Here is a 144,179-nt window from a genome sequence, read left to right on the forward strand (position 1 = left end):
AATCACAGGCTGCCCTCCACTACTTTGAAATCTAATTAATAATAAAAAGTGACTGTGGGAGACAAGTGCAGAGGTACAACCAGGGAGGCATAGATTGGTGAAATAAACACTGGTATTTATTTACTGCAGTCCTTCTCATGTTCAGCTGCCTCAGGGGTTGTGGAGTAGCTGTGGAAGCCGAACTGGATAGTAGGCGAAACGCGTAAGGGTTTTTGACCCTCTGAAGACTCCGTAGCTGGGAAGTAAGAATTCAGTCCCTCGTGAGCCACCATATCTGCTGCGTGCGCAGACGCAGAAGTGCCGATGGCCACAACCAAACAACGTGAATCGGATAATCCAGGCAGGTAACGGGGACATACATCGCGACTTTTGCGGTTCCAGAGGATTTCGGGAGTCCCAGAGTGGCGAGAGTGTGCCCTTAAAGCACTCATTGCGATTTAAGAATTGTGAGAATGTGAGTGTACCTTTCCCCAATTGAATCCATTTGTTTGTGCATTAAACTGTAATACGCTATGTACTCCTTATGTGTTTTTCAAGAGAGAGTTACACGTGACCAGACTATTCTCCTGCTGATATTTATGTGAGTGATTTGTTCACTTCATTACCAACACATCACTTTCACTGGGTATTTCTTGGTTTAAGTTTTAGTGTGGTTAGCACTCTATTGCGCTTTATTTTCTTTACATTATTACTCACACACGGTATTATAGATACCGTTTATTTAAAGCTGCACAGAGAAGCTCTATTTGTTTATTGTTGTTTTGATATTGCGCTTCTCTTTTTCACTTTACTATTACCCTAAGGGGCTAACTCACACTTCCAGTCCCTATCTGAAGGGCTGCAAACTTATGCCTCTTACCAAACTCTGACCCAAAGTTCAAAGAGGTATCTGTAAGCAGGGGGCTCTGTACATCAGTCAGGGTCTGGGTTAGTGTTCATGGGGTGCACACTCTGTCAGGTTCCAGGGTCCACTGCATCCAACGGAGGGTCTGATTCCATGGGATCTCTCTGGCAGCACCCACATTCTCAGTGCTAGAGAGATCCCCTGCAGATTAAGCAGGAGGCTTTTCTACCTGTCTGATGAGTCAGGTGGAGACTGGCTAATTTTCTGTAGCTGCAATTAAAAATCTCCCTGTTGAACTCATCAGACAAATGCAGGCTTTCTACTGTATGTTAAGCCCTTTTAGACAGGGGTTAAGACCCTATCCCAACGACATTCAGAACTTTGGTGGTATATTATTTTATTATACCAAATCCCTAGATTTTACGAGTATCTAAAAGAGGTTTCATCCATACAAGAATAATCGTTGGACAAAGAATGGAGGCACCAGTGGAACCTTCAACTACCCTTGGATCTTATTTCTCAGAAAACATGTACAGTATCTCCTTGTTTCAATAGGTTCTTTAGTTCAAATGCAGAGATGATTCCTTTAGGGATTAGTACGGTATATGCTTTCTATCTGAAAAAAAAGAAACATTTAGTGGTATATGCATCAAGGCAAAAAGGGTGCAATTGTGGGTCAATATCAGTAGGATTATATCTTTGATTCTTCTGGAGCAATATTTTTGCCCCACTTATGTCTTGATACTGTATATACGCCCAAAGAGGGTATTTTATTGCGAGTGATGTATTAATATAAATAAAAAGGCAAACTATTTAATTTATTTCATTTGCATCATTCCTTGATGCTTGATAAATGATCCACAGAGGATTCTTGAACTGCAAATTGAACTGCAAATTGTGCGTAACAACTTCTTCTATATTTTCTCTCTAGCTTTATCATTCATAAATATAATGATCTCATTTCAGAATTTACATTTGATTGTTTTTATTCTGTTTCAATAATACCCAATGTTTTCTCCTTTATGGTAAGTTATGTATGGAAATGGCTACAATTTTGTATACTTAATTGTTTATTCTGTCTAATTTAAGATATTCTCTCAGGAAATAATTTTGTGCATTTAATTTTCAAGTATGTCCCATGGAGTTTAAGAGCCATTCGGACAATATTTAATGTGTGGCCCTGGAAGGAGTAATATCTAGAAGAGTTTATTTTAAATCAAGAACATAATAATTATGCCACAACTCATTGTATTATTAATGACTGTTTAGCACATTAATACAATTGTTTACAAATCCAATAATAATAATAATAATAATAATAATAACCAGCAATCACATTTAGTGAATTGTCCTTCATATTAATCAATTGTATTGTTGTTAAATACATATTAATAGGATTGCAACAGTTTAATAAAAGCATACAAAAGTAGTTTTATTACTTTTGATCAGAGAAGAGAAATTATACGGGTAATATAAATAAAAAATTGACAAATTAAAATGGCCGGTTCAGGCTAGATACCCCGCTACTCTGTTTAGTAAATGTCAGCTTAATAGCAATACTTACTGACATTGTCCCCTATTTCTAAGTATAAATTGAAAGCTTCAATCAACCTTAACATATGTAGCCCTGTTTCCTAGTAAATACAGTACGCTACCAATGCTGTGTAACCTGTTGGCTCGCAGGGCCTGAGCCTCCGCCACAGATTGCCTGGGGCATGCGTAGGAATCTTGATAACCTCTTACTTGGTGCAGCGCCTCCACCTGCGATGGCTCCCTCCAGAGGGGGAGTGGTTCCTCGCAGGACAAATATATATAACTCCACACACAGCATGTAAAACAACCAATGACTTTACTAACGCAACCATAAGTATGCATATAATCAACAGGTGTCCCTCCCTAGAGGATACAATAACTACTGCGTCTCGCAGGATGCTACCCCCTTCACCGGGTGATCCCACCCCATGTCCAATACCCACATTCAGTGTTCCCCCACCCTCAAGTGAGATATGTGTGTGTGACTGCGCAGCCACTATGTCCTGATATAGATATGTGGTATAGTTGGTGCACTTGATGATGTTACCTGCCGGACACTCCGGTGCCCGGGCCTGCCAAGGAACTTCACAAAGGATCAGACAACGGTTGAATACTGGGACTACCATCCGGGGCGATCCCACCCGGTCAGCTGCTGCTGCAGCAGCGGAGGTCGGAGCCCAAACCTCTGGCCAGATAATACAACTGTCTCTGTAATTATAGTTCTCCGATGCACAATAAAGGGGACTGTAACCTAACTGGGGCCGGTCCCTACATCTGCTCCACTCTACGGGGACTCAGGGCCTAACTGGGCCGGGGTATATGGCCTAGTGTAGGGGCTGTTACCTCCCTACACATAGAGCTCCTTCTCCTTCCTCCTCCCACTTGGCTCTGCCGGCGTGCTCCCCTACTCAACCTTCTAACCACGTCCTCCCGATATCCTGGCTGCCCTATAGGCTCCCTGGTGTCACATGGTCTCGCTATGCCTGTTGGGACTCGTAGTCCCGTGCGCTCCACTCTATAGGAGCTGCTCCTCTTTCGCGGGCTTGCAACCTCTGGCCGCGCATGCGCGAACACCCAACATGGTGGCGCCCTGATCGCTCAGATAACTGCGGAGCCTCCGGTGCCCGGAGCGCTCCCTGCACTCACTGAAACCTTCCCTATTCTCCCTGCATACAGCGACAAGGGTGAATCTGGGGAGCCTGGCTACATCCTCCCACCTGTGGACTCCAACGGCCCCGCTTGGAATACTAGAACATCAACTGGCACAACGATTATATTTAAAAATTGCATGAATACGTAAACGATACATTCCACACTCTATATAAGGTTATACATCTCACTGAACATAACGATAACTGACTTCACTCGACTGCAGGCTCACTGCTGAGTCTCATAATGGGGTGCCCTTGAACTGGTCATAGGTCATCCTCATTGGAGGCTGCCCAACTCTTTGACTTCGTCTTAAATGTTCTTCGGTCACTCCCTCGGGAGAATGACTATCACAGTCCTGAGGCTCGGCCTCTTCCCTTGTGGGAGTTACAGTCTCTGTAGGATCATTGAAAGACACAAAACATGGACTCGGTGGGTCCAAAGTAGAATTTTCGAGAACCACCGTATTGGGCGTTGGCTTACCGAGCCCTTTACCCGTAGCTCCGCCGGGAGATGCTCGCTGCGTCTCGACCCTTTGAGAGGTTCCCTCCTGTGGGTCCTCATAATTCATATTATTGTCAGTCTCTGAACCACCCCCATCCTGGGTCATCTCTCCATCCAATGAAGTAGCTGGTAGTTCGGCTTCATCCTTCCCCACTTGCGGGATAGGAAGCAAATGGTTTCTATGCCATACCTTTACCCGACCCTCCGAGTCCTTGATACGATAGACCGGAAGGCCAGGCATCTGCGACTACACTACACCGGTCAGCCAATTTGTGTTTTCCCGTACTCCCAAGTTGCGGAGAAGTACCGCATCCCCCGGCTGTATGTCCCAATGTTTGACCTTGTGGTCATAGTTTCTCTTGTTACCAGCATTCAGCTTCTCCGTAGAACTTTCCGCTTGCTGATAGGCCTGTTGCAGGTTCTCTTGTAGTCTCTGCACATATTTGAAGTAAGTGGCATTCTGAACTCCATCAGTGGAGACCCTCAGCCATATGTCTACTGGCAGTCGGGCTTCTCTTCCGAACATCAGGAAGTAGGGCGAAAATCCAGTAGATTCATGTCTGGTACAGTTGTAGGCATGTACTAGCATCTCCACGTGTCTACTTCACTCAGTCTTTTGCACCCCCGCAAGGTGCCCAGCATGTCCAGTAAAGTGCGATTGAACCGTTCAGGCAATGCGTCCCCTTCAGGGCGGTACGGGGTGGTTCGGGATTTGGTGATGTGCAAGATCTTTAGTAATTCCCGTATAAGTTTGCTTTCAAAGTCTCTGCCCTGATCAGAATGTAGTCGGTGAGGAAGCCCATAATGTATGAAGTATTTTTCCCAAAGCACCTTGGCTACTGTGATGGTTTTTTAGTCTTTTGTCGGAAAGGCTTGCGCATATCTCGTGTAATGATCTGTGATAACCAGCACATTGCAGATTCCCCGGCTATAAGGCTCAATACATAGGAAGTCCATGCATACTAAGTCCATGGGACCCGTACTTTTCAAATGACCCATTGGGGCGGCCCTGGTTGGCAGTGTTTTGCGTTGGATGCATCGGCTACACCGTCGACAATGATGCTCCACGGCCTCCCTCATTTTTGGCAAGAAGAATCGATCTCTCACCAATCCAAAGGTTTTGTCGATGCCCAAATAACCATGTTCATCATGTAATGACCGTAACACCAAGTATTGTAACATTTTAGGTAGAACCAGCTGCCGCGTACTTGGATGGTTATGATATTCCACAACCCGGTATAATAAATTGTCCCGTATTTCAAATTTATCTGCTTCTCGCATCAGAATACCCCCCACATTGCCAGGGGCGTGTTTGAGTAGATCTGGACGGTTTCTCTGGATAGCGTGGCGGATGGCGACGGCTACCGGGTCATGAACTTGATAGTGCACCATGTCTTTCCAGGCTATGATCTTATCAGGGGTGATGTGCATGCCACTGGGGTCCCTGTACGTATCCGGGATGGCTTTGGATGCACACCCTAAAGAATCCGCCACCCTTAATTCGGAGAAGGCTACTTGATCATTCACTATGGCTGCGGTGCAGCACAGAGCCCGCATCCCAGAGCCAGGGATTTCTTCCCATTGATCGTCGTCGGGGGTTGCGACCAGCCCCGGTCGTCTAGATAGGGCATTGGCCCCCACATTCAGGGGGCCCGGTTTGTATTTCAGGGTGAAATTGTAGTTGAAGAGTGCTGCTAACCAGCGATGCCCAGCCGCATACTGTTTAGCTAAAGTCATGATATACGTGAGGGGACTATTGTCCGTGCGCACCTCGAAAGTGATTCCATAGAGGTAGTCATGGAGCTTATCCATGCTAGCCCACTTTAGGGCGAGGAACTCTAGCTTATGTACTGGATAGTTTTGCTCGCTGGGCATCAGGCTGCGGCAGATGTAGGCTACAGGTCGTAATCCTTCTGGATGTTTCTGATGCAGTACCGCACCTAGTCCACTGAGACTAGCGTCCACATGTAGGATATAAGGTTGTTCGGGGTCGGCATAGGCTAACACCGGAGCCGCTGTCAGACTCTGCTTCAGGTCCAGGAAAACACATCAGGATATGGAAAAGAAAGTGAAAACACAAAATAGTGCAATATTGTCTACTCCAACAGATAATTTCAATGCTGGAAGTTCTATAAAATTTGCACTCACGTGTTTAACGTGAAATGAAAGCGTTGTGGTTATCAAAGTTACCAACTTATGTCTCCAGACAGGTACTCCAGATCCATATAGAGGGGGGGAAAATCCATATACAAAAAAGGGAAAGCAAAAATAGTATAGCACTGTTTTTAATGTTCAAAACACAAAGTATTCCACTTACATAAGGCACTTCAGGAGCCGGGTCTCATGTTCCTCTAGTGTTCGGCCGAAGACAGTGATGTCGTCCAGATACACCAAACATTCTCGGGGGTTCAAGTCTCCCAAGGTTTCCATTAGTCGTTGGAAGGTGGCCGGCGCCCCACAAATGCCTTGTGGCATGCGAGTGAATTGATAGAACCCCAATGGACAGATGAAAGCAGTCTTCTCTTGATCCTCGGGGCTCATGGGTACCTGGTAATACTCGGAACTGAGATCCAACACACTGAACCATTTGCTCCCATTGAGGGCATTCAGGATCTCTTCTATGCGTGGGAGGTTATATTGGTCAGGAATCGTGCGATTATTCAAAGTCCTGTAATCCACACATAGGGGGTCATGCAGTAAGCGGCGGAAAGGCACTTCTCGCCCGTTTCACGCCAAAAATGCCTACCCCTATCCAGAAAGGGGCGAAAAGCAAAAAAAACGCCAATGTGTTTGGCGGGTTTTTTTTATTCCACCATCGGCGAGGCGCCTCAACTAGCCATTATTTCCACCACGCTCAATTCTAGTAGTGGCGAGTAGCTTTGCCACTCTAGAATGGCGTTTTTCTGCCGAATCTGGCACGCCACAAAAAGTAGGCAAGTTGCTGGTGAGAGGCTGCGGATGAGCGGCGGATTGGCACTTAGAAAAAATTCAGGCCTTTTTCATGGCTGGGATTGATGCCGGGGGTCTCCTGAGCTAATACCATTAATATCAGCCCCCCGGCATGCATCCGAGGCAGGAAAAATGCATTTAAAGCCAACTTCATTACCTTAGCGGCTAACATCTAAGGTAATGAAGGGGTTAAGCCGCCGTGCCAGGTTTATTGTGGATAGCGGGGGTGGGTGAAGGGGGTATTTGGCCCTTGTTGTTTGTTTAGGGCTTGCGGGGGGGTTGCGGGTGCACTTAACCCCTTCACGACTGCAGCGATTAAGCCCTCCCGCTACCCACCCGCAAGCCCTAAACAAACCACCGTTGGGGCCTAATACCCCCTTCACCCACCCCCGCTACCCACAATAAAAAGAAAACACACACACAACAGCCCCACACAGAAATATATATAAATAAATATAAATATAAATATATATATATATATATATATATATATATATATATATTACCCCAACAACCCCTATACCCCCCTAACATACACATATATGCACATACAGTATAGTAATGGGCACAATTACTATTATCCACAAATGAATAATAGTGAATGTGCCCATTTAAAATACATAAAGAACAATAAATACATTAAATACAAATAGCACTCACCCTTGTCTGGCTGCCACGATGAAGGCCATCCTCATCTTCCTCCTGCCCATGCCCCATCCGCTGGTGCAAAACAGAAATAAGAATAAAAACATCCAATGTAATGTCCCCTAACCCCTTAATCACCATAGCGGTTATTAACCGCTACAGTCATTAAGGGGTTAATCTACCCTCACCCACCACTCAGGAGGCCTACATACCCTCCCCCACTAACCCCCCACCCAGTGAGGCCTAACCACCCTCACCCATTACCCACAAGGGATGCCTACCCACATACCCTTGGGGCCAATACCCCCCTCCCCCCACCCCCAGTACCCACAATAAAAACAACACACAGCCGCACAATAAACAGCATTCTATTTATTAAATACATAACCCACCCCCTGTGCCCCCCCATAAATACATGATTTATCATTTTACATACAGGGTTCATACCCCAGGCCCACGTGAGTCCCTGGTGGGCCTGACGGGTCACCTGACAGACCTACAGGGTACCAGCAACTTGTTTCAAACAGGTTCTAGAGGCCTGTTGGTGTGTCCCGCCAAGCGCCATGGCCCCCAGGTGGTCTCCTCGGGTCACTGTGGGCCACAATTGGGTCCCCACAGTAGGCCCGCGGATGTCTGGGAGGCCCAGGTCAGACCCACAGGTGTCTGAGGGGCCTCGGGTGGTTCTCAAGGGGGTCTGGGGACCCACGGCTGGGCACTATGGGTCCGCGGTGCCCCCACAGATGTGGGACCACCGGTTCTTCCCCGCACACTACGGGTCCGCGGTGCCCCCACAGATGTGGGACCACCGGTACTTCCCTGCAGGTGTTCCCCATGGACCCACCAGCCTGGTACCCGTGAGATACCCGAGGATACCGCAGGTGGTCTCCAGAGGTCTCACGCAGAACCAAAAGGAACAAACCCTGAATGTAAAATAAATAAACCTGACCTATACATTCAATACATAAATCCCCCCCCCAACACCTACCGTACAATAATGTGTCAAATAACTATTATCCAGATATAGATAATAGGTTATTTGCCCATTATTAAACACATTAACTAGCATAGTAAAATAAATAAAGTTCTACTGACCTCATCAATAAGAAGCCCCCTCGCCAGCATAATCCTTGTCATGCGTTGCCAACAACATACATAGCCAATACATTGCAATTACATTCAGACATCAATTAACCCCTTAATCACCTTATCGGATAATAACCACAAAGGTAATTAAGGGGTTAAGACATCCTGGCCCGATACCCACCCTTCACACATTCATTTGTACAGTGGCTTCATCATGCAAAAAAAAAAAAAAAAAAAAAAAAATATATATATATATATATATATATATATATATATATATTTACACACATGATGAACCAATATACAAATAAATGTTTCAGGGTTAACAAAAACATGCTCTAATAAAAATACCACTTCTCCATATCATCCACAGTCAAATACAATCCTATTTCCTAAACAAATCAAATATCATCTTCCTATCTTTAGCATCAAATGCCAATCAAAAGCCTCAAATGCCATTAAAAACATAGCATTTACATTGTATACATGATGCATACAATCAATGCACCATGTACACGCTGCAAATCAATGTTAACAATACAATATTCCAAACAAAATACCATTACATCATCGTTCATACCCCAGGCCCACGTGAGTCCCTGGTGGGCCTGATGGGTCACCTGACAGACCTACAGGGTACCAGCAACTTGTTTCATACAGGATCTAGAGGCCTGTTGGTGTGTCCCGCCAAGCGCCATGGCCCCCAGGTGGTCTCCTCGGGTCACTGTGGGCCACAATTGGGTCCCCACAGTAGGCCCGCGGATGTCTGGGAGCCCCAGGTCAGACCCACAGGTGTCTGAGGGGCCTCGGGTGGTTCTCAAGGGGGTCTTGGGACCCACGGCTGGGCACTATGGGTCCGCGGTGCCCCCACAGATGTGGGACCACCGGTTCTTCCCCGCACACTACAGGTCCGCGGTACCCCCACAGATGTGGGACCACCAGTTCTTCCCCGCAGGTGTCCCCGATGGACCCACCAGCCTGGTACCCGTGAGATACCCGAGGATACCGCAGGTGGTCTCCAGAGGTCTCACGCAGAACCAAAAGGAAGAAACCCTGAATGTAAAATAAATAAACCTGACCTATACACTGGTGACACACTTTATTCGAGCTCGGCTAGTCCCACGAATTCGGGTATACCCGGGTGTATTGAGGTTTGTGACTGTTTTCTGCCTGAGTGCATTGAGTTATTTTCCAGGCAGGGATTGAAGCATTTTATTCCAGCTGGCTGCAATACTGCACAGTATATATATATATATACTGCATTACAATTCATGAATTTATGCCATCTGGTAGACACGCGAAGCATTGCAGCCTATTAAATCCTAATCATTATCATTTAACAAATCAGCCGCCCATCAGCCAGGCATGAACCCAGGCTGGGAAGGCAAATGCAACGGGGCTTGTCAGAGGTGAGAAGCGGCGCATTCCAGGTATCTGCCAGGTACATACCGGGTATTTGCTCGAATAAAGTGTGTCGGTGCAGTACATTCAATACATAAATCCCCCCCCCCAACACCTACCGTACAATAATGTGCCAAATAACTATTATCCAGATATAGATAATAGGTTATTTGCCCATTATTAAACACATTAACTAGCATAGTAAAATAAATAAAGTTCTACTGACCTCATCAATAAGAAGCCCCCTCGCCAGCATAATCCTTGTCGTCCGTTGCCAACAACATACATAGCCAATACATTGCAATTACATTCAGACATCAATTAACCCCTTAATCACCTTATCGGATAATAACCGCAAAGGTAATTAAGGGGTTAAGCCATCCTGGCCCGATACCCACCCTTCACACATTCATTTGTACAGTGGCTTCATCATGCAAAAATATATATATATATATCTATATATATATATAATCAAAGGCTCCTTACCAGGCAGACCAGAGAATCCAGGGAATCCAAAGTAGGCACAGCAAGGAAGAGACAGCACACTTATTAGCAAAAAGAATTGTATTAGTAAAGCAGGCACACCTGTTTTGTGCCTGCTTTACTAATACAATTCTTTTTGATAATAAGTGTGCTGTCTCTTCCTTGCTGTGCCTACTTTGGATTCCCTGGATTCTCTGGTCTGCCTGGTAAGGAGCCTTTGATTATATTCATTCATATGGGACTAAGCACCTGTCTTCATCTGTATTTGTGTGCCATCTGCTCTGTTACATATATATATATATATATATATATATATATATATATATATATATATATATATATATAAAGCAGAAAGTAGCCGTGTTAGTCCAGTTGCGATAGTGCAGAATAAATGAGTTCTTCAGTATTAGGTGATACCTTTTTTATTGGACTAACAATTTATGTCATACTGTAGGACAAGCTTTCGAGAGTTCTCCTCTCTTCTTCAGGTCTAGTAATACTGATTTCCGGCAACCACCAAACCTCAAACAGAAATTAGTCAGCAGAAAACTTCACAACGATTTTAAAGACATGAATAACGGCACAAAACCGTACAGCAACACACGCTGCAAACTCTGCAAACATATTTGCCAGGATCCCACAGCCAGTCACAACCATAGAACATTCAATGTTAAAGGATCATACAACTGCACATCCACGAATACAGTGTATATGATTCAATGCAACAAATGTGACCAAGGTTGCTACATTGGGGAAAACAACCAAAAATTACAAGGAAGAATGAATATGCACAGACACTCTATACTCCATCACGAAGAAGGAATATACTGCTCACCTGTGGGACATCACTTCTCACAACCAGATCATTCCATAAATGATTTAAAAATCAAAATCCTCAATGGAATGTTTAAAAGCACCCAAGAACGGAAAACATTTGAGCTCAGAATGATAAGACTCTTTGACACCAAAACCAAGGGACTTAATGTGGACATGGGTTTTCTCACACCCTACCAAAATTGTCTGTAATTATCCTGCTTGCCTCTATTCTTATCCACACTTTCTCTCCCCCCCCCAGCATCCCTTCCCCACCTTTCTTTGACACTGTCCCTTGGCTTCAAACACTTAACACCCGACCTTATCTTCAGTAAATATCTGTTTTGTTTTGTTTTTTTGTTTGTTTTTTCTCTACACTGTTTTAGCATTGATTCCTGTGTAAATCAGTATTACTTGACCTGAAGAAGAGAGGAGAACTCTCGAAAGCTTGTCCTATGACATAAATTGTTAGTCCAATAAAAAAGGTATCACCTAATACTGAAGAACTCATTTATTCTATATATATATATATATATATATATATATATATATATATATTTACACACATGATGAACCAATATACAATTAAATGTACGTTTCAGGGTTAACAAAAAAATGCTGTAATAAAAATACCACTTCTTCATATCATCCACAGTCAAATACAATCCTATTTCCTAAACAAATCAAATGTCATCTTCCTATCTTTAGCATCAAATGCTAATCAAAAGCCTCAAATGCCACTCAAAACATAGCATTTACATTGTATACATGATGCATACAATCAATGCACCATGTACACACTGCAAATCAATGTTAACAATACAATATTCCAAACAAAATACCATTACATCAAAAGAAGTATACTATTTAATCAAAGCAAGTCACAATAAATCAATTTGCATTAATTCATCACATCCCAAAACAATTACAATACCATCCATACCAATTACACAATTAACTATTGCAACCGTTAAAGAGAACAAGTTACCATCAGACAAAATAGAAGTACACCAAGAAATAAAATATACAAAAGCAAGCCTCACCATGACTTATAGTACAGCATAAAAGCCCCAAAATTACATCTATCTAATTCTAAAATACATTACACACACATTTATGCATAGCAGCATAGCCAAAATCATTTTAAATACTGCAAAGCAAGCTTTTCAAACAAAATCATTTCTTACCCTGTATGTATTTATCGATCTAGACATACATACATACATACAGTGGCAAGAAATTATGTACAAAAAACAAACAAACACATGTAAAAAGCAAAAATACAAGTTAAATAAAATACATTTCTTTTGTTCACTTACTTTTACTTGACCCACTCACCGACTCCCGTTGAACAGCTTACTCTCGAACCAATCCACGCACAGGAACCCATAAAATAATAAACCATAAAATAATAAACATTAAAATAATAAACCAAAACAATCCACGGGTCTTCTATTTGTAATCCATCTTCATCTGTATTCTTCTTTCTTCTATCTGCGCCTCTCCTCCGGGGTCTTCTTACCGTCTGCTGCCACGCCCTGGTCTTCTTCTTCTTCTTCTTCCGGAGAACCTTCCTCCGCGGCGTCTGCCTTCAAAATGAGACGTCCCAAAATAAAGGCCTATGACGTCACATTTTCGTCATGGTTCCCACGGCCCTGATTGGGCCGTGAAAACCATGTTCTTTGGCCGAGGAAAAAAAAATGATGATGTCATTTAATGGCAATGAAAGCACAGCCAATCAGAATGGCTTTGCTTCAATTGCCTTTAAGATGACGTCATTAAAAGAAACATGGCCGGCCTCACATGGTACCGTAGCCAATCAGAGTGTGGGACATTACATTGGATGTTTTTATTCTTGTTTCTATTTTGCAGCAGCGGAGGGGGCATTAGCAGGATGAAGATGAGGATGGCCTTCATCGTGGAAATCGGACATGGGTGAGTGCTATATGTATTTAATTTATTTATTGTTGTTTATGTATTTTAAATGGACAAATGCACTATTATCCATTTGTGGATAATAGTAATTTTGCCCATTACTGTATTGTATGTTGTGTATTGCAATGTTTATTGGGGGCAATTGTCCCCAATAAACATGCTATTATGCATTAACCCCTTCATTGCCTTAGCGGCTATCCGCTATGGTAATGAATGTAGAGGGAGAGAGGGGAGGCCTGTTATTAAAGGGGTTGCACCCCATATGGTCACCCCCTGACCTCACAAAGGAGGCAAGGGGTTAACTGGACTGCGGTCCAGGAATGTGGTTTTAACCTTGCCATTACATGTAAATGTGTGTTTCCCTGTTCCAATGTAATATCATCATGTCAGTGTCTGCACCACACAAACACTGGGAAACATCTGGGGGGCAAGGGTTAATAGTTGATTAGTGATTATAGCCCTTTGTGTAACTTTCCCACCTTTTCAGGCACCATTTTGCAGAGTCCCATAGGCCGCCATTAGAGCTCCATGCATTTCAATGGCGGATCTAGCTGTTTTAGACCTGTTTCCCTCGAAGACCAGCAGGTGGCATCCGAGAGGAGGAGCGGCGGTTTCCCATTGTAAATCAATGGGCTCATTGACTTCATTGGAGATTCCTCGACGGCGCTTTCCAGGAACGAGTTGGCAGCCGTCCAAACCGCAAAACCGCAAAGCGGATACTTTTTCTGAAAAAGAGCTTTCATCACTGATTAGTCAAGTTCAACGACAAGTGGCATGGGAATCTTAGGTTCTAGGGCACCCAGAAATAAAATTATTTTTGCCCCTAGATCCTAGGCCTCCCCACACCTGACCACCACCGGGTCCAAGAGTCCAGGACCCCCAGAAGGGGTCGTGCTGACGGAGCGGGGTCGCGCCATAGGTTTCAATGGCGGCAGCAGAAGCAGCACGAGAAAACGGCTAAGTCCGAAACCCTGAAAATCATAATTCCATATCTCCGGTTCTGGAGAGTCCAGAGGGCGGTGGTTTGGGGTGGCTGTAGTCACTGTTCTGGCATGACCACAGAACCATTCCTGACCCTCTCTGACCAACCCGATGGAGTATGGACTACCATAAAGGTTTGTGAGTTTTTCCCATAGGCTTCAATGGCGATCCCCCCCATTGACCGGCTATGATGGAGAAGCCCCATAGACTCCAACGGCGGCAGATTCCCCGTTGTAAGTCTATGGCGGCAGACTCCCATAGCCACCAATGGCGGAGATTCCCCGTTGAAAGCCTATGGCGACGGAGCTCGTTTTTTCAATGGGGATTTAGTGAAAAACTGAGATTTCTTTTTAGTGGAGATTTTTATAAAAAAATATGGAACGGTTTATGTGATATTTGTATATCTCCGGTTCCGAAGGTTGCAGCGGGCTGAAACTTGGACCCTGTAGTGTACAACTTCCGGCATTAAGGTCTGGAAAGTTTGGACCCGCTGGACCTAACGGAACCGGTTCTTTTAATATGTGTGTATATTCAGAACCATACTATATTTCAAAGCGGGGGCAAATGCCCGCGAAGATTCCTGCCTACCAAGGAATGCAAATGGCCAGGGGAAAGACCAAATGTCTAGGAAACAGGCCCCTGATCAAAGACTCAGCCACTCCAACTGTTTACAGGAGGGCAGAAAGGCGTGAAGCTGGAGTGGTTTGTGAGTGTCATAACTCACACTTACAAACAAAGCAAATCCTGCCAGATATTCCATTTGGTAGACTGGTCGGCGCCCCTGATTTAGATGTGGGGCTACAGAAATGAGACCCCTAGGGCCTCAGGACGCATGTTCCAACAAGCTAGGGGGAATGGGTTAAACTGTGTTCCCACGTTAGAGATTGGATATAGATAATTGATCTCGAATAGCCTGTACTCAATGTTAAGAATAGGGTTACAAAGATATATAAACTGTTGTCAACCCTACAGTACTTGTCTTCTATTACATCTTGATTGTTACCTGATCGCTGGAGAATTGCTATTTGATACTTCTTCATTTCCCAACCCCAAAGTAAGTGTTACATTCTTGTCTGTTAAATGTACTATATTGCTGTGTTCACCTTTTTCAAGGAATAAACTACAATTTATTTATATCTAAGCCTCGTTCAGTTCAACCCAGTTATTTTTGGTGTATTATTATAGCCTGTCACAAAGTTACTGTCACAATGAAGCAGCATTAATGTATTTTAATAATAGTGTGCGGTAGCAGGGGGTCCCCTGAGCTGAACCGCATTGATTTGTGGCTCAGGGACCCCCTGCTTCCCGAGTTACAGGCCCCGGTTTGGGGCATCGGTGACAGTGTCGCCACCATCTTTATAGCGGGCACGTCGCGTATGGGACGCTATAAAGATGGCGGCGACACTACTAATCTTCTGATCCATATTGAGCGAAGTACACTTTAGACTTACTGTGAGACAAGACACATGACGATGAGTTTTCTGACAGATGACCACAATTTTGACGAATGGATGAATGAAGCAAAAGAAACTTTTTCGGTTACAACTACACCTAGCACAGAGACCCCAGCAGCGGATATCAAAAGTTTTTTCAGGGACTTAGAAAGAACCTATACCTCACGAACTAAAATTTGGTGGGAAGTGGTGAGTTTGGAAAACTACATTAAGACAGAATTAGTCCCAAGAGGACTAAGAGTCAAGCTCCCACCTTCTCACCAAATAACGGATACTACTTTTCTTGCCAACTGGAATAAGATCCTATTACAATGCTCAGCACAACTGATGGGCCTTTTGGTAGACTATGAGACTAAAAAACTAGACACAGTGAAAGCAGAGATCAAAGTCCTTTTGGCAGACATTAATAAATGGAAACCTGACCCAATCTTTGAAGAGATGGAGAACAAACTTAAAATAAGCATAGAAAAAATTAAAAAAGACATTAAAGACAGAAAACATAAAAAGTTTGTTCGCGACTACGAAGACTTCAAAGAGGGAAAGATTTTCCATTTTAAAAGTAGATATCGACGCTACAATCCCTACCCTCGTACACAAGAATCTTCCACCGAGTGGGAGGTCTCAGCTAGTGACACAGAAGCAGACACAGGTACACACATTCCCAGCACAGGGTTTGATATTCCCTTTCCCCTACCCCAAAGGGCGGAGACTTTTTTAGAGAATCCGGGCCTTTTTCCTATACCAGCCACAAGAGGAAAACCCGGAGGGGGAAGGGAGGACTATTTACGGGACAGACAAAGGTGGGCCTACAAGGAACCTCCCAGGAGGTCCAGACGAATGAGGAGACGCAGGTGATCAATCTGTCTAATAAAATTCTGAGTAAAAACCATACCGATCTTCTAACAAAGGGTCTATCATTTTGTCCAACCAATCAATTAGACCATTTTGAATGTGTCAAGGACCTAAATCTTTTCTGCCGAAAGTTGTCATTGCACAAATTTTTTAAGAAACGCAGACAGTGGAGAAGCATTAACACTCCAATGGAACTCCTAAACACACAACAGTTAGACACAATTGATATCCTTGAACAACTTGAAGACGAAAGTCTAAGACCCCCTGGGGAAGGTCCCTTTACAGACCTTAAAAATAAATCCACCTTCACACCCCCTTCTGATTGTAGTACCAATGTAGATGTATTCAATAAACTTGTAACCCACGATATACAAAGATTACATAGCCATAAAAACAAACAAAATTTGACCTATTCTGAGAGATTGGCCCTCCGAGATTTGGAACAAGATAAAGATATAATAATCAAACCATCCGATAAAGGTGGGAATATTGTCATCTTGAACCAGACAGACTACGTGGAGGAATGTAAACGTCTACTTTCCGATAAAAACTGTTACTCTATCCTACAAAGTAATCCTACTCTTACATACCTTAGACAACTAACAGACATACTCAAGGAGGGACTAGATGAAAAACTGATATCACAAAAGGAGTTTAACTTCATGTTACCCAAAAACCCTAAAATAGCAACATTCTATCACCTACCGAAGGTACACAAAAAAACGAAACCACCTCCAGGTAGACCGATTGTGTCCGGCATAGGCAACCTGACTTCAAATACGAGTGTGTATCTGGATCACTTTTTGCGACCATTTGTAGAAAGCTTGCCTTCACATGTCAAGGACACAACAGATGTACTTAGGAAAATTGAGTATGTCAGTTTAGACATAAACACCATTATGGTAACCTTAGATGTGGAGGGATTATATTCAAGCATCCCACATGACTATGGCATCAGAGCAGTAGAGCACTTCCTCAAAGCAAGAAGCACTGATTGTGCATCGCACAATACATTTGTTCTTAAATTATTAGACTATGTACTGACCCACAATTTCTTTCTGTTCAATAACATCATGTATCATCAGATACAAGGAACAGCTATGGGGACCACATGTGCTCCCACCTATGCCAATTTATATCTAGGCTGGTGGGAGGAAACAGTGGTCTTCATAGAAACACAAGAACGATACACTGAATATGTGGAATTGTGGGTCAGATACATAGATAATATCTTTCTTATCTGGAAAGGAACAGAGGATCTACTGCATGAATTCATTAACACGCTTAATCTAAATTCTCATAACTTGAAATTGACATCACACGTGGATAGACAGAGAATAGAATTTCTAGATCTCTATATTTCTAGATCTTCTGATGGGTACCTAGAAACCACAATCTTCAGGAAACCCACAGCCACTAACAGCCTTCTAATGGCCAATAGCCACCATCCACAACATATCACCAATAATATACTGATAGGTCAATTTTTGAGACTACGAAGAAACTGCTCCACCACATCTGAGTTTACCAAACAATCTAGAGAAATGTTTCAAAGATTCAAAATGAGAGGATACAGTAACAAAATACTGAAAAAAGCATACCACAGGGCTCTGACAGAACCAAGATCAAAACTGTTGATAAACAAAAAAAGAGAATCGAAAGATGAAACCATTCGATTCATCTCAACATACAACAACCAATGGCGGGAAGTCAAAAACATTCTCAATACACACTGGCATATCCTCAGAGAGGATACAGATTTGCAAAAAATCCTCAAAGAAAATCCTAGCATAGGCTACAGACGTAGTCAGAACATGAAAGATAGACTAGTGCATAGCCACTTTAAACAAACTCACAAGAAAACCTGATTAGGCACAAAACCGTGTGGATCATACCCATGCTCGAGATGCAAAGCATGTAGTAATATGCCAGTGACCAAACAGTTTTTTGACGCATCCAATTCCAATACTTTTCAGATAAAAGACTTTATCAACTGTCTCACTGTAGGTACAATATATTTGATGAACTGCGACTGTGGCCTTAAATATGTTGGAAAAACACACAGACCTCTAAAGACCAGAATCTTGGAACATATAGGAAATGTACGGAACTCTACTGACACACCGGTAGCCAGACATATAATTGAACACCATAAAGGGGATTCGAGAGTCATGCACTTCTGTGGCATCGAATATGTACCCAGGGACCCTAGAGGGGGTGATTGGGACAAACGACTACTTCAGAAAGAATGTCGTTGGATCTATCAACTCCAGACCCTCTCACCCCTGGGTCTCAACAAGGGTTTCATATATTCCCCTTTTATCTAAAATAACATCACTGCTACACCGCAAGAGGATACACAGTGTCCTATATGGGTTTGATACTATAGATGTATATATTTATTGACTGATGAAATCACATTTTATTTCATTTCATTTTATTCTATTTTATTTTATTTCATTTCATTTTACTCTAATAATATAGTCACGGTCTATAATTAGAGCACATTCATCATAACTGATAGTGATACACTTATATATACCCTCGTACCCACCATCACTCACCACTCCCCTCACATGTTATATATTCTAATACATACTCACTACCATCCCCACTATTTGACAAACCTTTTTCTTCCAAGTCACATTAACACTCACAACTTTTGGAGCAAGACATATGATATCAGATTGTCTTTTAGTTAAATATACCTTAAGTAATTCTGACCTGTATTGACCTTACGGGCAGGCCTTAATGAGAGATCATTCCTACACAATCTATATACCATCATTTTTTCTACTTATTTCTATTTTAATTTATATTCACTATCACACCTATCAATTGACATTTAACTTCCAAGTCACATGAATATTCACAATTTTGGAGCACGACATGCTATATCAGAATGTTTTCTAGTTAAATATACCTTAAGTAAATTTGGACCTGTATTGACCTTATGGGCAGGTCTTTAGGATAGATCACTCCTACACTACCTACATATCAATCTTACCCATTTTCATTAGACAGGAAGTCTATCCTGATATAAACATAGCTATATGTACTGTTAACCTGCAGTGACCAATACAGGCAGGTTTCTAATATAATTCCAAAACAGTTATCAATCCCACACTATTTTATTTAAATTTTTATACCTATATACTTATAATCATTTTCATCTATTATCATCTCATCTCTGCCCACACATATTTTTAGTACTTAAGAATTTGGACACCATTTGAGAAACATTTATTATAATTCATTCATTTATTCCATCTTTAATAATCACACACAGGCATTTCATCAGTCAAGCACATCTTTTGTTCAACCCAATAATACATGTGATGTTTGGATGTTCACCCTGGGACATATACCAATAAGTCACAGTCCCTATATACTCCACAGTTAACATCAATACTAACGCTACCAAGTCCTACAAGAGGTTAACATTACAGCACATAAGACACTTCGCACAATGGCGAAGTATCCTCCTCCTGACCCGATTGGATCTCGGGCAGAAACCACGCCCCCACGACCTAGAGGGGCGGTATATTTCTCCCTATAAATACTCACCGGCATAGCAAGGAAACACACTCCTCCCCTTGAAGAAGCGTGTCAGTCTACGCGAAACGATCGTCGGGACATGGTGACGTCACGTGTGACGTCATCAGAAGTGGCAGCGTCTGCGAGCAGAGACAGCAGTGTTTTTGGAAGACAGGCTTGTATTGAGACAGGACACCCAGCAAATTATATGTGTGTTCAAAGTGGTTTTGCCCGCAGTGGGGGCTTCCAGCGTACCATTTAACATTACACAAGAGACATTAGAATCCGCAATATTGATTGGTCTCCTTGAAAGCGGAGCCCTCCCACATATACTTATATTACCTATGGGGTGACTACATCCTAGAGTCATTAATACTTTGACTGTGACGTTATCAGAGTTGGCAAACGTCTGCGAGCAGAGACAGCAGTGTTTGGAATTCAGGCTTGTTTTGAGCCAGCAAACTTTATATGTGTGTTTCAAGTGGTTTTGCTCGCAGTGGGGGCTTCCAACTTACCATCCAGCATTACACAAGAGATATTGGAATCCGTAATATTGTTGTTTTGGTCTCCTTGGAAACGGAGCCCTCTCGCACAAAACCTATATTACCTGTGGGGTGACTATATTTTTGAGTTATTAACACATTGTGTACCACAAGTCGCCATAACATACAGTGTCATTAGACACAACATTGAGCAAGTACAACCTGCGGTGATATCGCACAGATCTAAATACTATACAAACACTTATCCTTCATCTGTTTCTGTCTCTCTGAAGTCATACTCAGCATATATGATATATTGCTACCTCGGATAGGGGATCACCTACATATATGCCAACCTGATAACACAGCTATAGAGACTACACCTATGATATTCCTCCCTCCACCATATAGGTTTGAAGGAGAATACTTACCTGCTTGTCCACTAACAGTTATAATCGCTATTTAGACGTCTGCGGTGAGCATACCATAGTGATTCATCACTAACTCACCTAACCACTTCAGTATGGGTTTTTTTTAATGTTTGAATGTTTTATATGTGTTTTTAATCCTGATCAATTGTAATTAATTAATTAATAAAATTTTATTATTTTTCCTGAGCTTATCCGGTCGAGAAGGGCCACACTTTGTACTACATAAAGGTATTGATACCGATAGACTATTGTAAGTCTCACTATAGTGTCCTAACATTGAGTGCTTGGTATATGAGGGAGCCTTTTTTGATCCTCTTGGGATCTACTCTGAAATACATGGCGACACTACCACCCAATGACACATACTGGGGCCTGTAACTCGGGAAGCAGGGGGTCCCTTGTCCACAAAGCAATGCGGTTCAGCTCAGGGGACCCCCTGCTCACTGTACACTATTATTAAAAATACATTCATACTGCTTCGTTACCATAGCACATAGCCGCAAAGGTAAGGAATGATTGTTTATTGATATGGGTTTTTTACTCATACTGTACATGTGCAGAGGGTCTCCGGAGCTGAACCACTTTGGTTTTAGGTCCGGGGACCTCCTGCTTCCCGAGATACAGACCCCTTTAGGGGGTTCCAGTATCCCTCTGCTTTGTTTACATTTCGCGGTCACGTGATCGGGACATGTAAATGCAGAGGGATACTGGCACCTCATAAAGGGGCCTGTATCTCGGGAAGCAGGGGGTCCCCGGACCTGAAACCAATGCTGTTCAGCCTCGGAGACCCACTGCACATCTACACTATGAGTAAAAATGGTTTATAAAATAATTTTGAATGTGCCAATGTTTGCGCAGAGAGAGCAGCGGATCTCTCTCTGCTGCAAACACATCTCGGCAGGGGACGGCTTCTCGGCAGCTTCTCGCCAGACAGCCGTCTCGCCACCGGTTACTCGCCAGTCTTTCAAATGGTGGTGGTGCATTCATTAGCCAGGGATTAGGCCCTTCCTGCATACAGCGAGGTTAACACCCCATAAACATGGCGAATTCAAAACCTGGCTAATGCATTTTTCCGCTGCTTACTGCATAGACCCCATAGTCACACAGTCCATTCTTTTTCCTCGCCACAACGATGGGTGAGGCGTAGGGGCTCCTGGACTCCATGACGATCCCAGCCACCTCCATCTCGTGAATCGCGGCCTGTACATCCTCGACATCCCTAGGGGCGATACGCCGGGAGCGCTCCCGGAAGGGAGTCGTGTCATTCATCTGGATAGTGTGCTGGGCACTGCGACTGCACCCCACATCCATTTCTCCAGTAGAGAAGACGGCACGCCTGCCTTCCAATTGGCCCCTCAATCTCTCCTTCCACTCTTCGGGCATCCCGAACGAGCCGAAATCGAAGTCTAGCCCTGCCGAGGGGCATTCAGCTCGGGCGGTTTTGACCTGGGCGATCTCATCCACTAGACTGACCGAGTAGATCCGACTCAATTTCTGTCCCGCACATATAGCCATGGGGAAGGGGGATAGATTCTGTATCAACACATAGATGTGACGAGGAATGGCAGTAGGCCAATCTTGAAATTACGGCACTATCCGATATCCTCTTCGAGCGTCTTTCCAGAGTGCTTTCCAGTGAAAAGAGATGTTCAGTGTTTTCTCGCGCGGCATACGATCATCAGTCTGGCATTCTCTGTATTGCCCCGGGCTGAATTTTCATTAGGCCGGCTCTGCTGCAGAACAACAGCCCATAGTCCTCGAGGCCCGAGGCTGGGTGTCCAGGTCCACCTGAACGAGCTGCAGTTGAAGACTGGACATGGGCAATTCATTCGTCTCTTGCAAATAGGCTCGGATAACTGCTTGTACAATGTCTGCATTGGTCCCAAGGATTATCGGGTACTTGGGTAGATCCTTGGGTTCCGGACACACGAGGGCGTCCACGTTCATGGGGTGTGACTTCCCGGTGTTGAGCTGCTGAATCTCTAGAGACACCGTCACGATGCCATCGATAGGGTAGTCTTCATTGCTCAGGCCCTTACTTTGATATGTTCGGCCGACTTCAGGGGCTTATTCTGGAGATGTTGATCATAGAACCCCAGATATATGATGGTCACTTGTGATCCCGTGTCCAGCAAGGCGGAGGAATAAATGCCGTCCACTAGCACGCGTATGAGAGCCCCTGGTCCCACCCGATTATTCCAGTCAGGGGGAAATTCACTTTCTCGGGTAGAGGTCGGATCTGGGTCAGTGGCCTCCCGGGGTTCAGTGGGAGCCGGCGCCGCTACGGCTCCCCCGCTGGTGGTGTATACTCCGCAGACCATGGCATTAGGCGTGAACTTCTTGGGGGAGGGACTCCGGTCGCGAGATTCCCCCAACCGGCAGTCATAAGATATATGCCCTTTCTTTCCGCACTTATAACAGGACAGATCCCGGGGCGGGGTGCGGCGGTTGTAAGGGGGCGAGGTTCGCCCCAAGTACTTTGACCGCTCGGGCCCCGGCTTGTCCGGAGGGTCTTCCTTCTTTTCACTAGTTCCCTTACTTTTGGGATTGGCGGCCCCTTTTGCTTTCTGTGGAGTATGAAGCATTAGATGAGCCTCATGTTCTTTGACTTGCTGTAACAACTTCCTGAATGTAGAGGGGCTCCCCCGGGTGAGGTTATCGCAGATCATGTTGGCAATGGGGTGGCTCAGGCTGGACCCTCGCAGATATTGCTTATGGAGATACTCATCCATTTGAGAGGATATAACATACTTATGGTGAAGTAAGGGCCCTAACGCTATTAACGCTATCTGCAACCGATGGATGTAGGCGGATAAGTCTTCCCCTTCCTTCTGATTTATGGCATAGTATTTGGCCCACAGGGCTCCATCATCTTCTGCCACGCCATAAGCCTCTGTCAAGAATTCGACCATCATTCGAGAAGTCAAGTCAGGATGTTGCTCTCGATGAATGCTGACCAGAGTGGACGCTGGGGGTCTCAAGCATTCCATGATGCGTTGGCGTTTCACTTCAATTTCCGGTAATTTTGGGAGTGTGTGGCCAGAGTGAGGGCTTCCACTAAGGGTGGTAAACTGGGTGGGGCGGTCAGCTGGCCTACCTTGTCGTTAAGTTTCTGCAGCATATCCCTACACAGTCCAGCTTCCTCGGATGTACTGGACCCCTGGTAACTGAAGTCCGACCGACAGCTACCCGCGTCACTGGCCGGATAATTAGCAGAGGTGGGAGTATGACAGTTGTCGCCCAGCCCCTCAGTGGGTATGTCCCGGAAGGGGTAGACAAAGGGACTTCCACCAGGGATAGAGTTGGGGAGCTGTAGGTATTGGGGAACAGAGGGCTCGAGTACCACCAAATCTCGGCGACAAGCATCTACACTGGCGACACACTTTATTCGAGCTCGGCTAGTCCCACGAATTCGGGTATACCCGGGTGTATTGAGGTTTGTGACTGTTTTCTGCCCGAGTGCATTGAGGTATTTTCCAAGCAGGGATTGAAGCATTTTATTCCCGCTGGCTGCAATACTGCACAGTATATATATATATACTGCATTACAATTCATGAATTTATGCCATCTGGTAGACACGCGAAGCATTGCAGCCTATTAAATCCTAATCATTAACATTTAACAGATCAGCCGCCCGTCAGCCAGGCATGAACCCAGGCTGGGAAGGCAAACGCAACGGGGCTTGTCAGAGGTGAGGAGCGGCGCATTCCAGGTATCTGCCAGGTACATATTGGGTATTTGCTTGAATAAAGTGTGTCGGTGCAGTAGCAGGGTGTTCCACTTGGCGTCTTGGTCTATAAGGACGTCCACCAGGCGGGCTTTGGAGAATCCTGGTAGTTATCGTAGGGCCATTTGTACTGTCTCTAAGGGTAAGGCCATAGGAACTTGACTCACGGCAACCACGCGGCGGGCGGGCGTTTGCATCTGCCGCGCCCAATCGCGCATGCTCTGACACGAGGGGAGAGTCATTGTGGACAGGTGGCTGTGTGTGTATAGCCGTGGGGCACCCCAGGTCTAAGATCTCAGCAGAGCCTCCAAATGTAGCCCTGTTTCCTAATAAATACAGTACGCTACCAATGCTGTGTAACCTGTTGGCTCGCAGGGCCTGAGCCTCCGCCACGGAGAGCCTGGGGCACGCGTAGGAATCTTGATAACCTCTTACTTGGTGCAGCGCCTCCACATGCGATAGCTCCCTCCAGAGGGGGAGTGGTTCCTCGCAGGACAAATACATATCACTCCACACACAGCATGTAAAACAATCAATGACTTTACTAACGCAACCATAAGTATGCATATAATCAACAGGTGTCCCTCCCTAGAGGAGACACTAACTACTGTGTCTCACAGGACGCTACCCCCTTCACCGGGTGATCCCACCCCGTGTCCAATACCCACATTCAGTGTTCCCCCACCTTCAAGTGAGATATGTGTGTGTGACTGCGCAGCCACTATGTCCTGATATAGATATGTGGTATAGTTGGTGCACTTGATGATGTTACCTGCCGGGCACTCCGGTGCCCGGGCCTGCCAAGGAACTTCACAAAGGATCAGACGACGGTTGAATACCAGGACCACCATCCGGGGCGATCCCACCCAGTCAGCTGCTGCTGCGGCAGCGGAGGTCTGAGCCCAAACCTCTGGCCAGATAATACAACTGTCTCTGTAATTATAGTTCTCCGATGCACAATAAAGGGGACTGTAACCTAACTGGGGCCGGTCCCTACATCCGCTCCACTCTATGGGGACTCAGGGCCTAACTGGGCTGGGGTATTTGGCCTAGTGTAGGGGCTGTTGGCCTCCCTACACATAGAGCTCCTTCTCCTTCCTCCTCCCGCTCAGCTCTGCCGGCTTGCTCCCCTGCGCAACCTTCTAACCACTTCCTCCCGATATCCTGGCTGCCCTATAGGCTCTCTGGTGTCACCTTGTCTCGCTATGCCTGCTTTGACTCCTAGTCCCGTGCGCTCCACCCTATAGTAGCTGCTCCTCTTTCACGAGCTTGCAACCTCTGGCCGCGCATGCGCAACCTCTGCTCCATCGCCACCTCCACGGCCCGCCGCGCATGCGCGAACACCCAACATGGCGGCGTCCCTTGCAGAATAGAGATGTAGGGTAACACGCTCCCGGGACAATTTTACAACCGGGTACGCTCCCATAAACACAGTCCATCGTGCTTGGTGCACGGGTTGCCCCAGAGCCTGAAAGGTTCCGTCCCATAAACACAATCTATGTGTATCGTACCCAAGGGTCCTCAAGGTCCACTATGAAGGCCCTGGTCCGTTTTCCAGTAGCTGAAGGGTAACAGCGCTCCCTGGTAACATCCCATTTGGGGGGGTCACCCCAACTTGCACAGTCTATGTGCCCAGGTACCCATGGTTCCTCACGGTGCGTGGTGAGGGTTTGTCCTGGCCCTGTCTTTTATACGATGAAGGGTAACAGCGCATCTCATGAAACATCCCATTGGGGGGGTCGCCCCAACAAAGTTCTGGGAGGTAAGGACTTAGGCAGTCCCCTGCCCAGTGTCGCCTTGGGGAGAGACACTCCCCCTTCCTTAACATGAAATGGGTGCCTGGGGTCTCTGGGGTAGCATCATGGGCCCGGCCCCAGCCTGTTTAATTACCGCTGCTGCCAGTGCAAAAGTCTATAAAGTCTGCTCTGCCACTCATCTCAGCAGCACCTCCATTTGTAGCACATAACCCCCCCCCCCCCCGGGATGATTATTGCTATGCGACTGCTTGGTGTAGTGCTGGTTACCTGCTGGGTACAGGAGAGATGAGTTCCCGCGATGATGTGGGGGTACAGGACAGACCTTTAGGGATCCCTCTGGTTCTTCTCTTCATGGTGTCAGCAGTTTCAGCAGTGCATGAAGGGGGTCCCCGCTATGACAATCTTTAATCTCTCTGTCTCTCTGCCTCTTTCCATACAGACTGCAGCGAAGCCAAAAGTACAAATGAGGATGGTCTTTTTTGAGCAACCACAGCTGGTGTTATTGCAGCGTATGCTGAATTGAAAGGGTAGATCCTGGCTTCTGTATGGTACTGGCCTGCGGGTAATGGTGAGGCCTAGTTTATTTGGTTATGTGTTCAGCCCATGAGGGGATAAGCACATGTCTCACTCCCAGCTGGGAGGAGATTTTCTCCAACACATCCTACCCCATGCAGAGGCAGGCTACAACCAACTGCTTCTGAAGGACTCACCCTTAAGTGGCTGCACTTCATACTATAATTTAGGCACATCCTTCCTATAGCTCAAAGAGGGAGGGCCCAGCACATACACCACCACTCCTCTCACTCAGGAAGTCAGCATGAGGAGGGGGAAACCCATAGGATAGCCCAGGAGTCTCCAAACTCAGTCCTCAAGAGCCACCAACAGGCCAGGTTTTATGGATATCCCTGCTTTAGCACATTGAGCCATTGATTGAGCCACCTGTGCTGAAGCAAGGATATCCTGAAAAACTGGCCTGTTGGTAGATCTTGAGGACTGAGTTTGGAGACCCTTGGGATAGCCTGTGACTGTCTATATCTTACTAGAACTTACATGACAGGGAAAGGTAGAGAGGCAGATGGACCAGCCAATGCTACATATAAAAAAAAAAAAAATATATACTGCTGCGACACACTTTATTCGAGCAAATACCCAGTATGTACCTGGCAGATACCTGGAATGCGCCGCTCCTCACCTCAGACAAGCCCCGTTGCGTTTGCCTTCCCAGCCATGGTTCATGCCTGGCTGATGGGCGGCTGATCTGTTAAATGATAATGATTAGGATTTAATAGGCTGCAATGCTTCGCGTGTCTACCAGATGGCATAAATTCATGAATTGTAATGCAGTATATATATATATATATATATATATATATACTGTGCAGTATTGCAGCCAGCGGGAATAAAATGCTTCAATCCCTGCCTGGAAAATAACGCAATACACTCGGGCAGAAAACAGTCACGAACCTCAATACACCCGGGTATACCCGAATTCGTGGGACTAGCCGAGCTCGAATAAAGTGTGTCGCCAGTGTATATATATGTAGCCGAGCCCCCTTTTACTTCCGGTGCGGGGAGGGAAGCTGTCTGGGCGATCTGAGCCACCAGGGCTCCGCAACGGACCCGGGAGATGAGGGTGGCCATTTTAGGTTTGTAGGTTAGTAGGATGCGGTGTGCATGCGACGATAGATAGTAGTGCGCCGGCCATCTTAGGTGGCTCCGCAAGATGCTGCGCAGGACTACTTGTCCCAGGATCCTTTAGGATAGGATAAGATGTGGGGCAGTACAGCCAATAGGGCTCGAGCACCAGGAGGAGAAGCAGGATATAGTTTGGCGCACAACAGAACTTGAGGCAGTCTGACGGAGGTAGGCAACAGAGCAGGTAGTGTCTGGGGAGCAGTGCTTCCCTGGATTAGACCTAGACTTGCAACTTAGGCCCTAGCTAGGCCTTAGCAAGGCCCTGAGTCATCCTCAGCAGAGTGTTACAGGAAAGGCCCCAGGGACGCTCCCCCTTAGTAATACTTCAGTGTTATTGCATCGGTGACCGGATGGCCACACGGTGTACTGTGGTTTGGGACAATGCCACAAGCTCATAAACATTAGGTGAGACACTCCGGCTGGAGCTCGCCTCTCAAGGCGGATCGGGACGAGGCATGAGGGGAATTTTGCAGACCCCGCATCGTGGGACCAATGTGTGGCGAATTGGGCCGCCGGGACACTGTGCAGCCCATGACGGCCCATTCAACACCCCCCCCCTACCCTTCCTTGGTAGGGAAGGAGCGTGCTCCAGCGGTGTGACGCGCTCCCCTCCCTCCCCCCACCAGCCCAAGTGTGACACGATCCCCTCCCCCCACCAGCCCAAGTGGGACGCGCTCCCTCCCATACGAGCTCCCGAGCTCCCACCCCACCCCCTGGCTAGGCCCACCGCCAGTTCCGCCAACGCTTCCTCCACAGCCGCTGAAAGGTGCTGGGGCAGATAATGCAGGGTGCTGGGGCAGATGCTGAAAGGGACTGGGGCAGATAATGAAGGGTGCTGGGGCAGATGCTGAAAGGTGCTGGGGCAGATAATGAAAGGTTCTGGGGCTGATGCTGAAAGGTGTTGATGCTGAAAGGTGCTGGGGCAGATGCTGAAAGGTGCTGGGGCAGATAACAAAGGGTGCTGGGGCACATGCTAAAGGGTCCTGGGGCAGACGCTTTTGGGTGCTGGGGCAGATGATGAAGGTTGCTGGGGCAGATGCTGAAGGGTGCTGGGGCAAATGCTTAAGGGTGCTGGAGGACATGAGGATGGGGGTTAAATGAGATTATGAGGAGGAAATTAGATGATGGTGAGGAGATGATGATGATGATGATGATGATGAGAAGGGTATAGTGGTGGTGTGAGAGGAGGAAGGGAGAGAGGATGAGTATGAGGGGGTGGAGAGGAGGAGGGGGTGAGAGGATGAGTATGAGGGGGTTGAGAGGAGGAGGGGTGAGAGGATGAGAATGAGGGGGTGGAGAGGAGGAGGGGGTGAGAGGATAAGTATGAGGGGGTTGAGAGGATGGGGGGGTGAGAGGATGAGTATGAGGGGGGTTGCGATCTGAGAATTAATAAACTTGTTCAAACAGTGGGTGTTGTTTAAAATTTTCGCATGCGCAACATAATACCGCGATTTTTACACGGTGTGGCTATTTTCCCTTCTATTTCGCCACACCTGTGGCTCAATTGAAAAATAGGTTACCCACCCCTGTTATAGAGGATCTCCATAATTCCCTGGTCGTACCTAGGAAGGTACCCGCCATGCACCATCACATCACAAGGGGTAGCGCTACCTCACACTTTGGGTGGGACTTTTCTATGGACACCGGGTGTTTAGGTGCCTAGGTCACCCTCAGTACTTTGGGGGAACCACTTCGGGGTGTTAGGTGTTGTATGTAGGTATTGCATTGGGATATTGTTATTGTATGTGCGTGTGTCAGTAAACATTTGTTATGTACCTGTGTGTATTACTCTTCACTGTAATTGGATCCAGTGAAGGGTTATCCTGCTAGGATCCCTCATAGGTGGAGGCATTGTGCGCCTCAAATAAAAATTGTAATTTCTGTCTTTGGAAGGGTTGTTTGTTCTATGTACGATTTATACCTGAGGAAGCACCATGGCTATACATATTTGACATTTCAATGCCATATAGATATTGATAATATTATTGTGGGACTTTTTCAGAGTGCAAGATCATATCTTTTGCACGTGTCATTATTTATGTCAGTGTGTCACTGTGTCCCACAGTACCTTTATTTATCAGTGTATTTGTCTTTGTGCCTGTCGCTGTCTGTGTGTCTGTGAGTGCACAGTAAGTGTCAGTTGTTTGTATATGTTTGTCAGTTATGTGTATTTGTTGCTTTCTGTCCGTGTGTGTGTGTCTGGCAGTGCATCTGTGTGTGTGTGTGTGTGTGTGTGTGTGTGTGTGTCACTGTTTGTCTGATGCACATTACAATTGTTTTCAAAAGTGCTTGCGATAAATCTTATGGTAATATTGTGTTAGTGTTAACGTAACACATCTTGTTAACGGGAGTAATATTATGCTTGGTACATTTGTAGATTACATTGTAGCGTGCAAAGCTTTCAAATTGAAATACTGTCGTTTTTTTTCCTCACGTGCACTCAATTTTAGGTCAATTCATTGTGAAAGCCAAAAAAATCTTGTGTTGGGGCTAAAACTGCATTTTGTTTACCATGTCATGCACAAGTCCCATTTCAGTTTTCAGTAAATTTGGTACATTTCTTGACCACTTCTGAAATGTCATATTTCAAATTAATTCATTTGTAGCCAAAAGGTTAAACAAATGTGTACATTTTAATAACATTTTACTGAAAACATGAAGTTGACTAATAACAATATCAGTGTAAATCTGTAGAGATGGCATACACATTTGCCAGGCTCACCATGCGTTATTTTGGCACTACAGAGAATGAAATAAACTTCTGCCCAGCACAATAATTGCAGTGTGAAGAACAATTCATTACAGTACCTAATTAAGGAAATAGTGAAGAGCTCTGTATATACGAATGAATTGATTTCCAGGCAGGATCATCGAATACACTGTAAAAGGTAAATTATTAAATTAATTAATTAATTAAATTAATTAAAATTAAAGGTAAATTATTCTAAAAGGTAAGTTAACATCTATAATTTTCTACTAATAACTATATTTGTACTGCACTGTATTTAAAAGTAAAGAAAAAACAGTGCACACAAAAAAAATGATATAAATTCCTATTCTAACAAATCCTTAAAATATGTACTTCTTACCTGCAAACTGAGGTGTTTTTTTTTTTTGTGCAGCTGCTGGGAGCTGCTGTTTGCTTTTTTCCCTACTGCATTATGCCGAGCGTGTTTGATCTTAAATTGCCTCTGAGCCCTGAGGAATTTCTCTGTATTTGAGTGTGCACTCTTCAGCTCTCAGCCTGCAGCATCAAGCACCAAGACAGCTAGGGAAGCTGAACTAGCCTCCCAGCTTCAGCACAGGCTGCCCCAAACTCTGCACCATCAGGTCCTGCCTGAAGAGAGAGCCGCCCACCAAGAAAAAAAGAGAACTGAACATCAGCTGCTCCCTCCTACTTACACCACAAAAGAAGGAGGGAGGAGGGAAGAAGGGCATTCGTCCTTATTTTAAGGTTCATGCTACTAGTATGAGTTATTCCCTAGCTTGGATCACTGCTAAAATTTTAAGTGGATGCTCTGCAGTCTTGAAATGAAGTTGTGCTTCAGCCTGCCCAAGTTCATTCCTAGATGCACAAAATTGCACAAGTAGTCAGGTCTGATTTGCAAAATTCCAGGATCACTTTTGCAGGAGGTTACTTTTGATGAAGTAGTTCAATGGATTTGATTTTGTGTTTGCACATATTGGTTATGTGCAGTCTTTCATACTGGATATAGTATATATTACCATGAAAAGCAAAAGGGATTGAAAGTACCTACACTTTAAGTGGAAATAAACTTTTTTTTTTAGAATTTAATTTTTACAATATTTTTTCTTTCACATTTTTTACTTATGCTTTAATATTATTTTTTTTATTTTTATTTTAAAACGTTGTGCATATGAATTCTCATTAAACCCTGAAGATGGGCTGTGACAGACTTCTGTGATTCTATTTGCCAAAATACAGGTACAGTACAGTATATTTTTTCCTCTTACATTGCATTACCGTATATAGACTTCTAGTTTCTGTCAAACCTATAATTAGTAAAAAAATATATTACACATATATCCATTAAATCAGTTTTTACATTTATATAAAAAGAAAACAGTGTTAGACTTTGCTGTCACTTTGTAGTGTTGTTTTACAAATTTGATTATTTGGGAGCAAATTATGGGGTACTGTATATTGTTTAAATGTGTGATAAAGTGTATTTTGCCATCTTTATTTTGCAGAACCATTTAGAAAAAAAAACATTTTAAAAGTTGAATCACAAAGACAAAGGGATGATGTCTTGGCAAAAAGGTCTGAATAATCTATTTAATTTTTTTTTTCTCAATCATCAAAAAATAAAAGGTAGTGCAGCATGTTTAAATAAATGTAAGAAGTACACTAACATAATCATGGGTTTGTACACAGCCAGACCTTCTTTCTATTTTAATTTTGACTTTTCTTGATGGTTGTTTAAAAAAAAATAAAAAAATGTATGATTTAATAAAGGAAAAGACATGGGGAGGCTTGTGAATGTTTATAACCTTAAAGATAAAAAGAACATGTAGCCGTTATTATTTTTCCCACTTCTTTGGGCTGTGCAATCAATGTAAGTCTGAACCACAGAAGGGTTTATAGTATTCATTAAAGCCCAGAAAGTAGCACAGTTAACTAATGGGAATCATGTGTCACTGAAGTTGGAAGATAGGGGGCAGGTGTGTCCACACAGCCTATATACTGACTCGTTCCAGACAGAAAACTGGTACAATAAAAACTGGGAAAGCAGGAGTAAAAGCTTCCTGTGCTGCTTATGTAGCTGGTTAAGTCATCAGCATATTGATGTGTTACTGTATTTTACTCAGTTGGAGAACTTTCAGGAAATTCTTGCCAAGTAATTCCGTCTCCTACTGTACTAAATCAAACGCCTTCTAAATGTGTCAGGTTAGCAAGGAAAATATGACAATACTCATAGCAATAGGTGGTGTCTGTTATAGGTTTATGGAGGGAGTGGGGTGAAGTTCCTAATAATCTCCAGCAATACTGCAAGTGGCATGATTTTATTCTAAAATACTTTTCTAACTAGGGTTTATGCCCTTAATCAGGGGTCAAATTGTGATGTTACTGGTGGATAAAGAGTATGAGTATATATATATATATATATATATGTATATGTATATGTATATGTATATGTATATGTATATGTATATGTATATATATATATATATGTGTATATGTGTATATATATGTATATATATATATATATACATAAAGCAACTGTAAATATTACTGTATGTTCATTTGCATGTCTTAGACAGGTCTGCAACCCTGTCTTTCCCCATTGTCACCCAGCATACAGCGCTTCCACTACAGCAAGGGATTCTGGGAAATGACATGCAAATGAGCACTCAGTGCCACCTTTTGTCTCAAGCTCGTATTACACAATATATATATACACATATATATATATATATATATATATATATATATATATATATATATATACATATATATATATATAGAGAGAGAGAGAGAGAGAGAGAGAGAGCAACTGTAAATATTCCTGTATATTCATTTGCATGTCTTAGACAGGTCTGCAACCCAGTCTTTCACCATTATCACCCAGCAAACAGCACTTCCACTGCAGCAAGGGATTCTGGGAAATGACATGCAAATGAGCACACAGTGCCACTTTTTATCTCATGCTCACATTACATGAGCAACCCTTAGCCAATGCATGCTGCTTTAAACATAGCTTTTAAGCAAGGACTTGGGAGATGCAAAGTCAGTTAACCCACTCACAGACATGTTTCAACCTTGATGGGTATCATCAGTGTGAGGTTGCCTTGCTGACATTTGCCCAAATGAGATAAGAGTAGGTAATCACCGGTTATGGTGGGTAAAAAAAGTGACTAAAACACTCCACAGTAAAGCATAAAGCAACTGTAAATATTCCTGTATATTCATTTGCATGTCTTAGACAGGTCTGCAACCCTGTCTTTCACCATTATCACCCAGCAGAAATCCAACAGAAATGTAGAAATCCCCTTTCCTTTTCTGATTAAGAATTAATATTGTACTATTCTTTGTAAAATGGGGTCCAAATTGCTTTTCCACAATCTTTAATAAATTCGGAATTTTTAAAGTCCCATTAATTTGTAAGCAAATTTGACCGCTGCCCTTTTATGGCACCAAGTATAATCAACTTGTGGCAGCACATATAATGACAGAGCAGTATATTATACACTTGCATTCCATCTGTTCTGAGGAGAGACTGAGGACAATGGGATGAAAGAGAAATAGGTTATTGTTTGCATACAACTGCATCATTTGTGATACTGTACTTTCTGTCCACATAATTCTACGTGCATACAGTATGTAGATTTATATAGATGCACAGGCTTATGGGGTTGTTTAGTGTTAAGAGCACTGCATTTGAAGCAACGAACTGGCTTTGAATGCCAGTGTCAGTTCTCCTTGTGACCTTGGTCAAGTCATGTTATTTTCCTGTACCCCAGGCAACAAAATACAATTGTAAGCTTTTCAGGACAGGGACTTATTGTGCCTGCACAATTCTATGCACAGTACTGTGTACATTATCAGTGCTAAGATATACACTCACATACCAAATTGATTATTTGTTTCTCCAGTCTGGGAATACAGTGCTATAATTGCATAGCAAGTAGTGATAGTCCACAAGATACAGTATCTTCTGGCACTGGAAGTCACTTAACAGCCTATTCAAGTGAATGAGCTGTAAGGTATCTCCCACACTAAAAGTGACTTGCGGAATAGCATCACTTACAGGTGCGCTGACGAGTATTCTAAAACTTGCCTTGGAATACCTGGGGCAATCACCAACAAGATCCAGGTACATGTTGGGTACATGCTGGGTACATGCTGCAACATTTCCGTGACATTTCTGCAGAGACTAATGGCCCATCAGATTAACACAGCAGGGGTCCCTGGCAGTCTCATTCAGTTTGAATAGGACTGCCGGGGACCCCCGCTGTTAATCCGATGGGCCATTAGTCTGTCTGCAGAAATGTCACTGAAATGTTGCAGCTTGTACCCAGCATGTACCTGGGTCTTGTTGGTGATTGCCCTAGATTTGTTTTAGAATACTCGTCGGCACTATAGTAGTAAATAAAAATATGGACCTCAAAGTTTCAAGCTATGGCATATTCTTGTTTTAATACTCTTTAGACAATATATCCATTAAAAATGCATACATGTGCAAGTGTACATTTGCACTTACAGTAAGTAGTACTAACCCATGGTAGCTGCTCAAAGTAAATGCTTGTGTAACGAGACATCATTTGAGTTTTAAACAAACTGTTTTCAATTGACTCATATTTGTGCTAGCAAAAGACAATATATTTTGGTCTTACTGACTGTAAAGCTGGAAGCAACAGGCTCTGCATTCCACAGTTAAAAGATGTTATTTACAAGCAAATGCATGAAGCCTGACAACTTTCATGCCAAATTGTCAACCTTTTGTGAAACCAAACACATGTGTAGTAATAAAACACTATAAAATTGTGACATTTTATTTTCCCAAAAGCAGATGGCACATTTTTTTAAAACTATTTTATATCTTAATGATTTACAATACAGTAGAAATACTGTAGTAAAAATAAGAGATTCACATGAAGGGGGAAAGGGAGGAAAAGAGGTCACTCCAGTTACAGTGTGCTGAAAGTTGATCTAGGGACAAGTTAAGTGTTTTACATTTGCAACATTGACGGAAGATGTTATGTATAAACTGTTTTGAGCTATGACTAAGCACAGAAATCAAGTAGAAAAGAATATGTTATTAACGAGACTGTTCTCATGAAATGTGAAAACACAAAAGTTTTATTTTGTAGCTTGACATTTATATGCCTGCTGAATGCTTTTCCTGTGATCCTCCCCTATAAAGCTTCCAGCCCTCGTTTTGACAGTGATTTTGATTTGTTACTTTTTCCCATCTCTGTTTTTTGCCTTAACAACAGTCCTCCTAGTTGCTACCGCCATACTTAAAATTGAATAGTGTTATTCTGATAGCCCAGGTACTGTAAGAGAGAGAAAAAAGGAAGCAACATACTGTAGAAAGATAAATAGAAAACATATTGTCATATAATGTACCCACATTTTAATGAACACATTTAAAGCAAATATTTAACAATTTTCATTGTGATTACAATATAAAACAGAGGGCAAAAAGTAGTAATTTGTGGTGCTTGCTGTTACTCTAACTGCACAGTCATACACTAAATACAATAATACAATGTTACACCTTCACTCAGAGTCCCCCTCCTTACCTTCGGTGAGGGGGAACTATTGTTTTGTGCCGCCGGAGCTCTGCGCTGTATTGGAGTGCGGGGGCCGCCATCTTAGGTATCGTGCATGTGCAGTACAAGCAAATCGCGCATGGGCAGTGTAAGTTGCGGCGGTCATCTTGACTGGCTCCGCATATATAGTACTGCGGGACTACAAATCCCAGAATCCTCTAGGAGGAAGGAATATCTTTGGCGTGCAAACACACCGTGAGGGAGTCTGACGGAGGGAGTCAAGAAACAGGTAGTGTCCAGGGAGCAGTGCCCCTGGACCAAGCCTAGGCTTGCCCCCCCTTAGGCCACAGCTAGGCCCTGAGTCACAGCCAGTTGAGTATTGCAGGGAAGGCCCTCATATAGGGACTCCCTTTAGCAGTATAGTAGTGTTGTGACACCAGTGACCGGATGGCCACGCGGTGCCCTGTGGTCTGGGACCAGGCCATAGACCTACATAGACATTAGGTGAGACAGTCCAGCTGGAACTCGCCTCACAAGGCGGATCATGACTCATAAGGAGTGAGGGGATTAGTGTTTGAGACCCCGCGACATGGGACCTGACCGATCCTTTTTATCCATCGGCGGTACCTGGGCACAGGATTGCTCAGGAGGATATAAGTCACCAACGGTTCACAGGCGTAGCGCTACCTCATACATGGTGGGATTGACTGGGAAGGACACCAGGGTTATTGGTGCTAGCGCACCCTCCATACTTTGGGAGAACTATTAAGTGTTGGGCTATTGGGTGTACCCTGGGGGTTACCATTGTTATCGTTATTGTTATTTGTTATTGCATGTGTGTCAGTAAACATTAGTTATATACCTGTGTGTGTATTATTCATTACTGTATTGGTTCCTGTGAGGGTTTATCCCGCCAACGCTGGGATCCTTCATAGGAGGCGCTCACCCCAGGCTTCCAGTGGTGGAGGCTTAGGCCTCCTGTGAGCAAACAGCTATATCAGCACGCATAGTTCCCTTAGGCATAGTGAAAGGGAGCTACAGTTATAAATTGGAATAATATCATACTGTATGTATATCATTGTGAACTGTAGAAATTGTGAAAGGGGGACCCACTCAACATTACACAGGGGGAAATAAATACAGAAAAAGAAAAGTCTATGATTAGATATCCCTAACAGGAGTCTAGTTGCCTTCCAGAAGGCAATGTGCCTAACTCCTCAACAGAGGCAATGTGTACAAACTTGACAAAACCAAGCTCTTGATGTTGGAAACAGTGACCCATTGCCCTCCATCTGGCTGATAGTTATGAGAAGTCTGAGCATTCCTCACCGTTAAAAGTAGGATTTCGTCTTTTAAAGGGCTAGATGTGAATCTGCTTCTGATTGGCCAAACACAGTGAAAGCATCAAAGCTGGGAAACTCATCTTGCAGTACAGTGCTTATCCAAGGGAGGTGCGTAACTTTAGAGGGATGATGAATTTTAAAGAGATTATGTAACAGGGTGACAGAGTATGGGCTTTCATTTCCATGTGTATGCAGGACCTTGAGGTAGGCTTTATGGGCCTGAGTTCTGTGGTATTTCCTTTACATAAATTACATCTCATTCATAGCAGTGCTAACCATCATTCAGCAAATGCACCAGTAAGGCTCCACCTCCTATTCACCAGTTTGTACTGTATGTACTGGAGTGGACTGTAAAGCCGACTATGTATCACAATATTTTGATATGCAGAGAAATTTATCTAAGCTCTTTTTTGACAGTTTGTTTTAGAATGTTTTAGTTAAGAAGGCGTAGACTATATATATATATATATATATTCTATTTGCTACATGTTAAAAAGAAAGTCAATTTATTCCGTAATTTTGTGCTAATGACCCATGGTATCTGTGATTTACAGTATACAGCTAAAACCCCTTATAACGCTGTGCTTGGGGTCCAAAGAATCACATTGTGTTATAAGCGGATCGCTTTACAAATAATGTACAACTGTATGCATTGTACAATAAAGTATTTAAGATACCAATAATCGTGTTGTAAAGTATTCATAAATACGAAAATTGCATCGCGTTATAAGCGGATTCGCGTTGTAACAGATCGCGTTATAACGGGGTTGAGCTGTATCAACTTTGCTCCTCTAGTGACAGTAAGTGCTTTGATTCTATAAGTGCTTACAGTAGCAGTGGGGCAGCAAATGTTTATTACAGTGTGTTTGTTTACTACCACTGCTTTTATTTATTTTTTGCAGTTAATTATATCCCCCAGGTCTGCAGTGCTGTTACCATCTTTGACTAAAAGATCAGTGTCAAATGTACTAAACTGATAAAACAGTTTAATTGAATGAGCAGTGGCACAATTTAGTTCAAAATAAAATGTTTGCAGCACATGAAGGAGCAAATTTTATTATCTTGATAGATACAGTACTGTATAACTCCAGGATCATCTCAGTGGCAACAAGCCCAGTCTGGGAGTTTGATTCATAGCACCTTTGATATTCAGTCTGAGGGGTTGTTTTCAATACTTTTTACAAGGTTGCAGTGTTGTCACTTACCACACACTCTGTTCCACTGTAATTACCAAATTACCAAGGCATAGGAGAGTTACATTACAAGCGAGGCGACAATACGGAAGTCCTGTACTGTTTACACAAGCATAGACAAATCATCCCAACATGTGTGAAGGAGCCACAATCACACTTCCGTTGTGGGGATTTTTATGTTTGGTTTTCTTTAGATATTTTTCTGAGATTTATGTGATTCTAAATATCTCTGTAAATAAAAAACTGCTTAAATAATATTAACATTTTACTTTTCAAGTCTCTTCTGCTTAGGGTTACCCTTGACAACATTTTTAGTACTTAAATACCAATTACCAATACCAAATACCAATGATTCCTTCCTTGGCTTCCATGAACAAAAGAAGAAATGGTGATCAAGGTAGTGATCAGCTGGCAAAATGCCAAGAAATACATTACAATTTTAAAAGATAATGATATGGCTCGGTCTTGAGCTTTGCATTTTTGTCTGAAATATTTCTCAAGATCTTTTGGGAATATTTTAACCAAACACACAACTTCCAGGATGTGTATAAAATATTTGTTGATGTTCTAATTTAGAAAAAATAAATTGAAAGCTACAAAGGTCAATGTATAAGGCCAAAGGGGTTTAAAGAAATTGCACATGATTTTATATATATATATATATATATATATATATATATATATATATATATATATATGCAAATGCAAATACAACTGTATGCTCATCTGCATGTCTTAGGCAGGTCTGCAACCCCGCCTTTCCCCATTATCACCCAGCATACAGCACTTCCACTGCAGCAAGGGATTCTGGGAAATGACATGCAAATGAGCACACAGTGTCACTTTTTGCCTTAAAAAACATTTTTAACATGGTTCCCTATAGGCTTAAGCTTGCTGCATGGTCACAGCTTTGAGCACAGCCAGGGTTAAGGTGCATACCCAGAAAACCACCCAGGGCCATGAGGAAGGTCTCCCTGTGGGACCGAAACGTTGGCATTCGTGTAACAGTGTGTTTTGAATACATCTTTTTTTGACTACCCCTTGCTGTTTGCTGTCCCCTTTATTAGTTCACGGACTGGTAACTATGCTATATATATATATATATATATATATATATATATATAGAGAGAGAGAGAGAGAGAGAGAGAGAGAGAGAGAGAGAGAGAGAGAGAATATATATATATATATATATATATATATATATATATATATATATATATATATATATATATATATATATACATACAGTATTGTGGTGCCGTTGCTGCCCTCTAGGGGCTAGAATGGGGCAGTTGTGGGACTTTACAGCTCACATAGTGTTAATTATTCTGGACAGGTCTGTGCAGCTGTGAGTTAATGAGCTAATTAGCCTAGCCTGTATAGTCAGGAAGTGATACAGAGATTCCCCCCCCCATGCTGCCAGACACACACTGTTGAGAGTTATACAGACAGGGTGAGAGAAGCTGCTGTAGACTGATCTGAAAGGAGACCTGCTGCAGGTAAAGTGGGGAAAAGAGTTTAGTTCTCCCACGACTAGTTAGGGACTAAGCAGTATTAGTCAGTACTCCTGGAAGGAGTTAGGTCTTTTATTTCTGTTTTGTGTTATGAGTTAACCCTGTACCTGCTTTATACCCTGTAAATAAACCCCTGCTTAGAGTAATACAGTGTTTCCTGCCTTTGATCTGGACAAAAGATCCGACTCTGGGACTGAGACGTCACAATTGGTGGAGTTTAACGTGGGCAGTCCACAAGGCAGTGAAAGGGGAAAATGGAGGAATTTCTGACCTCGCTTCAGCACAAGCAAACGGAAAATTCTGCAATTTTAATGCGGGGTTTGCAGCAACTGGCAAAGACCCAAGAGGAGATGGCAAAATCCTATAATGAGGGTTTACTACAGATGACAAAGTCACAAACTGAAAGTACGGCGGCGTTAGTACAGCAGATGGCGCTGTCCCTACATCAGACGCTAAAAGAAGAGCAAAACGAGGCGCAACTTCGCCTACACCAGGAGCTCCGAGCGTTGGGAGAGAAAAGTACCGCCCAGCCTAGAGTGGCCCCACAGGTCGCTCACCAGGTAAAAACGCACCTCATTCAGAAAATGACGATGGACGATGACGTTGAGGCGTACCTGTCAATCTTCGAGCGCACCGCAGTACGCGAAGGGTGGCCAGCTGAGGAGTGGGCGGGAATAATTGCTCCCTTCCTGGTGGGTGACTCACAACAAGCCTATTATGACTTAGAGCCCGAGCAAGCTAAAGACTATGACACCCTGAAGGTGGAGATTATGGCACGGCTAGGGGTCACCCTCGCGGTTCGGGCTCAACGGTTCCATTCCTGGCGTTATGATTTAGAGAAGACACCCCGCTCTCAACTCTATAACCTTATACACTCTGCAAGGTAGTGGTTCCAGCCTGAGGTATGTTCCATCGCTGCAGTTGTCGAAAGAGTCGTTATAGACCGGTTCCTGGGAGGCCTCCCCCGCACCATCCAGAAGTGGGTGAGCCAGAGTGACCCCAAAGACGTCGAACAGTTGGTCGCTTTAGTCGAATGTTACTTGACTGCCGAAGAGATGTCCAAGAGCTCAAGTCCAGATGAGTGTGCCGGTTCTCGCTTCCTGCGCTCCAGGAAGTCCGATAAGACTGTTCAACCGAATAGGAATCCCCAAGGTCTCACTGACTTGCGTAAGGGAGTAGGGAGTCCCACAGCACCTAGGAGGGACTCTGGTCTCGTTGTTCCCAGTAGACTGGAGACAAAACGCCGACCCAGTTTTGGAAGGTATATAGAGTGCTACAGATGCCATGAACTTGGATATGTGGCCGCAGTTTGCCCTCGGAACGCGGAACCAATGGAATGTAACTTTTCTGTGGGGCATCAGGCGCGCTGGGTTTCTACGGTTCAGCACAGTTCTTGCAGTTCAGAAGAGGACGATGAGGACTCCTACTGTATGTGGCCCTGCGGAATGGACAACCTCCGTGTACAACAGAAGCTGCAGGGAAATGTTACCCCGTGGTATTAGAAAAGACCAGAGGTGGACTACAACACAGAGCGCTTGGCGCAATCGTCACAGGAGTGACTAGTAGCCTTGGCATGACAAAGGCTACCGATACCACCATAAGCAGAAATCCAAGTGAGCCAGACCAAAAGACTGTTGACTGGAAACGGTTCTATGAGGCGTCCCAACAAGACGTTCAACGCCTCATCGGCAAGCAAGAAGTTTCTCAGCGAGAGGTCTGCACGTTAAAAACAGAGCTGGGTAAACTAAAGCAACAAGTGCTACAGGAGCGACTGAGTACCCAGTGGGTCCCCGCCAAGCAACATGATGAGCTGAAGGCCACCCTGTGCCTTACAAGAGCATCACTGGAAGCGGAATATGAAAAAACTAAAAATGTCCAAACCTTGGAATCTGAAAAACTGAAGTTGGATAAAAGGCTTTTAGAGCTGAAGCAGATAACTGAACACACGTCCCAGCAACTCACAGCTATAAAGGAGGACAACCTCAGGCTGCAGAAAGAGCTGGGGAAGCAGAGAGCCTGCTCCATCACCAAAAATCAGTACTCCCAGGAGAAAGAGGCATGGGAAACAGAAGCAGCAGCAATCCTAGCGACAAAAACTACAAAGATCCAAAATCTGAAGGATGCGCTGACACAAACCCAGAGCAAGCACCGGGAAGAGATGAAGGCCCTGAGAGGAATTGAATTGGCAGCTGCCTTGAGCCAGAATAGAAGCATAGAAGGACAGCTTCAAGACCTGAGGAAGGACCTGGAGTTTGAGCGTGCTGGCCGCAAGAAGGCAGAGAAACAACGGCGTGACCTAGGCAAAGAGCTCGAAGCTCTGATGACTGAGTGGGACACTACGCTGGGCTCTATTATTGCTCGGCAGAAGGTCTAATGAAAGAAAACCTTTAAGAAGCGGTGGAGGTCAGACAGGTCTGACAAAGATGTTGGTGCACGGGATAGTGCACGGGCCACTCACAGGACAGTGTTTCGCTGGGGGGAGGGATATGTGGTGCCGTCGCTGCCCTCTAGGGGCTAGAATGGGGCAGTTGTGGGACTTTACAGCTCTCATAGTGTTAATTATTCTGTACAGGTCTGTGCAGCTGTGAGTTAATGAGCTAATTAGCCTAGCCTGTATAGTCAGGAAGTGATACAGAGATTCCCCCCCCCCCTCCATGCTGCCAGACACACACTGTTGAGAGTTATACAGACAGGGTGAGAGAAGCTGCTGTAGACTGATCTGAAAGGAGACCTGCTGCAGGTACACTGGGTAAAGTGGGGAAAAGAGTTTAGTTCTCCCACGACTAGTTAGGGACTAAGCAGTATTAGTCAGTACTCCTGGAAGGAGTTAGGTCTTTTATTTCCGTTTTGTGTTATGAGTTAACCCTGTACCTGCTTTATACCCTGTAAATAAACCCCTGCTTAGAGTAATACAGTGTTTCCTGCCTTTGATCTGGACAAAAGATCCGACTCTGGGACTGAGACGTCACAATATATATATATATATATATATATATATATATATATATATATATATATATATATATATATTCTACACAGTAAAGACCTACCTTTTTAATTACTGTGCATAGTGTATGTTAAGTTGTTTTTCTTTCCTACATCTGGAATAATGTTTTGCCCCAGCATTGCACATTGAAACATAGGGGTAGATCCTCAGAAATGACTTAATGTTCCTGAAAATAGGTAACATACCTTATTTTCCTCCTTATTAGCGGGTATCGTCAAGGCTAATGATATGCAAAAGTAAGGTTCATTAGCAAAATGGCCAATACAACGTTGCATGGATGAACGGTCATTATCGTGTCCTACAAAAATACACTGCACATGCGCATTGGGAAAGAATGTTATTTGGGAACGTTAGTTCATGACGCATTATGTATTAGTGTAATCTTAATACTGCGCCCATAAGTATGTTAGAATTTTAAATAAAAACAGTTGCCTAAAAGCAAATCTCAGCTATTTCTGATGGTAAAACAGTAGAGATGGCTGCCCAGTATTTTACCTCCTCTGCTGGGACTACTACAACTGCTGCTGGGGCACCTAGAATCCGGAGCCAAAAGTTTAATGATGAGGAGCTGGAGATCCTCATCAAATGTGTGGTGAATAATCACTCAAATTAATGGGGCTATGTGCCAGAAGACTACAACTTCAGAAAAGCAGAATATTTGGAGCCATATTCTGCAAAGAATTAATTATCTGGCCAATACTGTCTGTACAATTGAAATGCTTTAAAAGCGATGATAGGACACTAAGTCCAAAGTAAAAAAATAAATTGGCTGATCATGCAGCTGTGGCCAAGAGCATTTGATGCCCACCTGATCTCTGACAGGATGCCCACCTTATCTCTGGCACCTGACCTGGATGGAGTAGCGGGTCAGCTCAATCATCTCCCACTCATTGTTAGTGGGACTACCTGGCATTGTGGACTCAGTGGATCACAAGAGACTTGGTAAGTGACAATACAGTACATTTGTAATGCACTATATATCAATCTCATGTATACATGTCACTTAAGACACTTCCTTGAACATCCAAACAAACATGACCCTCTTAGTTGCAGTGCACTCACAGATATAGTACAGGTGAGGAGTACAGGTGTGCCGATGAGTATTCTAAAACTTGCCTTGGTAAATCTGGGGAAATCACCAACAAGACCCTGGTACATGCTGGGCACATGCTGCAACATTTCAGTGACATTTCTGCAGGCAGACTAATGGCCCATTGGATTAACACAGCGGGGGTCCCTGGCAGTCCCATTCAAACTGAACGGGACTGCCAGGGACCCCTGCTGTGTTAATCCGATGGGCCATTAGTCTCTGCAGAAATGTCACTGAAATGTTGCAGCATGTGTCCAGCATGTACCAGGATCTTGTTGGTGATTGCCCCAGATTTACCAAGGCACGTTTTAGAATACTTGTCGGCGCACCTGTACTTAGCTAAATAACGTATGTGACATGCTTACATGTGTGCACTCATAAGACATTTGTCCTTCAAATCATGGTCCTGGATAAATGCATTCAAGACTTATTATGTTAGCCATAGCAATCATGTTTTAAATTATTAATTTTAAAGTAATTTACAGTATGTCACTTATCGGCCAGGACATATTTGAAAATGAGACTTTACATTATATTCGCAAAAGAAAACGCTTATAAACTGTAGCATGGTTCTGCTGTAATTCATGTGCAGTAGAGTAAAGGCATTCTAAAGTTTAGCAACAGTTTGTGGATCAGGGCCTCAATATAGTGTATCACTAAAATGTTCTATAATTGAAAATACATGTTAAAAAATGGCTGTTTGGACTAAGAACATCAATTCTAGTGTGCTCACGTACTCAAATTCATTCTGAATGTCTGATGATATGATGTATTTCTTTTTCAAGTACATCTTTCAGACCGCGGACACTATTGGCCAACAGGCTTCGTTAGTGGCTCAAGAATCACAGGTTCAGGTCGGTTACAAGGCTCAAGAGGCCCAGATTGAGGAGGAGGAGGAAGAGCACACATTCACCTTAGTGTGAACTGAGGAACCTGTTGAGACAGCTGAATGAAAATAAGATAACGTAACGTTAGAAAATGAATGACCTTCTGAGGCTCTACCTATTCACGCCTGGATGTATAGATGGAACGTTTCTAGATATATTAACTTTGTATACATTTTGGTGAAAAAGTAAAAAACTATGGGCCTAAGTAAAGCAACAATTACCTCCAATTGCAATGTGGGCCAATGCAAAATGGAATAGTTTTCTCACCCATTTTTACCTCTATTTATTGTTCAAATGCCTATGGAAGTGGTCATCCTTTCCTATGGCTATATTTAGGGAGTTATTTATCAGTCTCCTGCCTGCAAAACTGGGGCAAGAAAATTGCACCTCAATTCTCAATATTATTTTTCCTATTAAAACTAATGGTACTATTCTCTGAAGTATTGTGCATCAGTTTTGCTCCATATTTGAAGCACAGTGACTTCGGGTGTGATGTATCAAAGTCTTATAGCTGCTAAACCAGGGCAAAATTGGTGTAAAAGTATGGAACCAGTGTGATAAAAGCATGCGATCCTATTGGTTTAAATGGAAATGGTATTCCATAAAAAATATGGTGCTGATTTTTTTTTTACTGCGTTTTGCATCTGGGAGGTTTTGATAAATAACCCCCTTTGACAAATAGCCCCTTGGTCTATTTAGTCTACCAGTACAAATAAAACAAACTCGTATGTTTATCAAGTAAAAGGAATCTCATGAAAAGCCACTCAAGTTTTTCCTTTGATAAATCTGGTGAAAATGTTGTACTTGTATTGCTCCAGTTTAGTAAACAACACCCTATGGAGTATATTTATTAAGTGCCCATTGAAGTCTATGGAGTTAATACCTGAACGAATCCAATAACCCACATGATTAAATGTGCCCCTTTGGCTTTAGATTCATGGCAAAAAATAGCTATTTCAGATATGTTTGTCTGTTACAACATTATTTTACCTGCTATCTAGAGCAGTGGTTCCCAACCCCAGTCCTCAAGAACTCCCAACAGGTCAGGAAACCTAAAAGTTTAAAACCCAAGACAACTGTAAATTAGGAAAATAATATGAGAAAGGCATGGTGCTTAAATGTTTGTGATCATTAAAATTATTGTACATAAGAGTTGTAAATTCTGGGTCAGACCAAATGGTCCATCAAATCCAGTATCTTGCCTTCCAGTGGCAAATACTAGAAGCTACTGGGTGAGCACATCACTCCCTGTCTCCAGATGTGTACATCCTACTAATAATCATTTATGGACATATAGTACTATGAAAACCTGTATAAACGAACTGTTATTAAAGTATGTGTATATGCACTGAAGTGTAGGTGCCGTATGTATACAGATGGTACTGTACACAGTGTGTGTGTGTGTGTGTGTGTGTGTGTGTGTGTGTGTGTGTGTGTGTGTGTGTGTGTGTGTGTGTGTGTGTGTGTGTGTGTGTCTATATACAGTAAAGTGATGTCACTTATCATGGGCATGCACTAAGTGTATCTTTTAGTATGGATGTGTCATTGAGTGTGTCTGTAAAAATAGTTAGAAATCAAGTAGCCCCCTATACACTTAAGGAATGGGGGCATGGCAGTTGAGGCCCCAAGGGTAGGAAGTAAGGGTCTGAGTATGGGGGCTGGCCTTAGGGGGTTATATAAGGTGAAGGAATTAGTCAATCACACTCTTTCCTGCTTAAGGATCCCGCCCTGCCACCCCTTGTTTTGCTTTGGAAGAATGTTAATTGTGCAGTATGTTTATGGCACATTTATAAATAAATTAATTAATTAAAAAAAGGATCAAAGTGATCAATGTTAAAGAGTTATATGTGTATGTGTGTATAATAGTTATGGGTGTTTAATTTATTTGTCCCAGCTGGCGGTGGGGTTGTGTTCAGATTGTACGTAGTAAAGTTGGATCAGCGATCCAGTGGAAATAAGGAGGGGAAGGTGTTGCTAGGCTGTGGCTATGGTGGCCTGGTCTGGTGAGGTCCTTCTAGTTTGGCCAGTGATATTTTATATATCTCCTGCTAGGCTGATTACGTCTGGTGAGTTTGGACGTCTTCATAAGGCAGGTGGTTTAAAATAATCATGGGTGTGTGCAATTTAATTCTGCTAGTATTTTGGTATGTTATTTTAATAAAAGCTGTGGCTATGTTATCCCAACCTGGAGTCTGTGTTTAATTGCTGTGGGTATTGGGTTGATTAAGGGAACTAGGGGTAACTCAAGACCTCCTAACGTCATGAAGGAATGACATACAGTAATGACCAGCACAGCTACAATAATGAATAAGACTTATTTGTAGTATTTAACACTAATGTTTTTAACAGCCTATTTATTAAACTCATATTGTAGAGTATGCAGTAGAGCAGTAATGATGTGCATTTTAGCATTTTACTGCTGCAATATTTTGCATTGGATGGGTAAACTAAATATGCACGCAAATGAGGATTTAATGGATAATTCCTTATTTATGAGAACTAACATGCACAAAACTCTATCTGTAGATACATGCTACTAACAAATATGTACAGCTTTTTTTTTTTTTTATCACATACTACCTCCAGCTGGCACAATTAAATATATAAAAAATATATTACTGTGTGACTGAGTTTTGAGCTTGCTAAAATTAAGCTCACTCATCCCACCTCTATTCAATCATCAGGTACAAGTACACACAGGTAAATGTTGTAGTCATTGAGAGATGTCTTTCACCAGTAAATAGATGGTGATAACCTTTTCTGCAGCAATAAGCTAGGGAACTATCTATATTTTTTCTTGCACTTAGGAAAAAAAAAAGTCACCCCACTATTTTTTAGGGCACTTCTGTTTTTTTAATTGAACTGTAGCTCACACATACTGTAGCACATACAGTATTAATAAATTGTAACCCCATAGGCATTGCATACGTCACGCATCCCATGATATTGACTATATCAGGGGTGTGCAAACTGGGGGGTGCAAGATTCTCTGCGGGGGGGGCGCAGCAGTTACAGAGACCGGCGCTCTTCCCTAAGGCATTTAAATTAAATGCTGGGGAAGCGGGGAATGCCTCTGTAACTTCACTTACCTTGGCTCAGCCAACATTTGGCAATGCGGCATCAAATGATGTCACAGGGTCACGTGATGTCAGAACGCCGGAGGCAAGGTAAGGAGGGGGTGACATCCGGCAGGGGGGCACAGGGGGAAAAGTTTGCACACCCCTGGACTATATAATGTTTTGTATCCTCTTTTCTCTATGCATTAGTGGAAATACAAAGGACACAGTATAAAATTGGTAGAGTAGGTACCAGCGAAAAGGGTCTCCCGTGACGTGGTTGCAGGCTTAACATGGTTTTGCCAAAAGATTCAACTACAGGCTATTTAGGCCCTATGGATATATATATTGCAATTTATGTTTGTTATTGTGTCTGTGAGCTATATATACGGTTTATTGCTATTTTTCATTTTTATTTGAACCATGACCCTGGCTAGTAGGGCTGTAAATCATTCCTGTTGATGGTGGGCGATTGATAGGTGTGTTAGTGTGTTACTGGGGGTGATGGAATTGATGATGGGGGAGAGTGCTGCTGTGTGGGTGGCCAGGTCAACTTGGAGAGAGGGATGTGCCAAGCAATGCCTTTCCAGCTTCTTTGGTATATAAGGAGGGGGAGGAGGGAACGGTAAATAGGGTGGTAGCATGGTGTTTAGATAAAGGGGTTAAATAATATTCAGCCTTACGTTTTTTTTAATAAATCCTATTAGATTATCCAATTTATTATTTTTAGTTACCGCTACAGTTGACATATTTAATAGTTGACATATAATAGTTGACATATTTCTTACCATACGCCATTTATAAATAAATCATTCTTACTAAATAAGGTAATTCTACTTACATTTTTCCTTGTAGCAAGTCATTTTTAACAGTAGGAATATCATCTAAGGATTAATGAAGTTTAGTAATCTAGATCACTCCTAAAGGGCACATTAAGTGTTGTTACAGGTTATCGCACATGTTCCAGTGGTGAAAATAAATGTGAACTAGCGCTAAAGTGTAAAACACAGTGTGATATTAAAAAAAACAAAAAACTCCTAATAAAGGACGGCTGCCCGGTGATACTGCCAGTACTAACAGAATAACATAAAATAGAGAAAAACCTGGCGCCAAATTGTCAGTGGAATGTCCTGTACTCCTCAAGGGATCCGCACACTTGCTCGACAGACCGTGCAAAGAAATAAACACAAACAAACAAAAATCATAGCGCAACACTGTAGGGTGAGCAGTAATGCACTAATATATACAGACAATTAAGAATCCTAGCGACAATTAAAACAACTATTTATCAAAAAGAAGAACTATGCCAAGACAAAAGACCGCAGGTCATCTGGGACACAAAAATTGGAGCCCTACTTACAGACAGCAAGGCTTAAACTCGCATGGTAGGAACAAGTCCTAGATAGAGATGGTCTCCCTGCCGGGTGATGTCTCTGCTCCACTGCGGCTCAAACTCCAGTCAGTCCCTACGATGGTAGCCGGAACCTCTCCGGCCGTGGAGGCTGGTGTGCGGGGTCCACAGCTCTGCACCGCGTGTAGACACACGCCTCACTTCCTCCTCCGGAGCAACGGGAAGTCTCTGCGCGCCCGCGCGCGATAGTACCCGTGGCCTTAAAGGGACAGCTGGCAGGCAGAATGAAAAGCAGGTCTCCAAAGCCAAACGACCATAAACGTCCAAAGTCAATCAAACAGTGGCTATGCCACTATCCCTACGCGTTTCGTAGATGTCACTCTACTTCCTCAGGGGCTCACGTCTGTCGACGTCACTTCCGTCCGCGGTATACCGAAACGCGTAGGGCTAGTGGCATAGCCACTGTTTGATTGACTTTGGACGTTTATGGTCGTTTGGCTTTGGAGACCTGCTTTTCATTCTGCCTGCCAGCTGTCCCTTTAAGGCCACGGGTACTATCGCGCGCGGGCGCGCAGAGACTTCCCGTTGCTCCGGAGGAGGAAGTGAGGCGTGTGTCTACACGCGGTGCAGAGCTGTGGACCCCGCACACCAGCCTCCACGGCCGGAGAGGTTCCGGCTACCATCGTAGGGACTGACTGGAGTTTGAGCCGCAGTGGAGCAGAGACATCACCCGGCAGGGAGACCATCTCTATCTAGGACTTGTTCCTACCATGCGAGTTTAAGCCTTGCTGTCTGTAAGTAGGGCTCCAATTTTTGTGTCCCAGATGACCTGCGGTCTTTTGTCTTGGCATAGTTCTTCTTTTTGATAAATAGTTGTTTTAATTGTCGCTAGGATTCTTAATTGTCTGTATATATTAGTGCATTACTGCTCACCCTACAGTGTTGCGCTATGATTTTTGTTTGTTTGTGTTTATTTCTTTGCATGGTCTGTCGAGCAAGTGTGCGGATCCCTTGAGGAGTACAGGACATTCCACTGACAATTTGGCGCCAGGTTTTTCTCTATTCTAGCACATGTTCCAGTGTTATCATTACTAATTTGATTTGTTTCACTCACATCAATCTGGATTTAGAAAATATTACTGCACTGTGACAACCCTGATAGGTGTCACTGGATTCCTGCTTAACACAGTAGACAAAGGGGGCGCCACAGCTCCAATTCTTTTTGATTTGAGTGCAACGTTCGACACAGTTGATCACACTCTTTTGCTGACCAGACTTAAATTGGATGTTGGATTGAGAAGTAAAGTGCTGGACTGGTTCTAGTCCTTTCTTAGTGACCATAGTAATAAATTCTCCATCAAAGAGGAACTGTCAAACACAATCGCGCTGACGTGGCATCCCTCAGGGATCTGCGATTTACCTAGTTTTATTCAATATATGTATATATGTTAAAGCCCTAGGGGACATTATTTGTCAAACACATATTCAGTTCCATCAGTACGCGTATAATATCCAGTTGATGTCAGACATCTCCATTGATCCCATCATCACGGTGAATGGTCTGTCCTCCTCGTCTTTTCCCTATATGTTCTTCTTGGGTTTTGGTTGTAGTTTTTGGATATGTGTCCTCCCTAGGTATCTGCACGTGCTCTAGCAGCACGTCATAAATACGTTTAAAATAAATACCTCCCATTGACATGAATGAGAGTTAGCACCAGAATTGGGTGCTATATCTGTATCGGCGTTTGATGCATGTATCCCTTAGTGACCTCTTTTTGGGGAGATAAAATTTGCTAATCCAAGTAGTAAAGTTTTTTTTATTTTATTTATCTCTACTGTATGACCTTTTTCCTCATTTCTACTTGGTTTCTTCCATTTAAAATACTGCTTTGTGGATAATTTTTTTTATTTTATTTCCACCTCAAAACACTGGCCCTTGTCATGAAACATTACGATTAAAGATGATGTCAGCATGTGGTTCTGTAATTCTATGATGGAGGATATCTGTAGTCTACGTTTAAAACTTCCACGCCTGCAGTGATGAAAACTAGTTTTTAAAATGTATTTATCATTTGTAATATATTGACAATGCACGAGCTAGCAACATTTTGTCTCCAGTTCAAAACCTATACATTTGGTCCCTAAACCATAACTAATATTCACAAAACTTCCAACAGTTATAGTAAACTTTTTGTAGACTTCAAAGAACATGTGACTTTTAAATCGAATTTAGTGAATTCTACGGTTAAAATTACTCTTTTGACATTTTAATTTCTTGATAAAGACTGTAGCACTTTAACATTACAATAACTAGACAAATAGTGTAAAGTACTATCAAATTAACATTTACGTACTGGAATAGTGAAATATTCAGACACCAACACCATAATGATCTATGTCTTAATAGAGCAATTCATGCTCTTTTTTTCATTATTATTTTTTAACATAAGGTGGCCCTCTGAGCTGAAATGAATGGGGTTCAGCTCCGGAGACCCCTTACTTCAATCATGTTAAAAGAAAATTCACACACAAAAAAATTCGCCCACTTGGATTGCCTCTTTCACTGTTCTACTTAAAAAGCAAATAGTGCTAATTTCAGAAAAACTAACAGCCAGTGATTAAAAATAAAATAAAATCTCGAACATACTGTGTAGTACTTGGAATATGGGTGTGATTTTTTCCCCCATCACTTCATTGTACAGTATAGTGACTAAATATATTGGCTTGCCCAAACCACTCTCAGTTTTATACTACCAGACAATATTCTCGTGATGTAATTATGAATATTTTTTTTTGCCCTGACAACAGTGTATTCTGATGTATTCTAAAATATCAAATACAAATGGATGGATTTTTTTGGATATGCTGTAAATAAAGGTTTAAGCTAAAATAGTACAAAAAGGTCTCACTAGAATACAAAATAAAGGCAGGACACTGGTCTCTAGTTTTCAAAATAAACACCTTGATTTCACGTCAGTATTTACGTAATAGAAAGCTTCAGCTTTTCCTTCCCTTTCACTTAACAGCAGGATTCCATTAGCCTGTCTCAACATTCCATTCCATTGACATGAATTGGTACACTGATACCCCTTTCCAGTAACATACCTTCTTTGTAGACCAAGGTCATTCTGCAAGTTGTGACAGATGCTGCCCCGCAATTAGTACACATCCTTTATATTGTAAAAAGCATATGAAGCCAAACTTTTTGAGAATTTCCTCCTTATTAATTCATCACTATTTCTCGATTTTTATTTCTTATTCATCTATGGATAAGAAGTAAAAGGTGACACAGTGAGTGCTCATTTTGCATGTCATAGCCTAGAATCCCTGGATGCAGTTGAAGCACTGTACAGTATGCTAAGAGATAATAGTAAAAGGCAGGATTGCAGACATGAGTTTGACATGTGAATGTGCTCACAAGTTGTATTTTTATTTGCTGCACACTGTATGGTGGAGTTTTTTGTCACTTTTTAACTCATGTAGCCTAGTCTGTCCAGACTGCTTCTCTGCCTCATGTAATGTAAGTCCTAGTAGCTGCAGGCTATAACAGGCTCCTAGGGGCTTTTTGACCCCCCTCCTGCTACTCTCTGATTGACAGAAGAGGTGGTGACCTGGTGTTTGCGTGCAGCCAATAGTGCTGCAAACACTATTCCCAACCCTTCCAGATCTCAGAGAGGAAGTGCCTAACATTTAGTCAGACCCAGTCTGGAGGTTGGAGAGACTGGTAGGGCTGTGAGACTCTCCCATCGGGGGTTTGAGCGTGCCCCTCCCTCCCCACAGTCCTTATGGGCTGGGGGAACATCTGATTGATACAGAGGGCCCTATACTATTGAGGGGTTCAGCACCATCCATAGGACTGTAATCCTATGAAACCATGCAACGCTGTATTATCATCATATGGCGAATTAAGCCCTGGTTCTTTTATACCTCTGCCTGAGTGTCAGTCCCTGGGCAGATGGAAGGTATATTGTGGTGGGGGTGTGATCTATGGAACCCTGGAGCCCACTACAACTCGAGGCGCTAGCACCATGAAAGAATCTCAAGGATCACCAAATGCCTGTCCTGATCTCAATTACATCGCAGATCAACAGCTCTCCTGACCCTCACAGGTATGTGCACCTGTCACAGTAACTTGTGAAGGGTTATAATATAAACAAAATCTCTGGGTTGAATTGAACACGACTTAGATATAATAAATATAGTTTATTCCTTAAAGAAGGTGAACACACAAGATTGCACAAATAACATACAAGAATATAACACTTACTTAGGGTTTGGGCAATGAAGCAATCAGGATCTGGATTGGCAATTCATTCAGGCATCAGGTAACAAGTAGATGTAGTAACGAAGACACTGGGCATAGAGCTTAAACTCGTTTATATGGAGTTTTAGCCCTATCCCTAACATTGGGTACCAGGCATTGGTTATCAATTACCTCCACCCAATTACCCTTTGCCACCTCACGTGAGAAGCAATTTAATACCTGCCCACAGGGGCGGGCATTATTCTATTCAGGAGCTCAATTCCCTAGCCCCCTCCCAAAAGGCTAGGCACCTCCAAGTCTGCACTTTAGGTCCCTTCCAAGGAAAACCTTTGTCTCAAGGTGTGAAACACAACACTTTACCCAAGTACCCATGTCCTGCTCTCCTTTGTCCTAGAACTCTTAATCCAGGGCGGTGAGCCTTTCATACATGGGTTTCCTTCAGACATCCTGACGCCCTGTGGCAATTAACATTCCTTCTGGGCCAGTGGCTTTCGCGGGCTTAGAAATACCAGGGATGCAGAGTACATTTTTTATATTAAACATATATTAAAATAATCCGTTCTGTGGGTCTAAGCGGGCTGAAATTTGCCAGGTCCTGATGGCGGAGGACCCTTGCCAAATATCAGCCTTCCACAACCCCCAGTACCGGAGATACAAAAACCAAGTTAAAATCCCCTATTAACTTTAATGCAGGATTCTCGTATAAGCTAAAAGAAATCACTGCATTTCACTCTTCCATTGAAATCAATGGGCTCCGCTGCTATAGGCTATTAATGGAGCAACTCGCCATTGAAGTCAATGGAAAAACCTCATTTTTCACAGTTACCCATACTCTGTCTGGTTGATCGGAGAGGGCTGGAAATTGCAATGCAGTCATACCAAACTCCCAGCCCTCTGGTACTCACAGAACCGGAGATATGGGTTTTGACTTTACATACTTTCGGACTTAGCCGTTTCAAAGCCACGCGGCTTTCCTCCATTAGAATCAATATGGCCGGCGCTGCCATATGATTCAATGGGACCTCCGCTATCATTGAAGTCAATGGGAAACACACACTTTTTAACAATTAACCCTACTCCGTTCGGTTGAGGGGAGAGGGCTAGAAATTGCCATGCAGTCATGCCGGAGCAGTGACTACATCCTTGCCAAATCCCAGCCCCTTGGGTCCCTACAGAACCGGAGTTATGGGTTTTCAGTTTACACTGTTTTCCACTTAGTGCTTGAAAGCCACGCGGCTTTCTCCGCCATTACGGTCAATGGTGCGACCCTCGTAACGAGCGCGACCCTTTACTGGGGTCATTGATTGTCGGACCCAGTTGGGGTCAAGTGAGGGGATTCCTAGGATCTAGGGACAAAAATAATTTTATTCCGGGGTGCCATAGAACCTAAGTTTCCCACGCCAATTGAACATGAACTTGACCGGGGATTGATCAAAGCTCTTTTCAAGACAAACTTTCCGCTTTTGCGGTCTGCGGTTTGATGGCTGCCAACCCATTCCTGGAGGTCTGAGTCGAGGAATCCCCATTGAAATACATTGCTCCATTGACTTTCAATGGGGAACCGCCACTCCTCCTCTCGGGCGCCACCTGCAGGTCTTCTACGATATCGGGCCCAAATCGACGGAATTTCCATAGTGATACATGGGGCTATAATGGAGACCAATGGAGAGACTGCAAAATGGAGCCTGCAAAGGCGGGAACAGGGACAAAGGGCCATAAACACAAAATTAACATTAACCCTTTCCCTCCCGACTTGATTCCAGTGTAAGTGTTGGTGCAGACACTGGAATAGGGAAAATACATATTCACAGAGGGATACACATTTGGTGCTGAAGCAGGGGCATAAACACAGTACTGGACCTTAGTCCAGTTAACCCCTCACCTCCCAGGTGAGGGCACGGGGTGGCCAAATGGGGTGTAACCCTTTTAATACCAGGCCAATCCCCCTCTCCCACGACAGCACCAACATGCCTTGTAGCCAGCAGTACATCTCTTAGAGGGTGGTTGTAACAGTGCTACAATTGGAGGCGCTGCTGAGATCAGGACAGGCTTACAGGGCTTTACAGCAGTAACAGAAGCAAGAAAATGGTACAGAAAGGGACCAGGGCCCCTGATGTTACCCCAGGGTCCTTTGGGTACCCATATTCTATTAAGAAGGACTTTCTCCCTGAGGCAACACCGGGGACAGTGGAACCTTCTCATTCTCTCCTGTTAAAGGTTGGGCCCAGGACAATGCATGATGCAGGACCTGGTGACACATTCAGCAACTAGCACAATGTACTGTGCTTTGGGGGAGGCACACCGGGTGGGGCAGTCTCCGGTAGTGTGACCCCCACATGGATGTTATTATAGGGGTGACCCTCTGAGGGCATGTTACCGAGGAGTGTTCTATCCTATCTTTGATACTAACCTGTGAAAGGCAGGGGCTAGGGGATTGTCTGAAACATGACCCTAGGCACTCATTCACCTAAATGGCACGATGTACTGTGCCTTGGGGGAGTCGTACCAGGTGGAGGTGCTCTCCAGTAGTGTAACTCCTACTCTCTCTCCATCTATGATCTTTTCTTGGGGCTTCCAGTTGGAAAATTATCCTGGAAGTGTAAACCCCTATATTGCCTCTGCTATTATAGGACAATCTATTGCAGTGTATGCAGAGATTGTGCACCTGGCAGAATCCTGGCCTTCGAAGAGGGCAAAACGGGATTGTTCTAAGATAGCGGACATCGCATGTTCATCTGTGCTACAGTTCAAAAATGGCGCTTTTGTCAAAGAAATGGACCACGTGGGCTGCAGTTCACAATTTGCAAAAATTTGCAAAATCCAGTTGCATCCTTTCGGCGCCAATATTGGCCACCGCCCCTCAAGATGACTGGCTCAGCTGGAGCCGTGTCATCATCCTTTCCGCACTGCCCTACTCCTAATTCCACCTAGGGGAGGGGCAACTCCATTGCCAGCCAACCTAGGGGAGGGGCAACTCCATTGCCAGCCAACCGGAGCGTTCCTCTACTCTTTGTATGCCGTACCTAGCTCAGTTCCACGGAGCTTAGCTGAGAAGCAGACATCCTTGTACAAACCTCTATTCACTACTTCAAGTCTATCTGCCAAGCTCTGGAGACTATGGGGACCAACAGCTACAACCTCCCTGGCGGTTTCCTGGTAATGCGCTTCCATGGCCAGACGTATCTGAGATGTATTTATCCCCTCTGTCGACAACCGGGAGGCGATCCTAGCCCTCATGTGCTGTGCCAGCACTGTGGCACCTTCTACATGCAACCGGCTAGCAGCCCTGAGAATTCTGCATTGAGCACCCCTATCTTCGGTGTGGACGCACCAAACGGTGTGGCCCCTAACATTTATCTATCTACCGCTGAGGCTATCGTGGGCCTGTGTGCCCTTACCATTGCTTCCTGTCATGTAAGTCCTAGTAGCTACAGGCTATGACAGGCTCTTCTAGGGGCTTTTTGACCCCCCTCCTGCTACTCTGAGTGACAGAAGAGGTGGTGACCTGGTGTTTGCGTGCAGCCAATAGTGGTGCAGACACTAGACCCTCTCCTTCCAGATTTCAGAGAGGACGTGCCTAACGTTTAGTCAGACCCATTCTGGAGGTTGGAGAGACTGGTAGGGTTGTGAGCCTCTCCCATCTGGGATGAGCGTGCCCCCCCCCCCATAGTCCTTATGGACTGGGGGAACATCTGATTGATACAGACGACCTATACTATTGAAGGTTCAGCATCATCCATAGGACTGGAATCCTATGAAACCCTGCAACGCTGTATTATCATCACATGCAGTGACTGCAAATAAAGCCCTTGTTCTTTTATACCTCTGTCTGACTGTCAGTCCTTGGCAGATGGAAGGTATATTGTGGTGGGGGCTGATCTCTGGAACCCCGGAGTCCACTACAACTGGAGGTGCTAGCACCATGAAAGAATCTCAAGGATCACCAAAAGCCTGTCATGATCTCCATTACACCGCAGATCAACTCAGCTCTCCTGACCCTCACAGGTATGTGCACCAACAACTCTTGTATCCAGCAGTACATCTCCGAGAGGGTGGGGGTAACAGTGCAACACTCACAATAACTTTTTTGTGCTTGGAAAAATATCAGATCTACTTTCTTTGTCTACTATTATTCGACAACCCTCTTTTGTCTTAATGTGTCATGGTCCATTTTCCTTAAAAGTCATGTTTTAAAGCAGCATTCCAAGCTGCCGTGTCCCCCCGTCCTCTTTAATACAGTATGTGCATCAATACAATCAACACAATGATAAGTAATTAGCTAAGTTGCCGATTGACCCGTTCTTCTGTGATCGATTGTGAAGATTCGGCTTGGGGGTTCACTAAATGTCTGTCAGTGCAGCAGCAGATGACTAAAAATGCAAAGTTTTGTGGGGAAGATCATGACCAGGCAGTCACTAGATACAATTGGTGCACTGCTAGAGAGAGAACTGGACTCAAAAAGGGGTGGGCTGGAGCCTGTTTCCAGAGAGGAAGGGGATATGATTTTGTAAATGGTTGCCATAGATACAAAAATGCTTGTTAGATTATAATAAATTAAAAATGTCATTCAGAATTGTTTAATAAAACAAAATGCTACAAGTATTTTCCCAATGTACATAACTGACTTATTAACAAAAACACACATATAGGATAATGCTTGGAATGCAGCTTTAGAAGAAAAAAAAGTGTTATTGACATTCCCAGCATTGTCATTTTGTTTTTCAATTTCCATATAATGAACATCTCAATTTCTCAGCTGACGAACATTACTTTTGTGGGAGGAAACAATAGCTATGTTTAATTCTATCAAAAAGCATTAAATATATAAGTAGTAGGTGTTTCCAGACTGCAAGAATATAAAAAGCTGAGAATTGCCATAGCAAGTAATACATTCCTTATTACAGGGCTGAATCATGAAAAATAAATGTGCTTCTTTACAACTGAGCTGGGGTCTCTGCTATAAACATTAATTCATACTACTATCCCACCAATTACCTCATAACCCTTGTGGATCCTGCCATACTAAATATAAGGGCTAAATGAGGCCTGAAATATTGGTCATGCCACATAACCTTTGCATCATTTTCTCTGCTATCAGTGAATGTATAAAGTACTATACAAAAATAACAAAGGGATAGGCACACCATAAATATGCAAACAATGTAATTTATTGGCCCAATTTTTCGGCTTCCATTTGGAGCTCTTGATAAAGTCTCCAGAAGGTAGCCAAAACATTGTGCCAATAAAATACACTTTTTGCATATTTGTGGTGTGCTTATCCCTTTGACTGGTCTAAAAAAATGAAAGGTAATGTAACCACACAAAATTATGCTTTGTCTTGAAAATGTCCCAGTAAGAAAAGTCTCTGATATCTTTAACTTTTTTTTCCTTTGAAGAAACTTTGTGCACATTTTATGAATGTTCCATAGTGATACTTTAAGCAGCCAAAAGTATAATTTATAGCTTGATCACATTTTGCCTTCTTTATCATATATTTTTATCTGAGCGGTTAGACATAGACTGTCTAAAACCCTTAAGGGAAAAAAGTCTCCAAAAATAAGGGGGAAAAAAAACATTACTTTTTAAAAACACAACCCTTTTACTTTTACTGTACCTGCAGTATGCTGTGTTTGATGTAATTTAAAGATCACTTAATTAAAAGATACATAGCCAGAATATTAAACTTTTTGCTGCAATAGGTCCAGTGGCACTAATTTGCTGCCATGCGATCGCTCCAGGAGCGATCACATGGCCTCTCCCACCCATGGCTGATGTAAATGGAAGTTGAGGGGGCTCCACTTTCCTTTTAATCTGCAGACTGCTCCACCCGAGTGATATGCCTGGTTAACCCCTAAAAAACAAGCATTTTTGCCACATCGAACGTGGCACATCAGTAGGGCACCCTAAAGGTTTAAATATAATCCATTGTAGGAGAATATCATGCATTCAAGTACATCAGGCACAAATGATTGATTTTTCTGGCTTTACTCCAAATTACACCAAACACCCATATCAGGAAGTAATCCTTTGAAATTATAATGGCTTTCATATGATGGTAACAATCTTATTGCTAGCAGATTTCCATTATTGAAAAAGAGTAACAATGCCATTTAGTTAAATGCATCGACCACATGTAACTGTCTCAGAGCAGCAGACCAAGCTATAAATTGCCTTTCGAGCTACACAAGCAATTACTCTAACATTTCAAATTTTTATTTATTTTTTAAATTGGACAGCTTTTGCTTGTTTGGGAGGATAATGTTGTAGCCCCTGGGTAATATAGTTCTGTAGTTCATTATCCATATTATCAATTTGACAAAAAATTCTGTCTCTCCCCAAGGGAAGTAGATTCCCTATCATATTGACAAATAACATATAAGGGCAAGTTCTCTCTTGATATACAAATCCCTGCTTATTGCTACAGTTCATATTAACTTTTCAAGTAATATTATTGGATATGTACACATGGCTTTAGAGAGACATCTTTCTATGGAATACATTCCATGCAATTTGACCACGTATTTAGTCTATAAAACATATAGCCCACACATCTGCTCATTTTTTTTCAGATTCCTTTTTGCCCGAATTTTGTATTGAAAACCTTCATTATTTAAGTAATAATCCCCGAAGAACAGGGCATTACTGGCCAATAATGCCCTGGTTGGAAGAGTTGAAGGACCGAGACGAAGCCGAGGGACTTTAACCCAACCAGGGCATTATTGGCCAGTAATGCACTGTTTTGAGGGGATTATTACTATTATAGGCTAAATGTAGGATTAGTTTTAATTTTTTTAAATTTTTCATAAGATACATTTTTGTAGTCATATTGATTTTAATCAGCATGATTGTCTACATTCTTATGCTTTTACTGCAAGTTTATTCAAAGGAAATTGTACCTACACACAGCCCCCTCTATACACACACACACACACACACACACACACACACACACACACACACACACACACACACACACACTGCAACCCCCCCTCTATATACAGAAACACACTCTGCAGACCCCCTACACACAACAAAACACACTCTGCAGCCCTCCTCCACCATCTACACCCACTGACACACACACACACTGCAGCCCCCCTCCACACCCACAAAACACACTGCAGACACACACAAACAAAACAAACTGCTGCCCCCTCTACATCCATAAAACACACACCAGCAGCCCCCTCTACACCCACTGCCGCCCCCATGTAATCCCACACTCTGCAGATACACACACACACACACAAAACACACTGCAGCCCCCCTCTACACCCACAAAACACACACAGCAGACACACACACACACACAAAACACTCTGCACCCCTCCTCCACCCCACAAAACACACACTTCAGTCCCCCCTCTGCACCTACAAAACACATACTTTAGAGACACACACAAATCAACAAAACAGACTCTGCCACCTCTACATCCACAAAACACACACCAGCAGACCCCTCCCTACACTCACTGCAGCCCCCCCCCCTATAAACCCACACACTGCAGACACACACACCAAACAAAACACTCTGCACCCCTCCTCCACCCACAAAACACACACTGAAGACACACACACTGCAGCTCCCCCTCTACACCAACAAAACACACACACACACAGCAGACACACACCAACAAGACTCTGCTGCCCCCTCTACACCCACAAAACACACACCAACAGGAGGCACACACACTAATAAAACACTCTGCTGACCCCCTTTTTATCCACAAAACACACACACTGGCACACAAACCTTTCCCCTCCATCTCCTGTGCGGAGCTCTCTGCAGGCAGGGTGGGGGAGGAGTCAGTGCCTTGCTGATGCCATCTGTCCAATCACCTCCCCTGTCTAAGAGCAAATTTCACTCTTTGTGAATGAGAACTGAAAGCTGATTGGCTGAAAAACTTGGCAAGCTGCCAAAAATTCCAGGCCATTACTGAGTGGATAATGCCCGGAATTTTAACCAGTCAGAGAGCAGGGATTTCAATAATGCCCGAAATTTACCAGCTTAGCCTATATTATAGACTAAAGCAGCAACATTCCGGGCATTATTGAAAACCCTGCTCTCTGATTGGTTAAAATTCCGGGCATTATCCATCCAGTAATGCCCGGAATTTTAGCAGCTTGCAAAGTACAGTTTTCAATGTGTTTATTTTCAGCCATTCAGCTTTCAGAACAGCGGAGACAGGACAGGGGATTGGTTAAAATGAAGTAACAGCTCTGAGACAGGGCAGGGGATTGGTCAGGAAGTATCAGCCACAGGTTGATTCCTCCCCCTCCCGAGCTGACTGAGATTTTCTGAGCAGATTCAGTTGAATTAGGGGTCTGCAAATAAGTAAGTGGCTGTCTGCAGTTTGTTTGTGGCTGCAGTTTGTGTGTGTGTGTCAGTAGCAATGTGTGTGCTGTTGTGTTGTATATCTGTGTAGAGGTGCAGTGTGTATAGAGCTCCAGTGTGTGTGTGTGTCAGTGTCAGCAGCAGTGTTTATGGGTGTAGCATGTGTGTGTAGCAGCAGTTTGTGTGTGTGTGTGTGTGTGTAGAGGTGCTGTGTTGTGTGTGTGTGTAGAGGTGCTGTGTATAGAGGTGTAGTGTTGTGTGTGTGTATGTTGTATGTGTAGAGGTGCTGTGTTGTGTATAGAGGTACAGTGTTGTGTGTGTGTGTAGTGGTGCTGTGTTGTGCTGTGTTGTGTGTAGAGGTGGGGGGAGAGTGCAAAGTTTAGTATGTGGCTGCATTTTTTATTGTGGATGCAGTGTGTGTGTGTGTGTTGTGCTGTTGTATGTGTAGCAACAGTTTGTGTGTGTGTAGAGCTGATGTGTGTGTGTATAGAGCTCTAGTGTGTGTGTGTGTGTGTGTGTGTGTGTGTGTGTGTGTGTGTGTGTGTGTGTGTGTGTGTGTGTGTGTGTGTGTGTGTGTGTGTGTGTGTCAGTGTCAGCAGCAGTCTATGGGTGTAGCATGTGTGTTTAGCAGCAGAGTTTGTGTGTGTAGAGCTGCTGTGTTGTGTGTGTAAAGGTGCTGTGTTAGGTTAACACCACGTTAAGTAGCCTAGCGTTGCTTAGTGCATCTTGGAGTTATCAATATTGTCTGAGTTACTGAGTACATGATGTAGCAGATGTTATTGCACCTGTTATCACACAATATTGTGTGACCGATGCACCATGTTTAACCAGCAATTTACAGAGGCTCCATTAAAACAAATGGAGCCATGGAAATAACAAAGTACAATGTTGCGCATTACAGTACCATACGGTAGCGATAAAGTCTACTACGGTACATGAGTATGGCCGTACAGTAAGCCTTTTATTCAGTTTATCATAAACTTTAAAACAGATACGTTTTTACGTAATACTTTAGCAAATTAGAGGTATACTGTATATATATTTTTCTCTATTTTCAGATATTATTTCACATTTTGTACTGTGAACAGTACAAGTTTGTATGAAGATTGGATAACTCTATTGATTCTACTTGTAGAGTAATAAATACCTCACAATTACCCTTTTCTTGCTTTATAACAAATAATGTGAAAATGATTTGAATTTATGAAATTACAGTAGTATCCAATATGTACCATCAGATGTTTCGTAGGATCCTATTACATTATACTGTAATTTACCCAGGGTTTTGGATCAGTGAACCAATGTTCTTCATTTCCAAACATTAATTAAATTTCATGTTTGTATATAATATAGTCTCTACATAATTTTTTTTTTAACATTTTATTCAATTTATAATGTTGGAAGAAATTTACTCTAAAATAAAGGACATGCAGACATGAATATATCATTAACTTGCCCAGCTGTATGCGTTCCAGAGCTCACCTATTTAGGAGGACTGCTGCCTTCTTTATTTCCTATGGCAAAACTGGAAGTTTTAAATTCTTCTTCACATGCTTATGTAAAAGATAAATGTCTTCTATATGCTGTCCCTATATTATGTAACCCTGTTTCCTAGTGAACACAGGCCGCTACCGTATGCTGTATAACCTGTAGGCTCACAGGGCCTAAGCCTCTGCCACTGAGAGCCTGGGGCACGCGCAATACTTGTTACTTGGTGCAGCGCCTCCACCTGCGACAGCTTCCGCCAGAGGGGAAGTGGTTCTTCGCAGGACACTATGTACATCAACACACCCACACAGCAATATAACCAACCAATAACTTTACTAGCATGAATGGAAATTGCTTAGCCTCTCTCTCTCCCCAACAAGTGTCCCTCCCTAGAAGGGACACTATACACGTGCGTCTCGCAGGACGCTCACTTCCCTCCTTCACCGGGTGATCCCACCCTGTGTCCAGTTCCCTCCTTCACCAGGTGATCGCACCCCGTGTCCAGTTCCCTCCTGCAATATCCCCACCACCCTCAAGTGAAACAATGAACCCGTGTGTGTGACTGCGCAGCCACTGTGTCCTGAATAAATGGTGATACAGTTGGTGCACTTGTAGTTTACCTGCCGGGCACTCCAGTACCCGGTCCTGCAACAGTCTTCACAAAGGATCGTTGAGGAGCCGAGGTGACATCGGCCATAGGTGTTCCGGGGCGATCCCACCCAGACGCGCAGCAGCACAGCAGCGAAGTCTGAGCCCAGACCTTCCGCGGAATAGGTAATGTCTCTGTTAGCGATACGTACACAGTAAGGGAACCGGAACCTATCTAGGGCCAGTCCCTATCTCAGCTTCACACTACTGGGGCTCAGGGCCTATCTGGGCCTGGGGTATCCGGTCTAGGTAGGGGCTGGATGCCTCCCTACACCGGAGCTCCTCCTTCCTCCTCCCGCTAGCTCTCAGCCACGTGCACGCCCTCCGACACCTATATCCTCCTTCCTTCCTTCCAACCACCCGATTGGTCCCCTGGCGTCACCTGGTCCCGCGGGGCTGCTGGGAATTGTAGTTCCCTATGCTCCCCCCTATGGGAGCTACTCCTCCTTCGCGGGCTTTTGCTGCTATGCCTCCTGCTCCACACCTACTGCGCCTGTGCCAACTCTCAACATGGCGGTGCCCTGATAATGCGGAACCTCCGTATACCGGAGCGTTCCCTGCCCTGCTGCAACCCTCCCACCCAACAACAACAAATGTGGACAAGGGGAGCCCGGCTACATCTAATACGTTAGTAGCAAGTAATTTGGACATTGGAAACATTTGGTTAGAGAGGGGGGTCGCAAACTTTTTCCCCCGCGCCACCCTGCTGGCAGTCCCCCTCTCTCCACGCCCCCACCCCCTGCTTACCTAGGCTCCAGCGTCGTCTCCGCCGGGCAACGTGACGTCACATGCCCTTGTGGCGTCATTTGACCCCGCGTCTAAGAAGCCGCCGGAGCCAAAGTAAGTAAGGTTTACAGAGGCCATCGCCGCTTCCTCTGCACTTAATTTAAGTGCCTTTTGGAAGCACGCGGAGCCTCTGTAAACCCGCACCCTCCGCAGTCAGTCGTGCCCCCTCGGGAGTCGCGCCCCCAGTTTGCGCAATGCTGGGTTAGAGACTAGAGCTTTCATTAGCTGTTCTACAACATGTTTGAGATTGATATGGCACCAACTAGACAGGTATAGTCTTCTCAGGATCTTACAACAAGTAATGAACAGCAGCAATTATATGGCATGTTATCTGCCTACAAGTAATTGCATATGAATCCGATCAAAACAAGCAAACAACAAGCTATTTGATAAGAAAAAAATGGCTAAAATGACCTGAGATATGGTATAAGCAAACAATGTAGCTTGTATTTATTATTTCAATTATTAGCTTATCCAAAATGCATGTGCAAAGATTCTGGGCTGGTAACAATATACTGAAAGGACATGTGAATTATTTTTTGCTTTGTGTGTAATCATTGAGCACATTTGCATAGAATTTAGGCATATGTGTTTGCAAAGTGACAAACACAACCACAATACGGTACATAAAGAAATGTAATTAATATATACCTGACAAACATCAGTAGATTCCATTATATTAAAAAAATATATAGATTGTAAACTCTACAGGGCATTCGTGCCTGCAATGAATTGTATGTACAGTACTCTACAGTGCTGGTACAGTGTCAGCTCTGTAAAAAAGGGTAAGAGGGGGAAATGATTATTATGTGGTGCTACTGGAACTGTGTGTATAAAAAAAAGGTGGAGAGAACAAAACAAATTCATTTCAATGTATTTTTCTGCTTGAAATAATATTTTTCTCTTGTATAGCATAGACAGTATGCACAGCGCTATGGAGAGAGTTTGCAGGCTCAAAACTGTAAGGCTGAGGCCCCGCTCCCTCAGTCAGCGCGCCCGCACTGCAGCCAGGCGGGGCGCTGACAGACACAAACCGCGATATGCGGTTTGTAGGTAGCGGGAGCGGAGCGGGAGTGGCAGGGGGGGCGTGATTTGAGCGGAGGGACCCGCTACTCCCCCCCCCCTCCCTCCACGGGCTCGGGCTCCCGGGCTGCAGGAGGGAGCTGCTGCGGGCTGCCGGAAGGTAAGCAGCTCCCTCCCCCTTCCCCCACAAATACCCTACTCACACGCTGACACTCACACGCGGAGACACGCTGAGAGAGACACACACACACACCCTACCCCCTACCTTGTGTAGGAAGCTGTCTGACAGCTCCCGCCCCCACCGCTGATTGGCTCATCAGCGCACCACGTGACGCGTCACCGCTCGGGATCACAATTTTCTTGCATCCCCTGGCAGCTGACGCGTCACAGTGCGTAGTGAGCCAGCAGCGAGGGGGGACTGGGACCGGCTCGGGAGGATTCCCTTGCTGGTGGGAAACGCTCATGCGGCCGCCCGCGCCGCCGGGCGCAGCGGGTCCCAGCCCTAAGCCCTGCCTCACAGAGCTTACAAAGTCATTTTGGTGCTTGATGACCAGGGTTATAGAATGACTTGCACAAGGCCAGAAGGAGACACTGGGATTTGAACCATGCTTAAGTTGCTCATTACCTGTACTCCTGCTTTGTATAATCAATACTACAGCAAAGATGTTAAAGATAGGCGCTTTTTGAAAAGTGATAACATTCTCAGTCAAAAAGATTTAGTTAAAACGATTCTTTTAAAATGTCATGCTTTCTTTCAAAACAGATACAAAAATGAAGACATTCACAAAGATGTACAGGGGAATACATTTTTGGGTGTTCCCTGTGATCATCTTGTCTCTGGGGCTTCTGCAAACAGCACTGTCCTGTCCTCACCCATGCGCCTGTTACGTCAACTCTGAAGTCCATTGCACCTTTCGATCTCTAGCAGCAGTGCCAGCAAGAATACCTAAACATGTGGAAAGAATCAATTTGGGGTTTGTATTGAATTATAATTTTGCTGCATATCTTTTGCATAGGAACAAATGAGACTCTGTAATATTGTACAGATGTTGCATTGCCAATTTATTCTTCAGCTACAATATGATTCTTATGTATATGAAAAAAAAATATTTCCTAACTTCAGAGGGCAGGCCTTAATTACTAGCATGAGAGGAGCAAATGTAGACATATATTAGGGCATTCAGATGTTATTGCTATGTATTTATAAACAGTGCAAAGTCAAACCATTTCTTTCTTTTGATAAGAAAAGTAATATTTGTGGCAGACAAAGAGGAATGTTTTTGCAAACGTAGGAAAATATGATATAGGACAATATATTAACATAAGTGGATTAGGTCAATGTTCAGTTTCCCCTTTACTGTGATACAGCTGCAGCGGCCGTTATTCAAACACCACGCGTTGTGTACATCGGAATACCGATGTCATGACACGGGATGTCTTCCAACCTTACCACCTTAAGACGCGAGTGCGGCAAGTGCAGAAAATGGCATTTTAGAGTTCTGGTTTTTAAACACCTTAAATTGACACAGTAGCACAGTAGCACAGTACTGTACACATTGCAATTCATTAATTTCATTGCACCCAAAGAAACAGAATCCATGAAATTCAACAAAGCATTCGCGATAAGCGCGGGTTCCTGGGGCGATTGGCCGTGTTCATGCTGCGTGGAGTACAGCAGAGCACACGAAATCGGTGCCGTGAATTGTTTGAATAATTGCCGCTGCAGCTCTAAATGTGTTTATTTGAAATAAGGAGGATGTCATTATGAATTAGATTGTTATGTATATTACTAATATGCCATTAGTATTTAAATTATCTAGTGTAGTATTATTATTTTTATGCCTTTAGTCCTGGAACAGGATTTCCTAACCACTTATTATAAAAGTAACAGAGGGATCAGGACAAAGCAACTTGGGATGCCCTTAGACCAAGGGGACTGAATAAAAATAGAGATAAGGGAGGAAGCTTGAGGCAAAAATCTTAGTAAGAGACCATCATAGTAAACAGAGGGAGCCAAGCACACCAGAAAAAAACTAAGAATAGAATTACTGCAAAAAGGTAATTTAAGGACTAAAATTGGCAAAAAATATCTATTTCGGTGAGAAGTACGTCATCAGGGATGACCACTTAATAAAAATGTGGTCACATTACAAACACAATAAAATTGTTCATTATTGTTATTATTTTGCTTATTACAATCACTATGATAACTATGTTCATTTCAATGTATATTTATTTAAATATTTGGGATGTTATATTGGTCATTGGATAAACTAATTCAAAACGCTCATGTATCCTGGATTTTTTATTTTTATAAAAAAAATAGTTCAGTACTTTACCCTATTATAGATAAAAGTAATTTTATACCACTTATAATAAGTCCACACATACATTTATTTATTTAAGGTACAAAATAAAATGTAAAAAAAATGTTTGGGCTAAACTATGCCAAAAATATGAATGTGAAAACAAATTAATATAAATAAAACATATCTATACGTGAGTAGTGATTCAAGTGCATCACTAAAACAATTAAGTTCCAGAAAAGTTCCAAAAATGAAAAAACAAAGCGTCCAACTGGTGAGTGATAGATGTTCCAAGAGAGATAAATCCTCAAAGGCTGATAACAAGCGTTTAATTAACGTCACAGGATATTGGCCATATCCACACAGAAAACTATAGATATAGAAGAAAAGAAGTGCATGCTCCCATAGTGTGATCCAGTATTTAATAGCCAAATGCAATAAAAAATATATAGTTAAAGCACGCACAATGTTTATAAAAATAAACAGCTTGTCTGTCTGTTTAGTCACTTGTAAAGGTGTTTTTTTAGCTTTCCCTTCCTACTTCCATGCGTGTGACATACTAGATTCTGACGTTGCTACCAAGCGTCTTCCCGTTCACTCCCAACACTTTTCATTGCTAAGCAACTTTATCAGGAGATATGCATAGTGAGCGACAGCAAGGTATCCACAGTTATGTGTTCCCATGGTAACCCTCCACATGGGCAACATGTAAGAACCTAGAATGGATGGGAAAAGAAAATAACTAGTTGGGAATTAGAACACCTCTAATATCAATGATTAATTACATAACCAAGGGATCCGTCTGATCCACCGACGTAGGTCTATCCAGTCCGTCCATGAAGGCATCCGCCTCTGCCTGGGTTAACTCCCGCTGGAGTGTCTCACCTTTAAGAGTCTCTTATCGGGGGTAGACTTGTCCCAGACCATAGGCCGCAAGTCACTGCGCAGCATCCTGTCACGGTTGCCTGACTCTGCTAAGGCTATGAGAGAAATGTCTCTATATGGGGACCTTTCCCTATATCAGCCACAAACTCACAGTGGTCGGGGCCTAACTGGGGCCTGAGGGGCAAATATACAGTAGGCCTAGTCTGGGATACACTGGCACCCAGACACGTCCTTCCCCTTCTGCCTCCTGGCTCCAACTGACTACACGTGCTCCTTTGCTCCAAACTGTATCAATATTCCCTGAGAGGATCTGGGGGGCCCTATTGGCTAACACTGCCCACTTGGTGCTATCCCCCAGAGCCTTCTGGGAAGTGCAGTTCCCCTGTGGAGCCTCCTCTGATGTGACTGCACATGCGCAACGCTCTGAGATGGCCACCGCAACCTTGGGGCTCTTCTGGGCATGCGCGAGTTGTCTTTGTGCATGCGTGGCAATTAAAGATGGCGACGCCCTTACCGGCATCCCGCCGGGGAGCTCCTGGATGCTGTACAGACCGAGGGAGAGCTAAAAAATACACCTCAAGTGACTAAATCAACAGATACGCTATTTATTTGTACCAACATTGTGAGTGCAATAAATATATGCTTTTAATTGCATTTGACTATTAAATACTGGCTCACACTATGGGAGTATGTGCTTCTTTTCTTCTTTACCTAAACAGTGAAATAAACTCTAATTTCTCTTTTCAAGTCAATGTTCCTGTGACTAACGGGACTTTCAACTAATGGTGTCCTGAAACTTTCAATTAGATAATGACCACATTAACCATGGTCACAGCTATATTTTTAAATTGAACACCTTTTGTTTTTTGTTATTTTTATTTTTCTTAACAGCAGCATGTTTTGTATCATTAGCTCATAGATTAGAAATCTCATTCTTAAGAGGACATTTTTTGTGTAAACTAATCTTCATTTTCTATTTTACAATTTAATTTTCTGCATTTAAATTCTGCATGCCTTATAATATGTGAGATTCTTATTAAGGTAAAAATAAGGCGGCACTAAAAATATATCAATATGCATTATGCTGAGCTTGCACTTGTAAAAATTCAAAACACAACTTACTAATATTACTGCTAAACATCTTTTGTATTGAAGTATATTTGACTGTGTTATGGTAGTCTTGGGTGTGTACAGAATGCTCTAAAGTGACTAGTGATGATCTGGCACTAAAGCGTGGAAAAGTCTATTGACTTATAGAGCATAACTCACGTACAGTCTATTCATTCAAGTGTGATTGCCATTGTCAGTAGCAAACTGATATAGATACCACACTTTAGTGACTTACACAGTGGCAGATTTCCCATTAGACCTGATAAGCCTTGGCCTAGGGTGTCAAAATTTGGGGGCAACATAGTTCAGCGCCTGCCGCCCACGCATGCACAATCAGCATTCGCTGCCTGCGCATGCGCACATGCGGCTGGTAAATGCCAATTGCGCATGCATGGCTGGCATTCGCCGATCGCACATGCGCACGAACAGCTGGCAAGTGCTGGCTGCACATGCACGATTGGCGCTTGTTAGCCACACCTGTGCATGTGTGGCCTACCACATGACATCACACAGCATTGCGTTGCCATGGCAATGGCACCGCATGGCAGAAAATAACGCTGGAGGAGGAGGGCGGCACCTGGTAAATGCATAAGGGCGGCATATTTTTTAATCTGCCATTGCTTACACCCCATGGTTAAATTAAAATGACACTAACTAGGAGGGGTTTACTGTATGAAGGTTGTGAAGTTTCTCAGTTAACTACTAAGTAAGTACTGTAATTAAGATTAAGATGTAAAGCAACTACATGTTACTGTAATTTATTTAAGAAATATGTTTAATTAAAAATGTGGCAATTGTGTTGCATATTAAATTAAGCAGTTACAAAAGATAAATATAAAAGCAAAATAAAAAAAACTATAAAAACATGATTATGTTGGCAAGAACTGTAAATGATAATACGTTCAATAAAAATGATAGTTAATAGGGTGACTTTATTAACCACTCACTTTCAAGTTTTAAACGTGCTTTGGAAAGCAAATCATTTGCAACCTCAAGTTAGGCTTTAAAATTTCCAATATATTTGTGTCTCTACTCAACAGCTTAAAGGGAATGGTTATTCATTGCAATGTTCATATATACTTGAAGCAAGACCAGGATGTTACAAAGTGTTTTGGTTGTTCAATGTCTGTATCTTTGCCACAGGTTCAACAGCATTCAATCTATAGCTGAGAACTCCTTTGCAGGACTATCAAAATTGGAGCTTCTTTTGATTCACAGCAATGATATCCACAATATTCCCAATGGTGCATTTCAAGACCTTATTTCTTTGCAGGTAAAACTCGAATATTTCATTATGGCATTGATTCATACCCAGAATAATTGTTTTCATAAAGAGTGAGAATGTAAATACTGTCCCGGCCAGCTTTATTCTAAAGCTTGCCGGGTGCATAGCGGGCTAACCGCGGGACTTTTCGCCGTTTAAAATGGAGTTTCCCGCGCGGCGGCCGCTTCAATAGATAAGCGCTAATGGCGCTTATTATTGAAAGCGCCCGAGGCGCGGGAAAACCGGCCGAAGATAGCCGAGCGCCGGCCGCAGCTGTTTTTAAACTGCGGAGGCAGCCGCATTAGTTTTAATCTGGCCGCCACTGTATGCAAACAGTTTAGTACAGTACAGCAGAAATCATAGAGTATGCAGAGATACATAGTGTATTCATGCCTTCCTCAGCAGTAGAAAAGCCACTTCAGTGTGGAACTGTGCAATATATTTCTAGTTATTCTTTCTGGTGGATACATATAATCACATCATCTGCTATCGGCAAATAATAGTAGCTTGTAAGTACTATTTGTCAGTTCATAGTCATGACAAATTAACTGAATAGTGTGTTATTATTACCTTTACTTGTCATGGAAACAGTAGTAATTTTTTCAGCCCCCAGATGTACTAAAGAGCAAAAGGAAAGGGATTGGGGAGTGATCGACTAAACCATACTAATTGTATAATGAAACAAATACATTTTAATTGATAATAATATATGAAAGTAGGTGCAACTGTGAACTAAAGTGAATCAGAAAAAGGTGAGGGGTACAGTGAACTGTACTCCAAAGAAAATTCACAAATTTAATTTAATTTATTTTTAATAGTTATCACACATTTTCTTTGGTAATATATGTTTTAAGTATATGACATTAAAGGTTACATTTTAAATATAGGTAGTGTGCATTTAAGTGAATTTTCTTTGGAGTACAGTTCACTGTACCACTCAGCTTTTTCTGATCCCCAGATGTACTATCAACATTGTTCCCCAGATAAAACAACATATCCTGTTATAACACAGTATATCACAGAGTTCCCATAGGATTCAATAGCAGTGTTGAGGTACAATATTACAACATATTCCACCATAAAACACTTGAGGGGACAATGAAGTCTACTACATGTGTATGTTCAGTGAATATTTCAGACATGTAGCGAGGTGAGCTTGCTACTTACTGTATGTGTATAAAAAAGTCTGAATATTTTGACTCACAGACTCTGAATATTACAATAGAAATACTCAAGAGTTGGATTTCTTTTAAAGATTCTAGACCACATCCCCATGTGCCAAGATGTTAGCATTTTAGTATTCCATGTGACTGTTATAAGAAAACATAGTCCCATCGATCAACTTAATACAACACCCAAATGTAATATTCCAGTGGTGTTGGTTGTAGCTTTCCATTGGATATCAGAGTGAGGCTGTTCCTGAAGATCATATTGTTTAATAGGACAAAGAATTTAGGAATAAGGGACTTTCTGTAGCTGAAAAACTGGGATTCAATGTATAAACCTCATTATTGCTCGGGTCATTAAATATTGATTAACAAACTATATTAATAATTTTACAATAATCCATAATTTACACGTACAAAATGGAAAACATCCATCTTTTTTGTTCTGGGTAATTCAAATAGATATCTAAACTGTACAACCATTAGTGTGTTGTGAAATGTAATGTTAGATTTCTGTAGTGATCTTATTATACTGTATAGCTGGAATTAATACCTTTTATAATTATTCTGTGCCACCTTGTTTTGGGATTAAAAATATGTCTCTTTGTTTCTTCCTTAGGTGTTTAAAATGAGTTACAACAAGTTGAAAGTAATCACTAGCCACACTTTTCATGGACTTTCTGACCTAACAAGATTACACATTGACCATAATAAAATTGAATTCATACACCCCAATGCTTTTAATGGCTTAACCTCTTTGAAGCTGCTCCATTTAGAAGGAAATTTAATTCAACAGCTTCATGCCAAAACGTTTTGCACATTTAATTTCTTAGATTATTTCAGACAATCAACATTAAAACACCTTTACTTATCAGATAATATGATTTCAACACTACCTGCTGCAATGTTGCAATCAATGCCATTGCTCGAGAGCCTTTATCTCCATGGTAACCCTTGGGCCTGCGATTGCCACTTAAAATGGCTACTTGAATGGGATGAACTGTCTAATGGTAAGAAACATTTTTTTTTCAGGATATATACACTAATATTACTTTTGTGTGTATTTGTTCTGCCAGTTTAACTGTGCATAATGTTTGACAGGCGTAGTGAGTTCCTGCCTTAATGAGTTTAACTTGAGGTTAAATAAAAATATGAGTAAAATCGGATTGCTAGGTGGCATACATCTATTATTTTTATATTGATGCACTGAAAGGCAAACAATTAGTCATCAATTGTGGACAGTAGAAAGACATTTATTCCTAACTCCAGTAAATGGCAATGAGATTTCTCAGTACTTTGTCCATGTTTTAACCTGTTAGGCATATCTCTGTATATTTTACCTTTTCTTTCCAAAACAATGTTATACACATTTGCAAAGATATACCTAGCTCATACACAGTACTGGATGTTTGTAGATTTTAAACACAATGCAATATGGCTTGGAGTTCTGGACGCTAGCTTTGGAAGCCCCTGTTTTATTATAGAGTAGAAGACAATGGCATTGGGGAGGAGATTTGGGGGGCATATCACAGTGTAAGCTTTTTCTGATCTTGGCCATATCACTTTATATTCTTGTACCTCATATAAGCACAGGGAGGTAAAGTGAATGTCCCAAGTTCAAAATAAGATTGTAAGGCTAGCAATTCTGAAGGATATGTTCTGGCACCTACAGATGTACTGTAGCCAACATTATTTCACCCTTTGGTGCACTGCTACATGACATACACAAAGGTGGAGAGGTGGCTATTGCTTTGAATCAGCCGCACACGAGGAGGGACACGGCTATTGCACAATTCACCCATGGGAGCATGCCATGGGTTGAAATAATGTTTGGCTACATCTGTATATAAAAGACAATTGTTACTATGATTCCAGGTCAGACTCTTCATTGTATTGTACTGATAATGTTGATTACTCAGCAGGCAATCTAACTACTGGGTTTAGAATAACTGATGCAGAGCCAAGTGATGATATCGGATGATTATTCAAAAGAAAATCATACCTTTGAGGCTTACATTATCAGTCACACTGATGCTATTTTCATCTGTTATATTTCTTTGTTGCTAGATGCACCTGTGGTAGATTCAAAGCAATGGGGTGCAGGTCCTTCAAGGTTCAAAGGAGTAAAATATGCTTGTTGAATAAGCTTCTCTGTCATTTAATTACCTTTAATCACCATGATCTATTTGCAAGTCTATTCATGTTTTTGTTACATTATATAAGGTCAGTCTCATGTTGCTGGATGATTTGTTTCTGACTTCTATATGACATTCATTTTTTTTTGTCCCTGTAGGTGTGTTAAAATGCAAGAAAGACAAATCATATGAAAATGGACAGCTTTGTTCAATGTGTAGTTCCCCCAAACAACTACAAAATCAAGAAATTCAGAGTCTGAAAGATGTCTCCTGTTTCCGTCCTACCATATATTCACCCTTAAAGGCAAACAGTAGTGACACCTACTCTGAGGAGAATGACAATGATCTACAGTTGATGCAGTCACATCAAGCGTTGCTAGGGAAAATCATACTTAATATGACTGATGAGCATGGAAACAAAGTAAACTTGGATTGTGAAATGAAAAAGCCAATCGACTTCAGCAAAATTCTATGGAATCAACTTCATCCAGAAGAAATTGATGTCAATGCCACATTTGTACTTGATTTTGAGTGCCCAATGAATCGAGAAAACTATGAAAAATTATGGAAACTAATAGCTTATTACAGTGAAGTGCCTGTTAAGTTGCAAAGGGAACTTATGTTCAGCAAACATCCTAAAGTGATTTACAGATACAGACAGGACCTGGAGCATGATTCATATTATTATACAGGAGTGAAAGCTCTAATAATGGCGGAACCAACATGGGTGATGCAGTCTCTTATCAACATTCAACTAAACAGAAAAAACAGCACAGCTAAGAAAGTCACTTTATCTTTCTCCACACACTTTTCACAGTCTATTCACACTAAGGACATTCAGTATCCACAAAATAACTGGGTAATGATAGAGAAAAGTGAGAAACACAAAACATCTCATAGCGTTGTTAAGAAAGGTGTTTGTCAACTGAACTGCAATGTAAAGTCATCTGGAGTTCCCTCGATAGAATGGATTCTTCCGGATGGAACAACATTAAAGGCACCATATGTTAATAAGGATAGCAGATTTTCTATATCTGCCAGTGGCCATTTAGTTATTCAAGCAGTAGACTTCTCTGATTCAGGAGTGTATTATTGCATTGCTCAAGTAAAGCATGAAATGGATGTACTGCCTTTTAGAGTAGTAGTGCAGCCACCAGTTAGTGAAATATCTGAGAGTAACATTAGAGTTGTCACGAAAAGTGCTGGAGAACCAATAACTTTGCCTTGCAATGCAGTAGCAAATCCCAATGCAGAATTGAACTGGATTTTACCTAACAATCATATTATTGATGCCTTAGCAAACAAAACCAGTATATATATTTTAAATAATGGTTCATTGATGGTTCCAAACAGCAAACCTACTGACAGTGGTTTCTACAGGTGCATAGCTGTGAACCAACATGGAACAGATCACTACACTGTTCAAGTAACAATAAACAAAAAGGTTTCTGATAATTCATATAAAATATCAAAAATAGAAAACCGTCCAGTTTTAGAGGTTTTCACAAAGGTTAAGCATGATGTGATAGATGATGATGGAGGGTCAGGTGAGAAAGATACACAAGAAGAGTCAGCTAAATATCATAATGTCCAAGACAAAGTGTTATCTAGCAAAAACAAAAGTCCTCCTTCATCTACAGTCCGAGGCAAACAAAACAGAAAAGACAGAAAGAAAATGAAAGCATTGAAGAGTATAGAAACAGTTAAAGACAGCAATATTGCAGAAGGTCGTCGGAAATTTGAATCTAGACGAAGAATAAATATGGGGAACAAACAGATTGATCCCAAACAATGGGCCAACATTTTAGCAAAGGTTAGAGGGAAAAATGTTCAAAGGACTACCGAATTTCCCCTCCTTCTTACTACCACAAAAGTTACTACTGCACCAACATCTAAGCAGAAAGCTCCTTCTTCTACAACCAAGCCACCATTGAAACCTATGGTGGAATCAACAATTAACATGGAAGAAGCATCTGCAGATGGTTCCCACTTAAATGAATATGAGATAGTATTCATCACTTCTTCACCACAAGTTACCATAAAGGATGAGGGTCATGATCTTACATCATTAGGTGATCACAGAGTTTCAACAATAGCCAATGAGAAAATAAATGAGTACAGTAAAAATGAATTTTCAGAAAATGATCAAGAAACATTTATAATAGAATCATCTACAGCTACATCGACAATGCTGAGTCTTGAAAATGTTGACATAGACCTTTTAGATTATTCAATAGATGAAGAGGAAAGCAAAAGTTATTTTACTGAGTTGAATGATATAAATAGTACTGTTACAAATAGTGTTCAGACTATTGAAACAGACCACATACTAGAGCATACTTCTAGAAATACAAATTTAGGAAATTATTTAGAGGAACAATCTCATACTACAGAAATGCAAACTATTCTTGAAGAGCATAATGCGGAGACAGATTTCAATTTAAATGAAATGGAAAACAACAGACTAGATATATTTACAAAGTCTATGGATGATACCAAGCACTTTTCTACAGTCAAAGCTTTTACTGTTACAACGTCTCCATTACAATTTGTTTTTGAAGAGTCTGTGACAACAGATAAGAGTGATATATTGCATACATTTCTAAAGATATCTACACACCACTCAGCAGAACCGAACGATAAAAATAATATGCATGGTTATAAGTCCAATGTATTAAAAGAAGGTATTCACATAACTTCCACAGCCAACAAAGAATTGGAAACAATAAAAGCTATGGCTCATCATGAAGAAATTCTATCTAATGCAAAAGATATCTTGGAACCAAAATCTAAAAGTGTTACTCCTTTGCCAATTAACACCATTCATAATATTGATCTCTTCATCCCTACCAGAACATTATCTCCTCCACCTGTCACTGATTCTATTGGCAAAGGTGAAAGTGGAGTAAAATACTCAGTGGACCCTGTTCAACACACAAAACAATCTAACACTTATTTGAATGAAAAAAGTACTGTTTCATTTTGGAAAGTTGATGAAATAACCAGAGCAGCTGAAGCCACAGATAAAGCATATGTATCAAAACATCATGTATTTTCAAACAACAACAAAATTGGAACAACAACAGCTATGACCCAACATGAAGAAATTCTGCGTAGTGCGATGGATAGTATGATACCAAAATCTACAATTGATACCACACTTAATACTGATTTTTTAGTTACAACCAGAACATTATCTCCTACACTTGTCACTTATTCTATTGGTGAAAGTGAAGTAAAATACTCAGTGGACTCATTTAAACAAACCAAAAAAATTAACACTAATATAAATGAAATAAGTACTGCTTCATTTGGGAAAGATGAATATCAAATAACCAGAGCAGCTAAATCCACAGAAAAGACATTCGTGTCACAACCTCGTGCATTTCCTTCAAAAACAGAATATCAGTTAATGACTACTTCTATTCCAGGAAGATTAACTACAACAATTCCTATAAATACCCACAGAAAGACTACCACTCCTTTACTCCTTACAAATGGAAATGTTCAGTATCCCAGACGTAGACCCAATGGAAGAAGAAGATTTCGACCAAATCGCTTTAGACAGCAACAGAATCAGGTTATCCCTACAATTCCCAGTACAACACAAACAAGTATGAAAACGTTCATTCAAAAGCCATTTGTGTCAGTCTCTGAAGGAGAGAGGACCACTAAAATGCCTTTATTACTAAACAAATCAAAGGATGACATTTATTATCAGACTAGAAAAAATGTTCACTTTGAAGATATTACATCAAAGGAACCTGTTTTACAGCAATCATCAGAAAACAGAAAATACAATATTTTTCCCCCCACTACCTCTGTACCAGAAACCAAAAGAAAAGCACACACCACTACTGCCGAAGCTTTAGAATTGCCACTTGTTGCACCTGTGACAACAGAAACATTCAAGAAATATAGCACAGGAAATACTGACAGTAAAATACAATTATATACATTACGTACTGATATGAACAAGATTGCCATAACAGTACATGATTTTCAGACGTCTACATTTAAGGATAAAACATCTTATGATGCAGGAAAAGCTAAGGCACATGTAAGCAACACAGTTTATAATAATGAGCTAAGTACCGTCCACACCACCATAAATCCATCTCAACCATTGTATGTAGAATCTAACATCAGTTTTCCACAAGAGGATACAGTTGGATTGCGTAGAGAAATACATCATAAAACTACGACAGTGTCAGAACCAGTACCTCTCATAGAGTTACAATCAATAATTCCTATTACAAGTATGACTGAGAATGTTTTAAAAGATTTAACAATAAAAGCTACAACAACCCCCACTGTTACTTCACCACCTAACACAAGAAAAACGGTAACTGCTCCTAATAGGCGAGAAAATGTATTTTTTGAGAAAATAGAAAACAAAAGTTCAGTCACTCCCTCTTCAGAAATGAGAAGATTTCTTTATGAAGGAAAGAAAAAAAACATTATTAGGCCAATGAATCATACCATAAGACCTGAAGCTACTAAAACTATACTTGTATCTCCAGTGACACATAACGTATTTGTTCCCATCACACACAATTCAACTTCTGCAACCACGCAAAGTTTGTTTATGCAAATCACAGTTAATAAAGGGACCAAAGAGCATGAAAAAATGACTCAAATGGAATCAACAAAAGCTTCAAAAATAGTGCAAACAAGCACCCCCTCTTCAAGGCAAAATGAACTTGGTTTAATTCTTTCAAACCAGAACAAAATGTATATACAACCTAAACAAGAACAGTTCAAGAATACTGGTGCAAAGTCCAACAATAGCCTACTTTTCAATACTAACCTCCACCATCAGCCTCGAATAATACCTAATAATCAGCATCATTTCATAACTCCACTCCCTTATAGTCCAGTTAGAGGGACCATGAGACCTCCTTATTTAGGAACACAGGGACCACTGCACTACTTTATTACAAATCAACCCCTTCCAATAACAAATAAACCAGAGATAACAGCATATACAGCACTGAATTTTCAAGAGAGAAAATCATATACACCACAAATATTCACAACTACTCCAGCAACAACCACCACCACAACTGTTATTCCATTATTTAGACCAAAACCAATTTCTCCAAGCAGGTTTAATAATCAGGGACAAAGACTGTCCCCCAATCCCAGACCTTTTGGAAATAATGTAATTACTAATGGCAAAGGCACTGCTGCAAGAATTCCTAATCAAGGAAATCCATACTACATAAATCCAAGAATCCAGCATCATTTTAATAGATCTAAGCCCTTTCGATTTGCTGCTACTTTAAAACCCTCTGTTCCTACCTCAGTTAGTACAAGTAATAAAAACAATATCATCTTTCCATCTGCTAGAACAACAGCATTGAATGCCATAATAAGCACTGCAATTGCTCATGTGCCAACAGTAACCAAAGAACCAACTTCATCAACAATAATGTCATCTACAAATCGCGTAGTCACTACAACTCCTCCAGATTTATTTCAAACTCGTACAACTCAGCAAAGCTCCACCATCCAGTCGCACTGGTATACTCATCACAATATCCACAGAACTCCAGTTGTATCAAATAAGGAAGAATCTATACTCCGAAATTCTAATGTTTTTCCACCTTCAGTAAACATTAGACTACATGGAGAAAGGCCTAAAATTACAACCACAGGCTTTCAATCATTATCTGTTCAATTTGAAATGGATGCTCTTTTTCCGTGTGAAACTGTTGGATATCCCAAGCCTTTTATTACTTGGACAAAAGTTGCCACTGGTAATATATTAAAATATAACTTTTTATATATTAATATTTCAAAATATTCTATTTTCCTTGTGTTTAAAATGTATTGTTGCCTAAAAGCTCACAATAAGTATAATTAGTAAAAAAAAGTTCAGAGATGTAGGGTAATATGTACAAAGTGGTGGTAGCTGTAAAACACACCATTGTGCTATAAGGTGCTTTATGGATAGGCAATGCTTGGTAAATATGACCCTATATTTAAGTACAGTGTGACCTGTAGTCAGTACTGATTCCCTATGTTTTATGAAGCTAATATATTCTGTCTTTTATCACATTATTTCAGAGCCATTAGTCTCACATATATTGTATAAACAGAGCAATTATTTTTTGGACTAGCAATCTTTGTTTTCAATTTATGCAAAAAATGACATGTATCTTTCACTATAAGTATACAGTATATAACTACTTCACTATGATTCCCATTGCATATGTTACTTTCAATATTTCTTTACTAGCAATATTTAACCACTAGTAGTAATGAATAAGAGTTATGAAACTATATCATTAGTAAAACTAGAATAACTTTTGAACTCCACTAAAACTTTGGAAACACTTTTATAAATTACAGTTTACGGTATGCTTTCCAAAAATAGTCTTTCACTCTAATGGTATATAATGGTACTGTTGATATAAGCTCCTTTAGTAAAATAGTTAAGCATAATTTTTGTTTGTTGAAAGACTACAATGGTAGGCATTTTGATACATGGAGTAGAAATGATTTTATGTTTATTTTAGTAATAAAACAGGAATATGTGTAACTTTAAAATATACTGGACTGGAGTTATAATTGAAATATATTTACACATTTGTGTCTTAGTTATATTTCTGTATAATTACTATGCATCATTGAACTTGTTGAAATTATAGTGTATGTTACTCTTTGGTTGGTCTTACAACCAACCTACTGAATAACAAATAGGTCCAATATGAATGCTAGTACTTTAAACTCCAGTACAAGTACTTTATACTACTATATTAAGAAAATGTTGGTATATGAAAACCTATTTTTATTTAATATCACATCTAACTTCTGATCAATTATTCTGAAAGTCCAGTCAATTTGCAGGAAAAGTGGTTATGAATCTGCAAAAATATGTCTCTATACTGGAATATTTTTGTAACTCACCTAGAATTGTGCACATATATGTTTTTGTTTTTTTAATAATGTCTTCCTTATGGTGTCTATCAGGGGCAATAATGTCAACAAATACGAGGATACAACGATTTGAGGTTTTGCAGAATGGTACTCTTCTTATCCGAAACCTTCAGCTACAGGACCAAGGGCAGTATATGTGCACAGCACAGAACCAGCACGGCACTGATAAGATGCTTGTTACATTGACAGTTGTGAGACAGCAGCCTAACATGGTAATACCTCGTTACAAGGATGTTACAGTATATCTCGGAGATACAATCACAATGCACTGCAATGCCAGAGGAGTACCATCTCCCCACATTTCTTGGATATTTCCTGATAGAAAAATAGTACGGACTGTTTCTACTATGCCGAGTCGCATAATGCTCTATGAAAATGGAACTTTGTCCATTAAGGAAACGACCTTTTCTGATAGAGGAATATTCAAGTGCGTTGCTAGTAATGTGGCAGGAGTCGATAGTTTGACTGTGAGGCTTCAAATAGCAGCATTGCCTCCTATTATTCAACAAGAAAAAATTGAAAACATTTCCCTTCCTCAGAGTCACAGCATATATATTCATTGCTCTGCAAAAGGTGCTCCGCTTCCCAGTATTCGTTGGGTACTTTTTGATGGCACGCAAATCCGACCATCCCAGATTGTAAATGGAAATGTGTTTGTTTTCCCTAATGGAACTCTGTACATACGCAAAATCTCACTGAGAGACATTGGAAAGTACGAGTGCATTGCAACAAATATTGTGGGATCGGCTAGGAGAACAGTTACGCTTGATGTAAAAAAGTATTCCTCTAATGCCAAGATTACTGGAAGCTCTCCTCAGAAAACAGATGTAACCTATGGAAGTACCCTGCGCCTTGACTGCAGTGTGGCTGGGGACCCATGGCCAAGGATACTGTGGAGACTGCCTTCCAAACGGCTGGTGGATTCATTCTTCAGGTAAATTATCATTTTGGTTGCCATAGATAATAATATAATTATTTATTTAAAAAAAATATATGCAAGAAAACTGTGGTATTGGAGATATGGAGAGACCAGAAAGACGAGATCTATGACACATCTTTATTGAATGCAGTGAAATTATTGCTGAACTATTTACTGTAAGTACAGGTATCCACAACAATAATTTTAAACTAAAAATCTGGAATACAAGAGTATGCAATGTGTCTACTTACTTACAATTGTCTGAACCTATTTGTTTTTAGAGCTCCAAAGCTATTATTATTTTCTGAAAACAATTACAGCCAGTGACTGAAATTTTTCAAAACTTGTGAATGTTGGTCATTGTTACGCACAAGAAATTAGCAATATCATGAACATTCACAAATATTTATACAGACATCAAACTGTTTTAATTAAGGGTGGTTGGGGAGATAAAGAGCCTCTATGTAAAAATTGACCTCCCTCACTTATATAATATGTATTCCACTATCAACAGATGTAACCCGACTAACTTTCTTTATGTTCATGGCAAAGATAAGCATTTTCCCACACTGTTACAACCTTGGTGCCTCTGGCTTAATATTTAGAAGTTCAAAGTTGCTGTGGTTTGCATGCAGAGCAGGGCTGTTCAGTCATGGTCCTGAAGAAAGTTAGTTGTGCTACATCTATAATTAAAAAAACCATGTCTTTGCCTACCTCTTTCCCCAAACCCCACCTTCCTTCTCTTCTTCTAGTATATTTCACAAAACCTCTCGTGTTTTTTTTCCATTGCTTTTCCCTCGAAGCTACTACCAGATCAAATTTCAAGTAAGCCATTAGAACACAAGGCCTTTTGCCATATAATCTACTGTACAGTACTACTCTCATGTCCCATTTTATAGCTTTCTACCCTCCATAAATTATAGTAGTCCATACTAATCCTCCCTATCCTTAGCCAGACTTCCTCTGTTTAACAACCTCATTCCTCTTAAAGTTGCCACTGTGTTAAAAAGTATGTGATTTTCTTCAGTAATTCTCCTTTGATGCAAAATGGACTCGTTTGTAGACTCAGTCATGTTTTGCTCACAGGTGATTGAAGACTGACAACAGTAAGTATTATAATTTGCCTTTTGAACCCAATGAGCTCTGAGAAGTCAAGTTTGGCATCAGATTTCATTGAGCTTTGGGTACTATGTACTGCACCGACACACTTTATTCGAGCAAATACCCAGTATGTACCTGGCAGATACCTGGAATGCGCCGCTCCTCACCTCTGACAAGCCCCGTTGCGTTTGCCTTCCCAGCCTGGGTTCATGCCTGGCTGACGGGCGGCTGATTTGTTAAATGATAATGATTAGGATTTAATAGGCTGCAATGCTTCGCGTGTATACCAGATGGCATAAATTCATGAATTGTAATGCAGTATATATATATATATACTGTGCAGTATTGCAGCCAGCGGGAATAAAATGCTTCAATCCCTGCCTGGAAAATACCTCAATGCACTCGGGCAGAAAACAGTCACAAACCTAAATGCACCCGGGTATACCCGAATTCGTGGGACTAGCCGAGCTCGAATAAAGTGTGTCGCCAGTGTACAACTCTGTGCCCATTTCCTTGATCAATTTGTATCAATTTGTATACAGTACTGTATGTTCATATCTTGGTCATTTTTCTTCCGGAAGGAAAATACTTGTATTGTATGTCTTTATTTATATAGCGCCATTAATGTACATAGCGCTTCACAGTAGTAATACATGTGGTAATCGAATAAATAACAGATAATATAAATAACAGATCATGGGAATAAGTGCTTTAGAGAAACATAACATTAAGGAAGAGGAGTCCCTGCCCCGAGGAGCTTACAATCTAATTGGTAGGTAGGGAGAACGTACAGAGACAGGAGGAGGGAGTTCTGGTAAGTGCGTCTGCAGGGGCCAAGCTTTATGTATCATGTGTTCAGAATGTTCACAGTGCTATTTGTATGCTTCTTTAAGCAAGTGTGTCTTAAGGTGGGTCTTAAAGGTGGATAGAGAGGGTGCTAGTCGGGTACTGAGGGGAAGGGCATTCCAGAGGTGTGGGGCAGTCAGTGAAAAAGGTTTAAGGCGGGAGAGGGCTTTAGATAAAAAGGGGGTAGAAAGAAGACATCCTTGAGCAGAACGCAAGAGTCGGGATGGTGCATAGGGAGAAATTAGGGCTGAGATGTAAGGAGGTGCAGAAGAGTGTAAAGCTTTAAAAGTGAGGAGAAGAATGGAGTGTGAGATGCGGGATTTGATTGGAAGCCAGGAGAGGGATTTCAGGAGGAGAGATGCTGAGACAGATCTAGGAAAGAGTAGAGTGATTCTGGCAGCAGCATTTAGGATAGATTGTAGGGGAGACAGGTGAGAGGCAGGAAGGCCGGACAGCAGGAGGTTACAGTAATCGAGACGGGAGAGAATGAGGGCCTGAGTCAGAGTTTTAGCAGTCGAGCAACAGAGGAAAGGGCGTATCTTTGTTATATTGAGGAGGAAAAAGCGACAAGTTTTAGAAATGTTTTGAATGTGAGGGGCGAATGTGAGAGAGGAGTCGAGTGTGACCCCTAGGCAGCGTGCTTGGGCTACTGGGTGGATGATCGTAGTTCCAACAGTAATGTGGAAGGAGGTAGTAGGGCCAGGTTTGGGAGGTAGTATGAGGAGCTCTGTTTTAGCCATGTTGAGTTTAAGGCGACAGAGGGCCATCCAGGATGATATAGCAGAGAGACATTCAGAAACCTTGGTCTGTATAGCAGGTGTAAGGTCAGGTGTTGAAAAGTATATTTGTGTGTCGTCAGAATAGAGGTGATATTTAAACCCAAAAGATGTTATTAGGTCACCTAGAGAGAGTGTGTACAGAGAAAAGAGAAGAGGTCCCAGGACAGAGCCCTGGGGTACCCCCACACAGAGATCAATAGAGGAGGAGGAGGTGTTAGCAGAAGAGACACTGAAAGTACGATGGGAGAGGTAGGATGAGATCCAGGATAGAGCTTTGTTCCGAATACCAAGAGTATGGAGAATGTGAAGGAGAAGAGGGTGGTCCACGGTGTCAAATGCTGCAGAGAGGTCGAGTAATATGAGCAGAGTGTAATGACCTCTGTCTTTGGCAGCATGGAGGTCATCAGTTATTTTAGTGAGGGCTGTTTCCGTGGAGTGAGCAGTGCAGAAGCCAGATTGTAGAGGGTCTAGGAGAGAATAGGTGTTGAGAAAATGGAGCAAGCGAGAGAATACAAGACGTTCAAGGAGTTTAGAGGCAAAAGGCAGGAGGGAGACAGGTCGATAGTTAGAAAGACAGGTAGGGTCAAGCTTGCTGTTTTTGAGTAATGGTATGACTGTTGCATGTTTGAAGGAGGATGGAAAGGTTCCAGAGCAGAGGGAGGAGTTAAAAATGTGTGTGAGCATAGGGATTATAGTAGGAGCAAGAGGTTTTAGGAGATGGGAGGGAATGGGGTCAAGAGGGCAAGTGGTAGAGGGAGAAGTGGCGATCAACAGCGACACATCCTCCTCTGAGACAGTGGAAAAAGAGTCAAGGAAGGCAGGAGGAGAGTTAGGAAGAGGTGTAGGATGGGAGGAAGAAACAGAGGGGATGTTCTGACGTATGGATTCCACCTTTTCCTTAAAATAGTCAGCAAAGTCCTGAGCGGAGATGGAGGAAGGAGAGGCAGCTAAGGGTGGTTTGAGTAGAGTATCAAAGACAGAGAACAGTCGGCGTGGGTTAGACTTGTGCATGTTGATTAGTGCAGAAAAGTAGGCTTGTTTAGCTTGCGAGAGGGCAGAGTTGAAACAGGATAGCATAAATTTGTAGTGAAGGAAGTCTGCGAGAGTGTGAGACTTCCTCCAGAGGCGTTCAGAGGAACGAGTGGAGGAACGCAGCATGCGTGTGTGGGAATTTAGCCAGGGTCTAGGGTTAGAAGGGCGAGTGCGGCAGAGTGAAAGTGGGGCATGTAGATCAAGAGAGGAGGACAAGACAGAGTTGTAGTTCCTGACCAGGTTGTCGGGGTCTGTAGCAGAGCTGAGAGAGGAGAGGGAGGAGCTTAAAGTGGACTCAAAGTCAGGTAAGTGAATAGAGCGCAGGTTTCTGCAGAACCGGGGTGTAGATGGAGGTGGAGAAGGGGAGAAGCGAGATAGAGAGAATGAGATGAGATGATGGTCAGAGAGAGGAAAAGGGGAAATGGAGAAATCAGAGAAAGAGAAGTTCTTAGTGAAAACCAGGTCTAAGTAGTGGCCATACTTGTGGGTGCTGGCTGCAGTCCACTGTTGAAGGCCAAAAGAAGAGGTTAGAGAAAGAAAGCGGGAAGCCCAAGGGAGAGAGGGGTCATCAATGTGGCAATTGAAGTCCCCAAGGAGAAGAACAGGGGAGTCTGAGGAGAGGAAGAAAGAGAGCCAGGATTCAAAGTGAGAGAGAAAGGCAGAAGGGGGATGAGTAGAGGTAGGTGGGCGATAGATGACCGCCACATGATACTTAATTTTAGAATGGAATTGCACATCTGTAACCAAATTGCTACATAATATTGCATTTGACCATAATTTGGAAATACAAGAACTGTTTAATAAATATGGTGTGAGATGTGTATGTGAGTAATTTTGCCCATATTTGCTCATAGTGTGCAGTTTATATAATCTTACACTTTAATAAATAAATCCCACATACAAATAGATTTGAACAAATTAAAATATGTTCCACAGTCTTGTTTTCATAAGTATTTATTGGTCTTTGGTACACATAAAACTTGTATTTTGTTTGTAGATATAACCTTTATTTGTTTTCTCTGAAACAGTTTTGACTCCAGAATCAAGACATATTCAAACGGCACATTGGTCGTATATTCCGTTACTGAAAAGGATGCAGGCGACTATTTGTGCATGGCACGGAATAAACTTGGAGATGATTATGTGGTGCTCAAAGTGAATGTGATGATGAAGCCAGCTAAAATAGAACATAAAAATGAAGCTGACCACAAAGTTACATATGGTGGAGATCTGAAGGTAGATTGCGTAGCTACCGGAGTTCCGAACCCTGAAATATCATGGAGTCTTCCTGATGGAAGTATGATCAATACCATTATGCAATCTGATGATAGTGGCATACGGATGAAAAGATATGGTGTATTTAACAATGGAACCTTGTATTTCAATGAAGTAGGAATGAAAGAAGAAGGTGACTACACGTGTTATGCTGTAAACCAACATGGACAAGATGAGATGCGTGTGAGTGTCAAAGTAGTAGCAGAAGGAGCAGTTATTAAGAATAAAACCTATTCTACTGTCAGTGTTTCATATGGAGATGTTATTACAGTTTCATGTGAAGCCAAAGGAGAACCTATCCCAAAGATCACCTGGCTCTCTCCTGCGAATAGACCTATACCTGCTTTATCAGACAAGTATCAGGTTTATAGAGATGGAACTCTTCTTATTCAAAAGACACAAAGATCTGACAGTGGAAACTACACATGCCTAGCACAAAATAATGCTGGAGAAGACAAAAAGATTGTTCAAATTCAAGTTAATGTCCTACCACCTAAAATCAATGGTCATTCTAATAAAATTATCGCTGTTAAAGAAACTGCAATGAAAGATTCACGCATGCTGATAGATTGCAAAGCTGAAGGTATTCCAACACCACGTGTTATGTGGGCATTTCCTGAAGGTGTTATCCTTCCTGCTCCTTACTACGGGAATAGAATTACCGTACATCGGAATGGCACCCTTGACATCAAGGTATTAAGAAAAACTGATTCAGTACAATTAATTTGTATTGGACGTAATGAAGGTGGGGAGGCCAGGTTAATTGTACAACTGACTGTTACTGAACCAGCAGAGAAACCTAAATTTAACACTGATAATGAAAATGTTGTTGTGGCAGAAGGCCAGACAGTGAGTCTCAACTGCTCAGCCCTAGGAAAACCTGAGCCTGAAAGAACATGGATTCTTCCAAATGGAACACAACTTCAAAGTGGTAATCACCTCCATGGAATTTACCATAAAAGTGATGGTACATTACATATTGGCACTATAGCAGTAACAGATGCTGGAACATACCGTTGCAAAGCTGTAAATATAGCTGGATATGCCGACAGATTGGTCTTTTTAAAGATTGGTCATAAGCCACAAATTAGTAATCATTACAATAACTTGGTGAGCATAATTAATGGGGAGACTTTACAACTTCACTGCACTACTCATGGAGAACCACAAACACATATCTCTTGGACATTGCCTAATGGAATGGTTCTTGATGGCACACAAACTAAGGGACGCTTTTCTCTATTACAAAATGGGTCACTTGTTGTGCGTGATGCATCTGTGTATGATAGAGGAACGTATCTATGCAAAGCAACAACCCCATACGGTTCTTCAACAATGAATGTTCCTGTAATAGTCATAGCATACCCCCCACGCATAACTAGTGGTCCTGCACCTGTTATTTATTCCAGACCTGGAAATTCAGTTCAGTTAAATTGCATGTCAATTGGAATTCCTAAAGCAGAAATAACATGGGAGCTACCTGATAAATCTCACTTGACTGCAGGAGCTCAATCACGATTATATGGAAACAAATTTCTTCATCCTCAGGGGACATTGGTTATTCAACACCCTTCACAAAGGGATGCAGGATACTATAAATGCACTGCTAAAAACATACTAGGTAGTGATACAAAAACAACTTATATACATATATATTAAAGAATGTACAGCTACAGTAAATATGCACAAGACTGCCACACAAGTGCAAAGTATACTGTATCAATACTTATAAATGAAGCCCTTTTGTAAGTTGATTATGTCGGGCAAAACGATGGAAAGTCATTAGTATGCCCCACATACTGTAGAAAAAAACATTGAACTTGTTTCACAAGTACCCTAAAGAAACTCAGTGATCAGGCCAAAGAATATTCAAGAGTAGACGTTTATGTAAATAGGACCTGAACTTTTGAAAAAACAAAGATTACTGAATGATATTGGCTTGAAATGCACCTTACTACCAAAGAAGTATTAATGCTACAAACATACTCCAGTGACATGTGTTTTGCTTTTTTTTCAAAGATAAATATCATAGTTCATCCTCTGTTAGCACTCAATTTGTAGACTCTGTATGATATCAGTACTGCCTTTTATGATTATTTTATCTGAACCCATAACAATATACCACAGAGTTATTATTTTATCATGTACAAAGTCAAATCATCTAACCTCTAAACTGGGTATATATATATATATTTGTGTGTGTGTTAATAAGGATTCTCCCAATCAATGCTTTTTGCATATGTTTTATATTTTATTAGTCTTACCATGAGACACAAACAAATTACTATGGTTCCTGTCTCATTTTATAAATTATTGGTCTTTAAAAGACTTTGATGCAAGACTGTGTTTATATTATTAAGATCATTGTACTGTACATTTTATAATAAATATTATTTTCCAAACAAATTTGGATATTTATTATAGATTTCTTTTAGGTAATCTACTAAAATAACCATGGTGTCTCATTACAGAGGGAACTGTATCTACTGTACTGTATGTTTAGCAATGTATGTGTTTTAAAAATCCTGTACTGTAGGCCAATATTTACTAGGCAGTCTTGGACCAAATGATGCCTTCTGGCACAGGAAGACATCATGCAGTCCATTGGCCTTTATTCACTGAGCCACAACACAGGGCATCGCACCTCGATCTGACCTTAACCGCCATTAGCTTAAATAGCAGTTAATGCTGGATCGGGGTGTGATATAGCTCATTGCGGCTTAGTGAATCCCAGCCATTGAGTTAAATGGACTATAAGGTGTTTTCCAGCACCAGATAGGGACTTATGGCAGAGACTGCTTAGTAAATACAGCCCATTATGTACAGTATCCTGCAAATGAACATGGGGTTAATGTGCGAGTATCTTCAAGGTATCTTTCAAGGTAGTTTCATGTGTCAGCAAGAACTACAAAATGTAGTCATGTGATTGCATTCATACAATTGGAAGGCTATATCTGTGATTGTTACGTGGGTTTGTAGCAACTCCAGCCCAGTCTTTTAGCTTGCCTTACTGCAGCAGGCGAGACAACGAGTATTCTAAAACTTGCCTTAAACTAGCCAGGTACATGCTGGGTACATGCTGACACATTTCAGTGACATTTCTGTAGAGGCTAATAGCCCGTCGGATTAATAGAGCAGGGGTCCCTGGCAGTCCCATTCGTTTGAATGGGACTGCCAGGGACCCCTGCGGTTAATCCGATGGGCCATTAGGCTCTGCAGAAATGTCACTGAAATGTTTCAGCATGTACCCAGCATTTTCCTGGGTCTTGTTGGTGATTGCCACTGGTTTGTTTTAGATTAACCGTCGGCACTACAGTATATTCAGCTGAGCTTTGCTTTTTAATATCAGACATTTCACAGTATCCTTTGCTAGTTGCAAAATCCGAATCCACCATCCGCCCATCCTCTTCCTTTTCATACTCTCTTGTCCTTAGTATTGGCCCCATACCCTCTGCCCTACACCTTCTATGTTAGGGTAGTAAAGCCAAAGTTCTCAATTTCATAAATTGCAACCGATGTGTTACCTATGTACACACACACAACAATAATAAAATAATAATAATACAAAAATATAAGATCTATAATCACTTAAGGATCTGGAATGCATACTTCCAGTATAAATAGTATCTACAGTATATGTCCCAAATTTCCTTAAAATCAGCCCATCCTTCTAACTGAGGTGCACTATATATTTAGATCGAGATCCGAGAAGATAAGGAAACATTCTCATTAGCTCCATTCAATATCTACCGAAGTGGCCACTCGAGCCAGTTTCAGATGATAAACTTCATATATGGGAATGGTCGCTTCGGCAGTTATAGTGTAAGACAGATAAAGTAAGGCAGACACCAACGTTTTATGGACACGTCTTTTTTTCAACCTCATCTACTATGTACCTTAAAGGTAGATTGTAAAAATGTATATGGTAAAAAAACAAAGCTAATTATAACTCTAGCCCTTGTTCCCCTGTACAAGGGAAGGAACTACCAATGCTGCTATTACAGATTCAGTGGCCGTTATTCGAACATTTCACGCGTTGTATACCTCGGAAAACCCATGTCATGGCTTGTGATGTCTTCCAACCTTACCGCCTTCAGATGTGTGTTGACTCGTGTTTTTATCGAGTGGAGAAAATGGCATTTTAGGGTTCTGGTTTTTAAACACCTGCAAATTGACACAGTAGCACAGTACTGTACACATTACAATTCATTCATTTCTGCCACGGATACACGAAGAATTGCACCCAAAGAAATCAGAATCCATGAAATTCAAACAAATCAACTGAGATAAACACGTGTGCCTGGTGTGATTGGCGGTGTGAATGCCGAGTTGAATACAGCAGAGCACACAAAAACGGCTCCATGAAATGTTCGAATAACGGCAGCTGCATCTGTACCTGTCTGGCCACCAAGAGGCCGGAGTCTCCGCCACTGGGAGCTTGGGGTGATTCTGTTTCATCTCGGGGCAGCACCTCCACCTGCAAGGGATCCCAACGTTGTGGGATAAGCCCCTTACAAGAGCAATACCAATAATACACACACTCAGGTATATAATAACAACCTTTATTAAACACACTATAACAGTACCCTGTACCACACGTATAATAGGCACAGCCCTATAACCCCAATGTGTGTTCCCAAAGTACATAGGGTGCTTGGCACCAATACACTGATGTCCTTTTCCCCCAATGTCGGGACCCACCCAAAAGAGTAGGAGATAGCGCTATCCCGTGAAGTGTTGGTGCACTTAGTTGGGTACCTGCCGGGGCTCCAGCACCCAGATAATGCAGATTAACAAGGGGATCCGTCTGATCCAACATTGTTGTCATCCGCGATGGCATCTGCCTCCCCGTGGGGTGAGTTCTGGCGTGGATAATATCACCATACAGGGTCTCTTACAACGGAGGTCCCAGACCACAGGTCGCAATCACCGTGCGGTGTCTTCACTGCGTCCCTGACACTAGACAGTAAATGGGGAAGCATCCCTATCTAAGGGGCCTTCCCTGCAACAACCACAAGCTACTGTGAGTCGGGGCCTAGATGGGGCCTATGGGGGGATACACTAGGCCTAGTCTTCGAGCCACTGGCTCTGAGACACTACCTGTTTGATCCAGCTCCCTCTTCCATCTGGCGTGGTCCCTCTCTGTGCCAAATGCCTATCTCTGCTGGCCGTGATTCCCTCAGCCTTATTGGCTGCCTGGCAACATGTGATCTGTAGCCCAGAGACTCATGGGAGCTGTAGTTCCCCTACAGAGCTGTGGGTGTAATGGCCACCGCTTGCACTATATATACTGCTCATGCGCAAGGTGTACAAAGATGACGGCCGCAACTTGGGAACTCACTGCGCAATGTCTTCTGCACATGCGCCCGCAACCAAGATGGCCGTCGCCCGCAGTGCCGAACTGCTGGAGCTCTGGCAGCTCCCTGCACAGCTGCAACCTCCCGGCGCCACCTGCAGTCCCCACTGAGGCCATCTCGGCAGCCGCCCCCCCTCAAGCACCCCGGAGGTAAGAGGGGGACCTGCCTACATCAAATTAAAACAATAATCAAGTACAACCCCCAAATAAATATTTTTTTAAAAACAAATACGTACTTTACTATTCCTTTTATGGGACTCATTACATTATGTATGATCTTTCCCCTTATAAAAGCTTAGGTGGTTCTACTAATAGCATTCCCTTCATTGATAAACATATCTCAGTCTCGACGCCTCACAGATGCAGTTGAGGCACAACAGGTATCTGTGCACTGTTGTCAGGAGCAAATGGACCAACTGCAGACCAGTTGTTTTGTTAGGCTGCTATATTTGAACTTTCTTGTACAGCCTCCTGTAAGAGAGCTCCATGGCTGGTGGCATAATGCTTCGTGTAAAAAAAAAGAAATGAGGCACTAAACAAATGTCTTTGTTGGTGCAATTTTTTTTTGAAGTTCTTGACTATGAAGCTGTTTATAATAACACCATATTTTGAACAGTTATTTACACGCCATCATGTTTGTTACATACAGTATAAGATATTAACAGTGAGGGCATGAAACCTATGTCGTGTGAGTTAAACTGATGGGTACAGTATCTTATGAGACTGTGTTGCTCTTGTTTAAATATTATATTTTCAAATTTCTTCTGTTTATTGAGTAATCAGTGGTCTTTAGAGACAAAATTAATTTGCTAATTTTGAAGAAGGATAACAATGAGGTGCTATGGATAGTGATAATGATTTGTGAATTTTAGCACTCACATCTATTGTGACTAAGCCTCATCTTTGGGCTGAAGGAAAAGTTCAGTTGTCATGAAACTACCTTTGAGGTGGGTAAACTCTGATTGAATCCCAGTGTAAGCCCAATGTGGTTGACACTTCTGACCTTCAACAGTAGGGAGCAGTTAAGTAATATTTAATTAATTATTACTAACATAAAAAATCATTATGATTACACACACGTATGAGAAGCATAACTCCATAACACAATAATGTTAAAATTGAATGGAAATACAGTAATACTGTACACTAAGCATTAACCGCGCCATTAACACAAATTACTTGATTATAATTTTAGTTGATATCACCGTAGCATTAGCTATATACTACTAATTGATATTCACTGCAGTATTTTAGACCTCATATCTGTAGATGTATAAGTTGTTCATGATTAGACATGTTCCCAAAATGTAAAAAAATCTGCATATTTTACAACATAGGACAACTAGCAAAACTGTAACTTCTTAGCATGCCTCGGGTCACATTCATACAATTGGCATGTGTTAATCTTCAAATCACAATTACACACACTTGAACTACGGTACGGGAATAAAAGACAGGTTGAATGCAATTAGATTTTTAAAACAACAACTTGCGATCGCCCACTTGAGTTTCTCGATGGTATTGCAGACAATGCTACAATTCCATTTTCTGCAATCGATCAAAACACTAGTAAAATCGCATCTTAATGCATGAACATTTCAAGAAATCACGCACCAAGACCGGGTGTACTGTACCAAGGAATTCAATTATATTCAAATAACGGCCGCTGCATCTGTACAGTAGCCCATAAAGATTAAGTAGTGCTATTCCATAGGACACCTTCCACTGCTGCAAGACACTTTATGGTTCATTGAAGTAAATGTTACATTCCTGCACCAGAAAGTGCCTTAGGAATTATTTATTTATTTATAAAATGTTTTACCAGGAAGTAATACATTGAGTGTTACCTCTCGGTTTCAAGTATGTCCTAGGCATAGAGTTAAGATGACACAAAACTCATTGTTACAAATACAGTTACATGAGTGAACAGGGTATACATTATATACAAGACATTGCATGCACAGTTAGAGATAATATATATTATAGGCGTATGTAATAGTTACAGACCAGATTAAAATGTGAGACAGCTTTAGTTTTGAAAAAACTTACATTAGACTGGTGGTGGCTGTGAGAGTCTCCGGTAGATTATTCCAGTTTTGGGGTGCACGGTAAGAGAAGGAGGAGTGGCCGGATACTTTTCTGAACCTTGGGACCGTGAATAGTCTTTTGGAGTCAGATCTCAGATGATAAGTGCTGCATTTGGTAGGGGTGAGGAGCTTGTTCAGGTAGACGGGTAGCTTGCCCAGAAAGTATTTTAAGGCAAGACAGGAGAGATGAACTTTGCACCTGGACTCATGTGATAACCAATCTAGTTCTTTGAGCATTTCACAGTGATCTGTGTTGTAGTTGCATTGGAGAATAAAACGACATATTGAATTGTAGAGGGTATCAAGTTTAATAAGGTGGGTTTGAGGTGCCGAGCAGTATACTATGTCCCCATTGTCGATAATTGGCATTAGCATCTGCTGTGCGATACACTTTCTGATCAGCAGACTTAAAGAGGATTTGTTCCTGTAAAGTACAACGAGTTTGGCATACTGTAGGTTTTGGATGTAAGGGTATCAATGTGCATCCCAAATGTTAAATGGGAGTCAAACCATATGCCCAAGTATTTAAAACTAGTAACAGGAGTTAGGGTGGTATTATCATTGGTCCTGATCTGAAGGTCAGTCACTGGAAGCTTTAAAAATTTAGCCTTGGTCCCAAATACCATTGTTACAGTCTTGTCGGGAAATCCAATTTTCAAGTCACAAAAAGTCAGATTGAAGTATGTGTTCAAGGTCGGAGAGGCTAGAGCTGTGTGCATCTGCATACATGTGTATTGAAGCTCCCTTACAAGCTCTAGGAAGATCATCGATGAACACTAAGAAGAGTAGGGGCCCCAGAACAGAGCCTTGCAGGACACCACAGGGGATATCCAAGGGGTTGGGGTTAGTGCCTGAGATAGACACATGTTGGGATCTACCCGATAGGTAGGAATGAAACCAGTTTAAAGCATGCTTCCCTTTTCCATAACACTGGAGTTTGTTAAGAAAGATAACATGATCAACAGTATAGCCCAGCTTAATAAACCCACTGTGACCATATCTGAATGTTGGAAAGTTGATTGACCTGCATTTCAGTAGATAATTACATTTTGTATTACCACCAATTTCCTAAAATTTGGGCCACTTTCTAAAACATATTTCTCTCTGATGTAAAAGATCCTCAGGTGTTGCTAATTTTCATGTTTGTGAATCAAATGATGATAATGTGATTTACTTTATTATGAGCATTCGTGGAAACAGGAAAGTTTTGGTCTGCTTTAAAGGAGCAATTCCAAATAGGTGATTTATTTTGGCAATTTTTTTTAAAACATAGGATTGAAGCAGGGGGTTTCATGGCTGAACCCCCTTAATTTCAGCTCTGGGGAACCCTTGCTTCTGGAGAGACTTACCTCCAAAGGGGGTGCCAGCACTGGATGATGTCACAGCTTCCTATTGGCCCCCAGGGCGCAGGAGATTTGAAAAGCGCCCTCTATGTGATTCCTGCTAGCCGAGCAGAGAAAAAAAAAATCACCTGCTTGGATTGCCTCTTTAAATTTGAAAGAGACATTTAGACATTATGAATGATTTATGAAAACAAAATACTTTTCTTCTTGAACAGCTGATGCCCAGGGGTATTATGTAGCAAATAAGTTGTGAAATTGACATGAGAAACATACTGAAAATATTACTTAGTATTTAATGTAAGCAAATCATGTTTTCTCCCTTTCAGCCTGGTGTTATTATATGGAATATTTTAAAAGATGAAGTCAAATGCTAGAAAAGTAAAACACATGCAATTGTTCTTATGATATCCTGCACTAATATATTATCTCATTGCTAATAATGTTGTTCCATTTTCAGTTCATTCATGTGATGTGTAGTTTTGTTTAAACTATGGTATCTAAGCATTTTCTATTGGATATAATTATGACTAAAGTCATCATACAGTAGTGTACAGGTATCTACTGTACAGGATACTCAAAAAGACACTACATTGTTGGTTATAAGTTTAATGCAAGTGTAGTCCCCTGTCCCTATGCCTAAGGGAACTATGTGTGCTGCTATGCGTGTTTGCTCACAGGAGGCCTAAGCATCTACCTCTAGAAGCCTGGGGTGAGCTCTTTCTCCTTGCAGTGCAGCGCCTCCACCTATGATGAATCCCAGCATTGGCGGGATAACCCCTAACAGGAACCAATACACAGTAAAGGATAATACACCACACAATGTCTCTGGATCCTTTGACCTGGTCCAAGGCCACACGGCACCGTTGGCTGTCCAGTTACCAGTGCAAATAACAATAAGGGGGAGTCCCTATCTGGGGCCTTCTCTGCAACACTCCTCTACTGGTGTTTCAGGGCCTAACCAGGGCCTAGGGGCAAAGTCTAAGCCTAGCCCAGGAAGAACTGCTCCCTGGACATTATCTCTCCTTTGGCTCCTCCGTCCAGACTGACTTGTGGGCTTTCCGCGCGCGGAGGATATCCTGTTCCTCGCAGTGCTTGCATCCCATTGGCTGGTACAGTCCCATGTGCTGCAGTCCCATCCTCTAGGGATTCTGGGACTTGTTGTCCTGCGGCTGCATCTGCAGAGCATCCTAAGATGACGCTGCACTCCTCGCACTGCGCATGCGTGCCTTGCCGCGTTGCGCATGCGCGGTTCCAAAATGGCCGCCCCCACACTCATGATCACGCTGAGCTCCAGCCAACTACTTGACAGCTCCCCGTCACCTGAGGCAGGGTAGGGGGACTCGGCTACATAAGTCTGAAAAAACTTGTGTATTATTTCTTCCATCTATAGTATAGTAAGTATTATTGTAAGCATAATCCATTAGTGAATGTACAGTATATCTTCTTAACAGGACATGCACAATATATGATCTGTCAACAGCACAAAGACAAAGAATGATTACTGCTATCAAACCTAAATCTAAAATATTTTGAAGTTCCCTCTAATTTAAAGTTATTTTAATGGAGTTCCCAATGTAGCTTTATTTTCCAGTTATGTCATATCCAGGAGTTACTGTACATTACTCTTAAAAATGCAGCAAGATACAACAGGTAAAAAAACTTGCCACAAAAGCCTGCAAAATGTAAACTCCAACAGACTCTCTGCAAGATCCCTGAGGCGCCTCCCATGAAAAATGACACCAGTCCAATATATTAAGGAAGAGGTCATATGAGGAGGATTTAGCACGTCATTAAATGAAGCAAAAATACGAGTACGCTGCTATACTGTATTTATTTTAAATACAGTATATTGTAAATCAAAAAATCAAATTAGCTACTGCATCGTATTTTTAAGCACACTTCCCTCCATGTTAATATAAACTAACATTAGCTAGTCAAAACTTGAATAAACGCATAATTGAGATTTGCAATAGGAAACAATCAAATGCACAGTAGTTTAGAACAGGGATGTGCAAACTGGGGGGCATGACATTTTCTGGGGGGGAGGGGGTGCAGCGCTTACAGAGGCTCCGTGCTCATCCCCACAACATTTAAATTAAAAGCCGGGGAGCGCGCGAGGCCTCTGTAAGTCCCTTACATTGTCTCCGGCGGCTTCTGGCGACGCGGTGTCAAATGATATTGGAGAATAGGTAAGGGGGGCGTGAACAGGGGGGAGAGCAGGCAGGGAGACACAGACAAAAAAGTTTATGTACACCTGGTTTTAGATCATGTACAATAGTACCTCTTGACAAAGGGATATTTTTTTGCATTATGTAGCTTATACAGAGCTGTTAAAAGAAACAAGTTTCTTTTTTTACAGATTTTCTTTTACTAACACTGTAATATTCAAGACATTTGGGGATTGTTTAGCTACAGTATAAGGTGAGGTAGATTAAGCACTATAAATTGAAGAACTGGATATTTAACAATATCTGTGTGTATTTAAACATAACAATCATATATACAGTGAGTATTTAGATCAATCAATAATCAATTATTAGAATAAGCAATTTTAACAATGACAAATTACTTTCAATGGTGTACACAGAGAACCCCAGCACACCATACTTTTAGAAGAATCAACAAACCAATAATAAATACATATCAAATGGGAATTGAGTTCATTCATGTGCAAATTATTTATATTTATGAAATAACTATCTGATATTAATGATCAAATTCATATTTTTTTTATCATGGGTTCTATATTAGTTGTCTAATTTCTATTATATTAAAGAAAACTATTTAAGAAATGACCGTTGTCAAGCATCAAAGGATGACTATATATAGATTATTACAAAAAATTGACTGATTTAGTGGTAACATAACTGCCTTTAAAGCTGAACCTAAACGCAGCTCAAATCCCAGTGTCTTCTCATTTATACCTTGTGTAGGTCACTGTATCAGGCACGCCAACTCAGGCACCCAAACATTTTAACAAAGAAATGTAAAAAAAACATAGTTCTGCATACAATGCAACATTATACAAAAAAGAACATATATGGAAACTTAAGTGAATGTACATGACAAATAACCATGGGAGTGGTAACTGATGTAGAACAAAAGACAAAGCAGGGCATGAGAGGTGAAAAGGAGTGAAGAATGATATAGGGGGAGATTCATTAAGACCCAATGGTGGGTATCATACCCGCTTTGGTGTTAACTGCCAATCAAGTCAATGGCAGTCAATACCTGCTCAGGCTACAATACCCTGTACTGGCACTTAGTGAATCCTGGTGTTAGAGCCTTTAACCTGAAGAGAACTTTGTTATCAATACATCCTCCAGAAGGGTACATAGGTTATAGCCATTGAACTATTAGCGATTAGGTAGAGAAGTTTGAATACAGTATACTGTAGGGAAAGCCTGCCATTTCACCAAAATTCAAGCCGTGTATGTATGCTAAGAGATAATGGGGAAAGGCAGGGTGGCAGAGGTGAATGTGCTCACAAGTGGTATTTCTATTTGCTGTACAGTGGAGGGTTGTTGTCACGTTTACTCACCGTAACTTATTTTGCGTCTGATTGAAAATGTTTGAATTCAAAAGACATCTATAATTTAAGTCAGCCTGTCTTTTTTGTGTGGGGTAGTAGACACTTCAAGCTTGTTTTTCTAATTCCCCTGCTAGAGCAAGGTTAATTCATTGCAGCTGTGATCTGTAGGCATTTACACAAAAGTATTTTTCAGATGGCTTTCAGATTACTGTGACTTGCTCTGAGACTATTTTATTTGAGCCTATTCTTGACAGAAGAGTTTTACCACAGGTTAAGGTTAGTGACATGTTGTATAACTGTGGTCTATTTTGTCTGCATTTACAGTAGCTCTCTCCATCTATACCTGCTGTGGTATCCCAGGTTTCAATGTCTGCTTCACAATCTTAGTTATCCACACTAGCCATACTGTAGTAACCTAGCCTGCAATGTCTGTTCTAATGGTCTGCCCTTCCCCCTTCAAAGCTTTAAATTTCCCTTGCCGATATTGCAAGCACACATTTCCTGACCTTGAAGTCTCTGTGGGATATTAAATTCCAATTCATTTTCATTCTCACCATTTAACCTTACCTTTATTTAGGCCACTTCCTTTAGTATGCTTAGAGTATGTCATAATTCCCCATGGATTTCCCGGTGGAGGAATTAGCCTATTATGCTTGGGTCTACGTGTACACAGCCCTGAATTTGCTATGGAATGTAAGAGAAAGACCAAGTTATCTAAATTACTTAATTTAATTAATTATATGCTTAATTATATGGACACATTTGATTTTTCATTTACTTATTTACGTTATTTTACTTATCTCTCTAAATCATTGCGGTCTCCCTCCTACTTCTTTTCACAATATTTAGAGTCATAACAAGATCATGTGTTGCTGGAACTGTTTGGCAGATGGGACATAGAAGCACAGAGGCCTATTCAATATTTAGTAAAGTAACATTCCAGTGCTGGAGAAGACTTATTCTCCATTCAAATGACAAAAGTTGTATATCCACCATGGGGGAAGCAGTTTAACAGCATATTAAATAAGGGAGAGACAGAGAAGAGTACATGTTGAAGGCAAAAGGGACAACGTAGCAGGATTATCATTAGTTTTTTGAGACACAAAGTGGAATTACAATATATTTGTGTCTTCACACTCATCGAAGACTATAATACTATTTTAATACTAATCATTTTACTCTTGAACTCTGTACTTACCAGGAATCAGAATTAACTGTATAAGTGAACCAAAGTCAAGGTGAGCTATGGAAGGCCGGAAAGGTCAGGAAGAAGATCTCCAAAATTATTAGTATAATATTATTTATAATAGCTATAGTGAGAAAATAATAAGTGTTAGTAATCTAGATAATAAAACATCCCTGCTGCATAAAATACATTTTTGGATTGATATATACAGTACAAATATGTCAGAATTTACTGTTTTCAGTGCCTTAATCGCGTGCAGCTTCCGTATGATACTGCAGTCGCACGCGATCATGGCCAAAAACAGTAAGCGGCCCCAGAGGATTAACTCTGCTTGGCTCCAAGAGTTAATTGACCGAATATGGTCCTATAATCTCCCCCCTCGGAATGTAGAAACCCATATTCAGGTTATCTACATCATCAAGGGGCAGGACAGACCAGACTGAAACAAAAAAATAATATATGTACACTATAGTACAATATTAACATAAATAACTTACCCCCATTTTTTACCTTAGTGGCTATCCACAGAGGTAATGAAGGGGTTAACCCCTCCTGCATCCCCGGGAAAATTACCACCATCACCTACCGCTAAACCACCCAACAAAACGATCAGGGCTGCCAACAGGGGGGGGTCTGTCGCGGTTGGCGTCCCGGGCCTGGAGAGTCAGGGGACATGACCCCCCAGTGCGACCGTGCTTGTACCATAAAAAAAATGTTGTGTGGTTAAGGGCACCCGGTGGCAGGTCTCTTTGACGTCAGTGCCGGAAGTAAGCTAGGCTAAGCTTCCGCACGCGTCAGCATCAGACACCTCGTGGGACAGACTGAGGGAGAAGCCTGCAGCGGGGAGAACTGGGGCCTGTGGCTACTGCTGTGACCTGCCGCCATTCCCCTCTCCCCCCCCAGCCATCCTGCAGCCACTGGCTTACCGCCCCCCCTCCACATAGTAATGGCACCACCTTCACAGCCACCGGCCTTCCCACAGCAACGCCCCCCATAGCAACCACCGGCCCCACCGCAGAAGCCACCGCTCCCCAGCAGCCACCTCCCCTTTTGCAGCCACCGGCCCTCCTGCTGCAAGGCCCTCCCATAGCAACGGTCCCCCCTTTTCAGCCACCGGCCCTCCCTATGCCACAGGCCCACCGGCCCTCCCTAAGCCACAGGCCCACTGGCCCTCCTTAAGCACTGGCCCACCAGCCCTTCCGCAGCCAACAGCCCACCCCGCAGCCACCAGCCCCCCTGCAACCACCAGGCCTGACTGTAGACCATCCACATGGTAAGTCTGATTTTAATATGTATTGGAAGTGTATTTGTTATATGTATTGGGGGTTGGGGTATATGTATTGGGGGGTGGGTGTATTTTTAAGGTATTTAATGTGGTATGTTTTAAGTATAATACAGTGTGGAGTTGAACAGGGAGTTCAACAGGAGTGAAACAAGTGGACAACACCTACTGGCCCTGAATCCTGGATTTTAAACTGCGCTGGAAAGGTGGAAACTATCTATCCCAGACTGCACATCTCAGCACTAAGCTACTGCTGCCATGCCGACACTACTGTTTTTATTATCTTTGACATCACTTCTTTTCAAAATATTTCTAACTACCAGCCTCATTATGGCTCTAACTCTATTCATATATCTCCATCACTCCTTCCTTCGCCACTTCTCAGTTCACATGAACTCCTTTCTTACCTGCTCCTTCTAACACCACACAGCCCTGCACTAAAACACGCCCCTACAAATCTTCCTCACACATTCTATTTCTATTCATGCTTCTCCTCCTTGCTTCTGGGGATATCTTTCCCAATCCTGGTCCCTGCCTTATTTCTGTATGCTCCCATCCACGCCTTCCACATACAACTTCTACTCCTTTGGGTGTTAACCCCTCTAACCGCATATCCATCCCCTGCCACCCTTCCTCCTCTCTCCCTTTCTCCTGTGCTCTTTGGAATGCACGCTCGCTTTCTAACAAGTTCCTCTCTGTGCATGACTACTTTTTCTCTCACTCTCTGCTCCTCTTTGCTATAACTGAAACTTGGCTCACTCAATCTGACTCTGCTCTGGAAGCTGCCCTCTCTTATGGTGGCCTTTCTTTCTCCCACACTCCGCGCCCTGATGGCAGGGATGGAGGCGTGGGCTCCTCTATCTGCCGCTACTGTACCCTTCCTATTCCTCCCTCTCTTGCTTTTCCCTCCATTGAGGTTCACACTGTCCAGATCTTCTCTCCTCTCCCTGTCAAGGCGGCGGTCATCTATCGGCCACCTAACTCTACTTTGAATCCTGGCTCTCTTTCTTTCTCTCCTCAGACTCCCCTATTCTTCTCCTTGGGGACTTCAACTGCCATACTGATGAACCCCTCACCTTGGACCTCCCACTTTCTCTCTCTAACCCCTTTAACAGTGGACTGAAGCCAGCACCCACAAAGATGGCCACTACCTAGACCTGGTTTTTACTAAAAACTTGTCTCTCTCTGATTTCTCCATTTCCCCCTTTCCTCCTTTCCTCTCTCTGATCATCACCTCATCTAATTCTCTCTCGCTTCTCCCCTTCTCCATCTCCCCCTCATTTCTGCAGAGACCTGCGCTCTATTAACCTACCAGCTTTTGATTCCATTTTACACTCCTCTCTCTCCTGTCTCTGCTCTGCTCCAGACCCTGACAACCTTTCAGGAACTACAACTCAGCCCTATCCTCCTCTCTTGATCTACATACCCCGCTTTCTCTCTGCCGTTCTCGCCCTTTGAACCCCAAACCCTGGCTAAATTCCCACACACACATGCTGCGTTCCTGCTCTCGTTCATCTGAACGCCTCTGGAGGAAATCTCACACTCTCGCAGACTTCCTTCACTACAAATTTATGCTATCCTGTTTCAACTCTGCCCTCTCTCAGGCTAAAAAAAACCTATTTTTCTTCATTAATCAAGCCGCACAAGTCTAATCCACGCCAACTCTTCTCTGTCTTTGACTCCCTACTCAGACGACCCTCTGCTGCCTGTTCTTCTTCCTCCATCTCATGACTACTTCAAGGAAAAGGTAGAATCCATACATCAGGCCATCCCTTCTGTATTCTCCTCCCATCCTACGCCTCTTCCTAACTCTCCTCCTGCAATCCTAGACTCTTTATCTGCGGTCACGGAGGAAGATGTGTCGTTGCTGATCTCCTCTTCTCCCTCTACCACATGCCCTCTTGACCCACTTCCCTCCCATCTCCTAAAACCTCTTGCTCCTTGTAACAGGGAACTTATCCCTGTTCAGAATATGCCGCTAATCCAGGAGTATGTTGGTTAATTGGATCCAGCAGTTAACCAACTTCACCTGGCTGATTAGAGGTTTGTTAGAAAAGCCTGCCTTTGAGACATGAAGAGAGATTCTTCCTGAGCTCACACGTGAGCTGAACCAGGAAACAGACAGAGCAGAGGTTCCTGAGCCTCACAGGTGAGACGGACTGAGGGAACACAGAGATGTCTGGAACTTGCAAGATACAACCCATCTGACAAATAAGACTTCAAAACCTGGATGCTGATATATCCAGAGAAAAGGCAGCAACCCAGCAAACAGATACGACTTTCTTATTGGACTGTTAGCTATATCTGTATATATAAATATATCTATATGACTTGAGCTGATGAATAGACTTGGGTAGCCACCAAGTTAAAGAGGGCTGGAATATAAGTATACATATACGCCAAAGTGGAGCAGGTTTTGTTTGGCTTACTATTTTTCATATGTTTGCTGTGTTTAAAGCGACAGGCACAATAAAGCCTTATTTTAATTTTACCTTAAAACAGTCTCCATTGCGTACCTCTGCACATGTCCTCTTACACTCCTACTATAATCCCTACGCTCACACACTTTTTTAACTCCTCCCTCTACTCTGGTACCTTTCCCTCCTCCTTCAAACATGCAACAGTCATACCATTACTCAAAAACAGCAGTCTTGACCCTACCTGTCTTTCTAACTATCGACCTGTCCCTCCTGCCTTTTGCTTCTAAACTCCATGAACGTCTTGTATTCTCTCGCTTGCTCCATTTTCTCAACACCTATTCTCTCCTAGACCCTCTACAATCTAGCTTCCGCACTGCTAACTCCACTGAAACAGCCCTCACTAGAATAACCAATGACCTCCATGCTGCCAAAGACAGAGGTCATTACACTCTGCTCATATTACTCGACCTCTCTGCAGCATTTGATACGGTGGACCACCCTCTTCTCCTTCACATTCTACATACTCTTGGCATTCATAACAAAGCTCTTTTCTGGATCTCCTCATCTCTCCCATCGTACTTTCAGTGTCACTTTTGCAAACGCCTCCTTATCCTCTATAGATCTCTCTGTGGGGGTACCACAGGGCTCTGTCCTGGAACCCCTTCTCTTTTCTCTGTACACACTCTCTCTAGGTGACCTAATCACAGCTCTTGGGTTCAAATATCACCTCTATGCTGATGACACACAAATTTATTTTTCTACCCCTGCCCTTACACCTGCTGTACAGACTAAAGTTTCTGAATGTCTGTTGGCTATATCATCCTGGATGGCCCTCCGCAGACATAATCTAAACATGGCAAAAACAGAGCTGCTCATACTTCCTCCCAAACCTGGTCCTATTTCCTCCTGGTATATTTCTGTTGGAAGTACCATCATTCACCCAGTAGCCCAAGCATGCTGCCCAGGGGTCACACCCGACTCCTCTCTCACATTCTCCTCTCACATTCAAAACGTTTCTAAAACCTGTCGCTTTTTCCCCTCAATATTACAAAGATACGCAATTGCCCGACTGCTAAAACTTTGACTCAAGCCCTCATTCTCCCCTGCCTCGATTATTGTAGCCTCCTGCTTTCTGGCCTTCCTGTCTCTCACCTGTCTCCCTTACAATCTATCGTTAATGCTGCTGTCAGAATCACTCTACTCTTTCCTAAATCTGTCTCAGCATCTCCCCTGCTGAAATCCTTCTCCTGGCTTCCTATCAAATCCTGTATCAATTCTCCTTCTCACTTTTATAGCTTTACACTCTTCTGCTCCTCCTTACATCTCAGCTCTAATTTCTTGCTATATACCATCCCGGCTCTTGCGTTCTGCTCAGATTGCATCGTAATGTTTTTTTCCGTATTACAATAAGAAAACAGTTACAGTAAGTAAAAGATGCACGCTAAAAAAAAATTTCCGTGGTACTGTCGCGGCCCTTTTTAATCTTCAACATCCCCGAAAAAAATTGGGGATGTTTTCCGTCTCTCACGGGCCTTTTCCGTGCTGCCCGAAATAACCAGATAGCGCTAATAGCGCTAGATAATGAAAGCGCTTAGCGCTACACAATGAAAATGCCCGCAGGCGCCCAAAACTGCCGAAAACGGCCCGCATCAGCCCGCAGGAGATTAAAGGTGGCCGCCACTGTAGGTGCGCTATGGGTTGGGGGGGAGGGGGGCCTGCTCCTTTTATTTATCCTGGGCACCATGATTTCTGTTGGCGGCCCTGAAACAATACCCCCTCTAGACAAACGTAGCTAACGTGCAGTGTGTCCCTCAGGTAGGACCTAAGTTTGACCACATCAGGTTGTAAAAAGCAGTCAATAAATTGGGACAAGCTGGATGTCATTGACTCCTTCCCAGAGATAATGGATCTTCCTGGAAGATTGGCCAAAAACTTGTGCACTTTTGGGAGGTGATAGAATATTGGCTTCATCGAATATGCGAAATAGAGAAATCTATATTTGATTTAGTAATAATACCTAGCTCTAAAACTCCATGGAGATGTTTCCAATATAATAATTGATATTCTTCAGTAGGATCCTTTATAAGTTCTCTATGGAACCAACATCCACAAGAAACCTGAATGCCACATCCAGATAGTCTTATTCTGAAGGACAATAATGCCCTCCTTGTCAACATGTCGGATAATATGATTCATTTTTTTAAATACTTTAATTCTTTAATTTAAGAGCCAGTAACTCTCTCCAAGTCACATTTCACCTGAAATATGGATTTTTGTTAACATAATTTATTAATATCCTGCAGGACCAGCAACTATAAGGCTCAAATGAATATAATTATAATTACTAGAGTTATTCCCAGAATCATTAAATTGGCCATTGTTGTCCAAAATGGAATCCATCCCCAAGGGAAGAAAGTAAGGCTCAACAGATTGCATTAACGGACTAGAGTCAACCAGTAATGAAGTCATAGCTTGTATACACTCCCTCTCCAGAAAGCTGAAGCCTCAAAGTGGTTCCGTTTTAGACTCATGGTGAGAGAAATATCTCTTTAACATGACTTTCCTTGATAAAATAATTTAAATCTACAAAGAGATCTAATGCATTTGGTGCAGAGCTAGGGAAAATGACAAACCTTTTCCTAATAAAGAAACCTTTTGTGAAATATGTGGGACGACAGTTTATAAATGCCACTACATTCTGGTAATGTCTAGTCGTTTATTAATTTTCTTTGCTTGATTGACTCAGCCTGCTCTGATTACTCTATATCTCTTTTTCTCCTGAGTGTGTCCTGGGCAGTTCAAAGCTTGATGGTCCCAAAGGGCATAATTCTTTTGTCTCCCATGTTAGCCTCATCGTACAGGTTTCTCTTAAAAATATATATTTGTTAATAGAAAAATCTAAGTAGCTCCTTGGACCTAACTACCCTTAGTTTGGGGTCCTCAATGGGGCTTCCAGCTCCTAGGATGGAGGTAGTAAATCCTCAAAAATCTGAATTTCTATCCATTTAATTTTTTTTGTGAGAAATATAATTATTAGCCTTGATTGCTGATACCCTATTCGAACCAAAGAGTCATGATGAACTAAATGCATGATGGTATTTAATAGTCATGAACTCTATACGGTATGCCCAGGCTTTATACACTTTCTCTTCCTACTATCTAAGCTTGGCAGTAACTCTTTTTTCTCATTACTTGCCACACTATACCGCATACAGTAGTTACTAGTAAGCAATGAATACAAAAAAATATGTTTTCTTCTATAACAGATACCTGTTAGAAGTCTGGCGAACTGCCTATCTGGGAATATCCTGTCTTCCACCAATGGTTCTTCTATTCCATTTTAATTGTCATACATGAAAATAGAATACCCTGTTTGGTTTACACATGTTTTGGTTCAGTTTTAATTATCATATTGTGCTGCATCAGCAAAATTCCACAAATCCTGCTTTGAGATACCAAATAATATGTCTACAAAACAAAATGAAACCATGCAATAAATTATACATATTTTCAAACATAAAAATAATGGACATTATTAGTAACATGATTAAAAAATGATGAAAAAAATTACTTCATCCTGGATGAATGATGTCCTCATCTTCAGGGCTGATGCCCAACCATAAAAACAGTAATAAAATCAATCCAAGGTCAGATGAACACCAAACATCAAAAATGAAAAAAAAAAAATAAACATAAAAATCAATCGAAGGCCCAAAAAAAGTGGAAAAAAATCAATTGCCTATTTGTAATCCATGGCCAGAGATGGGGGATCATCAACTTGACAGGAATCCCTAGATCATCAGTTGTTTGAGCAATCTTTATCAGTAAGTATTTCTTCTTCTAGTAGACTACATTTCTTCTTTTCTTCTTAACAGACATCTTCTATCTTCTTCTTTAATCTTCAGCCACCAGATGTTGCCTCATTGATGACTTCCTGTAATCTGCTAGGCCCCTGATCTTTTATAGTAGCTAGGGCCATCGCAGAAGTCCTGTCATAGGGACACATGGTACATCAACCAATCAGATTGCATGATGTACTATGTAATTCCCTCGATTTATTATGACATTTTGCGTTTTGCCAACCTGGGCAAGCTTGGTTGGTAAATTCAGTTATTTCCCCCCCCTCATTATATAACCAAAACAGATAACATTGTTGTTGTTGTACCCAATGAGAACCTATTGACTTGTACATACTAGTAGAGAGGAGACAAATCAGATGGTGGTGGTACCCCGCTCTGCTCAACTATTGTAATTTAAAAACGACTAAAAATAAATAATACCCAGCCCCAGGTAACCAAACTCAAATAGAACTGAGAAAGGTCAGATGGTGGGTGGCATGTCTCTGCCTAATAATTACACATCCTATGACAGTCCAGTTGTGAAATAAAATATATAATAATTATTAATTATTTCATTATAATTAAATGTAAACTTTCGCTCTGCCCCTCCGTGTTGCTCTCTGGCCTTATATTTTTCTCCATGCCAGCCTCCACACAAACTCCAACCCTCCCCTCCCCTGCTGATACGAACACAAAATGTCAGAAGGGGAAGGGGGAGGGATGTGATGTGGATAGTGAAAAACCAGGAGTTCTGTACTGAGTGGGAAAGAATAACAAGGTTTTGCTTGTTTTTGGTTCTGACATAGCATGCAGCTCTGAGCTGCAAGCAAAATTGTTCAGTTGGCAGAGGTTCAGAATAGAAGACCCCATGTTATCAAGTGCGATCCCATCACACCTATTTGGACCTCTCAAAATTGAAGGCCTTATTCTATATAGTCAAATGTGACCATATATATTTTGCATATTATTTGTCCATAACTCTTAACCAGCAATGTTCATGTTTGAAAATCAGCACAAAATAATTATCTTACAGGATATTTCGAGTACATGCATTATGTTATTCATGTTATTTTTCTCTGATTTGACAACGTCTTTGTAAAATCATGTCTGTACAAATACTGTGATAGAACCATGTTTGCTATTTATAAACACATATTCTAATGTTTCGCTGCCTCTTTTATTCCAATACAATTCAGCCTTCCAGTGTCATGAATGATTGCACATCACACATAAAATATGGCTGCCTTGTGATTGACAGCATAGTAATTTTATCCTTTCCTTTTGTATATGTCTAGTAGTGCACAAGTAGATAGTCTTACATTGTGAAATCATGTTTTAAACAGGTCCGCCTTTAATGCAATAATGAATGAATGCCTAGTCAAAAAGTAATGATCTCATGTGGTAAGCTGCTCGGCTTTTCTGCTGAGCAAATATTTTTTTTTTTTTTTTATAACTTGTATTTTATTGGTGTGTAAATACATGATATACATGAAAAACATAACCAATACATGGTGAACAGGGTAGCATATATTACATAATGATGTAGGTATAACATATTTAATGAGCCCACGCGGTTTTTCGAGCCCTACTCCGCCGCGTAGGTAAAGATCTTATTTTAGGTGATGTGTATCCATGGTAAAATAATATTTGTTACAAACAAGGAAAAAGAAATAAATAATAAAAAAATAAAAATAAAAAAGGGGGAGGAGGTAGGTTAGAGGGGGATGGAAGGAGGAAAGGGAGCGTATAGGGTCAGGATGTAGTGGTTTCAGGAGTCTACTAAGATGGCTCATGAACTATAGAACCTCGTAGAAGATCGTGTGGCAGTATAAGTAGTTAATAATGAGTGGGAATGGTGATCTGTAAACTTAGTTTCCACTCCACCCAAGGAGAACGCATCTATTACTATTATAGCCAAATTGTGTCACGCTCTACCCCTGGGATGTCTGTCTGAGCTAGCCATGGGGCCCAAACTTTTAAGTAGTTGTCACCAGTATCATTAACTAGGCTTGTTAGCTTTTCCATCTGGCAGATATACCAAATACGGTTCCGAATCTTTGGGATAATTGGAATTTCGGGGCGTTTCCATAATGCTGCGATCTCGCACCGCGTGGCGATTGCAAAGTGTGCAATTAGTTTGTTGTTGGATTTTGATAGGCCCTTTAGAGGTCTGTTTAGGAGAAACAACCACGGGTCCGGGGGGATTGTGAGATCGAATATTCTCTGGATAAAATTTCTGATCTTTTCCCATATCAGGGATATCCACGGGCAGGACCACAGCATATGTAACAGGTCAGCTGTTCCTCCACATTGTTTAGGGCACAATGGAGAGGACCCTGGTATGAACTTAGATAATTTGAGTGGGGTGAGGTACAATCTCATGAGGACTTTATATGCGTTCTCCTTCAGTGTGGTGCACATCGAGCTTTTTGCATCTCCTAAAAATATAGTATTCCATTCCTCGTCCTCTAAGGACTCCCCAAAGTCTCTCTCCCATTGGGTACGAAATGAGGGCATTTGTTGTTTTGAAGTTGCAGGCTCGACTACCTCTCTGTATATTGTAGATATGAGTCCCTTTGTGTCGGTTTCTGCCCGACAGAGCTTTTCGAAATTCGTCAATGGGGGGTATGGGGTGAATTTATTATAAAATGCTCTGATCTGACGGAATTTGTAGAATTCAACATGGGGAATATCATTTTCTGATCTGAGTTGGTCAAATGATTTAATTTTTAGATCGAAGCCCTCCAGATCTTTGAGTCTATCATATCCTTTGTGTCTCCAGATTGAGTGATTATGACCAATAACACCCGGCGCAAAATTAGGATTGTTCCAAATAGGTGTCATCAGCGAGTTTGTTGTGAGTGAGTTTTTCAGTCTTGATATTTCCCAGACAGATAAAGAGTTAGTCGTTGAGGTGAGTGGGAACAAAGTGTCTTTTCTTGACGATTTAGGTAGCCAAATCAAATTATTAAGCTCTAATGGGGAGCAAGCAGCAGTTTCTAGCTCTACCCATCTTTTTAATTTAGGGTCGGAATGCCATTGAATGATCTGGCTTAATTGAGCTGCTTTAAAGTATGACAACAGGCAGGGTACGGCTAAGCCCCCTGCTAAAGTAGGTCTCTTCATGTTTAATTTATTTACTCTCGGTTTTTTACCTCCCCAGATAAAGTTAGATATTTCAGACTGAAGTGAGAGTATATCCTTCAGTTTGAGTGGCACAGGCAATGTCTGGAAGAGGTATAGGATACGTGGAAGTAAATTCATCTTCACGCTGTGTATCCTTCCTATCCAAGAAATCTTCTTGGAGGACAATCTGATTAGGTCTTGTTTTTGAGTCCGAATTAGTTTGGGATAATTTGCTTTATAGATGTTTTTTGCATCTTTGGTGATATGAATCCCCAAATATTTGAGTGAATTCTTTTGCCAGTTAAAATTAAAATTCAATTTCAGTAGTTTCTCTATATGTCCGGGGAGATTGATATTCAGAGCTTCAGATTTGGATTGGTTTATCTTAAAACCAGAGACCTTAGAGAATTTATCTAAAAGGTCAAATTGATTAGGTAATGATGTGAGGGGTTTTGAGATGATTAATAGGATATCATCTGCATACAGGGCCGCTTTGTGTGATTGGGAGTATGCGTTTAACCCTGAGATATCCGGATTTTCTCGAATACGTGCCGCCAGAGGTTCAATACATAGGGCAAACAGGAGGGGAGATAATGGGCACCCCTGTCTCGTGCACTTTGGATAGGGAAAGGGTCTGAGGGGAAGCCCTGATGTATGACTCTGGCAGATGGGCCTGAGTACAGCGACATAATCGCTCCACTCACCCTATTTCCGAAGCCAAATGCCGTGAGCGTCTCTCGTAGATATGGCCAGTCTATCCTATCAAAAGCTTTTTCTGCATCCAGACTTAATAACATGCTTTTGTGTTATTTTTGTTTGCCAATTCTAACAGATCAATGAATCGTCGGGTGTTATCCGCTGCCTGCCTCCCCTTAACAAACCCAACTTGATCTGGATGTATTAGTCTGGGTAGGATTAGACTCAATCTATTGGCCAGAAGTTTGGCATATATTTTTATATTGGTATTGATTAGAGAAATTGGTCTATAGCTTTTACAATTGAGCGGATCCTTGCCAGCTTTATGTATTAGTGATATAGACGCCCGTAGCATGTCCCCGGGAATAGGGGCTCCTGCTAAAATAGCGTTAAACATATGGAGCAGCTGTGGGGCGAGTGATTCAGAGAACTTCTTGTAATACAGCCCCGAAAAGCCATCAGGACCTGGTGCTTTTGATGGTTTCAGTTCCTTGATGGCTTGCGACACTTCTTCCAATGTGAAGTCAGCGCCCATAGCTTCTGTGTCACGCTCTGTCAATCTCTCCAGTTTTGAGCTGGCCAAGAAATCTCTCAGTGCACTGCTCGTGGTTTTATTGTGTGCCACTTTCTTTCCGTCGTATAGGGAACCATAGAATGAACCAAATTCTTCTACTATTTTTTTAGGGTTGGCCGTGGGAATACCTGATTTTAAGCTTATAGCTTGGATGTTAAACTTAGATTGCCTATCTTTTAGTGCTCGAGCTAGCATCGTATCCGGCCTGTTAGCTTTTTCATAAAACTTTCTCTTAGACCAACATAAGGAGTTATCTGCTCGGGAAGTAAGTAGCATATTTAATTCAATTTTTGTGTCTTTCAGTTCCTTTGCTGTAATTGGATCTGAATTGGTTTTATGATTTGATAGCAGGGAATATAATTTGGATTGGAGCGTCCGAATTTTGGAATCTCTGACTCGTTTTCTTTTGGCGGTAATACTGATTATTATGCCCCTTAAAGATGCTTTATGAGCCTCCCATAAGACCGTATGGGATTCCACAGAGCCTGTGTTAACCTCAAAAAATTGAGTTATCTCCTGAGCTATTGTAGTACAAATTTCGGGTATTTTAAGGATAGATTCGTTGAGTTTCCAATTTGCGACTGGTCACAATATTGTTGCACCTAAGCTCGATTGGTGCATGGTCAGACCATGAAATATCATGGATCATTGCATTAGTGACCTTCGGAACCATGTGACACGAAACGAAGAGATAATCGATTCTACTGTACGAGGTATGTGGATGAGAGTAGAAGGTGTAGTCCCTATATGTTGGATGCAACTCCCTCCATATATCTACTAATTGGATGTCTTTCAATGCACTGCGTAGGGTGTCTTGAGCTCTTTTATTATCAGAGTCGCCTCCTCCTGACCTGTCCAGGGAAGATTGCATCGTAATGTAGAAATCTCCTCCGATTATGATATATCCTTTAGCTGTGACAGTGGGTGGGGGGGTGGAGAAAGTGGATGGACTGGGCGCTTCCCAAATAGTGTTAAATTAGTGTAATTAGTGACACACCTTAAGTACACAGAATAAACCTAACACCACAAAGTGATTAATAAAATATAGTGTACAAGAGCAGCTCAACTTCCTCTGGTGGGACAGTTCCAAGTCCCAGGATGTAGAATCGCCTGTTGAGTTCAGTAGCTAAAGGATATTCTTTTCTTGGGGTTGAGGAGGAGCGCAGGATAAACTCGTGATATATATAGTGCAGATGGTAGATCACTGCTAAAAAAAATAATCAATATAGGAAATGAACTCACAAAAATCGTATTATGTTACTGCATGTCAGAGATCCATCTCTCTCTGACTGGAGCCCTTTGTGTAGCTGGGGTCAGGATACCTCTCAGTGGAGTGGATGATATGCAAGTAAAAGAAACCACAAATAGTGCATAATTTTCCATAAATAAGATGGGTAGTGGAGAGAACCGCCGATAGAAGGTTGGTGAAGTGTGAAGCTGCTGCCCGGTGCTTCACTTGCACCTCACAGTGTAGTTCCGCATCAGTCTCTGCCGTCGCGTCACTTCCGGTTTCGCGTCACGGGTGAGGGCGGGAAGCCGAAATGGGTCTGATGTCAGCAGTAGATTGCCAGTCCTTCAGTGCTGGCAAGAAACTCCTGACGAAGCAGTGTGCGAAACGCGTAGAGTTAGAGTTTTTGGAGAGAATTTGCGCACTGAAGGACTGGCAATCTTTCTTTTGATCGGGCTATTAAAGCCCTTTACATTATGTGAAATACATGTAAGCGCCATTTTTCATGTGTAAGAGAAAATATGTAAAGTGAGCATTGTACTTACTCTTGATGTTTTTCCTGGGGTTTCTTACAGTAATATTCATACCTGCTAAGTCAGCTTGATGTGGTGGCTGGATATCATACATCCTAGGGAGGGAGGGGTGAGGGAAAGGGTGGGGATAGGTAGACAATACATGGGAAACAACGAGGGGATTACGGCAGGGAAAGGTTGGGAAAGGGAAAATAAAAGGTGGGAGAAAAATTAATAATAATAAAGAAAAACACAGGATACAAGAGCGTATCTCGGGAGCCCCCGAGAGTAGCTCCTGCGCCCAGAGGGTGGGGTGTCTGACTCCAATTTCATGATGGGCCAGTCTCCTAAAGTGGAGATCAACCACCCTGGGTCTTGGTAACGGTCCTTCCAAACTGAGGACCGAGAAAAGGGGTACATGCACGAAGGAGAGTAGCTCCCCCGGCATCATATTTATATTGTACAACTTGTATAACTTGTAAACTGGTATCACATATATATAACACATATAAAACAGATCTGTCATAATGAGCTTAACAAACTAACTAATCAACTTTGTCAAACCCGTCAGAATTCCGCACTCATCCAACCTGTCTTTTTTATTTTTTGTCTACATCGTCCGCTTTCAGATTTGTCTAGGCCTTCCATTGTCATATAGTATGTAATTTATATAATTTGAACTAACTGATCCTATATAACTAAGATATACCTATGCTTAATTATATACACTATGTATTCGCTACTGTGGGCATATAACCTATATGTGCATATATAACTACATATACATCCACATATATATATATATCTATATACATATCCGAATAAACTTTTCCTTGTACCTATATATATACATATATACACATACACATGTCCATATATACGCACATACACATAAAAATACATACATATCTGTGCGTAAATACCTATACATACATATACACATAACCATATTCCTAAAAATACATACAGTATAACCATCTATGTGAAATAAATGTTAACATATACAGTTTATTTATCAATAATATGCCCTTACTTGTGTATACTTCATTATATATCTACAACTATTACATAGCTAATATATATCAAATCTATATTATGGCGTCTGCGCTTAATATTCTGGAACCCTACTATGGATATAGAAAGTATATAAAGTATATAGAATATATCAGAATTAATTAATTATATTATATTATAAACCATTAATTAATTAATTAACTATATAAAATATATCCTAATCATTTATATTATCAACCATGTTAACCATGTTAATTGGTGATTTATATACATTTATATACATTATATATATATTTTATTACTTATATTATTATAACCATATCTATAACTATATCTATAATATAACCATATCTACTTATATTTATATTTATGGTATAACCTTAATTTACTGAATATAACAATTTTACTGAATATACTGAATATAACAATATAACAATATTTAAAGGGGTGTGTAGGGGGGACTCTTTATTTACTGTGGTGTATTGGGTGAACTTCGTGAGGCACTTTGGGCCGGTCTTCGGACTGTCTGGGGCGGTCGGAGGGGAGTGCTACCATTTCAGCACTTCTCCTGCCACCTCACGACCCTCCCGGACAATCCCCGGCCTCCATCTTGGATTTCGAGAGATCAGTGCCTGTCATCCGGTGGCATCCGTGATCTCACTAGAAGAGGGCGCCCGGTGATGACGTCAGCTCCTGAAGGAGCCTGGTAAGATGGCTGCTGTGCTAAAGTTGGGTGTATGTCGGCTCCAGGCAAAAACGATGTCTTACATCCAGGGGACATCTAGGTAAGGCTGGACCATATCAGCGAGTTGGGAAGTCAGTAGATTGGTACTCCGGCAGCACTCCGGTTCCTCTAGTGCAGGATGGGGGGATGTGAGTGCGGGATCCTGCATGGCATATATAGTTGTTTAATCTTTAGCAGGTCCTGTTGCTGACCCGGTTGCGACATCTTTGGTGGGTTTTCTGGTGCTCGAGGTGCCAGCGCGGCTCCAGGTGGGTGTTGGAATGCTGGAACGAGTCGGAGAGATGTGGGGTGAAATATGGTTAGCTCCGGTGAGACCAAGTTTGGTTAAGAATCCCTAACCATCTTCAGGGCTCCACAGCGTGTGAGCTACTCCATTTTTAATGGATAGGAGGGCGCAGGGAAACAACCACCTATACCTCACGTTGTTATCTCTGATAACCTTAGTGATGTGTGCTAAGGCTTTTCGTTTGAGTAAGGTGGCCGGTGCTAGGTCTTGGAATATTTGTATTTTAACTCCTTCAAAGGCTAGGGAGTTATCCTCTCTGGCAAGCCTGCAAACCTCCTCTTTAGTGCGAAAATGGTGAAAGCGAGCCACAATGTCTCTTGGGGGGTCACCTTTCTGAGGTTTGCCACGGAGAGCTCTATGGCACCTGTCCAGTTTGATTTCAGACTCTGGTTTATCAGGGAAAATATGTTCCAGCCAGCTATTTGTGAAATCCTCAGGGTCGAGGACACTTTCTGGGATACCCCTCAGCCATAAATTGCACCTTCTGTCTCTATTCTCAGCATCTTCCACTTTATCTTCCAGAAATTTAATTCTGCCATTCATTGTGGAGACTTGATCCTGTGTCTGTGCAATGGTGGCTGTAGTTTCATCAGCATTTCTCTCTAGGGTGTCAGTTCGCTCCCCAAGTGCGTCCACCTCCTTCCTAAGAGCCCATAATTCAGTCTTAAATTTTTTTTGCATCTTGGCACAAAATTTCTTCAAGTCCTTTCGTCTGACCATCTCCTCATCCCTTTCATCCTCCTGAGAGGGATCACTGTCAGGGTCCATGTTATCAAGCTGAGCGGGAAGCTTTGATTTCTCTGCTGGTGTCTCTGCTTTCTTTTTAAAATATGTAGTGACCGGCTGACTTTTAACTCGGGCCACCCTGCCTTGGATGTTTATAAGTTTTTCTTTATGGTTTCTATAGTTAGATCGTGGGATCTGTTGCTGATATTAGCTTTATTAATGCCGGTGGGAGAGGAGCTCAGAAATCAAGACTCCATCTTCCTCCCCGTCGCCGCCCACTTCCAGCAAATATTTTAATTGTCTCATTGACTGTAACTGAGTTTATAAGCGTCTTTCCTGCATAACATTTCCATGCCTTGCCTTATATTGTAATGTATTATTTGAAAAACTAAAAATGGTAGTAGAACTACAGAAGGTATATAGAAACTGGTAAATAGTAGTAAATATATTAATGTTTAAAAGAAAGGTACATAAAGTAATTTACACTTGAGACTGCGGTTCAGGTGTATTAAATAATGGCCTTAGTATAACTTATTATGACCCATGTAGGCGGACGCTCACAGAGGTATGCAAGGGAGTCTGGTTACAGTGAAATTAAATAAGGCTTTTTATTGCGCCTGTTTCCGTAACATCAGGAAACCATCCAAACAAGGGGTAAACAAAGCTTCCATTCACTTGGGAGTATTTCTAGTGAAATACTACTGTATGCAGTCCACACTCCCTTTAGATAAGCATGTCTCCCAGCCCCAAACATATAGCATGAAAATAAGCAGATATATAAAGTCTCATAAATGAAAGTCTTATCTGTTCCTTGTGGTTTGGAGGGAAAATCTTCTCTGTTCCTGCGTTGCTACCTTTCCTCAGGTTTGTCAGCATTCAGGTTTAGAAGTTTCCCCTGTGTCTTGAAAGCAGCTCTGCTGTTTCTTCTGGCAGGGCTCAAGACAAGTTGTGAGAGTCAAGGACAATCCCTGCTCTGTCTCCAAGTTCAGCTCAGGTGTGAGCTAAGGAGTCTCTATTCCTGTCTCAAAAGACAAGCTTTTCTAAGCAATCTAATCAGGCAGGTAATGTTTGTTAATTGACTACCAGCAGTTAACCACCACACTGCTGGATTAGGGGCACATTACCTGAACAGGGATAACTCCCCTGTTACATACCTCCCCTGTTTGTGGGAAGCTCGAGCTTGCCACGGCCAAAGCCCATCCTTCCACTCTCATTCTAGATATCTCTGTGACTTGAATGAGAGTGGATGGAGGAAGAGAACCCTCAGTCCTTCTGGGATTGGAGCCCTTTCTCCAGTTTATTCGTGTCTCCTCCCGAAGGTGCTTGAGATCAGCACTCCTCAGTCGCTCGAGGAGGACTTTTTCTAAATATAGTCTTTTTGCTACGTGCGCGGTCATGAGATTTCCCTCGCGTCGGGTGCTTGTCTTATTGTCAATATTGCCATGCTCAGTAGCACTCCTCTGTGAAACTTATATGCTTATATATATGTTGTGGGTATTTTGGGGGTTCAATTTGAGCTTGTAGGTTTTCTGTATGTTTTATAATTCTTGTGCAGCTAGTCTTGGCTGTTTTGGAGGGTGGCAACCTCCTATCCAATTGAAGCTCACTCCCTCCCACATTTAAATGGTTAAAAGCTCACTCCATGGCATCTCCAACTATCAGGGGAACTTGCCTGCATGCAGTGTGATTGTGACAAATCTATTACAGAGTGCTTTTCCTGGTAATGTACAGGTTAATAAAAGCTTCAATCAGACTTAGAACTTTTGCAACTTATATTGACAGATTTATTATAAATCATTCTTCCTGGCAATGCACAGGTTATTAAGAATTTATATTAGTGTAGGGACCCTTGAAACGTGGTCTGCCGTGAAGTTTGACCAGTGATAATCTTGAAATAACGTGAGAAGGTGTGACGTGTCCAATAAGTGAGAGGGTAGGGTGTGCACGATGGGTTGCAAATAATAATCTATGTAAATGGATAAGTGTTCATCCAGTGCCCCTATACTTGAAACTATTGGACGCCCTGGTGGTGTTTCTAACGATTTGTGTACTTTAGGTAGGTGGTGGAACACGGGAATGATTGGATGCTGGCATTGTAAATAGTCCAACTCTTTAGGAGATAACAGACAAAGATCCTTTCCCACTTCTAACAATTCATTGAGTTCTGATAGAAATTTTCTCGTTGGGTCAGAGGGTAAAATGTCATAGTATGTATTGTCATTTAATTGTCTGAATGCTTCAGTTTGATAATAGTTGTAGTCCATAACTACGACTGCGCCACCTTTATCCGCTTTTTTGATTACTATGTTCTCATTATTTTTGAGGACAGATAGCGCATGTCTAAGTTCTGGACTCAAATTACTGTATCTCTATTGTTAGGTTTGACTGAAAACTGTATACCCTTTAACAAAAGGAGAAAATCTCTCTGAACTGCTTGGCTAAATAGTTCAATGGCTGGAATAAATGGCTGAATGGCTAAATGTGCATTATCTGGAATAAACTTAGATTTGTTATGTAATCCTGATAGTTTCCTACCTAGGAAATTAAGACTTGGATCTTGTTATTTAACATTTTCCTCCAACAATCCCATCATGTCATTGAGAGAGCAATGTTCCTTAAAGGTAAGTTGGTTGTTGATATCAAATATTTTAACACTAGAATCATCATCTCTATTGATATCTATTTCAGTGACTCCGATCACTCTATCCACATTAGTCTCTCTCTGTTTAAAGAATCTTTTTAATGACTAGGACTTTTTCTAAATATAGTCTTTTTGCTACGTGCGCGGTCATGAGATTTCCTTCGCGTCGGGTGCTTGTCTTATTGTAGGCATACTGTATGGCAGCAGTTGCAGAGCGTTTAAAAACAGCCCTTTGAGTTTTCCGCTCTTGAGTCTCTCTGCCCTTTTCCCACTCAATGGGGTTGCTAGTTCAGCCTCTTTGGGGTTAAGTTGCAACTCCACACCCACCTCAAGAGAATGTCCCATCTTTTCAGCTTCATCAGCTAAGGATTCTTCTGGTTTTGATTCAGCATGTGTACCTTCTTTTGTTGCCTGTTGGGTGGCTGAAGGTTTTGCTAGTGCTTGTTTAGGTGGTTCACATTTTGCACCTTGTCTTTCAGACGAGCGGTATTCCCAGCTCTCACTGTACACTTGTCTTCATGGGTTTTTGTGGCAGTGGGATACTGACGCTTAGTACAGGTCAATATTTGTCCTTGTAGAACTTTCATCTCATCCGCGAGAGATCCCTGTATTTTGAGTGCATCTTGCAAGTCTCTTCTCAGGGAATTTATCTGCATGCTTTGCTTTCTCTGAGCTTGCTTCCACATTTTTATTGCATTGTGAAGCACTATGAACTTCTTTGATTGGGCCACAGTTACTTGTTTCAGTTTCTGGACCTTCTTGTGCTCCCTTTTGTGCCTGGTCACCTGGGTTCTAAGCTTGGCCTTTAGCGTTGCTTTGGTGATGCTGCGGGTAGCCTTCAGTTTCTCATGCTGCTTTGCAGGGACATACTGGGTAATCAGACGTTCCTGCAGCACTTGAATTTCTTTAACAGCCTGCAGATTGTCTTCCTGCAAAGTTCGCTGCTTCTCCTCGGCCATCTCGAGGTGCGTAAGCAGACATTGCAGTTGGTTCTGCAGTTGGTGCTCTGCTTCAAACTTCTCACCTTCCAAAAGTCTATTTATTTCTTTAAGCTCGTGCAGCTTTTCATTTTTTTCCTTGACGTCGTTTGTCAAATTAAAATTTTCTTCTTTGAGTTTTAAGTTTTTTCTTTGTAATCTTAAATTTTCTCCTTTTTTAGTCTCTGTACTATTCAGGGCCTCTTTGCAGTCCTCCTTCCATTTACGCACATCTGCTTTGAGAATGACAGTCTCCTGGCGTGAGACTTCCTTCTCTAGGTTGAGGGTCTGAAGCGCCTTCTGGGAGACTTGGAGATCTGTATTAAGATTGACAATCGTTTCTTTAGAAATGTCCAGCTCCTCAGTGAGACTGTGTAGTTCCTTTCTGGAAACTTCCAGGTCTGTGCGGCAGCTGTTGGTCTCATGATGTGAGGCATCCAGTGCTCTGCGGAGTGTCTGAACCTCTTTCTGAGATACGTCCACCTCTATCCGGACACTGTTGACCTCCTGTTGTTAGGCATTCAGCTCTATGCGATGAGTGTGAACCTCTTGCTGGAAGACTGTCATCTGCTTCAGTGCCTCCTCATACTTCCGCTTTAGCGTAGCCACCATTTTATCAGATTGGCTCTGCTTTTCATCCATGGCGGAAATAGTAACATTTGCAGTATCTAGCTCAGTCTTGAGATCGTCCAATTCTGTCCTGGCTAAAGAGTAAGATGTGAGCACATCTTTTTGTAGCCTCACGTTATTTTTCTGTAGCTCTGTGTAACCATCTTCCTTTTGTTTCAATTGTTTATGAGCATATCACAGTCATGCCTGGCATTTTTCAGGGCATCTTCAGGACTGGTCAAGGGATCGTCACTCACTGGTTCCGGCTCCACTTCCCTGGGATGGTTGGTTGAGGGTTCCTCACTGTTGGCACCGGACAGACACTTCTTTGGGGTACACGACTTCTGCCTTGGGCCCTCTGGATATTCGGTTAACCGCGGGACGAATTCTCCATTTTCTCTAGGCTGCAGGGCAACTCGGTCCCCCTTTTCCTCCACAGGATCTGCAGACGTGTCTGTTCCTTCCACGGTAAGTGAAGAACCGCTTTTCTTTTTCCTTTTTTTTTGTTTTGGATGACTCCGTCCCATCCGGAATACTGGGGTCTCCTCCTTTATTTGATACTTAAGCAGCTTCATTATATACGCCAGGCTTTTCTTGCAGTTGCTTTAGCTGACAGAAATATTGGGTGATCTGCTGCTCCCGCTCTCTCTCTTGTCGACCATATTTGTCATCATAGAGAGTGGTCTTTTCTGTTCGTGCCGAGTTCAGCCACCCCCACCATTCTTGGGGTGTTTTGTGGATGTGACTCGGTTCGGGTTCCTCGTAAGAGATGTCTTCCTCCTTATTGGACTGGAAGGGCCACTCTTCCATGGGGTAGGGTTCATTACAGGAACGCTGCATCTTGTCCTCCATTTTGGGGCTCTCAGGTGTAGTTTTCTTCCTGACCTCAGGAGGCACTATTGCAGCTGTTGCCACTGTATTTGCTAGAACCAATTGTGGTAGTCTTACAGGTGGGCATATTTTGCTTGTAGAGGTCGTGGCTCTCACAGGCATCTCTGTAGACTTTTTTCTTTTTCTTGGGTAAGTTTTATAATATCAGCAGTACCGTGCATGCATTTTCTCTCATCAGGTATACAGGATGTGCAGTTGCTAGGTAAAAACGTATATTTGCTTTACACCATTTACTTGCTAGGGTAATCTCTCATTAGGTATGCTGGATGTGTAGTTGCTAGGTAAAAACTTCTGTTTGCTTTACACCATTTACTTGCTAGGTCCAATCTCTCTGCTTCAGCCAAATAATGTGATTTTCTGCTTGAGTTCAGTCTCAACTTTGGGTATTATGACATTCACTCTTCACACTTTGGGATACCTTTTACACAGTTCAGCAATTCCTTTTTTCTAGTAGGCAATTTTACCCTCAGCACTTGTTTACTGAAAATTCCCCTGCTTCAGCACAGTCTTGCATCAATTTTCAAATTTTTCTGCATATACTCCATTCGCAACTGGAAGTCCTATGCGGTGTGGCAGCCTTTACTTGCAGAATCAGTACCGCTCATGGGTCACCATTTGTATTCACTGCTTTAGCTAAACATATGAAAACAACAAACGCTTATCCCTTTAAGGGCTAACTCACTTCTTGAATCCTGACTATGGCTGGAAAGCAAACCCCCTACATATTACACTTTGTATATTGTGATAGGCAAATAAGGTTTACCTGCTTCAGCAGTCTCTGTCTCTCTCCTTTTGGGATTGGGGAAAAGAGTCCATCTGTGGTTTTGTAAGTTTCAGTGCAGTGTACGTTTCCTGCCTGGGTGTGTCCCTTTAACTCTGTCTCTGCTGCATGAAATCTTTGTTGCTCAGACAGTTCGTAGGCAAAAAGCATAAAAAAAATTCACAGCCAAACTCCGGGTTCCTTAACTTCAAGAACACCCTCTCGTCCCACTTCGGACACCATATGTAGGTGGACGCTCACAGAGGTATGCAAGGGATTCTGGTTATAGTGAAATTAAATAAGGCTTTTTATTGCGCCTGTTTCCGTAACATCAGGAAACCATCCAAACAAGGGGTAAACAAAGCTTCCATTCACTTGGATGTCCACACTCCCTTTAGATAAGCATGTCTCCCAGCCCCAAACATATAGCATGAAAATAAGCAGATATATAAAGTCTCAAAATGAAAGTCTTATCTGTTCCTTGTGGTTTGGAGGGAAAATCTTCTCTGTTCCTGCGTTGCTACCTTTCCTCAGGTTTTGTCAGCATTCAGGTTTAGACGTTTCCCCTGTGTCTTGAAAGCAGCTCTGCTGTTTCTTCTGGCAGGGCTCAAGACAAGTTGTGAGAGTCAAGGATAATCTCTGCTCTGTCTCCAAGTTCAGCTCAGGTGTGAGCTAAGGAGTCTCTCTCCCTGTCTCAAAAGACAAGCTTTTCTAAGCAATCTAATCAGGCAGGTGGTGTTTGTTAATTGACTACCAGCAGTTAACCACCACACTTCTGGATTAGAGGCACATTACCTGAACAGGGATAACTCCCCTGTTACAACCCATTAAAATGAATTAATGTAAAGTTGTGTAAAAGCTCCAATCACCTACAGTGGCAAGAAAAAGTTTGTGAACCCCTTACATTTTTCACATATTGCACATATTGCACATATTTAAAACCTAAAATGTTATCATATCTTATTTTAAGCCCTAGTAATAGATATAGATAACCTGATCAAAGAAATGACAGAAAAACATGATACTTTTTAAACATTTATTTATCCACATTTAACATTCAATATCCATGTGTATAAAGTAAGTGAACCTTTAGATTGGCACCCTCTTAAGCAGCAATGACTTCAACTACGCAGTTCCTATAACTGCTGGTAAGTCTCTCACATGGGGTTTGATACATTTTGGCCCATTCCTCCTTACGAAACTGCTTCAACAGTGACATTTGAGGGCTTCCTTGCATGGACAACTCGCTTCAGGTCCTGCCACAACATTCCAATGGGGTTTAGGTCCGGACTTTAACTACGCCATTCTAAAACACAGAATTTATTCTTCTGCAGCCATACTTTTGTAGCTGTTTATATGTTTAGGATCATTGTCCTGCTGTTGACCCACTTTCACTTCAGCTTTAGCTCACAGACGGATGCCCTGACATTCTACTCCAAAATCTTCTGATGCAATGCAGAATTCATGGTTGTGTCAATGATTGCAAGTTTTCCAGGTCCTGAGGCAGAAAAGCAGCCCCAAACCACCACACTCCAACCACCGATTTAGATTAGGTTCTTCTGTTCGGACATAGTACTTGGTTTTTGCCTAGTAGAACATTTCTTATTGAGGCCAAAAAGTTCCACCTTTGACTCATCTGTCCAGAGAACATTGTTCCAGAATTCTGTGGATCATCTACTGTAGTGCCGACGGTTATTCTAACACAAACCAGTGGCAATCGCCAAAAAGACCCAAGTACATGCTGGGTGCATGCTGGGTCGTGTTTATGGCAAGTTTAAGGCATTTCTGCATTGACTAATGGCCCATCAGATTAACAGCGGGGGTCCCTGGCAGTCCCATTCAAACTGAATGGGACTGCCAGGGACCCCTGCTGTGTTAATCCGATGGGTCATTAGTCAATGCAGAAATGCCTTAAACTTGTCTTAAACTAGCGAGGTTACACCCAGCATGTAACAATGGTGGATTCGGCGCAACTGCGCATGTCCGGATCAGAGAGACTCCTGGGTACTTCAAAAAACTTTATTGGAACACACAAGGGCTAGCACCGCATTCTCCCCCTCTACGCGTTTCACCCTCACAGGTAGGGCTTCGTCTTGGAGACGAAGCCCTACCTGTGAGGGTGAAACGCGTAGAGGGGGAGAATGCGGTGCTAGCCCTTGTGTGTTCCAATAAAGTTTTTTGAAGTACCCAGGAGTCTCTCTGATCCGGACATGTGCAGTTGCGCCGAATCCACCATTGTTTCAGCCTTCACCTAAGACGGTGGCACGCAGGAGCAGCCGAGGGAGCATACCCCAGACCGGAGTGCAGGTGAGGTAAGACATCTCCATTCCCCCTGCACCGGTTGTTATTGAGGCGATACGAAGCTCCCCCGTGTGATGCCCCAGTGTCTGATGCATTCAGAACACTGCCCTGCACACGGAAGCGCAAGACAGACACATTGACAATTACACCCAGCATGTACCCAGCATGTAACCGGGCTAGTTTAAGGCAAGCCTTAGAATACTCGTTGTCTCATCTGTATGTGCTCTTTGATGAACTTCAGATGGGCAGCAAGGTTCTTTCTAGAAAGCAGTAGTTTCCTCCTGGCTATTCTTCTATGAACACCATTCTTGTTCAGTCTTTCTCTGATAGTTGAGTCATAAACATTCACATTAGCCAAGGCGAGAGTGGCCTGCAGATACTCAGTTGTTACTCTGGTGTTCTTTTTGACTTCCTGGATGATTTGCTGGTTTGTACTTTGGGAGATTTTGGTAGGGCGAATGCTCCTGGGTAGAGTGAGTGTGGTCTTGAACTTTATCTATTTATAGACAATCTGTCTAAAAGTGGATTGGTGGAGCCCCAAATCCTTAGAAATTATTTTGTAACCCTTTCCAGACTGATGAGCATCAATAGCTGTTTTCTGAGGTTCTCAGAGATTTATTTTGATCATGGAATGACCTGTTTCTGCACACCTGTATGGTGAAGACCAAACTCACAATGTTTCTGATCTTTATATAGGGTGGGGCCTCCCAAACTGATACCTGAAAATCTATCTAATTATTTAAACACCTGATTCTAATTATCTCCTTAATTTAGCTGATTAAACCAGCGTTTCGCTTACTTTTGTACATACCCTGACTCTTAATTACTCATTGTTGATCTAATTCATACATAATTTTGTTTCAAAATAGATGGCATTGGTTATATAATCCCTATTGGATATTTAAGAAAATACTGGTTATGATTCTAGATTGTTATCATAGAAAAACTATGGAATTTCAGTAATTATCATTGAGGTTCGCAAAGTTTTTCTCGCCACGGTTTAATATGCTCCTCCAGACTCAATCTCACTTTGACAGTAGTGTGTCACCTTCAGTGCAGTATGTCACTTTGATGGGGAGACAAGAAAGAAAAAAACACAGGGTAGTATGTCTGGAAAATTAACCCCTTAATTGGTAAGATATGCACTCACAGCGTTTCTTGTAATTCAGGCCTTTTATCCATCCTGGGATCTGGAACTGCATACAGTACTCTGGAAACGTTCCTGGATCTATTTCTTCGGATAATCTGCAACAATTCCTCACTGCCGAGCCTCCATCTCATAAGTTTGGGTGTATATAAATGGGGAGGTAAAGAACACACAAAATAGTGTAACACTGTTTAATAATAAAAACTTAATAGATCATAATAGGTAAAAAAACTCACACATTGTGAGCTCTTTAAAAGCAATTGAGAATGTCAGAATATCTCACACTCATCAAGTCTACCGGCTCCCAGCTGGGCTCACAGCATTCACTGTTCCTTTAATAATGTCCCTGTACATCTCTGCTGTTCCTCTGGTATATAGTGTCTTAGGCTCTAATTGCACAGTCACAGACAGTTCATATATCTGGGTCCCGAGTGCTCCTCATAACCTTCCTGGTACTCACGGTACTCACGGTACTCACGGGGTATTGGTGCACTTCCAATGTGCTTCGGTGTATTCCCTCATAGCAGTCCTAGTTGTTGCTGCTTCCCAGATATATGCGGGACCCAGATATATGAACTGTCTGTGACTGTGCAATTAGATCCTAAGACACTATACACCAGAGGAACAGCAGAGATGTACAGGGACATTATTAAAGGAACAGTGAATGCTGTGAGCCCAGCCGGGAGCTGGTAGACTTGATGAGTGTGAGATACTCTGACATTCTCAATTGCTTTTTAAGAGCTCACAAGGTGTGAGTTTTTTACCTATTATGATCTATTAAGTTTTTATTATTAAACAGTGTTACACTATTTTGTGTTATCTTTACCTACCCATTTATATAAATACCAACATTTTGGAGATGGAGGCACGGCAGTGAGGAATTGTTGCAGATTATCCGAAGAAATAGATCCAGGAACATTTCCAGAGTACTGTATGAAGTTCCAGATCCCAGGGTGGATAAAAGGCCTGAATTACAAGAAACGCTGTGAGTGCATATCTTACCAATTAAGGGGTTAATTTTCCAGACAAATGTTGTTTTTCTTTCTTTTCTCCCCATGTGCCTAAGTTATTCTTCTGGTATCTAACCTTTTACAGCTTGTGGAGCTGTAGACCTAAACGGCAGCAGGCTGAGTCAGGACAGATAGATTGTAAAGGTTAATACCCTCTGATTTATATGTGGTAATATTAATTTATGAGATTGATAGTTCTGTGGGATTGCGCTGTGTGTTTCTTCTCTTTTGTATATTGTAACAGGGGAATTATCCCTGTTCAGGTAATGTGCCTCTAATCCAGCAGTGTGGTGGTTAACTGCTGGTAGTCAATTAACAAACACCACCGGCCTGATTAGATTGCTTAGAAAAGCCTGTCTTTTGAGACAGGAAGAGAGACTCCTTAGCTCACACCTGAGCTGAACTTGGAGACAGAGCAGAGATTGTCCCTGACTCTCACAACTAGTCTTGAGCCCTGCCAGAAGAAACAGCAGAGCTGCTTTCAAGACACAGGGGAAACTTCTAAACCTGAATGCTGACAAACCTGAGGAAAGGTAGCAACGCAGGAACAGAGAAGATTTTCCCTCCAAACCACAAGGAACAGATAAGACTTTCATTTTTGAGACTTTATATATCTGCTTATTTTCATGCTATATGTTTGGGGCTGGGAGACATGCTTATCTAAAGGGAGTGTGGACTGCATACAGTAGTATTTCACTAGAAATACTCCCAAGTGAATGGAAGCTTTGTTTACCCCTTGTTTGGATGGTTTCCTGATGTTACGGAAACAGGCGCAATAAAAAGCCTTATTTAATTTCACTATAACCAGACTCCCTTGCATACCTCTGTGAGCGTCCGCCTACATATATATATATATAGATATATATATATATAGCCTAGCCTTCCGGCAGCTACTTCTTTTTCCTGGGCCTTTCCAGTGTCAGTCCTGTTAGTGCAGGCAGTGGAAAGGTTAATTCCTCCTGTAGGCCTGTGTGTGTGTTATAGCCTTGGATGATGTAATCAGCATATTATATATTATATATATATTTTGTTACAGGTTTGAAGCAAGGGTTCTCCAGAGCTAAACTCCACTACTTATAGCTCCGGGTGCCCCCTGCATCCAAATATACTTACCTCAGTAGTGGTGCCAGTATTTCTGAAAGCAGAGACACTGTGTTCTTTAATCTAGTGGTGGCATGTCAGGACCCACATACAGGAACTGTTTCCTTCAGGCAGCAGTTATCGTGCCACAGTTACTAATTATTGTTCCCCTATTCCTGTCCATATTTTCTGCCCCTATTTACTACCCCATGTCCTTGTTTTTGTTTTACTAGTATTCATGCCTTAATGAATTAACAAGTTATTTCATTTAGCTTGCCTTTCTTCAGTCCTTACTTTAATCCTATTCCAGACCTGCTCTATCCTGTATCCAGTTGTATCCTGTGTCTAGTTGTATCCCATGCCCAATGTCCAGTGACCTGTTTCCAGCTTCCTCCTCTGTTCCTGCCCATCTTCAGATCTGGGCTCCTGCTCTAAACCTCACGTGGATGTCCCTCCTGCAGACCTGTTATGGTTTAAATGTCCCAATTCATTCGGGCCAATTGGAAGCTACGATGTCATCTGGTGCGGATGACTAAATATCACTGGAAACAGAGGGTCACTGGAGCTGAAATTTATGTAGCTCAGCTCCAGAAACCCCCTGCTTCTAACCTGTAAAATATACAGTATATATAAAACAAAAAGAACAATTCCTGCGCGCCTACCAATTAGGCTAAAATATAATAGTGATCTCATAAGTAAGGGTTATTTAGTTAAACACTTTGGCCAAAACATTATAAGCTGTGACATAGTCCAAATATGTTAGGCAGCTTTCTGCCCCATTTTAGAGCAGAAAGTGCAGGAATAGCTAAAAATGATCCGTTCCACAGCTTCACATTAACTCAGGCAGCTGGATGGAAAATCCAGACCACAGATTACAATGGCTCTAGTTCTCCCTCACCTGCTCTTCTAATCACATGCACAGGTATTTAGAGCAGAGAGGTTTTGCATTTCACTCTCTCTCCTTAGAGCCTGGAGGCTGGGGGTATCGCTGCTCCCCTGTTTCCAGTGTCGGGGTTGACGGCCCTTCCACGTATCACAGTACCAGAGGATTTGCCTGGACACCACAAACAGATAAGACAAAACAAATGGTTACTGCTGTTGCTAAAAGACTGTGCTGTATCTTGTGACCCTAAATGAGAGAGCATTGTTTTAAGCTGGGGAACCAGTTTAGTTGGCCAGCAGCTGTTAGAGAGACTGATTCTGATGTGTAGTTAGATCCCTGAAAGGGATAGGATTTTGCTTATATGATTTTGGTTTTATTTCTTGAAATAACAGTGTGGGAAATATTGTAACACTGAAATATGTGAACTGCTGAATGAAAGTATCTGAGTACCTCTAACCTTCACATGTTAAAGCTGCAGTACCTTACTTGGATGAAAATAAAGCAGACAGAAGCCTGAGTTAAGCAGCATAATACTTTGCATGATCCTGTTTGTTGTATAATTAACCCTAGAAGACTGTGTCGGGAAGAACCCAGACAGACGTCAGCACTACAAAAGAGGGGCGTTTGTCACATATGGTGGAGAATGCGGGCAGACACTAAAAAGTCTGTGGGTTTGCAAATAAATGCGGGGGTTTAAAATGGCCGCCCCGCTGAACTAAAGTACAGATGCTATGAGTGAAGTCTGTCCCACTGTGTATATCAGTTGTGCTTCTAGCATACACAGAGAATGTGCGAAGTGTGGACGCAATAGCACCCTGAACCCAAACAGAAAACCAAAATGTTTTGCTGAAGAAAAAAAAAAAATTGCATCTAGCAAGTGCTGTTTGTAAAGCTAATGCCTTTTGCTGAAGTGAGTGAATTTGCAGCTAGCAAGTGCTGTATGCAAGTTGCTGAAGTGAGTGAAATTGCAGCTAGCAAATTGTCCCTGCCGGGCTTCTAAAATGGCCGACGTGAAATGTTTGTTTTGTAATGTACATAATCATGAAAAACAGTGTCCCTTCAGGCCATACGATGATGATGATGATGATGACTCGTATGTGGCCCCTGGAGGAGAGCCGTACCCACAGATGAATTTAGTATGCTGGGCCTGTCATAAAGTAGGTCACATGGAAGATGTGTGCCCCAAAATTTTCAAAGACAAACAGCTGCAAAAGCAAGCAACGCCCTATGAGTGCAAGCAAGATGTGGAAGCTGATACCAGTGAGCGTGTGCCCAGTACCACTGATATCTCTGGAGCTAATAAAGCAAAAAGAAAGAAGAAAAAGAAAACTGTTCCTCAAGTCACAGGGGAAGTGACCGAGCCACTTGAACCTGCGCTGTCAGGACATGCGTCAGAAAGGCGCCGAGATGTGCTGCAGACCGGAGTGACCGGCAGAATTGTCACGGGAACAGTGGCAAAGGAAAAGGAGGAGCAAAGGGAAGCTGAATCCTTGAGCCAGGATAAAGAGGCTTTGGTTTCTGCACTCCAAGCTGCCCGCCATGATTATGAAGTCCTGCGGCAGGGATTGGTGAAGGAGCGAGAATGTTGGAAGAAGGAGCAAGAATCTAACAATAAGGTGCGAGAATGTTGGAACAAGGAGCGAGAAGCGAATGCCGAGTTACAGAGGTGTATACTTCCAGCTTTACAAGAGCACGAGGCTTTGAAGAAAACAGAGTCTCTCTTACGGAGTGAGCTGGAAGAGGTGACGACAAGTCTGGAAAAGGCCAACACCGTAATTGTCACCATGGATGAAAAACAGATGAAGTCTGACAAATTGATTGCTATCCTAAAACAGAAATACGGGAAGGCTCTACAAGAGGTTCATGCGCTCAGCACAGAGGTGCAACACTTACGCCTGGAGAGCCACGGTCTGAACACAGAGCTGGGAATGTTGAAGCAGACCCATGAGAATGCCCTAAGTGTCGTTAGAGACTGTAAAGCAAGAAAATGAGACTCTGAAATTGGAAAATTCAGATTTGACTGACCAAGCAGAAAAAGTAAAGAAACAGTTGACTCAGGAAAAATTAGAAGTGCAGGAAGCACTGATGCACACTCAGAGCCAGCACCAGGAAGAAATTGACGCTCTGAGAACAGAATTGCGACATGTATGCACAAAACAGAATTCTCTCGTGGAGGAACTTAACATTTTGAAAAAGGAGAAAAGCATTAGAATAATTCAGAAGCACTGCAAAGCTCTTATCCAAGGAAGAAGGGAAAGAGAAAATTATCAGCGTAAACGCGCCGCAACTATCATCCTACAGGCTGCCTACAGAGGGATGAAAATGTGTGTGTTCAATCACCGTAATAAAGCAGCCTGTGTTCTTCAATCATTCTACCGTGCCCGCATGGTACGAAACAGGTTCCTCATTATGAAAGGAGCAACTATAAAAATCCAGTCTCTGACTAGGATGACACAGAACAGGATTCGCTATCAAACCCTGAGAAATGCGTCACTGGTTATCCAGCGGTACTTCCGCCTGAATAAATGTAGACCTCAGGAAAGAGAGGTCCAAGACTACATGCCTGCTGGCTTCAAAGGTAAAATGCCACAGGGTACAGCCGGAGTTAGTGAGAGCCCCATCAAGGTGAAGGTGCTCCAGGTAATCAGTGCTTCATCTTCTAAGTACCATATAATTGCCCCAAAGGAAAAATCCCAAATCTCTGAGAGTGATGGTCATGAGAAAATACATGGCAGTAAGAAGTACCATAAAGGTTCAAAGGTCGCAAATCAAAAGCGACGAAGGTCAACGCTGGCCTTGAATTTTTCCGGATCTCGCCACTCTGGGCCACAATATAAAGACAAAGACTATCCGGCCCCAGAGTTCCGGCAGAAGCTAAAGAAACAGTCCAGTCATTTGCAGTTTGCAGCGGCCTATGAAATAAAGTCAGGAAATGTAATGGACTGGAAGTCAAAGAAAAAAAAAATGTGTTTGGGGAATTGACCGATATTTTTTTTGTTATTACACGTGTGGACTATGTCACGGACACTTAACTATGCAAATAAGCTATTGTAGTTAAGGTATATTAGGCCTCTAGAATAAGCATTTTGTCAATGTTACAGTGTTATATTGGTTCTCTGTGTTGAAAATGTAGCTAAACTACAAATTAATATACAGGGTTGATGGCCCTTTCGGTTGGTAAATATATAATGAGGTTCATATTCTACAGTAGAAAAACCCAGGGAGATAATAGAAATTGTTTGGTTTTGTGAATATATTTAGCATATCCTGGGTTGTAAGAATGTGTGCTAGACACTTATTTTTCAAAATAGTTCCCTAATAGAGAGCAACAAAATATGTTTGCCAAGTATAGTCTCTTATGACGAAACCTATTGTCCATAATTGCCATGGAAAAAGTTCATATTCATATCATGTGAATACTTAATGTTGTACTGAGGAGTTAGCTCAAGTATTTCAGGTAGGACGCTCACCCCAGTGAGGTCCATGGCCGCTCACCCCAGTAGGTGTGAGCTGGGGAGGGGGATATGTGACATAGTCCAAAGATGTTAGGCAGCTTTCTGCCCCATTTTAGAGCAGAAAGTGCAGGAATAGCTAAAAATGACCCGTTCCACAGCTTCACATTAACTCAGGCAGCTGGATGGAAAATCCAGACCACAGATTACAATGGCTCTAGTTCTCCCTCACCTGCTCTTCTAATCACATGCACAGGTATTTAGAGCAGAGAGGTTTTGCATTTCACTCTCTCTCCTTAGAGCCTGGAGGCTGGGGGTATCGTTGCTCCCCTGTTTCCAGTGTCGGGGTTGACGGCCCTTCCACGTATCACAGTACCAGAGGATTTGCCTGGACACCACAAACAGATAAGACAAAACAAATGGTTACTGCTGTTGCTAAAAGACTGTGCTGTATCTTGTGACCCTAAATGAGAGAGCATTGTTTTAAGCTGGGGAACCAGTTTAGTTGGCCAGCAGCTGTTAGAGAGACTGATTCTGATGTGTAGTTAGATCCCTGAAAGGGATAGGATTTTGCTTATATGATTTTGGTTTTATTTCTTGAAATAACAGTGTGGGAAATATTGTAACACTGAAATATGTGAACTGCTGAATGAAAGTATCTGAGTACCTCTAACCTTCACATGTTAAAGCTGCAGTACCTTACTTGGATGAAAATAAAGCAGGCAGAAGCCTGAGTTAAGCAGCATAATACTTTGCATGATCCTGTTTGTTGTATAATTAACCCTAGAAGACTGTGTCGGGAAGAACCCAGACAGACGTCAGCACTACAAAAGAGGGGCGTTTGTCACAAAGCCTACAGCCACGTGAAGGCATAACCAAATTTACTGATACCTACACTGAATATGTGTAATTTTTGTCCCATGGACTAGTAAAAAATGTGAGAATGCTGTCACGTGGTTTCAGGCTTATAACGCTTTGTAAGGCCAATCTTTTTACCAGCAGCAAACTTCTAGATGGAAGACCGCGGTAATATGTACAGTCTTAGGCCGTCGCCGCTAGCGAAAGTTGTAATTTGCTTTCGGCGACGTCACGGGCGACCAGGTCTTTGATTGGTTCAGAGGCTGTCACATGTGGCGATAGCCACTGAAAAATCAAATTTGACCGGCTTCAGAAATTCGCTCCACCAGCGTCACTCCCGTCGCTTACTATAAGCGCATGCGACGGCGGCAATACATTTGTTTTGCTGCGACGTCGCATCGCCGTCGCCGGCACTATAAGCGCAGCCTTACACAACCACACACACATCATCCGAAGTTTCTTCAGGAGTGTTTTGCATACTAAATGGGGGTGTTTAAATACCTCTCCTAATGGTACTATTGACTGAACGGGAACCAATGAGGTACACTGATGTAACTGTGTTGTTTTGAGACTTTGTTAAATTATGGTGGTTCGACCAAACAAATTCAATCTTTTCATAGATGCTCACAAGTATTTAAGAACCCTCACATAAAAAAGATTTTTTCTCAATAAAGATAAAGAGGAAAGAAATTTGGTTAATCCCATAATAAATAAAAATGTAGAAACAAACCATGAAGAAATTATACACTCTAAATTTAAACCAAAATCGAAAATTTTTCCCACATTTGCGAAAGGTAATCACCTGGAGGTTTTTTTTCAATTTATTACGAAAGATCTAGAAACACTTGCCTCTAAAAAAACTAAAACCCACCATAATTTAACAAAGTCTCAGAAAGAAGCATTAGAAGAGTTAGCATCAGATAATAGTATAGTTATAAAGCAGGCCGATAAGGGGGAGGTGTGGTCGTAATGGACCACAGTTATTATATGACTGAAGCAGAACACATCCTAGGAGACCAACTTTCATATCAAAAGCTGAGCTCGAATCCAACAGCTAGCATCAGCAAAGAATTAAAAGCTCTTTTGGACAAAGGAAAGAGAATGGGGATCCTTAATGAAAGTGAATATAATTTTCTATTAGTAGAACACCCGAAAATACCAGTGTTCTACTTTTTGCCTAAAGTACATAAAGATGCATTAAACCCCCCAGGGAGAAATATAATTTCAGGTATAGGATCCATGACATCAAATCTATCAGAATGTATTGATAGTTTTCTACAAGAGTATGTTAAAGAGCAGAGATCTTACCTGAAAGATACAAACGATGTTTTATCAATGCTTAAAAATATTAAATGGGAAAGTCATTTTTATTTGGTTACCACAGATGTCACTGCCCTATACACATCCATCAAACACGAGGATGGATGTGGGGCGGTATCAAAAATATTGACTAAAGGTGGTAGACTAAAAACAATACAAATAGAATTTATCATTGAGTGTATAAATTTCCTTCTTAACAAAAATGTATTTTGGTTTGATGAGAGAATTTTCCTCCAGGTGTGCGGGACTACCATGGAGACAAGGTTCACACCGAGCTATGCCAACCTCTTCATGAGCGCATGGTAGAATGACCATATTTGGTCATGGGCGGGACTCGACGCGAACCTGGTCTCCTGGCAACATTTTATAGACGACATCCTCTTCATATGGAGGGGATCGTTGGAAGATCTTAATGAATTTCTTGTATATCTGAATTCCAACCAGGTAAATTTGAAATTTGTTTCTGATATCAGTAATGTCTCCGTTAACTTCTTAGACCTAACATTATACACAGAAGGGGATGTAATTAAAACTAAGAATTATTTCAAAGAGGTGGACGCCAATAATTTTATTCTTCTATCTAGCTGCCACCATAAAGATTGGATAAGTAACATCCACTCAGGTCAATATAGAAGATTAAAAAGAAATTGCACGGATGACAAAATATGTCTAGAACAGTCTAAAATATTGACGGATAAACTAATAGAAAGGAAATATGAATCTAAACATATCAAAAAATCTTTGGAAAATACAATTTCCACTACTAGAGATTACATCCTAGCTCCCAGTCTCAAACAAGGTTTGATGTACCATTTCTGACTCAATTTAACAAAGAAGCTGGGGAGATAAAATATATTTTAAACAAGCATTGGCATGTAATTAAAAATGACCCAATATTAGGTAATTATCTCCCAGACAAAGCCCAAGTGATTTATAAAAAGCCTCAAACATAAAGAATAAAATAGCTCCTAGTATTTTAAAGAAACATATAGTATCTAAAGAACCAGGATGGTTAGATCTCCCAAAGGGATTCTACAATTGTAAAAATTGCCTAGCCTGTAAACACAGTGGAACATGTGAGAAATTTAAGTCTAAAGCCACAAATAAAGTATAAACTATAAAACAACATATTAATTGTCGATCTAAATATGTAGTATATCTTCTCACATGCCCCTGTGGTTTGCAGTACTTAGGGAAGACAATTTGACCACTAAAGACACGCATTCTAGAGCATATTGGGAACATTAAAAGAAAACTAAAAACCCATAGCGTGTCTAAACATTTTATGGATGTACACCAAGCAGACCCTATAGAATTACAATATATTGGCATAGAGATGGTTATGCCACATTGGAGGGGTGGGGACAGAAATATGGATTTAATAAAAAGAGAATCCTTTTGGATTTATGAGATTAATACCATGATACCGACAGGCTTAAATGCCGAGATAGATATGTGCACTTCTTTGTGAGTAAAGTATGGCTCCTAACTTCTGTTTTCTACCCCACAGATAATACCAGCTTATTTTCCCAAATAGATTCACTATTAGCATTTCTTTATATATTTTTAAATTATTTTACCCCTTTTTTAATTATTCTTAATCAATTTTAATACAATTTGTATAAGTACCACTGTATAAGCATATATTTTTGGACTCTAGGCATGTCAGCCTTGAGATATAATGTATGTGCCATGTTATGACAGGCGCGCTGTGTAAACAACACAGTTACATTGTGTCCCTCATTGGTTCACGTTCAGCCAATAGTACCATTAGGAGAGGTATTTACACACCCCCATTTAGTATGCAAAACACTCCAAAAGAAACCTTCGATGAGGAGAAATGCGTAGAGTGTTACCGAGAACATCACCAGCTGACTCTGAACTGCCATGAGAGTTCCTTGGAACCCGGAAGTAAGAGTGACGCGAGAGACGTAAGACGGGAACCCTCCAGTGTATCGAGTGAGAAGACTGCTCCGAAACCTCCATCGGCGTCGTAGATCATTTGATCAAACTGCTTTATTTTCTTTGGAACCATTAAAGACACCTCCCTGAACTGCACATAATTGGGGTTGCTGTAAAGAAAAAATAACCTGCAACTTTAAAGATACCTTTATACACATGATGCCAGAAAGTAATCTGTGAGAATTCAATTCATTGGATGAATGAGATTTGGATTCCATATCTGAAGTTGTAGACATATTGCACTATTTTGTATATGTTTCTTCTTTTTCATGTAATTGCGCTCCCTAACCACCTTGGACATCACATATTTTGATATAGCTAGGGGAGTTTTTTGCCTGTGCATTATTACTTATATATTACTCATATGCATCTTCTTTTATTGTTGTGCATATTCACCATCTGGCTAAGGCATCAAAAATATGGTCCCAGTCATCTGCCTCCAGTTCTTCTCCCAAGTCTGATTCCCAGTATCTGATAAACTTATGTTTGACCTGGGTTTCTATGTCAGGGCATGATAAATAACCATCCAGCCTGGAGGTTAGTTTCTGCTAGCCTTCTGCCTCTATGATTTCAAAGTCTGTTTCTAATTTAGTGGAGTTTATCTTGGTGTAGAATGCCCTTATCTGCAGGAAACTGAATATTTCTTTAGTTGGGAGATTTTTTTCCCTTTCCATTTGATCAAATTGCTTAATTTTAAGGTCAAAGCATCTAGTAATCTAGTTATTTTAACCCTTTCCCAGTATGAAAAGATTGTCATTCAAACATGTGGGGAAATCCGGATTATCAAATAAAGGGTCTTCAGGGAGGTTTTGGATTTGAGCTTATATTTAAATTTAAGCTTGTTCCAGAGTTTAAGTGAGTGGGAAATGGTCAGTTAAACCTTCTGTTTAGTTGTCCTGTCTTGAGATAGAAGCCAGAGAATTCTGTCTAAACAAATAGGGTAGATTTAGAAAGCTTCTTGATCTGTCTGGATACCAAGATGGTCGACGGGCCCGGTCATATATTGCCCCACATAAGATGGCTGCTGACAGGAAGTCAGCCTCTCTCTGGTCCTCTATTACTTGCAGCTGCCTTTGGCCTTCAAATAGCAGGCAGTTGCTCTTTGTCTTTGCTCATACAAAGTACTCTGTCCCCGCTTGAGCGCTGCCTTTGTTCCAGTGATTGCCTGTTTGTGTTTGAACTCCTGCTTGGACGTGACTACCCCTGCCTGCTTCCTGCCTTGACCATGGAACTAAAACTGACTACCCCTGCATCCCAAGCCTCTGATCCTAGGCCAAGGTAGGTGTATTACTGCCTACCTCTTCCCTGTGTGTCCATATTCTGTTTTGTAGTCAGCAACTTTATACAGTACCAATCTCCTAAGAATGGGGCTTGTGTGCCAAGCTATCAGTTGACTGGTTTAAGCTGCTCTGTAATACAGTAGCAGAAAAGGAAGAACAAGGCCCCCTGCTCTGGTGGGAAGGGATAGAGTATGTCTGCTGATCCTGGGTTTCTGGTTATTCCAGATGAGTTTTATGATGAACTGGAGTTTAAGAATCTCTGAATTTACAATGGAAATTACCTAGATTTAAAGGCAGGCCCCCCTTTCGCTGTCTCTCCTGCAGTGTTTTAAATAACTATTATTAATGCTAAGACTCCTGCTTTTAAAATTAAATTGCCATTTCTCCCCCCCCCCCCCTACAGTGTCTGAGGTCTCTATTACTGATTCTAAGTTTGGTATGTATTTGTAGGGCTTGTTTTGATTTAATTGTTGTTTTGTTTCAGTGATTGGTTTAGTTGTGTTGTTTAGGTGGTTTGTTTATTTAATTGTTGTGTTGTTTAGGTGCTTCGTTTATTTAATTATTGTGGTGTTTAGGTGCTTGTTTTTTTTTATTGTTGTGTCTTTTTGGTGCTGTATTTATTTTTTAAAGTTACACATTGACTGCCATAGTGGCTAATCATGCCCATATTTTATGGCATGATGTACCACTGTGCCAATCCATCAAACCGCTAAGGTGATTTAAGGGGTTAGTGGCCATTAGTTTGTTTTTTTATTGTGCTGATGCTTCCACGGAGGACGTAGACTCAGAGGAAGATGGTGAGGACGGCCTTCATTCTTGCATGGGTAAGTAGAAGTTTTATTTACTTTATGCTGGCTGGATAATGTTTTTTTTTTAATGGACAAATGAGCTATTATCCATATCTGGATAATAGTAATTTTGACCAATTATTGTACTGTACTGTAATGTAATGGTTGTTGGGGGTAGAGGGCGTGCCCATTCATACTCATCGGGGTTATTTTTGCTCCCATTGAAGTAACCACACTGGCAATGAAGGGGTGTATTGGCAAATACTGTGTTTTAATGTTTATTGTGGGTAGCTGGGATGGGTGAAGGTGGTATTTGGCCCATGGTGGGTGTTTATGCCTACCGTGTGGGCAGTAGTAACCGCTAAGGTAATAAAGGGGTTAACTCCTCCCGCAGCCCCCCCTCCCCACAAGGCCTAAACATCCACCATGGGCCAAATACCACCTTCGCCCATCCAACCTACCCACAATAAACCAGGCACTGGTAGTTAACCCCTTCATTGTCTTAGTGGTTAGTTGCTAAGATAAAGCGCCTGTAAATGTATTTTTATTGCATAGGATTGAAGCCGGTCTCGTGCTGTGTGAATCCTACAGAGTTCCACCGGTTTGTAAGAGACACGCAGTAAGAGAGACTGAATCAGTCACTCTACCTGCGCGCCTCTAACAGGCGATCATTGGGCTTTTTATTTTAATAAATGTATTTTAATAGCAGGTCCAGGGATCCCATGCTTCCCGAGTTACAGGCGCCGTTATGGGGTGCAGGCGACCATGTTTAACTTCTCCCTTGTCCCGGCCCACATGATCGGGAGATTTAAACCAAGCATAGGGATAATGGGGCCTGTAACTCAGGAAGCAGGATGTCCCCAGACATGAAATCAATATGATTCAGCTCCGAAGACCCCCTGCTACTATACTGTAATATAAAAATAAAAGCAGTTTCATTACCTTAGCGGCTAACCTCTAAGGCAATGAAGGGGTTAAGCAAGACTATCTGGTATATTGGGGGAAGAGGGGGTGAGTGAAGGGGGTAATTACACCAGGGTGGGTAGTTAGGCCTCTCGGGCGGGCTATGGGAGGGGTTAACCCCTTTCATTACATTAGCGGTCCCACCCAAGATGCCTAACGACCCATCCTGGGGCAACTACCCCCTTCACTCAATCCCTCTACCCCCAATAAACATTACAATGCAAACATCAATAAATTAAATTAAAAAGATTACATTTTAAACAAAAAAAGCCAATAAACCAATTGATTGGCACCGTGGCACAACCATGCCCTATGGGCATGAGCTTCCACTATGCCAGTCAATATGCAACCTGTCAATCTAAAAAAAACAAGCATGAAATTAAAAATACATTCAATTTGAATTAAAAAAATGCCAATGCAAATGCCAACCTCCAAACAAATGCCTATGCAAGGGTACAGGAACAATAACTCGAGGGGGCCAGGAACACATGGCATAGCAGACCATACTCGGGACTCAGGCAGGGGCAAGGAGTAATAGACTGCTATTTAAAGCCCTGGAACAGGTGTAGCCTATTACCAAGTCCAGGAAGAGCTTTTCCAGGATCAAAGATGGCTGTAATGGTAACACAAGTTCCAGCAAAACCGACTGAGCACGTGATCATGGCTCTGCTGATATTGAGCGTCTGGGGAGCTTGTGCTTTTTAAAGAATTCTGCAAGTTCGCCATGCAGTTTCTTGCTTTTAGTTTTTTCCACTTTTGGAGGCATGGTGATGGTAGCAGATGGTCCGTTTCAGGAAGAAATTTGGTTTGGTGTAATTAGCTTCAATTGAAGCCCGAGAAGGTGGGAAGCACGTGCCTGAAGCCACTATTTTTTTTTTTTTTTTGCAGTGCATGCCCCTATAGTTTACTTTTTAATAAAAATAGAAAACACAATTTTGTTCAATATAAAACCATATCACAAGATGTGTGATTCCTAAACAGAAACACAACATATAAAAGTATAAAAAATATATAGAATTATGCATTTGTTAAATTATATATACCTGGATTGAATGGCATATTAAAACTTAAAGAGATAAATATGGGGGGAAATGGTAGGTCAAATAACTAAAAAGAAGATATTTGGGAAATCTTAGCACCTTAATACAAATGCATTAACAATCAGTACTCAAATGTTGAAACAGCAAACCTGGGATCATCGAAAAAAGATTGCAAACATACCAAAAATTCAAACACGATAAAAAAACAGTCAACTCATATAGAAATTCCTGGAAAAAAAGCTACATAGAAAAGGTAGGTGTTTTTAAGAATGTGGAAAATATAGTAAAAAAAGTTTACACATTATTCATTAATTTGGAATTTGCTCATATTGTCAAATGATTTTACAGTGTAAGTCTTAACCTGCATTAATTAGAGACACTGGTGTAGTTATGCACTTAACCTACTTTTAAACAATTGTATCTGATGTAAATGAAAATGTACAGTAAATTTAGAACTTATGAAGTTAACATATTTTAACGCCTAGAATTAATACAAAAAAATAAAGCTTACGGCAACGGAGGTCACTAGAATCTCCTTGGATCATTGCCATCCAAATAACCCTTAGTTAGCCAAAAATATTCAGATCTCCAAGGTGGTTGGGCGAGAAAAGAACCTATAAGAATCACTGTTAAACCCCCAAAAGTTCAGACACAGGGAAACAGGGGAATGGGGAAAGGAAAGGAGACCCTCGCTACAGCTTGACTAAAGTTGCTACAATCAGGGGTAATGGCTAAACAATCGAACGAAGAGAAAATAAACCCCTATAATGAGAACACTCAAATTGGCTAGGATAAAGGAACACCAAGAGAGAGACACCTAACGGAACAATTCTAATAGCAATGGTGGTTAGATTAAAATAACTTTTTTATTAAAGAAATCAGATAAACTAAAGTCAATGATTAGGTATGCCTAGAAGGGAGGCATAATTATGACAAATTGGGAGGGATAAAATAAGCACGTCTTAGTATTACGTAACTGGACAAAGTGACAGGCTTAAAAGCGTCTGACGCTATGTCTCCAGTGTCACGACTTACATTACCCAAATAAATCTTAGGAGGTAATTACCCTAGTTACTAAAGCACCGTAGGCTCCCTCCAAGAAGTGCAGACTTGTTCGATCGTAACAGCGTCTGCACTCCAGACAAGGAGGGAGAATTCAAAGTATGAGCAGTCTTAGCTGTGGGTAGCGGGCAGGTAGTCTCTGTAACCACTCCCACTGACGTCAGTATGCTCAATGCCGACGTACGTTTCGCTGAGTGGCTTTGTTACGATCGAACAAGTCTTCACTTCTTGGAGGAAGCCTACGGTGCTTTAGTAACTAGGGTAATTACCTCCTAAGATTTATTTGGGTAATGTAAGTCGTGACACTGGAGACATAGTGTCAGACGCTTTTAAGCCTGTCACTTTGTCCAGTTACGTAATACTAAGACTGTGCTTATTTTATCCCTCCCTCCCTGTCTGGAGTGCAGACGCTGTTAATGACTGAACAAGTCTGCATACCCGGGAGAGAGCTAATGGTGCTTTAAGCACCTTGGTAATTTCTCCAAAAGACTGAATCAGGAAACTTTAATGGTGACATTGGAGACATTGTATCAGACGCTTGGTAGCCTGTTACTTTGTCCAGTCGCGTATAACCCAGGGAGTATTGTATTTTTGTATAGAACTCAGGACTGGGATCCCCAGGTTGACGGAATGGATCCCTTTGGATACTTATTTTTAGACCAGCTACGGGTACACATCCGCATGATGTATACAGGTGGCCCTCATATACAACTATGGTCTAATACCAGGACCACACACTTGCTTGTCTATTGGACATAAGACGCTGTCACTATAGACACTTTGTCAAACTGATAGTGTTTGACAATCTGTCCAGATTTGTGGCCCTGTGCTTAATCATCTAACCCCTTACTCGTACTGTAATTGCACTTGCAATTTGGCTCAATGAGCACCGAAAAGCCCCAGATATTAATACGGGCGTGAAGTGCTTTTACTAGAAAACCAGACCGGATATTGAGGTACT

The 144,179-nt window shown here is 41.9% G+C and overlaps 1 protein-coding gene across 1 annotated transcript; it reads left to right on the forward strand.

Annotated features, from left to right (window-relative positions):
• The first annotated feature begins 31,645 nt into the window (after positions 1-31,645).
• Positions 31,646-90,611, forward strand: MXRA5 (matrix remodeling associated 5). Its single transcript, XM_075594574.1, has 7 exons — positions 31,646-32,202; positions 67,243-67,453; positions 71,924-72,053; positions 73,830-74,220; positions 75,504-81,107; positions 82,324-83,224; positions 87,996-90,611. Exons 2-7 carry the CDS (start codon positions 67,251-67,253, stop codon positions 89,899-89,901), a joined length of 9,135 nt encoding a protein of 3,044 aa, XP_075450689.1. The 5' UTR covers positions 31,646-32,202; positions 67,243-67,250; the 3' UTR covers positions 89,902-90,611.
• The last annotated feature ends 53,568 nt before the right edge of the window (positions 90,612-144,179 follow it).

This window comes from Ascaphus truei, chromosome 3 (genome assembly GCF_040206685.1).
Source record: "Ascaphus truei isolate aAscTru1 chromosome 3, aAscTru1.hap1, whole genome shotgun sequence".
Classification (NCBI taxonomy): Eukaryota; Metazoa; Chordata; class Amphibia; order Anura; family Ascaphidae; genus Ascaphus; species Ascaphus truei.

Excerpts from the sequence above, each read along its gene's own strand:
- MXRA5 (XM_075594574.1), top strand. The coding sequence starts at position 67,251 with ATGAAGACATTCACAAAGATGTACAGGGGAATACATTTTTGGGTGTTC. Across the intron at positions 74,221-75,503 it reads ATGGGATGAACTGTCTAATG|GTGTGTTAAAATGCAAGAAA; the intron begins GTAAGAAACATT and ends TTGTCCCTGTAG. Across the intron at positions 83,225-87,995 it reads CTGGTGGATTCATTCTTCAG|TTTTGACTCCAGAATCAAGA; the intron begins GTAAATTATCAT and ends TCTCTGAAACAG.